We start from the raw sequence: 121,896 nt of genomic DNA on the forward strand, positions 1-121,896 counted from the left end.
CGGGTGAAATGAAATATTTAGCTAATATGCTAATTCACCAGAAGTACCACTATACAAAGTATGTGAAATTTAGATTCAACATTTATCATTTAGATTTAACATTTATCATTTAGATTTAACATTTATCATTTAGATTTAACATTTAGCATTTAGATTTAACATTTAACATTAAGATTTACATTAACATTTAAGATTTACAATAACATTTAAGATTTACATTAACATTTAAGATTCACATTTATCATTTATATTTAACATTTATATTTAAATGCAACATTTGGATTTAGATTTAACATTTAACATTAAGATTTAACATTGGTATTATATTTTTCCGAGAAAAAAAACATCACAAATTTCACAAATGTTGCTGTAAATCTGGTCAAAAGTAACGTAAAAAATTTTTTTTTTTTGTTGTTGCTAAATGTTGCTGTTTATTTTAGCATGAGGAACTTTGCAATTGGCGCTCCCAGAGCAGTATAGAGAGAGAGTTGCGACAACGGAAGTCCAAAATCCTTCACCGTCACGGGATTCATGTATGACTGAATTCGTACCCCGGAAGTCACTTGCGTCCCATTCAAATCAATTTACATCACTGGAATTTTCAGTAATTTGGCGTCAATAACTGCATTATTGACATTATTTTCAACATTTTGTTGGCCTATTTTAAACTTCTGTGTGCTTTCAATCTCTCTTAGGGCTTCTAACTTCCCTTTCCCTCTGCCATGATCATAATTAGCTGAGTTTATCCATAATATTTACAGCTAGGAGAAACTCAAAGCTTAAAAAATTCAATCCGTAAGTTACCTCTTCAGCTTGCTGTTTAGAAATCTCAAATATGCACAAAAATAGCTTTCTTCTTTGTTGTTGTTTAACGTTAAATTTGTGTGTGTGAAATTCTGCGACTACCTCTTCTATTCTCCCCATTTCACTGTCTATACGGACAACAACCCCTTAACCTACATGATGAGTACCGCAAAGCTGAATGCTGTAGGCCACAAGTGGTTGGGGAGGTATCTGACTTCTGGTTCGAGTTCCGGTATAGGCCAGGAAAAGTAAACATTGATACAGACACTCTCTCCTGACTGTCACTTGACATGACCAAGTATGTAGCTGCCTGTACAGAAGAACTGTCAGAGGAGGCAGTCAAAGCAACATGGGATGGTAGTTTGAGTCGCAAAGGAAAAAGATGTGGCCTAGGTTGCAATCAGTGTTGTGCTAGTTACTGAAAAAAAGTCACTAGTTACCATTACTAGTTACTTCATTAACAAAGTAACTCAGTAACTATTTTGATTACTTACACCAAAAAGTAATGCGTTCCTGGAAAAAGTCACTTTTGAGTTACTTAGAATTAAAGAATGTATTATTTATTTTGGGTCATTTGTGTCCATACAGCTTCATATTAGTGCTGTAATAATATAATAATCCACTGTTGATCAACTGCTATAAAACAACCATAAATGATGTGCATATAAAGCACAAAACAGCTGCTCCAAAATTAAAACAGTAATTTTTCAGCCTTAGCACAATCATGTAAAGTAAGCTGTGCATATTCCAGGTGCACATTCTGCTGTTGAAAATGCTTATGAAAATAAATGTGGAAAAACAAATTCATAGCATTTTTCTCAGCTACACAATGCTAAACATATCAGGCTAATGAGCTGCTGTTAACAGTGACTCAGCAGCAGCGAAAGGCTGCATATTTACAACAACATACCATGCAATAGTTTGGCTGACCTGTCCCTGGATAACAGACAGTTGCAGCGTTAGCTTAGCTTCACTGATGAATCTTTTGGAGACAAAAATAATGCGCGTATTTCCACCCTGAGAAGCACGTTCTGCTCTCGCATTGACTCGCCATGATTGGCGCACATGATGTAAACAGAAACACGCTGACAATGCTTCTTCTTGTACTGTTTTACCGTGTTTGGCACGGCATCCCGCAAAAATATGTAGCTCCACTGTAAACAAGAAGTACACTGCTGCTAGCAAAGTAACGGCCAAACGCACCATATTGTAACGGTAACGGCGTTATTTCTGTTAATCTAACAAAATCAAGATCGTAAAACACCATTGAAAAAACATAAACAATTATTCAATACAGTCTCCATACTCTCTCACCAAGATGTATCTCATTACACGGCCATTGTTTGTGTTGGAAACACAGAAACACAGAGAAAATGACAACAACAGAAACAACAACAACTCAGAACAGCCTCAGTGAGGTGCATCCACAAAGTCAATCCTTCCTTATGTACCATTCACTGTGGAAAGTACAAACAATTTTCTGACCTTTCCTTTGCCAAATGGTTTTTCCTCAAAAGAAAGTTTCTTTATCATCTCTAGTGCTGTCATCCTGCCTGTAGTGCTATCTTCTAGCTAGAAAATGTAACAGCGACCACGCTGTATCAATTCACTAATGCACTGTGAACGTACGTATAGCATTTAGCATAGCACGGTTACGTGCAAAGGTAGCATAGAGATCTACCTTTTTATGTAAATTGTTTTCATATTGGGGAACTGACTACGCATGCGCAAACACATAAAAACACAGGCTATGGGGCCAGAGGCAGAGCAGCAATGTGCCTTTGGGAGAGGGTGTGGCCTCCTCCTGCCTTACAGCGTAGTGAGACTTGTGCAGTGTCTGTGCTGCACAAGGAAATAGCGATGTTTATTCATTTGGGCTATGAAAAGCACGCACACACACACACACACAAGACATATGTCATACAGTGTCATCTGGGATCAGAGATGAAGGTGAGCTTTAAGAGATTGCTGTTGTTTCTTGTAAGGGAATCATCTATAAATGTATTATGGACATAAACAAGTAAACATAAATTAATGGCAAATATATTTACATTTTATTTTAATAAAGTCCAACCAATACTTCACTTTAAATTAACAGGATGTCAAATAGCCCATTTAAGACATTAGTCCCTTGTTTTGTCCAATTGCTGCATTGCATTGGGTCACAAACACATCAGATCATCCCAAAAAGGCGATACGAGGTGGTATAACGGCTACTAAAATTTAAACTGTTGAGAGCGCTCTTTGGTTTATCTACTTTATATAATGGATTATCTATAGACTGAATGTAAATATATCAACTGTGATATTACTATGTTTGTTGTACCTGTGAAGTAGTTTGAGAGGGAGGAGCTCACATTCTTATAGGGTAGGAGGAGTGAGGATTGTCAGGAAGAGGAGTGTCCGCTTTATGACTCATTAGGGGGCAAAAATCCAACTCACCTGTTTGGAGCTGACTTTTTACAAAATGTGGAATAGCAAGGGAGGGAGGAAACTGAACTTTTTTAACTTTGGCCCTATGAATGAGACTAAAGGAGTGTATATTACTGTCGCAAAATTATTATAAAGTCATTTTTTCACAATACTGCCCTTTTAAGAATATCACTCATTGTGCAAACTGTTGCCACCTACTGACGTGGAGGTGTACTGGCATCAAATGTTAAAAGTCCGACAGCTATAATAAGGTCAGGGATTTCTTTCTAAAGCTATTGTAATCAAACCAGGCTTCCCCTCCAGCTTCATGTATTCTATTAAGAGGAATTTCCACCTCTTTGAGTTGCTGTATCTGACAGAAACTGTAGCGCTCTGCACTTACAGCAGAGCCACAAAAATCCCTTCCCAAACAAGTTTATCAAGCAGAAGATTACAGGAGTTGATTTATCACTGCCTTGTTGAGAGCCTCATCGGACCCTTGAGGTGAATAACGGCTTATAGTGCAAAGCCACACACAAACATTGCTATGGAAACCATTTACTGAAAAAAATCATTATTACCCCAATTATGACATGGGCATCATGCCACCACTCTCTGCCAACTATGAGGATAATATTTAGTTGAGGGTGTCTGAGTGTGGGACTGAAACCCACGAAGAGAGTAGCTTCTGTGGTGAGAGGAGGAGAGGCTGAGTGTGGCGCTCAGTCCTGTCTGGAATCAGGAATGAGTGAGACGTGATAAGCCTACTTCAGCCAACTCAATGGGACACTTCAGTGGAGGCACAGCTCTCACTGTGAGCACTGTCTGTCTGCCTGGCTTTAAAACTAGAAAAAGAAGAAGAGAAAACCCAGACATACTTGAAGGAAAAGGACATTAAATCAGGAATAATTTATCACAACAGTATCTAAAAATAGCCATTATATCTACAGTACAGTCACATGGCACGTGTTAAACCACAGCATAGGCTAATCTGTCACTGTGTGTGTGTGTGTGTGTGTGTGTGTGTGTGTGTGTGTGTGTGTGTGTGTGTGTGTGTTTTGTCAGAGACAGATTAGGTGTCTGAGAGGGACACATGGCATTACAACCAACCATCCAACCTTCACTCACCGAGATAAAGAGCAACACACACACACACACACACACACACACACACACACACACACACACACACACACACACACACACACACACACACACACACACACACACACACACACAATCTTTGCAGACACCTTTTGTTGACATTTTCATTAAATAAACAAAAACAAAACAAAACAAAAAAACCTCAAAGCCAGTTTGCAGGACTTTGAGACAGTTGGTGATCTATTAGGTCAGCAGTTCCCAACAATTATTGTCTCACGAACCTCTTTTCAAATGACGAGTATCCACTCATCAATACACAACTTTTTTAAAATTTACAACTCAAATATGTCAACATAATATGGTGTGTGTATGTGTGTGTGTGTGTGTGTGTGTTTCCGGGTGACCTCCACGGCTTAGGCAGACTCTCTATTAGAGAGAGGGCTATTAGACCATCAGAAAGTGGGAGCATCCCCTCTCGCCATGGTGATAAGATCAAGGCATTCCGACAGCCAAAGTGATCATTACCCTGTGCTTTAGCCCATAATGTCCCTCATTTAAACACCCCATTGCCATGGAAACGCAGCTGTGCCCATTTAAGTAATTTCTTGGCCTTTTTTTCTCCCCGGGTCAGTGACTTACATGTGCAAAATGAATGGACGCGCTGCTTGATAAACATTTACACATGCTCACTGCTATCAGAAGCACTGTCTCTGTGGCAAATAACTATACATTTACACACATATACAGTACATCAGTGTTTATTTTGTTGACTAAACTACATTTTTTTCGAGGGACAATACCAAGACTATGACTGATTGAAAAAAACGTGAACAAAAACTATATCAAAATATATTAATAATTTCATCAACTAATAAAAATTTTACTTGGGCCATCATCGAAATGTCATACAAACGTACTACTTATACTAAGTTTGACGTCAAAATTAGTATGTAGTGCTTTCACTTTAGATAGTATGAAAAGATTGAGAATGTGATAAATACCTGTATGCATACGATATCAGGACATTTTTTAAGTATGCAGGGTGGGAAGTGCACACTAGTCATACTCAATTGCCCCATGATGCATTGCGAGCGGGAAGTAAAACTGCCTGGGACCGGGTTGAAGCTAAAAATCAAACATCCCCTTTTCAATACAAAAGCATCTCTTCTTGTCTTCCATTTGTTTTTTTCAACAGTTTTGTATGGACAATATGGAATCTCCGGATTCTCCAAAATGTTGGAATGAAATGTGTATACGTGAGTTTAAAGGATCAAATGACCACATGTTTATATTCTATTGGTCACTTTCTCGCTTAAAATGCTTTCAGAATTTTCAAAGGTGGCGAATCAACAGAGATATTTAGCCTCTGTCTGCTTCCGGTTTTTGTCGTTGTAAGTTTGAAATGCAACTTAGGAAACTTGGAAGTATACTTCAGAGGGAACGGTCATCATCCAGTAATAGTAGGCAGTATATATTGAGTTTGTAGTGTATAGTTCGTTAGCGTGCCATTTTGAACACAGTCTATAATTTTGTCACATGGGACAAAATTCAATCAGAACTCATTTATTATGTAGTCTCACATCAAATCTGTCTGTGTGTTTTTACAAACATTATTAATATCATCCAGGTTGATAAATGGTAATTGAATCTTCAAAAGATGCTTAAACTCTTATGCTTTATGTTTTAGTCGACTACATCTGTAACAGATTTAGTCAATGAACATAAATGAATTGACTAAAACTAGACCATAACTGAAATAGTCCTGATGATTACATGGTGACTAAAACTAAGTTGCATTTTAGCTGAAACGTATGTGGCAGGGGTTAAACTCCATCACCACTTGGAAGCCTGAAGGAGGATCCATCACAAGTTTTGACCCATCTTTGTCAAATGAACTACATGCGTTTTATTGTCGCCTTGAAATTGTAGTTGTTGAATCTGTTGTTTTTTCCTGCTTGTAATGAACAGAGTGGCTTCACCATCCTTGAGGAGGATGTCCAGAGGGTCCTCTCCAGGACTGAGGTTAGGAAAGCTCCTGGACCAGATTGTATTTCTCCCCGTGTCCTTAAACTGTGCTCAGAGCAACTTGCTCCTGTTCTGACAGATCTCTTCAACATGTCACTCAGGAAGAGCACTGTTCCACTTAGCTGCAAAAGATCAATCATAATTCCAGTGCCCAAGAAGACACCTGTCACGTGTCTGAATGACTATCGGCCAGTGGCCCTCACATCTGTCTTGATGAAAACCTTTGAGCGGTTGGTGGTGGATTAAGTGTTGAGAACGCCGTTTCCTTTTTTTGAACTCTGTCCACAAGCATCTTGATAATGGGAAATATCATACATTAGAATGCTATTCATAGACTACAGTTCAGCTTATTCACAAACTCAAACACCTTGGACTTGATGATGCCTTTTGTAAATGGATTTTACATTTTTTGACTTGGGACCACAAAATCAATGGTTGTATTTTTGATGAGCTGTATGCTAGCACTGACTCCCCGCAGTTGTTCACCCTGTATACTCACGACCTTGTAGCATCTCATGAAAGTAATGTGATAAATAAATACACAGATAGATGACATAACCATAATTGGGCTTATTAGCTCAAGAGATGAATCACATTATCATGAGGAGGTAGAAAATGTTGTTCAATGGAGTAAAGAAAAAAACTTGCTTTTGAACACTTCAAAAACATGTGAACTTGTTATTGACTTTTGTCACAAAAGGAATCAGTTGCCTATTACTATCCACGATTTTGATGTGCAGATTGCTGAGAAATGTAAATTCTTGGGCGTGACTCTTTCTCATGACTTGAATTGAAGCTCAAATACCAGTAGCATTGCTAAATAAGCAAGACAGCGCCTCTTCTTTTTACACAAGCTTCGTGAATTTACTCAAAATGCTAAGATTCTGTTTAAACCTCTACCATTGCGTAATTGAGAGTGTCTTTACAAATTGTATCATTGTGTGGTTTGATAATCTCACTCTGAAAGAAAAAAATACTTTGAACAAAGTGGTTCGCTCAGCCAGCAGGACCATTGGCTGTACTTTGCTGCTCTTGGAGCACATAAAGCTAGACTCTTAAATCGAGCTTTACAAATTGTTATTGGCCACCAAGACAAGGTCATTTTTGAAATGCTTCCTTCAGGGAAAAGGTATTACTCTATCAAATGTTCTACTGCTTGCCATTTGAACAGTTTATTTCCACAAGCTGTGATGACTGAACAAAGCACTTTAATTTTGTAAGGACTTTTTATTGTACAGTATTTTACCCTATAGTATTTTAGGTGGACTTTGTTTTGTTTGTGTAGTGTCTTTTTAAATGTTGACAGTGCACTTTGAGCTCCTTGCACTTTTTTTTTACAATCTGGTTTTTATACTGCAAATGGCTAATAAACCAAACTGAACTGAACTGAAAGAAAAGGAAATGACTAAAACTAACTCAAAATTTGGATGGGATGGGTATCGGAACTTCCCAATAATCCAATTCCTAGGAATCGTTTGTTTGCTTGCCTGTCAATTCCACTTATCGGTTCCTCTTACGGCACAAATACGTGATGACGTCACACGCAAGCTTCGTGTTGTTTAAACACTCTGAGCAGGTGAAGCTGCTCATGTGTTCACGGGCGCCACTGCGTTTGACGGAGATTCACAGACACCGTAAAGTTAAAAGAGCACTGGTGGCTCCGTATGTATGAGTCAGTGATGATTTGCGTAGTTTTTGGCAGTTTAGACGGTGTTTCGGGTGGTTTAGGTGGTGTTTGAAGCCTGTTTGCAGCGGTCAGGATGGGAGGGAGCTGGGCGGTGCACCTAATGAGCAGTCCCCACTCCCCAGAAACATTTCCCCATAAAAAAAAATGTTCCGGTGTTTTATGCATAGAATCCACATTGTGTGGGTTGGTCTGTTGGTGCAATACGTCAGCGTGGCCGCCATATTGAAGTCAAAGCTGCCCTGTAAACTAATGCAAGTGAATGGTCTGAAGTTCATAAAGTGCCTTTCTACAAAGATATTATGTTATTACTTTTTATTAACCCATTCACACACATTAATATATTTGGAAAACAAATACGTGTAAAAACAATGTCCTGTATGTAACTTTGAATTTGATTATTATATTTAATGTTAACTCTTTATGCTGTATGTTTAGGACATAGGTAAGCACTAAACCACCTTATTTTTTCTTATGTTTTAAAGAGTTTTTACAGCTACCAATGTATGTATCACTTATTGTGTGGATAAATTCTGGAAATAATCTGGTTATAAGAATATATAACTTGATTCTGGAGCGTGAATGTGACAGGTGGATTTTCTGAATAAAGAGGACACGCACAGGTATACTGTATGTACAGGAGACATTCATGAACATATATCTACATATATCTTCATCATTTATATACAGTATATAAATACACAAGTATACACCTACACACACACACACACACACACACACACACACACACACACACACACACACACACACACACACACACACACACACACACACACACAAGGTAATTATATAATGGCCAAATACAAGCAAAAGTATTTTTTCAGCCATTCCTGTAAAAAGACAGTAAATGGACAGTAAATCGGCTGGTACAGGAACTAGGCATCTTCTTTGTTCGCTTTTGCCATCTCCAATATGGCGGCGACGTTGACGTTTGATCCAGTGCTCATTGAGGAGTCTACGTATTCATGTTTCATGCCAGTTCTGTCCATTTCTGCATTCAACAGTGAATTCCTTTTTCATTGGTCAATTCTGTGATTCCGTCCGTGATTCCGTTAACGTGGATTTTACATGAAGAAGTCCAACTATATAGAAGCCTTCCTCTCATCCCAACCAAAGACAGCGCCACCCTCTGGTGGTGGATAACGACACATTGTCAATAGTGTCAGCTTTAGCTGGGAAATATCTCTGTGTCCAAGAATCCTCAACACCATCTGAAAGGGTGTTCTCCACAGCTGGAGACACCCTAAGTTCAGAACAATCTCGTATCCTTCCTGATAAGGCAAACATGCTAATACTGTATTTCTGCACCAAAATAGTTAATCTACGACAGTTGATAAGTGCAGTTTTACTTTTGGTTAATATGTTTGATTTTACAGAGCAATTATTTGTTTTTTGTCTGAATTAGTTTTGGATCAAGTTGTTCAAGTTCAAAAGGACCACTGTAAACATTCTCAAATGTTTGTAGCCAAAGTGTCATATATTGTACTGTATATATTATCATCCAGTGAAAACAATCTATATCTATATAACCTGGTGGATTAAAAGAGAGCTGATAATCCCTGCAGGAAAGTAAAGAGACAAAGATAAGATAATAAAGAGTTAAAGCAAACAAATCCATTTGTAGTATTTCATTCCCTTACTCAATGAGAATGGATAAGAGAATCGGTAAGGAATCGAATTGATAAGTATATCGATAATGGATCCGGAATCGCTAAATTCTCATCATTTCCCATCCCTACAAAAAGAGCATTATTACAGGGGGAATGGAATCTTTTGTGTCATTTTGTGTGTTTTTGTAGTCATTGTGTGCTTTTGGGGTTTTTTTGTGTTCTTGTAAATATGTGTATTTTTCTGTAATTTTCTGCATTTTTGGGATCTTTTTCTGTATTTTTGTTCTTGTTTTCTGTATTTTCCTGTCATTTTATTTCAATTTTGTTGACAGTTTGTGTGTCTTTGGAGCTCTTCTGTAATGTGTTGTTTTTTGTAGTCATTTTGTTTGAGTGGTTTCTGTGTCTGTTTTTGTTGTCATTTTGTGTATTTTGGGAATTTTTTGTGTACTTTTGCTGTTGTTTCTGTGGTTAGGGCGTTATTTTGTGGATTGTGTCGGGCTTTATATTTTGTCCAACTTCTTAAAATAAAATTTTTGGGGATTTGTTTTGGGGGCCGCACAAGTTAAACCAAGGTCCACATGTGGCCCCCGGGCCACCAGTTGCCCATGTCTCAGATAGACACACAGTGCTGACTGACTATCAGTCTAATGCAGGGTCATGGCTGCATTAACACCGGGGTGGGGTGTTGACTCAGACACTGCAGGGCGGAGAGACAGATGACAGTACATGACGGCTGAGTCACCACACAGTCTGGCAGAATTTAGCTTGATGCAGTCAAGCAGACAGATGGGAGGCTGACAGAAACACACACACAAACAGATGCTTGCACAGCACAAACACACACACCGCACAGGATAAATAAACATTTCTGGTTGTTCGAAAGATTTTGGGGAAAACAAACCCGACCCTTCTGTCCCTCTAAGGCTCATTTGGAAACTTGCGCTCTTTCTTCAGAGCCGGTTAGGGGGAGGTGAACACACACGCACGCATTTGAGAAATTGAATTGATACCATTGAGGAACTAATTGCTAATACGTTCATGGGTATTTATTTATTTGTTTGTCTGTTAGCAAGTTTATGTGAAAACTATGGGTTTAAACAAAACTTAAACCCAAGATAGCCATTGAAGATTCAATTACATTTTGGAGTGGATCGAGATCAGAATACTGATTCTGGATCAGTTCCAAAAAGAAATAAATCATTATCTGTCATCATTGGCAAAATTAAAAAAAACAATTTCTCAGTTGACCGATCTTTATGAAATTTGACTCAGTTATGTTGGGTTGGCTTCTCAATTAACCCACCGAGGGGGGGTTTTAATGGGGGTTCCCATACATTTTAACCTAATGTATAGTTATTAATGAAGATGAAAATTTAGTGACATGATCAGGATCACTGATCTAGATAATTGCCAATATCTGGCAAAGAGGATATTTGTTACATATAGTAAAGGGTAGTGATGCGATATTGGTATATAATCTTTCCTCTGCACTTGTTCAAATCATCCTGTGAGATATCACTACAATGTCCTCAGTTTTTTGGAAGTTGATGGATGGAAGTCAATGTTTTCAATCATGATGGACTTGAGTTTTACCTGAACAGGCATGAGCATATTATAGGTTCCTCCCTTAGAACACTATCGATGGGTGATTTTCACCTGAGCAAACGTATTTACTTTATTTTCATGAAGTTGTGTTTGCTAGAGTCTCTTGGGTTCCGGGGTAAGTTCAGCATCTTCTCTGATGTTTTAGAAGGTGTGGATATTCACCTGTACTCCAAAGCCTGGCTTTTGACACGGCAATAGTGAAATATATCCTGTATGTACTGACTGCATCTAAAGAATCAAGTATATCAAGTATATACAAGTTCATATGGTGATAAAAAAAAAAAAAACTTCAGTCAGGTGATCATTTTTAATGTATCAAAAAATGACTGTTTTTGTTCCTTTCTCATGCAGCTGTTCGTGTGTCAAGGAGACTATACGTCAACCACGGAAGCCTCAAATGCTCCAGAAATAGATGGACCAATTATCAAGTTTCCAGTGTCATTTATTTATTTAAAAGAATTTCTTTGTTTTTACAGCCTTCATTTTTTGAGTAAATTGGGTTAATATTTTTGAGTCCACCCATGGTAGTTTTTTTTTAGTGTGTGGCATAGTTGAAAATAAAAGACACAAATCAAATTTTTAATGTATTGTCATATTTTTATATATTTTGATGATAATTCATTTTTATTGGGTATATTATAACATAACCTAACTGCTAGAGCGGACATGGGCTCGTCTGTAAAGGGTCGCATTTACAGACCTTGGAGTTGCTGTTAGCTTACCAATAAACGGGAAGAGATTCGTCGCCTTTATAAGAAGTGTTGACTAGGCCACTGGGAGTGAGGCCCAAGGCCAAGGCAGGCTGACTTGATAATACTGTACCATGTTTTTCTGCAGTCTGTGTCTTCTCCTCGCTCTTTTCTCTCTTTTCTGTTACAGGTGTCTTGAAGCTACAGTTGACAGTTCCTGACAAATGGTTCACAGCTCAACTAGTCTGGGACACTCTGATGTTCTATCTCTCCATCTTGTTCTGTTCCCGCTGTCAACTACTGTAACTATAACCAGTCGAGGCAGATGGATGCCACCTCTGAGCCTGGTTCTGCTGGAGATTTCTTCCTTTTAAAAGGAAGTTTTTTCTTCCCACTGTCGCTAAAAGCTTCTTCATGTGGATTTTGTTGGGTTTTTTCTAGGGGTGTGTATTGCCTGGCATCTGGCGATACGATTCGTATCTCGATACATCGGTCACGATACGATACGATACGATACAATATATCCCGATTACTTTATATATATACATATATATGACTTAAGAAACAACTAATCTGTAAATGTGTACACCTTCATGAGAACATTATGTATGAAATATATTTTATTGGCATGTTTTACACTCAAAACATTGGCTTTAACATGCCATGTGCCAACAACTTAAAATAAAAAAAATAACATACAATCTTCCTGTGGCTTTTAAACCAACTTTGACTTTAGTGAAACATGATTTTGGTGCAACTTAACTGAGGTATATGCCTAGAACAACAAATAAATGTAGAAAGTTAGTACTTTCTTTTTAGATTTTATTAAAAAAAACACAATCTGGTCAACATGCCCAAGTTTCAGTGCACTTCTTTGTGCAGTTACAATGTCTAGTGCAGTGGAAAAGACTTTCCTGGTTAAATAAAGGTAATATCATGATATATCGCCGAATTCATTTTTTCAACACCCCTAGTTTCTTCCTTATTATTATGAATTTTATATTTTGATAGCGCTATGAGATGACTGTCTCCACTATATAAATAAAGATTGATTGATTGATTGATTATATTCAGTAACAATAACCCACCGTTAGTGATGGTGGTACAAATTTTAGCGATAGTGTTCTCGGGTTAATCTATGACATAAAGCTACACTAAATGGACGTTATGAAATATTTGCAACAATATTGTCTATGCGTGTTGATTCTTAGATCACTGGTTTTCTGCTACAGCTCGGCCACTTAGTATTGCATTGGTTTTTGTAATTTGTGACCCCCCAAAGTGTGTACCTCACTTTGTACCCAAAATCATCTTGAATAGGCTTCACTGCAGCAAACACTGTTGTACTGAAGAAAAATGTTTGCACAATATTGCTGCATGAATCATGTCTCGTTCATTTTAGACACCATTGTGTGTGCACAGGCCTTGGGAAATAGTCAACAAATACAGTGTTGACTGGATATTTGATTATTAATAAGCAAGGCATATCATGTTAAAACTTACTCAGATATAAATAAAAGGCAACTAACAGTATACTCACCCTGAGCTCATCATTTTCAGCAGTGATAAACTTGGTTTAATTGGAAAATAAGCACTGTTTTAGGCTTTATGTTTGCAAAATAATAAAATACTCCCGCCAAGTGCACATTTACAGGACAAGTGAATTACTTTAGCCAAAACAGCCATTTTTATCTTTAGGAACAAGTTCTCATTAAAAAGTGAGTCAATTGTTCCCTCTAGTGGCCAAAGTTTGAAATTGTTAGAATGTAACTTCATATTCAAAGTTACAAAACATTATGTTAATCATTGTTCTCTTAAGCAGCGCCTCTTTTGTATTGAAACCACTTCAGAAACTCTCTTTTCAAATCAAAAAATAATATTCTGATAGAAAACAACATTTAGAAATATAAGTGTAATTTTAGGAAACTTTCAAATAAACCATACGTTCTTTCTTGTACATTTTTTTGTTGTTGTTAGAAACCCAAGTCCAGAATGACCTTGAGACAGTGCTTACTAGCATTTGAGATTTTTATCCCAAGCCTCTTATTATTGTATTAACAACTTTGTTACTAAATGTGGAACCACTGCAGCACGAAAAAAAACATCCATCTATCCATCCATTTTCTTACCCGCTTATTCCCGTTTAACAGGGTCGCGGGGGTCTGCCGGTGCCAATCTCCGGTTCTCATAGGGCGCTTGGCGGGGGTACACCCTGGACAGGGCGCCAGTCCATCACAGGGCAACAGAGACACAGACAACCATTCACTCTCTCATTCACTCCTATGGGCAATTTAGAGACTTCAATCAACCTAACAGTCATGTTTTTGGATTGTGGGAGGAAGCCGGAGTACCCGGAGGAAACCCACGCAGCACAGGGAGAACATGCAAACTCCACACAGAAAGGACCCAAGTGTCCACCCCAGGGCTTGAACCCAGGACCTTCAAAAAAACAAAAAAAAAAAACAAACAAAAAAAACAAACAAACATTATAACAAAAACGTCTAAAATTGTATTGAGTTAAAACAAGTTTCAAGTGGAAGTACTTTGCTACCAAGAAAATAACACAAAGAATTAAATCATCAGAATTATTTTATGTGAGAGTTTGTAGTTAATTATTAAAATTAAATAATTAACAGACAGTTCACATTTTGTATAGATATTGTTTTGTCTATGGCGACATTGGAAAACACAACAAACTATTTAAACTATAAATTTTTGAGCTTATTCATTTATTTTAAAAAACGAAGTAAAACAAAGTGAATTAGATCCAAATTTTCCTCCTCCTCCTCCTCCTCCTCTTCTTCTTCTTCTTCTTCTTCTTCTTCTTCTTCTTCTTCTTCTTCTTCTTCTTCTTCTTCTTCTTCTTCTTCTTCTTCGTAAGTTTGTGAATGTGTTTGTAGACACAGATGTTAGGTGGGATTTATCTTTCAAAGTTCTCTAAACGCAGGATTTTGTCCTTGAAACATGAATGTTTCCTGCCAGAAATCCCCTGGACATAGTCTTGAAATTTGGAAATACCCACAGATACCTCAGGAATGTGGATGCAATTACCATAACTCTTATAGTAGCCAACAATAGTTAGAAAGACGAGCCATGCAGTAATGCTTTATAGTCAAGAGTCATTCTCTTCCTGTCAGAAGAACCTTGACATCACATTCCCTTTCACTTCTCGATATTCAAACAGACGGCCCTCTTTGCCTCTATCTGATTGGCCAGAAACTACCACAAGTAAACAGGAAAAGGAAGATAGATCTAGTCGCTTGCATTTTCATGATCCGCCCTAGAAACAAAGGTAGTTTTTCTTCTTCTTTCTATTCTTTCGTTTCCTGGGTGGGGAAAGTCTGACTTTTGAGCTGCTTTTATCTTCTTTGCAGAAGTGGCAAGATAAAATATTGACAACCCAAGGGATCATTTAAGGTAAAGTACAATATTTATTATCCTAAAAATTACCCCATCTTTGCGCTTCTAAAATTGCGTGGCTTTGTTTTGAGTTAATAGCAAGGGGGGAAAACTCAAGGCAAGGCAAATTTATTTGTATAGCGCATTACATACACAAGGCAATTTATTTCAATGTGCTTTACATGATTTAAAAAGTGCAACCGAAAACAGTTAAAAATTAATAAGAACATTAAAATCATCAGTAAAAACATTGAATCAACAACAATATGACTAAAAATCTCCCTCTCAGTCATACGCAGTAATGGAGAAAAAGTTTCAGGCCTAGTACTACGGAAGATTATTGCATTCACAGAAGAAAAAAAGTTTATGGCAAATTCTATATTCACAAATGTAAGTTCAACAAATCTACTCCCCTCTTTGAAAGCTTTCTTTGAATTTAAAGAACATATAAAAACTTTTATTCATACAAAAAAAAAAAAAAAAAAAGCATCCAAACCGTGACAATATTCAAATACTATTTTTGAAGTGGAATGAGTGATTTACCCTTATTTATTTATTTTTCTTTCAATTTTGTATGTGTGATTCGTGCTTGTCCCCTTTCTGTATATTTGTATAATATACACTTCTGACTTGTTGTAAATTGGTATTTTTTAATTGAAAGAAAAAAAAAAAGATCTCAACCCAGAAAAGAAAAGAGAAACAAAAGTTTAATTTTTTGACTTAATAGCAAACTTTTTGTTTTGTTTTGTAGAGGAAAAACCAAAAAAAAATTCCTCTAAAAACTTATCACATCGTCTCAGACAAACAGAAAAATATTTCCTATAAAAACAGAAAAACAGGGCCAATTTTGATTTATTTATTTACTTATTTATCAGATCAGATCAGAAGTCCTTTATTCATCCCAGGGGGAAATTACTTGCTTTATAGCCACTCAAGATATATTACAAATAAAAAGAATAAACATTAAAAGTACATAATTTAGTAAAAGACTGTTAATTAAAATAAAAAAAATTAGATACACAAAATACAGACGTAAAAAAAAATAAAATAAGATAAATGTAAATACAAATATACAAATATAATACAGATATTTACAACAATCAAAGCTGTGAGGTTACAGTGATCTTTTGATTTATCTCATCAATTCAGAAAAAGAAACATTTTTTTCTTCTGTGAATGCAATAAGCTTCCTTCTTCATCATGAAACTAAAAGATAATATGATCATTTTGTAAAGCTCTTCTAATCCTCCTTCTACACCTGATTCAGAATCTTCCCGATTTATCAAGCTCTCCTCTTTTTTTTTAATCTTTGCTAGAGATTCTTTTAGATTTAAAATGTAATATTCAGATTTTAAACGCAAGAGTTCAAGAATTTTGGAGATTTTAACAGCTCTAACCATGGCGTTAATGCTGACACTACTTTTAATAAAAAGAAAGATTTTCCAGACTATTTATTATTATTTATTATATTATGTTTTGATTTGTTCCCAAAGTGATAGAGAATCGAATCAGGAATTTACGCAACTGATGATTTTCTGCATCAAAGATTTGGATCTGATGCTGATCCTTTCAATCTATGTTCACAACACAATGAAACAACCACTCACTTAACAATTCTGAGTTGACATTTATGACTGGATGTCCTTGAAAAGGGACAAAAATGTACATACTGTAAATTTTTCAAAGTTGGAAAAAAAATACCTTTCATGTTTTAGAAAAGCCCAAGATATATATATATATATATATATATATATATATATATATATATATATATATATATATATATATATATATATATATATATATACATATACATATATACATAGCTTGAATATAATGAAAGACTTAATATATATGTGAAAGATTTATTATACAGTGCATACGAAAAGTATTCACAGCGCTTCACTTTTCCCACATTTCATCATGTTACAGCCTTATTCCAAAAGGGATTAAAGTCACTTTTTTCATCAAAATTCTACACATAATACCCCATAATGACAACTTAAAAACGTTTGTTTGAGATTTTTGGCAAATTTATTAAAAATGAAAAACGAAGAAATCACTTGTACATAAGTATTCACAGCCTTTGAGATCAAGCTCAAAATTGAGCTGAGGTGCATTCTGTTTCCACTGATCATCCTTGAGATGTTTCTACAGCCTAATTGGAGTCCACCTGTGGTAAATTCAGTTGATTGGACATGATTTGGAAAGACACACACCTGTCTATATAAGGTCCCACAGTTAACAGTGTATGTCAGACCACAAAACTGGTCTGATGAGACAAAAATTGAACTCTTTGGCGTGAATGCCAAGCGTTATGTTTGGAGGACACCAGGCACCGCTCATCACCTGGCCAATACCATCCCTACAGTGAAGCATGGTGGTGGCAGCATCATGCTGTGGGGATGTTTTTCAGCAGCAGGAACCGGTAGACTAGTCAAGATTGAGGGAAAAATGAATGTAGCAATGTATAGAAACATCGTGGAAGAAAACCAGCTCCAGAGCGCTCTTGACCTCAGACTGGGGCAACAGTTCATCTTTCAACAGGACAATGACCCGAAGCACACAGCCAAGATATCGAAGGAGTGGCTTCAGGACAACTCTGTGAATGTCCTAGAGTGGCCCAGCCAGAGCCCAGACTTGAATCCCATTGAACTTTTCTTGAGGAATCTGAAAATGGCTGTGTACCGACGCTCCCCATCCAACCTGATGGAGCTCGAGAGGTTCTGTAAAGAGGAATGGGCCAAAGTGGCCACAGATAGATGTGCCAAGCTTGTGGCTTCATATTCCGAAGGACTTGAGGCCATAATTGCTGCCAAAGGTGCCACAACAAAGTACTGAGCAAAGGCTGTGAATACTTATGTACATGTTATATTTTCATTCTTTATTTCTAATAAATTTGCAAACATTTAAAAAAAATGTTTTTCATGTTGTCATTATGGGGTATTGTGTGTAGAATTTTGAGGAAAAAAATGAATTGAATCTCTTTTGGAATAAGGCTGTAACATGATGAAAAGCGCTGTGAATACTTTCCCTTTCCGTATGCACTGTATATGAAAAATCCGGACGCCATCTTTGTAGTCATTTATATCGTTCGAGACAGAAGAGGTAAAGACAGGCAGACACTGTGCAACTTTTTCAATCGTTGTATCAGCTCCAGCTCAAACTCATGTTCTCACACCTCTTCTGTGTCGAATGATTCTGGGTAAATGAGCTATAGTTGTAGACAGAGGCTGCTAGGGGACTTTCTAGAGAAGCGCTTCACCTCATGTCGGTCATTTTGTGTAGTGTTTTTCATATATATATATATATAAAGTCTTTCATGTATATATATATATATATTCAAACTTTTCATATATATATTCATACTTTCATATATGTATTTAATTTATTGAACGGCTTGCCATAGTTCAGGAAATTAAATATATATATGAAAGTCTGAATATATATAAGCAAAGTTAGATAGATAGCAATTGTATGCTAAGCAGCTGTCAGTGTTAAAACAGGCTTAAAAACGCAGGACATAAATATCATATAGATATAATTTTTTCTTGCGACATTATTTTTAATAAAATGCCTGAAAAGCAGTAAGTGCCAGGGTTGGGGTCAATTATACATGATATAAATGATAATTAATTACAGTTTTGACGTAATTATAATTGTAAAATAAAATGTGTTACTGATGTAATTGTAACTGAATTGTAATTGAGTTCAGATCATTTACTTTGGAACAGTAATTGGCATGGAAATTCTGTACAATTTAATTAAACGCAAACCTGTGGAACCATGTCACAGTTGTATGACTTACACATACTGTATGTAGTTAATAATTATTAATATGTGTTTCAGATCAACTTTTCCCACTACCTGTCACTTCTCAAGAGAGAAAGAAAATTAAAATAGAGGGGTATACTGACAGAAAAAAAAGGTACAGACCCTCACACCACAAATATTAATACCAATTTTTATGGTGATGTATTTAACTTCTTTCAATCTATCTCTTTTTAACAGGGTCACAATCAAGATGCAGCTGAAAAAGTACCAAATACCAGATTACATGTATTCAATATACAATTCAAGAAGACGGCAATCAGATAATCTCGACTACAAAAGGTATCTTCGGACAAGTGTCTGAAAATGCTTGAAACATGTACCGGTAGCTCCTTGTTATTTTCCAAGATCTGATGAGTTATTTGAATAAATAAGAAGCATTGCTGCAGAAGAATATTAAGCTTTAAAACCACAATTGCTGAAACATTTCACTGTTGGGATCTGTTTTGGTAGTATTAAGTTTATCAATAAACATTGACCGTATTATTAATCATAAAGTTTGATATACCTTTTTTAATATATATATATTGCAATAATTAACAAAAAAAAACACTTTTTAACAGACAACTGTCATCAAAAATACACTGCGTTTATATATATATACTGTATATATATATATAACAGAACAACAATGAACAAAAGAAAGGGGGGAAAGCAAAAGTTTAAAAACATAAAAGGAAATTGGGGATAAATAAAAAAAAAGGGTAATTGCCTTTTTGTCACACATCTTTTAATGAAATTATGTAATGAAGTATTTTTAGCATTGATAGTGTATGAGAAATTACCTCATGCAGTATTTGGAGAAAGTCATCTTTAGGTTTCAATGCAGGCACTTTTTCCATTCCTCTACCTCAATGCTAATTCTTTTTCCTATTTTTTCTCTTACCTTATTTTCAATTAAACATTGCTTTTGTAATATTTTATAAATATTGGATAGATTTCCTTTAGCTTTCTTTCTATTTGGACCAAAAACTCTAATATTTCATTTGTCGTTTCATTCACTTCTGCATGTTGCATAAGGTACCTCCTTAGCTGTAAGAACTTCACAAGTTGCAACTATTGTTTCAAATGAATTTATTGTATTGTTTGTAATTAATTGTGAGTATGTTTTTAGCCCTTTGCTGGCCCACAAATCTAATATTTTGTCAGACTTATTTGGTATAAAGTCAGGATCTTGTGCCATCCATCCATCCATCCATCCATCCATCTTCTCCCGCTTAGCCGTTTCCGGGTCGCGGGGGCAGCATCCTCAGTAGGGAGGCCCAGACTTCCCTCTCCCCGGCCACTTCCTCCAGCTCTTCCGGGGGGACCCCGAGACGTTCCCAGGCCAGCCGAGAGACATAGTCTCTCCAGCGTGTCCTGGGTCTTCCCCGGGGCCTCCTTCCGGAGGGACGTGCCCTGAACGCCTCACTAGGGAGGCGTTCAGGGGGCATCCTAATTAGGTGCCCGAGCCACCTCATCTGGCTCTTCTCGATGCGGAGGAGCAGCGACTCTACTTTGAGCCCCTCCCGAATGACTGAGCTTCTCACCCTATCTCTAAGGGAGAGCCCAGAAACTCATTTCGGCCGCTTGTACCCGTGATCTTGTTCTTTCGGTCATGACCCAAAGTTCATGACCATAGGTGAGGGTTGGAACGTAGACCGACCTGTAAATCGAGAGCTTTGCTTTTTGGCTCAGCTCCCTTTTCACAATGACGGACTGGTGCAGACTCTGCATCACTGCAGACGCCACACCAATCCGCCTGTCGATCTCTCGCTCCATCCTTCCCTCACTCGTGAACAAGACCCCGAGGTACTTGAACTCCTCCACCTGGGGCAGAACCTCATCTCCAACCCGGAGAAGGCACTCCACCTTTTTCCGGTCGAGAACCATGGACTCGGATTTGGAGGTGCTGATTCTCATTCCGGCCGCTTCACACTCGGCTGCGAACCGATCCAGTGAGAGTTGAAGGTCACGGTATGTTGGAGCCAACAGGACCACATCATCTGCAAAAAGCAGTGATGCAATACTGAGGCCCCCGAACCGGACCCCCTCAACGCCCTGACTGCGCCTAGAAATTCTGTCCATAAAAGTTATGAACAGAATCGGTGACAAAGGGCAGCCCTGGCGGAGTCCAACCCTCACCGGAAACGATTTCGACTTACTGCCGGCAATGCGGACCAGACTCTGACTCCGGTCATACAGGGAACGAACAGCTCCTATCAGGAGGTTCGATACCCCATACTCCCGGAGGACCCCCCACGGGAATCCCCGAGGGACACGGTCAAATGCCTTTTCCAGGTCCACAAAACACATGTGGACTGGTTGGGCAAATTCCCATGACCCCTCAAGGACCCTGCTGAGGGTGTAGAGCTGGTCCACAGTTCCACGGCCAGGACGAAAACCACATTGCTCCTCCTGAATCCGAGTTTCAACTATCCGGCGGACCCTGCTCTCCAGTACCCCTGAATAGACCTTACCGGGGAGGCTGAGGAGTGTGATCCCTCTATAATTGGAACACACCCTCCGGTCCCCCTTCTTAAAAAGGGGGGACCACCACCCCACCAATCCAGAGGCACTGCCCCCGATGTCCACGCGATGTTGCAGAGTCGTGTCAGCTATGACAGCCCCACAACATCCAGGGCCTTGAGGAACTCCGGGCGGATCTCATCCACCCCCGGAGCCCTGCCACCGAGGAGCTTTTTAACCACCTCGGCAACCTCAGCCCCAGAGATAGGAGAGTCCACTCTCGGGTCCCTGGGCCCTGCTTCCTGATTGGAAGGCGTGTCGGTGGGATTGAGGAGGTCTTTGAAGTATTCCCCCCACCGATCCACAACGTCTCGAGTCGAGGTCAGCAGCGCACCATCCGCACCATACATAGTGTTGACGGTGCACTGCTTCCCCCTCCTGAGACGACGGATAGTGGTCCAGAATCTCTTCGAAGCCGTCCGGAAGTCGTTCTCCATGGCCTCACCAAACTCCTCCCATGTCCAGGCTTTTGCCTCGGCGACCGCCGTGGCTGCACTCCGCTTGGCCCGTCGGTACCTGTCTGCTGCCTCCGGAGTCCCACAGGCCAAAAAGGCCCGGTAGGACTCCTTCTTCAGCTTGACGGCATCCCTCACCCCCGGTGTCCACCAACGGGTTTGGGTATTGCCGTCACGACAGGCACCGACTACCTTGCGGCCACAGCACCGATCAGCCATCTCAGCAACAGAGGCACGGAACATGGCCCACTCGGACTCAATGTCCCCCGCCTCCTCCGAGACATGGTTGAAGTTTTCCCGGAGGTGGGAGTTGAAGCTCCTTCTGACGGGAGACTCTGCCAGGCGTTCCCAGCAGACCCTCACTATACGTTTGGGTCTGCCAGGTCTAACCGGCATCCTCCCCCGCCATCGGAGCCAACTCACCACCAGGTGGTGATCAGTTGACAGCTCCGCCCCTCTCTTTACCCGAGTGTCCAAGACATGCGGCCGCAAGTCCGATGACACGACTACGAAGTCGATCATCGAACTGCGGCCTAGGGTGTCCTGGTGCCAAGTGCACATATCAGGTGGTAGTGGCTCGTCTTCTGATCGAGAGGTTGGGGGTTCGATCCCAGTACCTGACTATGTGTCGAAGTGTCCTTGTGCAAGACACTGAACCCTAAGTTGCCCCCAGTGGTCGACTATGGCAGTCCTGTCCCACTGGTGTGTGAATGTGAGAGTGAATGGGTGAATGAGCTGATATGTAAAGCACTTTGAGACTGCTTCAGTGTGGTGATAAAGCGCTATATAAAATCAAGTCCATTTACCATTTACCATTCTAAGCGAATAGAAAAATAGGACAAAAGTTCACATAGATGTCAAGGCCCAGCTGGCGTAACAGGTGTTCATAAAGGGTGGTTTCCACACTAGTTGTTGTTGTTCGTGGTTAACACTTGATACATAACAAGGCGTTGTCTTCCTGTTAAGTAAAGTGTGACTTCTTACACCTTCATAGGCGACCGTGGCTCAGGTGGTAGTGGGTAGTTTTCTGATCGAGAGGTTGGGGGTTCGATCCCAGTACCTGACTATGTGTTGAAGTATATAAAATCAAGTCCATTTACCAAGTCCAAGTCCATTTACACCTAAAGTGTGACTGCTCACACCTCGAGGTGTTAGTTTTAGCACCTTCTGTGGAAAACAGGTGTTGTTTTGGTTATCACTTAACAACATTTACTTTGCAGCTGTGTCCTTACAAAAAGCAGTAAACAGGTGTGACATGTCAGAACAGGCGAATAGCTGTAATGGTTAAATAAGCATTTCTTTTGCAGAATAATGAATGAATGATTAATACACACCATACAACAGATATGCATTTCTTTTCTCTTTTAAATATTTTATTTACAAATTTGATTTTTAATCAGTGCTAAATTCTCCATTTGTTCATAAAGCTTTATCATTGTTATTATTATTGTTGCTGGGTTGTTCTTTGTTTTTTTATTTTTTTATTTATTTTTTTGTTGTTTGTTTTGTGCACCAACTACCAAGACAAATTCCTTGTACCGTCCTTAAAACTGTACATGGCCATTAAAAACATTTCTGATTCTGAAAAGGTAACAGAATTATTATTTTTTTTACCATGAACCAGTTTTCTACATTTTAAAAAAAATGTTAAACTCAAAGCTGCTCTGGTTTAATTGAACATTTGCGCTTTTATTTTCTTCACACATTTTTTCTACAAATTGCATTTATAATGAGTGCTAAATTATCCAGGTGTTCATAAAGGGTACCAGATTTAACTTGTTTCCATGCACCAGTATTCTACAATTTCTTAAAAAAAAAAAAGATATGGAACTTTAAAAACCCTGTCTTATTATTGAAGGGACGTTTGTTTTTACCTAAATACATTTAGTAGCATGTACTTTTGAACTTTTACTCAAGTAAAAGTAAAACTTGAGTTCTGAAAACTAGTACTTTTGCCACCTCTGCCCAGATGTTATACAAATAACAAAATGAAAGATGCAAAAATGAGTAACGCACACACACACGCACGCACGCACGTACGCATGCACGCACACACACACACACACACACATCTCAAGCTTGCCTTATCTGAGCTTCCTCCACTTTATTCATTGAGTCTCTTTGTGCAGTGACGTGTAGTCAGGTGAGGCAGAGCCTTATCTGTCATCATGAGGTGTAACACTGATAAGAGAAAATTAAGTTACACACTTGACTGTGCTATACATGTGTTTTCTGTATGATTTCAACATTTTTATGGTCAAAGGAGTATTTGCATTGCCTGTTCAATTCCATTGGAAAAGGGTAAGGGGGGGACTGGGATGAGCTTTTGTACAAAGGAAAGGTGCACTCGTCCCCGTCACTCTGCGTTAGCTTAGCATTTGCTTAGCATTAGCATTAGCCTAGCATTAGCCTAGCATTAGCATTAGCCTAGCATTAGCATTAGCCTAGCATTAGCATTAGCCTAGCATTAGCATTAGCCTAGCATTAACCTAGCATTAGCATTAGCATTAGCATTAGCCTAGCATTAGCCTAGCATTAGCCTAGCATTAGCATTAACCTATCATTAGCATTAGTCAAGCATTAGCATTAACATTAGCCTAGCATTCAGATTAGTTAGCTCAGTATCATCCTAGTGTTGGCAATATCCAGCAAAACAATTAGCCTAGCATTAGCAATAGCCTAACAATAACATTATCCTTACATTAGCACTAACCTAGCATTAGCATTAGCCTAATGTTAGCTTAGCCTAGTGTTAGCAATAGCCTAGCAATAACAATAACATTAGCATTGGCCTAGCATTAACAATAGCCTAGCAATAGCATTATTTCATCCTAGCATTAGCTGAATATTAGCAATAAGGTTGAAAATTATTGAAATGGGTTGAAAAAAGTTAAAATAGTTGAAATGAGTTGAAGTTTTTGTATAAAAAAATTTAAGATCATTGTAATTATAAACTAATTGGACTTTATAATAAAAATGCTGTTGTATTGTTAAAGCATATGGAAGTAATTAATGCATAATAAAAGCTTTTGACATAACTAAATGTTTCAATTAAGGTCAACATTGAAATAAAGTCAGAATCTTTATTGTAAATTAACATAATCAATGCAAGAATATGCAATAGCAGATTTAACTACAATAAAATTAAAAGTACACGGAAATAACTGATCCCTACAAACATAAATCTGTGATGAATTCAGTTTTCAATAACTGGGATATCTGCTAATTTTTTTTCCTTATTCTTCCAAACTAGTGTGTCTTATGTGTGTGACTCATTTTTTTGTATTTTGTTTAACTTAATAACATCTGACTAATGTGTGAAAAGTTTCTGTTTCACACTTTCATGAAAAGAAAGGCACCATATAAATCAACAGCTTATCATCTGTGTATGTCCTTGGATAGCAGCTGCTGGTTAGGACTGAATTGTTCTGCCTGACTCTTTGTAGACTGTATTCTGTGTCACAGATGAACTCTTACCCATTTTCTCTAAGTTTTCTAACACAGGGGACCAATTTCACCAAATTGTATAAAGAGATGAACTCATATAACTAACAAAGGAAAAGCAGTGCAGAACAGTTCACTACATTTTAATGCTATAGCTCAGTAGTTCTTAAAGTTTAAATTACTTAATTTAAACTTGATCAATTAGTGTAACTTGGTACCAAGCAAATATGATGTGTCTTGGTTTTCTTTAACTAATTTACAGCCCAAACTGAGGCCTGACAGCTTCGTAGAGAAAGGGTAAAAGCAGGGGTCACCAACCTTTCTGAAACTGTGAGCTACTTTAAAGCTAGTGAATAGTTAATAGTTTAAAAAGCACTTATTGAATATTACATTTTTACGTTTTCACTTTAAGTTTTAACATGCAGCATTTTATTTATCCTCATTTATGCGATTGTTTGCATTTTCATTTTGTTTCACAGGAAATCTTTATGTTCCTATTTTGCTAGCCACTGAAAACTTTAAATAATCATAAAACATGTAACATGTTTGTAAATTTAACCATTATGTAATATTTCATGAAAAATTTTATCTTTCCCCATGTTTGCACTTCGACGCATAAATGATACATAAAGTATGTACACAGATATCAGTCCCTGCAGGATTTTCTCTTTTAAGTTTCATTGATTTTTGTGAAAAAATTGAGTCCTTTGAACAATTTGAGATTTAAAATGACTGCAGTCATGTGATAAAAGCATGGGAAAATTGTAATCCTCCAAATATTATGGAGTTTCATTGAATAAGTGTATTTAGAAGGGCTGAGATATCCACAACTGAATTATTTGGTAATTTACACAATATTTTGTGTTTTTACACATAAACCAAATCTGTGACACCTAAAAACACAATGTTTCAGTGAAAATAAACATTCGATGATGGTTAATTTAATACAAAAATGTATAAAGTGCAGCAACGTGTAAACTAAGGCACTGACTACATCTGTATTTATCTGTGTGGGTTTGAAGCCTGGCAAGTAAATCAGATTTTAGATGGAACTCATTAGTGACTCATTAGAGCTCCAGAACAGGCCTGAGGGCACCTCACATGGTCCATGCGGGCTACCTGGTGCCACCATGTTGGTGACCACTGGGGTAAAGACTCACTTTTGTGCAATCTACCTTTTAGGCAAATCCTGGAAACTCACCTGAACTTTCAGAACTACATTGAAAAACTACAGATGCTCCTCTATCTGGAGGAGATTTGGATGAAAGACAACATCAAGAAGTACAATATCTCCGATGCTGTTTTTCATAAAGAAATGGAGCTTTTTACTCTCGAGGTAAACACGAGTAACTTTTATTGACTAATTTGTTTCACAGTGTAGCAGAGATGCTCCCTGTAGACAAAGGTAAGGTAAGGTGAGTAGTATAATTAGCAGCTAAAATGAGGGGCATTGATAGAAGATGTTACAGGAGTATGAAAACACAGGCTTTGTTTTTTCTTTGTTTGTCTTATTTTCTTCACCTTTATTGGTTTTACTGTTCTTTTTGTGAGTATTATTTTGGAACCTTGTGTCAATTTTCAGCATTTTCCAAAAACTGAATGATTTGTCATTTTTGGCCAAATATCACGGCTTCGTCCTGCAAACACCGTAAAAGTTGTCAAAAATCTATGGATAACTTTTGGTGTCTCACTTCTCTAGATGATCCCCAGTGATTTTGAACTTCGTCAGTGAAACGCCCTCGGAGAAATGCATTAAAATACAAAGTGAGCGAAAATAGCAATTTAGCAATTTTCAATTCAAGATTCTGGACTTCCTGTGTTTTTTGGCGTGGTCTTAATATTATTTCTTACTTGTCTTGTCATGGTCTACTTCTGTGTCAATTCTTATGATTCTACAATGAATTAATTTTTTTGGCAATTCCTATCTCGTAATGCATTTTTGGCGCATCAGATTTTGGCATTTTTTAAATTGGAATTAGCCAGAAATTAGAGAGGCGCGCAATTTAATTTTGTTTAAATTTTTGAGACTCTACATCATGGTTCAGTGGGTGAAAAGTAGGTGAGTAAGTTGCGAAACCGGGAAACAAAGACAGAAAGAAAGAATAATATTCCAGACCGATAAAAATGTTTTCCCCTTTTTTAGTACCATGAACTATACATTTTCGGATAGTGCGGGGGCAGGCCCACGACATGACAAGGTTCCCTGGTCACTGACGGGCACGTGGCATTTGCATAGGCTCCGCCCCTTTCCTCCTAGAGTGGCCACTATGAGAGCAAGAGGCCCTTCGCCAGCTCGTGGTGCTCGGACCTGATAAAGAATAACATTAAGTAAGAAGGAAAAATGAAATACAAATACAATTAGATGAATTGTGAATATCTACCGATAAATATAATATGTACTCAAATTTCTAGCATTTCTTAAATATCCAGCTACAATATGTTAGGATCTGGGCCTGAATACCATATGGTACACGTGGTTGTCGACATTTGGTCAGTTTGCTACTCATCAAAAAATAATGGCAACACCCCTTTACGCTAGTGCCTTTATTGTGGCAGAAGAGCCACTGTGGTGACCAGTGCCGGCCCTAGCCTCTTTGGCGGCCTAGGCAAGATTTTCTTTTGGCGCCCCCTTAGATGGCTTTTATTTTTAAAATTTAAGTAATTTATATTTCATATTTACATTATTATTTTAATATTATAATCAGAATAATTTATAAAACGTGCATAGTGGTCTTCACCATACCCACAAAGGTGCTTTACATAAGGAGAAAACATGAGCAAAATTACTTTGATTTTTTTTTTTGATATTTTGATGAAAGGGTTTCACATACACATAAAAAAAGAACACAAACAAGTAAATAAAATCCAATTTAAATATACTAAAATACAAATTAACAATATTATTAGAGTAAGGCACAGAAAACAACAAGATAAATAGCTGCAGCTTGAAAACTTAACTGCACAATGTAACTTTGCTTAAAAAAAGAGATAAATTTAAAGTGAACTCTAGTGATGGTTTGGCTCATCAAATGTTATTTTCAATTTAAATACTTATGACTAAAATGTTTTGCTATTGATATTCGCATTTTGTGAAAAGACCCCAAACTTCCACATTGAACAATACAATACTAAAATTGAAAATGACATCAACTTAAAAAAATTGCAGTTTGCAGAGGTATTGCACAAATAAACTATTTTGCAAAAAATTGTGTGCTTTTCTGGTGGTGCTTTATAAAGCAGCATTAATCAACACGAGCTAAAAAAAAAGGACTATCAAGATTTTTTATCTGTTAAGCGGGTTACACACATAAAGATAACTAAGTTTTTGTCCTGATTTTCTCTCGTCCCAACCAATGACAGCAAATGCCAGATTATCTTATGTCTCTGAAACAGGTCGAGGCCGACATTTGTAAATATTATGACTTCAGGTGGCACACTTATCACTTTTTCAAGTATGCGGTCAGGAGATCCTGAGTTTCGAGTTGCTTGGAAGCAGCATTAGATCACGTTGCTAGATCTCGTTTGATCATGTGAGATTTCTGGCTTAGAGATTGGTGGTGGGACAGAATCGTGATGTGTGGTGTGATGTGTTGACATTATCAGAGCACACCACACACAGTAAGATGAAAACTGTTCTATGCCGGATTTTTTTTATTTTTTATTATGGTAAATGGTTTATTATTAAAGGAATTAAAATACAAAGAACAAATTAGATTAAGTTTTTGGGTGTTATGATAGATCGCATATAGATTGCACAAACGTTAAAATGTCAAATAATATGGCTGTTTCCCATATATATTGTGTAACTCACTGATTGTTCCGTATCTGACTTATTAGACTGAAGTGTGGGGCAGTGATTTTTTTTTTATAGAGAGGACAGATGTTATAAGTTTTACTTCTTTCTGCTCCTTTTCTTCCTTTTTCAATGTGGAGGACTAATAAATTGGCTTTAGTGTCTTGAATTAATTCAATAAACAAACAAACAAAAATGGACTTGATTTATATAGCGCTTTATAACCACTGAGGTAGTCCCAAAGTGCCTCACAATACCACCTTATTCACACTCACATTAACACAGAGCTGTCATGCAAAGGCACTAGTCAACCATAGGGAGCAACTTAGGGTTCAGTGTCTTGCCAAAGCACACATTGACACAGACAGGTATTGCACTGGGATCGGAACCCCAATCTCTCGATCAAAAGATGACTCCTGTTGCTGAGGTTTAAAGCTGCACAATACTTTCTACAGTCCAGGGAATATGCTTCGCAAGAAGCCCAAGATCTCTTGACCCAGACTCTCAGTGCATGGAAGCATGTGGTCAAACTCTTCTTCTGGGTATGAATCAGCACCAACACCTGAGGAAGACAAGGTCACTTTAACAAAGTTATAAAGAAGGGTGGCCATAAAAGACATTCTTATCTGGCCAATCCAAAGCTCCAGAGGGGTAAACAAGTGTGTCTGGTGACGTAAACCCCCTACTGACCACAGCCAGGGCCAGTAAATACCACACCACAAATGCACAATGCTGATGATAGTCTGAGGGTTTTAGGGGTTAGCTTCACCCACCCTTGAAGTGATAACAGCCTCAGGTCTCCCTTGTTTGGGAAACACAAGGCCTTTCCAGGATTTACAGAGGTAGGACAGGGGTTAAGACAATTCTATTTCTGACCTCATCTTTTCACCACATGGACCACATGTCAGACTCTGGCCGAAGACATTAAAAGGCATGACACCAAAAGTCTTGTTAATGCTAAATGCAAGAACACATCCTAAATAGTTTGTCCACAAAATACTTCCTTGGCAATGCTGGATGTCTTTAAAATTATTCAAGAAATCTTAACCATTATGCAGGTATTAAAACTGCCTACCCTAAGAGCTTTGTGCATTAGTTATAAGTCATCAGGTTTGGAGAAGGAGCACATCTTTAAATCCGTGTTTATTAACCTTCAGGAGAGCCAACAGTCTGTTTTGATGTTGCCCTGCTACAGTATGTATTGCAACCAATTCCACCATGGAGCAAACCTGCTTCATGGTGGAAGCAGGTTTGCTTCCCACACTGTCTGTATTCACAGACACTGAGGGAAGTGCACAACAGGGCTAAGTTAAAGCTCCACCATAAAACCAGGGACAGAGGGCCAACAGAAAGAGCAGACCCACTACTTGAAAGCAGTAGATTGCCATGTCCTAAAAGCAGATACCCAACTGGACAACAGCCATCTCACCAGAGACATGAACAGAGGAGAGAAGCAGGTCAGGAATGACAAAAGACACAGTGACAAGCAATAAAGTCACAACAAACAGCCTTTGGTTAGAGTTTAGGTGAGCAACTGCTCTCACAGCGGGGGCCACAAAAATGTGTTTGTTTGATCAAAAGATTACATTATGTATATTCATGTCAGCATTCAGAATAATGACCAATCTGAGCATTATCACAGGAAAGAACAAAGAGTTTTTAGAGGGATGTTGTCTATTTTGCTGTCACTATGTATTTGTGTTGTCATTTTGCGGGGTTTTATTTTTAGGTTTTTTTTTTTGTGTAATTCTGTTGTCGTTTTGATTGTTTGTGGTACTGTGGATTTGCGGAGTCCTTTTTTTGTTGGTGTTTTTGTCTTTTTCTGTGCTTTTGTTGTCATTTTCTGTAATTTTGTATATTTTTTGAGTCATTTTGTATATTTTTGTGCTATTTTGAATTTTTTTGTGTATTTCTGTTGTCATTTTGTTGATATTTGTACTAGTAGTTTTTTGTGTTTCGAGAGTATTTTCTGTGTTTTTCTTGTCTAATATTGTATTTTTTTGTAATGTACTTTCTTTGTATATTTTAGTATATTCTTGCTGTTGTTTTGTGTTTTTTTTATATAATTTTGTGCGTTCACTTTGAGGGGCCGCATACAATTAGACTGAGGGCCGCATGTTGTCTCCAGACCGCCAGTTGGCTATGTCAGATTACAAAAACCAGATCTGGTGAAAGGATCAAACTGCCACATCACTGCTCCAAACAGGGGAGACTGAGTACTGGGCTCTTAATAAGTTATTACATCCAGGGCCGTTACATTATATAGCATGTACCTTTGGTCGGGGAAAGGGGGGGTGGGGGCATTCAAATGCTTGTGTTCCTTTCCGCATAATTGCACCGCCAAAGCGCTATCCCTTCAACTGTGGAGGCTATGTTTTCATATTAAATCTCATCGCTTGTAATATTTCCTGTCTTTTTTACCTGCTAGATGTCAGGTTTCTCTGAGAACCGTCCATCAGTGCGACAAGGAGACATTCTGAGTGTGTATCCTGTTGGCAATAAAGAGATGAGATATTGGGGATCTGTCCACAGCGTGCAGCACAACAGTGTTAAGATAAAGTTTGTGATTTAGTTACCATAAATAAGCCAAAGAAATATAATATGTTTTCGAGTTTATTTTACTTTCAATTTTAATTGTTTTTGGTGTTTTACAGGTTTTTCAAGTCCATGGATCAATTTGTGGAGGGGATGAAGTTCAATGTGGAGTTCACTGTGAAAAACCTGATTATGCGTCTTCAGCACAGAGCCTTAGAGCTGGCATATGAAGATAGACTGATGTCTGTGTTGTTTCCTAATCCAAAGCACTGTGGCCAGCAACACAATGAGCTGCCCAAGCTTCGGTTAGTCACATGACTATTATAAATGCACGTTTCTGTGCTTCTCCATGTGCCCCCCCTCTCTGCATGTCATGAGAAAAGTTTATCCATTGCTTTGTCTAACATAAATGACATTTAAAAAAAAAGTCATAGCTTAAGTCAGGGGGGCCCAAATTCTGTCATTGAAGGGCCTAAAATGAATCGCGGTGGAGGGCCGCGGGCCAAAACTAGTGTGCAGTGGATGAAATTACATATGACAGAACACATCTGTGCAAAATAAACACTTAAAGTAGATTTGAAAATGAAGAATACTTTTCTTTATTGTGTTTCATGGCATAAAATTATGAAATATCTAAATGTCTTCAGACATTTTGTGCAATATAAATTCAACAAAATAGGACACAACATACCCCGCCTATACGATCAAAACACTATATTTTCCACTGCCTTGAACAATCCTTTAAACCGCAAGATAATGTAATTGGACATCAGCTTTAGATTTTTCCTAATAAATAACTGTACTGTATTACATTAATTTTGGTTGAAATATAGATTATATAGAGTACTATATAAAGTAGATATACTATACTATATCCAAAAAAAAGTTTCAATATTTTCAAATGTGGGCAGCGGGCCAAAACCAATTGCTTGTGGGCCCCAAATTGGACGACCCTGGTTTAAGTAATTCATCTCAATTATGATCATTTTTACGGTGTAAATATATTTACACTGTGCAAATGTTCCAAAGTTCTGCATTTGTTAAACAATAACAGTTATAAAATAATAATGAATGGGGTGAAACAGAAGATAAATAGAACATCGTCTTACTGGTGGAGGTAACCTACATCTCTAGCCACAGCTGCCCATTGAACTGGAATGGATCCAAACTGCCAAGTCTTCACAAACTATTGTCACAGAAATGCAAGAATCACAATGGCAAGAAAACCTTGGATACCCCATTGTTTCTTGTACAAACATCCTAAACAGAGAGAGCAACAGTACACTACACACTAAAGAGGGAGTGCAGCATTTACCACAAATTAGTAACTTTGAAATAACAAAGCTGTCTGAGCCTCATGTCTGTGTTTTTTTCTTCCTGTTGATAGACTGTTTAACACACAGGTGGAGGACAACCCGAGACAGTATCAAGCAATACAGCACATCATGGCTGGATCCTCACGTCCTGCTCCGTACCTCATATACGGTCCACCTGGAACAGGTGCTTTAAATTTAACTATACTTCATAGCTTGTTTCAAAACCGTATTCTGTTTCACCTCTTTCACCTGTTGTGTGTTTATTTTAACTTGTCCTCTGCAGGGAAAACTGTGACAATGGCGGAGGCCATAAAACAGATTGCAAATAATTGCACCTCTACCTCCATCAAAATCTTGGCCTGTGCATCCACAAACAGTGCTTGCGATGTGCTCTGTGAGAACATTGTGGGCGGGAATGAAGACAAGAGTAAAGTGTACCGCATGTATGCCAAATACTGTGACTCGAGGCTTGTTCCCGAAGTACTAAAAGTAAGATCCAAGTGGAGGCCTGATGTGATGTACTGGTGGTTAGCAACAAAGGCTAAAACTAACACGGAAGGCCTTTTTTTGCTTGTTAGCAAAAAATGAGTATACTGGCGAACATGCAATGATGGCAGAAGTTGCGACGGTTCTCAAATGAGTGGTCTAATAAACATCCCCCTTAGATGTTTTTTTAGTCTAAACCTGATATTAAAAGATTAACAGTGCACAGGTGTCAAACTCATTTTAGTGCAGGTGCCACATTCTCATTAATTTGATCCCAAGTGGGATAGTTATTGCCCTGACTGACAAATGTATAAAATAAATACATTTCAGGAAAATGCATTAAAATAAGGTGACCAGATTTTAAAACAAACTATTTGCATATGCTTTTATTTGTAATGGAAAAAAGTCACATAAATTACATTTATTTTTTCTTCCTTTTAGATGAAATGTATTATTGCAGCAGCTGGACCAAATTTAAAGTGATCATCAGTAAAAAAAAATTTAAAAAAAACAAATAATTGAAGTTAACGTAAAATCATTTTTAATAATAAAAAAAAAAATGTGTTTTTTTCTTTTTGGCATGGAAAGAGAATGAGCAAAATTGCCAATGCCATTGACCAATCAGCATCAAGTTAGTGAGCTTGTTAATTGGTTTATATTGCAAGGGCTACTCTGGCAACTGTTGTGATTGACAGCTCACAGTCCACAGAGATCAAAATGTGCTTTGAAGGTCTTTTCTGTCAGCGGCAACAGACCAGATGTCCCTTTAAACAGGACAAACATGAGTGAGCTTGCGGAAAAAACCGGGTCAAATAAGTGGTTTGGGGGAAATCGACTGGGACACGGGATGTAACTCTGAAAACCGGGACTGTCCCATGTAAATCGGGACATTTGGTCACCCTACATTAAATGTAATACTTTAGGTTTGGCATGCATCACTAGTTGGGATGTAATGATTCACTCAACTCCCGATGCGATTCGATTCTCGATACTGGGTTCTCGATACGATTCTCTCACAATTTATTTTACAAAATGAGACTGTAGATGAATGATGACTGAATAATATTCTTTTTTTTTTTTTCGAAAATAATAATTAAAATACTGTACTATTTTCTTTTATCTTTCATTGCTAAAATTAAAACTATGCAAAACTGCATAATAGATCCTTTTCTTTTGCAACTGAAAATGTATTTTGTACCTTAACAATTGGTCTTTAAAACAAATACCATGGCTTTCGTTCGCTCTCTCTCTTGTTTCTCCCTTTCCTCTCTGTACCCCTCTTACCTTGGATTTTCTCACTTCTTTCATTTTGTCTTGGGGAAACCAAAATGCTTCCGCACTTCTGATTTAAAACACGGTGGTGCGTCCTGGATTTAAAAATAAATAAAAATTATTATTATTATTATTATTTTAAAGTACTGTGATTCAATTTCAGAGTTTCGGAGTGAACCGTGACACCTTTGAATCGATTTTTAACTGCTTCACGATTAATCTTTACATCCCCACTAGTGTTCTGTGTTCAGTTATGGGCTTTAGTTTTGAATGTGTTTGTCACTCTTACAAAAGCGGTGCAACCCCCAGTGCACAAATTAATAATAGGAGTTACTTTTTTTTTTTTGAAGAATTGCATGAAATTTGTTCTCTGTCATTTTTACAATTACCTGCGGGCCAGATTGCATGGACTGGTGAGCTGGTTTTGGCATTGGCCATATGTTTGACACCACACATTACATTGTACATGAAAATCAATCAATGCTTGTTTGCTGACTATTTTCTTGCAGTGTTTCTCTGCTTGTGCATTCTTTTCTTATTTGAAGCTCATCTGTAAAGTGCTTTTGTTGTCTTTTGTGAGTCTGAAGTAAGATAAGTGTTGGACTCCACAGGCTTACTCGAACCTGGACAGGCAGACTTTTGTTTTTCCTGAAAAAAAAGAGCTGATGAAATACAAGATCATAGTGACCACCCCGTACACAGCTGGCAGGTAGGCTATGGGCCTCAGTGTGAGTTGGGAGAGAGTTTCTTTTTGTGGAAAATTTCTGATTGTTATATGTTAGATAATGTTTTAAATCATTTAAATCATTACTGGTATATAAATCAGATGAACTTATGTTAGCTTTGTTTTAAATTTGATTGAACCTCTGCAGGCTGGTCACAGAGGACTTTCCTGTTGGACATTTCACTCACGTGTTTTTTGATGAGGCCGGACATGGTTTGGAGACTGAATGCTTGATTGCATTGGCAGGTATATAACGCAAATATACAAGTGCTATCTTACTATATTTAATCCAGTAATTGCGTGACTATTTTGTTTGTCTGTAATACACAGGGTTGCTTTGTCCAATGAAAGGTCAAGTTGTTCTGGCTGGGGACCCCAATCAGCTGGGACCCATTGTCCGCTCTCACCTTGCGAAGAAGAATGGCATGGGTAAGTGGGGAGAGATAGATTTCAGCATGAAATTACGAGCTGAAAATGTTTTCTTTTTTTTTTTCCTGTTTGCAGAAGTGTCCCTTTTGGAGCGCTTGATGAAACTTTACACAAAAAAAAAGATGTTAAAAAAAAGCTTTTACACAAAACTCCAGTTTAACTACAGGTACGATTGAAGCCCTTTATTTCCCTTTTTGAAAACATGACGTACACACATTGTTTGATTAGCATATGTTTGGTTTCAATGTATGCTCTCAGGTCCCATCCAAGTATTTTACAGATTCCAAACCAGCTCTTCTACAGAGGAGCGCTCTTTGCTAAAGGAGATGAGGCAAAGTGCTATTCCTGCTGTCAATGGAAACATCTACCAAAAAAGGTCTGTATCTGTATTGTAGATCAGGGGGTGTCTAAAATCCACCTCATTGGTGGAGAATTAACGCTCAGAAAATCCTACCGTAGCACCTTCGAGCTTTGAATTTGCATTGGCATTTTTTCGTCCTCACTCCAACAGCAATGGAACATTTTGTACATTTTCGCCCAACTACCAGTACTTAAAGAATAATTGCACTGCAGGATAAATCTAACCAAACATCTTGGATGTAACTGGAACAGCCTTTTCTATATCACGATATCTTGCCTCACTATATACTGTCCCGACCTTATACATTAGAGATTTATTTTGCCCTCGATTTTCACTGACATAAAAATGTTTTAACTAATACAAATTCTTGACCGAAACTGAAAATCGGAAATGAAAAAACCAAGGCCAAAAACCATAACACTGAATAAAATTATTACATAAATTACTAGTAACATTTTAATTATGGGTATAAAAGTGTACTAACTCACTAAAATCAAAACATTGCAATTGTATACTTTAATATTAATGCTTCATAGAATAATGCAATAAAAAAAAATCAAATGTTTAACTTGACCCCACTTATACATAAAATAATAATGTGCAGGCCTATAACTGACTGGACTGCTGAAAGATAGTCAAATTAAATATGTTTTCTCATAAAAACACAAAGTGCATTTAAGTTGTTGATGAAGAGCAGCTTCTCTGTATTCATTGCTTGTTTAATCTCATCCAAGCAATGATCTTGTCAGGAAAATCGCCTCATGACATATAAAACAACGTAATGAGCAGAATTCAGAAGGGAAAATATATTGTAAAAGGTTTAATCTTTTGCATAAGATGGAGATATTATACAACCTGTTTGTAAGCAGTGAAAAACGTCTCAACGGACAACAAAAACTGTTTTTGTCTCACTGAATCTGGAAGGGCAAAACAGGCGTTTGGGTACCCACTCCCAGGAAAGTCCTCAATAACAGATTCAAGGTTACAGATAAGAAGTCATAGTAATCTCTGCAGGCGCTCAGTATTTTCCCACTGGAAGCACAGGACAGGTTTTTACAATATAAGGTTAGATGAATGTTAATAATGGCTATATATATATATATATATATATATATATATATATATATATATATATATGGGCAACACGTAACTACAGTGTCAACAAGACACAGAAACATGAATCACACTTACCTGCTCCATGTCAAACTCTGCTCAGAAGACTGTTTAGTGTTCAGATGTATTGAAATACAGCTGTCGCGAGTCCACGAATATGTTAGTACATTTCCAGACAAGCAGGGTTGTTTTGGTGAGAAAAGTGAAAATTAGGCCACCAAAAATGTATGGCCGGAAATGGCCCAAAAGTTCAATGCATCACTAATAAATAATAAATGATTATATGGTTAATATGGTTAATAAATGCAACTATTCATCAAAACACTCATAAGTCTAATACATTATATATTGTTTCATTGCACAGTAACTACTCAGCAAACACACATGGATTTAGTGTTGGATCTTTCTATCATAAATATACTAAATAACATCATATTTCACCTTTTTATACATTTCAAAATGTTGAAACCACAATAAGTAGGATCACACTTGGTCATTTCAGTTTTCTTTCATATGTGTCCCAGTGAACTGCCTTTTTTTAAAGTCTGGACGGAGTTAGTTTCGTTGTGCAAGGTCATCTCAGGGACCTTTATACTTAACTTTTATGGTCTGGTCTCTAACTTCTTCCCCTTCATGGAGACTACTCGTGTTTGCTTTTGGCAAATCCTCAATTAATGATTTGTCTGCTGGCGCTTCACCTCAATAGTGGCGGAAACTTGCCTCTTTTTTTAGCAACTGGTGCCAGAGGACTTTGGTCAGAGGAAAGGTTTTCTCCGGGAATGCCCAGTGATCCATTGTGATGGGAAGTCGTAGCAACCGGCGCTCGAAGGACCAATTGTTACTGGAGAATTTGTCTTTTAAAGAAAGAATGAGCACTCAGTGAAGATGTCTTTGATGCAGTTTAATAAAACTTGGAAAAGTTGAGACAAAGTTTGAGAATGCAACCTGGGTTGCTTCAAGACAAAGTTTGCCAACTCCAACGGTTGTCCGCTGCTCTTTTATACCATGCTCATCACTGATGTGTTGATTGGTCAATGTCTAATAAAATACACATCAGATGACATGGCAAAGAGATGGTACTTGCACGTAGGTCACTTTGACATCAGCACTATAAACATGAACTTTAGTCAGTATGAATGCAAGTTGGTGTATCTTGTAAAGATTAATTAGTGTGAGTATTATTCCACTCTAATCATAACTATGTGATCATTCATTAAATCAGTGCATGGTTCTAAATCTTTTTTGGCTCAAGTACCCCCTTTCACTTAATTCTGAATCCAAGTACCTCCTTTGTCTGGCATTTTGTTTAGAAAACTATTTAATAATCAATTATAGAGCATAATTATGGAATAAACAATTATCACACATTTTTAAAAATCTCATTTTGTAAATAAGTGGAAAGAAACAGTATTTACTGCAGTGGTTTCAAACATTTTTTTGGATCAGGAACCCATTTTGATATGAATAATTTCCCGTGACCCCAAAGACATACTTTTTCTAGAATTAGTTTTTGAAAAAAAAAAAATTCTAAAAAAAAAAAAAAAAATTATTATTTTTTTAGAAATTTTAGGCAACTTCACATGGGGCCCCAACCTCAAGGTTGAAAAACACTGATTTAGTGATTTATTTCCATAGTTTTTATCATTTCCAGTCCTATCACACCTGTGGTGGGACTAAGATTGACACTATATTTGTAAATTTTCCACTCTCTCAAGTACCTCCTGTAGTGCCATCACGTACCCCGAGGGGTACACGTACCATCATTTGAGAAACACTGAACTAAATGATACAAAATATTTTACTATCACTTCCTTAACATATTTATTGTGTCTAGGTCCTTTAAGCAAATGTTTTCCTCTTCTCACTCGCTGCTTAGTAACAAATGACGTCACGTCCTCTTCATCCCTGCATTGGTGTCTTCTGTCTGTTTACTCAGATTAAAACCTGCGACAGCCTCATTGAGGTCTTATCATCCTGTTATCCTGGATCTATCAATCACAATTTAGTGAAATACCCTTCCTTTCACTTTTATGGTCTATTTCGAAACTCAAAAGAAAAAGTTGACAGATTACAGTATGCAATTTAGTCATATGGATGTAAAAGTTTTTTTTTTTTTAATTTCATTTCAGGGCTTTCCATTGATCTTCCACTCTGTCAGTGGTGTTGAAGAAAAAGAGGCCAGCAGTAATTCAATCTTTAACACGGCAGAAAAGGACATGATCATTTCCTACGTGAAGAAACTTCTGCAGACTCTTGACAACATTTCACCACAAGACATCGGCATCATCACTCCGTACAGGAAGCAGGTGTGAATTAATCAGCTCACAGATGTTCCCGATCACAAAAATCCAAACCAAACAAACCCAGAAAAAAAGTATACTGCATTTTGTATAGATGTAAAGCTGCAGCTTTCTGATGCAGGTTCAGAAAATCCAAGAAGGCCTTGAGATTGTTGGGAAAGAATACAGAGATAAACCCTGGAGTGCTGTTAAAGTACGTACCTATTCAGTTTTAAAATGATTTCTTAAAAAAAAAAAAAAAACCCTGAAATTGATGCACGTATGTGAATTTCTCAGGTTGGAACTGTGGAGGAGTTTCAAGAAGATGAGAGAAAAGTGATACTGGTCTCCACAGTTCACAGCAGCAACAACCAGCTGAAGAAAGATAAACACTTCAACCTTGGCGTTATCCGCAGCAAGAAGGCAAATGACTCTCACTCTGCCTCTCTCTTTATCTTTCTCTCTCACACACACACACGCACAGACACACACACACACACGCACAGTTTATGTCTACAAATCAGTCTATCTCATTTCAGAAGTTCAATGTTGTTTTGACTCGAGCCATGGCCCTGTTGATTGTGGTAGGAGACCTGGAAGTGTTGAAGTCAGACTGTTACTGGGGAAAGTGAGTGTAACTACAAGCCCTTCTGTTTACAGAAATGTAGCACTGTTCAAAATAGTATTCATCAGAGGTGGCAAAAGTACTAGTTTTCAGTACTCAAGTAAAAGTACAGATACTTGAATAAAAAAGTACTCTGGTAAAATTAAAAGTATTTAAGTTTCTCCCTTACTTGAGTAAAAGTAAAAAAGTACATGCTACTAAATGTATTTAAGTAAAAAAGTAAAAAGTAAAACAAATGTCCCTTCAGTAATAAGATAGAGTTTTAAAAACAGCAAATTCCATATATTTTTAAGAACTTGTAGAATACTTGGAAACAAGTTAAATATGTTACCTTTGAACACCTGGAGAATTTAGCACTTATAATAAATACAATTTGTAAATAAAAGTGCAAATGTTCAGTAAAACCCAGAGCAGCTTTGAGTTTAACATTTTAAAAAAGAACTTGTAGAAAACTGGTACATGGAAATAAATTATATTTGCTACCCTTTATGAACACCTGGATAATTTAGCACTTATATTATACTTATTATTTTATGCAAATGCTCAATTAAAGCTAGCACAGCTTTGAGTTTACCATTGTTTTAAACGTGAAAATGTTAACCATAAAATTCAGGGACCTGCTTAACAGGAAAAAAGCTACTATATTTTTAAAATGTCAGAAGAAGAAAGTACAGATATTTTTTTTTTAAAAGTAAGAAGTAAAAGTAAAAAGTCGCGAAAAAAATAAATACTCAAGTAAAGTACAGATACCAGAAAAAAATACCTAAGTACAGTAACGAAGTATTGGTACTTTGTAACTTGTCACCTCTGGTATTCATTCTAAGTTTAGCATAACTATGTCTGCCTCTTTTTTGTCCACAGATTCATTGAGTACTGTGAGGAGAACGGAGCCATTCTATCCACCTCCAATGACACGAGCAACCAATAAAGCTTGTGTCTTTACGCTTCCATGATGAGCTTCGCAGCAAATATTTTGGTGTAGAAATGTAAAGAATTACTTTACTTCTTTTAAAATGTACATACGTACAAGTAAAAATATAGCCGCAAGCGGCAATAAAAGGCCCTCGCCTTCGCAGTGCCGCCTTTGTTGCCCCGCCTTCGCCACACCGCTTTGCCGCGCTTATTTGTTTACGTGTATGTTTTCTAAGGGTTCCCAAGACTCTGAACCAAAGATGTTACATAACTTAGTGTGTATGTTTTTATGCCTGTAGCTTAAATACAAATGGTTAAAACAACAGTTTCATTGTGTCTTGTCTTTTAGATTTGGCCACTGTGTAACTCCAGCTTTTTTTTTTTTGTCTGTGATAGTCTATAAATGTATGAAACTCATTTTAGTTCAGGGGCCGAAATACGGAGCCGTTTGATCTCAAATGAGCAGATTTTAGGTGAGACAATAACTAATTTCAAAATCATTGTGCCCTAGTTGGCCCTTCCATGTATAAATTACAACTCGAAGCAATAAATGACAGATAGTTGTTCACGTTAAATTTACCATTAAATAAAAAAATTAAAACAAACAAAAACAAACTTTTTTTTAAATTTACCTTTGTAGAATAATTGGAAGAAAATTGCTGGATTTTTGGACCAAATGGGAGTTCTTTTAACTATTTAATATTTTAAAATGCCAGTCTGTCTTATTTTGCAATATCTTTGTAAAATCTTTGGCAAAATAAATTAGTTAATGATAATAAAATACCGAGTCACTGAATAAAATAATAAAAGAAGACATCTTTTTCAAACTGACTCACTTCAATCACGTGTGTGTCATTTGTTAAAAGCTTCGATAGGTTTCATTTCATCGGAGAGACTGCGTGTGTGTGCGCGCGCGTGCGTGTGTGTGTTGTGTGTCTGATTTCAACTCCCGTTTCACCCCCGGAGAGCCGCTTCATTGAAACTACAGGCACCGCCCACGCGGGCTGTCCCGGAGTGTTCACTGGAGATCACCAGCCGCTTCCGCTTCGCTCTTCACATCTTCAGACAGAGGCAGAACACTTTCTGTTTGGTTCTTTTTTTTTTGGAGAAAACATGAGTTTTGCTGTCCGCTGCCAGCTTGGTGTGGACTTCTTCACCTATTTGAAGGAAAGTAATCGAGGGTCCATTACTGACAGGCTGGAATTAAGGGACATTTACAACGAGGAGTTCAGGAAAAGGTGGGTGGCTGCTTTACGGGATAATTCCACAAAACTGGCAGCTTCGTGTTGCGTTCACAGACATGCTAAAAATTAAATAAAAATAAAAATCAGTATTTTCTCTATTTATTTTTTCAGACCACAGAATAAAGGGATTAAGAATGGAAACTTTGGTTCAGTCATTTATGCTCTGAAATGGGCCAACAAGATAAGAAGACGAGGAGACAAAATCAGCTTCAACTCCACGGTTAGTGCGTGTATTTCTGTGTTTATCACTGCACTGGTATTCATTGTCATTACTAATGCTGTCCATCCGGTTTAAGTGTCCCGTATAAAAATAGGCATTATCATTGTCATCATTTCCTTATTGTTGCATCATGCCATTATCATTTCTGTGCCACCAACCTGTGACATTGTTTGTGTTCACAACACATGATGAAAACTAGCTTTTTGCCGATATCACTAAATTTCTATTAGGGATGTAACGATTCACTCAACTCCCGATACGATTCGATTCACGATACTGGGTTCACGATACGATTCTCTCACGATTTATTTTACAAAATGGGACTGTAGACACATTTTTTTTTTTTGGGAAAAAAACTAGAAAATACTGTACTATTTTCCTTTTATTTTTCATTGTCAAAAGAATTCCTTGATAAACAATTCAAAACAATGCAATTTAACTAAGAATAAATCTTGAATGAAATAAATAAAGGAATAATACAAATGAAAATGAAGCCTATTCATTTAAATTCTGGTTATATAATAAACAATGCAAAACTGCATAATAGTTCTTTTTCTTTTAAAAGTGTAACTGAAAATGTATTTTGTGCCTTAACAATTGGACTTTAAAAAAAAAAAAAAACGTGATTACACTGATTTACGTCATATTTGTTTGGACCTGCAGAGGGAGCTGGTAACACAGTGGTCGGTTGGCATGCAGATATCTTGCAGTGAAGAAGAGAAGCTATGCTAGCAGACAGAGCTAATAGAAAAACGTGACTTTTACAGATATTCAAGTAATATTACAGATATTCTTTCGGTGCTAAAGGGGCAATGAATCATTTATTAACATATTTAAGAGTAGAAGGCGGCCAGAAAGAAAGTATTAGCAGACTCCGCCCACCGCCTAAAAAGTACTGCGATTCAATTTTCAGAAAATCGATATCAACCGTGATACCTATGAATCGATTTTTTACTACCTTACGATTGATCGTTACATCCCTAATACACATTAAAAAAAAAAATTGGGTCGCATTATATACAAGTCAATGAAAATGACACGTTAAGCATACTTTTAATGTGATGCCCCACTGGATGTATTCCACAAATAAACATTTGTGCAAATTATGAATACTCGTTCAAATTAATGGTAAATCCAAAAGTGCCATGTTTGTGTTTAAAAAATACTAGTCTTCAGTACTCAAGTAAAAGTATAGATACTTGAATTAAAAAAAAATTAAAAAAAATGACACTGGTAAAAGTAAAAGTATTGAACCCTTATTTGAGTAAAAGTTAAAAAAAAAAAAAGTACTTATTAAGCGTAAAAAAGTAAAACAAATGTCACTTTAATAATAAGACAGGATTTTTAAACCAGCAAATTCCATATATTTTATAGTAATTTGTAGAACACTGGTACATAGAAACAATTTAAATCTGTTACATTTGAACACCTTGAGAATTTACAACTTATAATAAATACAATTTGTAAATAAAATGTGTCAAGGAAGAACCCAGAGCAGCTTTGAGTTTAACATGATTAACAACTTGTAGAAAACTAGTACATGGAAATAAATTAAATCTGTTATCCTTTATCAACACATGGAGAATTTGGCACTCATATACAATTTGTAAATAAAAGGCCGTGGCTATTGATACGGAAACTTATGAATAAACTGCCAGTCTATGCATAGGCAGTGTCCCTCATTGGCCAGTTTAGGTCACATGATAGGTGCACCACGTGACTTAAAGTTCCGTCAGTTTTATTTTAGCTCATATTTATTTTTAGCTACCCCGCTAAACCCTTTTATTTTAACCCTAACCCAGGAAATACCCTAAAATATATATATATATTTTTTAGTATATGTATTTTTAAAGGTGGAATTTGCCATGATAAATATGTTAAAATGAAAAAATATCAACAGTGGGATTCAAACCCACGCCAGCGGAAGGAAGAGTTTCCGTATCAATAGACACTTATCCTCCAGCTTCGCAATTGTTGGTCTGCATCTTTTTACGTTGTGACAACATCTTCAAAGGTCTTAAAAGTAATGAGTTAATTTTTAAGTAAATATATATATATATATAAAAGTAAAAAATTCGCCAAAGAAATAAATATTCTAGTAAAGTACAGATACCAAAAAAACTACTTAAGTACAGTTACAATGTATTTGTACTTTGTTACTCGTCACCTTTGTCAAAAATCGATACCGATGTTGACCGATATAACATTTTATGGCAAAAACTCTGCCGATTATATCGCCTATTTCTAAAGAAAACCAGACTAGGAAAAACTGCAAACAAATGTATGACAACTTAAACAATGACTTCATCAAACCTAGAGGAAAACACTCAGAACTAAATTAGATTTTTGGGACAAGTTAGTGTGAAATGACTCATTGTTGGATTAACAATGAAATGAACAAACATGTACAGACATAACGCTGCCTTCACAATCATCTTGATCACCATTAGAAGTTGCAATAACAAAACATGCATTGCTGTCTTAAAAAGATTGCACTTCTTGTAGTGTTGACCTTTGACAGCATGTGCAGACAATGTTAAAAAAAAAAATGACTCAAGCATTGTCGGATTAACAATGAAATGAACAAACATGTACAGACACAAAACGCTGCATTCACAATCATCCTGATCCCCATGAGAACTTTAGCCAAAGTCTGAGAATCGGGAGTGTCTGTAAAACCATGTAAGCTCGAGGGCTGGGCGATATGGACCAAAACTCACCTCTCGACAAATCTCCCCGATCCGCCAGTTGCCTATGTTTGGTTTACAAGATATTGAAGTCAAATATAGTGATCTGCCCCAGTGAGCGCATAGAAGATAATTAAAAAAAATAAATAAATCCACATTACACAATATTTTAAATGTCTCTCATTTTGCTTAATGAACTTGATGTACACAGGTGACGAAGCTGTATGTGAATCAATGGTCCAGATCCAGAGCTCAGGAACCACCGGCTATTCAGCCTGAAGAAGCCAGTCCTGAGAAAGCTCAGGACATTGTCTCTGCGACAGAAACAAGTTTGGTAATCAAAAGGAAAAAGGTCGACCGCGTTGTTAAATGGATCAAAACAGACGGGTGAGAGGATAAGGGCTTTCAGCTTTTATACAACTTATAAAAATAAAAAGCTAATTTCTATTTCACTTACATTTCCCTGTGTGTGATCCCAATACAAATGTCCAGGACAGCGCTGCACATATTGATGTTAACTCGCTTGCATTTCTTTTGTAAATATTCTCTCGTATTTGAGCTTTCTCTGCTCTCTCCTGGGCTTTAGCATGCTAAACATTAGCCTGAGATAATCTCAGTCTCTCCTCGCACCACCTTTTGTTTCAAGCAAAAACCTTTCAACTAAATTAAACTTCTGAGCACCGCTACCCTACCTTTTTAAAACCATATTTCAGCTTCCATTTTTCATTATACCATTGTAGTGTGCATATTTTACATTGCATGAGCCTGTTGCTTGGAATGTTTAATCTGAACAACATACTGTATAACTTTTTAATACTAAGAAGTAGAGTTGCACAGTTAACCGATTTTTAATCATGATCCCGATTTTGTTTGCCATGATTAAATTAACCTGATCGTCTGCAATATTTACATTGGTATTATGGGCTCTGCACTCTGTAATAGCGTATTTATTCAGTTAGCCTTTGGTACATTTAAAATTCTTGGGGTAATTTTTATTTAAAGCTTAATTTTGCACTGTAAACTGTACACACATTGGTCAAAAGTAGTGTAATAAAACAATAAGTTTTTTAAACTTAGTTTTTATTTGCAATTTATAACATGCAAAAGTGTAAAAAAAAATACTACTTTTGCTCCCTCAATTTACATCATAAAAATTACACAATGATGATAAAAAATGGTACAAGTCTCAATTTTACATTTTTTTTTTTTTTAATTGGAATTAACAAAGGTGATGTAGAACAAGAACAAATAAAAAATATTTAACAAATATTAAATAATGCGAATCCGCGAACACAGCAGCCCGCATTGGCCGATGCCGATACCCGTAAAAACCGCAAAAATTGGCCGATAATATCGGCCGGCCGATGTATCGGTCTATCACTAATTACAATATTGATCAAAATAGTCGTGATTATCATTTTTCCCATAATCGGTTGTAAACTTAAAGTTGCTGGTGACCATGTTTTTTTTTTTTTTTTGCTTTATTAATTTAAAACCAGAAACAGGAAAACGGAAAAACCAAACAAGCAGCGTTTTTCTGTTTTAAAATAAATTTGGTTCTGTTTGTGTGATATTTCTATATTTAAGGGAAACTAGGACGAGAGCTTCATGTTTTAATCTCACCACACAGAGGGGACCCACAGACAGACATTTACTCTGCTGCGTTTGATAAAAAAATGATCTTTTATTATGTTGTCCACCGCACACTGATGGCAGAGGCGTAATTTTTGTGTCGATGACGTTTCGTTAAAGAGTTACTGATGCTGGCAGTCCGAATTTGTGCATATCTGCCAACTTTACTGAACAGTGTTATGGTCCAAATAGTATCCAGATAATCTGGTGACTGGGCGGACTTTTTTCTTCTGGTCCGGACATAAAAAGAAGCAATGCATAAGTGACATTACTGGTGACTTGAAACATTATTAATACATAGATAAATCAAAACCAAAAAATAGATGTTACATGAAACATGCACATGATATGTGGAACCAGAGGTGGTGTAATGAATCTACTGGTGTTCCTCGTTTGTTGTGATCAACTTCCCTATGTGTTGACGGCTACTGTTAGCGGTATTTATAAAAAAAAGCTGTAATTGTTTTTGCAAAAGTGTCAAATCGTAGAAGGTCTAACATCTATTGTTCCTCACACCAGCCTCACAGTCGATTGCCAGTCACCTGTTTATTTGGATACTATTTGCATCGTAACACCAAGAAACAAAACATAACCATGAGCAGCTTTTTACGAACTAAAACATCTACAGACTGAATGAAAACAGGAGCAAGACCAGAAAACTGCTGAAATGAATCCTAAACAGTCCTATTGTGTGTGGCGACCTGGTCCAGGACCTGGAGAGGGAGGTGCAGTGGACTTCAGGTCATACTAATTTCCCAGTAAATATCCAACTATCACACAAACAGAACAAGTTTTTAAAAAAAACAAAAAAACACAAAAAACAGCAAAAACGCTGCTTATCTGCAAAACCTTTCCGACATTTTGATAAACCCAGTGTTTACTGTGGAGATCAAAACAATGTTTTGAGCAGCAATTTCAACTTTTTGAATCTTTTTTCGAGCCAATAATATTTATTTATTGATCTATGAGGCTTACACTTTGCCTTTATCTGATAGAAAATGTTGTTTAGCTTTAATACTTTCTGTTGAATATTTCTCTGATGACAAAAAGATTATTAATTGTTTTGACCCACCTGAGACACAGGTCTATTACTATTAGCATTTTTTCTGACATGCTATTTACTGATGTAAACTCTGTATGTAATAATAAGTTTTTGTTCCCATAGGACTTTGTTTATGAAAGAAAAAAACGGCATTACAATCACCTCCTCCGACCATCCGTTTGAAAATGGAAAACTTTACTTGGTTGTGGAAACAATCAAGGTAATGATGATAAAAAAAAATTAAAAAAAAGAATCTTGGATGATGATAAGACGGTACAGATATTTTTTTAATGGTTTTTATTGTTTTGATCAGATGTCAATATGTCTGACAGTGGAAAACACTGGGGCGACACCAGTGTATTTCACTTGTTACTCTCCTCTGTACTGGCTCAAAGCCTTCACGTTTGTGGATGAACAGAAAGTTACAAGAGTCACCCCTCTGTTACTGAATCCAGGTAATGTCATTACATACCAGTTTTTTTTTCTTTTTCAAAAATGATTTTACATTTCATAGGTCCAGTATTATGCTATTTTTCAGAGTATTTGAGGTTTGTTTTCTGCCTTATGACTCATAATGGGGGATAAAATCCAACTTGACCGTTTGGAGTTGACTTTTTACATAATGTGGAATAACAAGGGAGGGAGGAAACTGAACTTTTTCAACTTTGGCCCTCTGAATGAGGCTAAAGGAATGTATATCACTGTAGCAAAAATCATTATTTTCTATTCTATTTTCTATTTTCATAATACTTCCCCTTTAATTTGGATTATCCACATCCTTAAATCATTTTACCATGATCTGTTTGGTTCTCAGGTGACACCTATAACATCCAGGTTGGAATCCATTGCAAACATGTCGGGTGTTTTCCTACGACTCTGACTTTTGAATTCAACGCAGACCCACAGCCCTCTTCTGCTTCCTTCCACATTGTGCGCTACATCGAGGCTCACTGTTTAACCACCTTAGGACGAGAGCTGGCACCTGTATCCCCCTACAAACCTCGCTCAATGCTCGTCTGCACTGAAGAATCTCACTTTGAGATTGTGGATGGGCAGCGACCTCAGGGGTAACATCACTTGAATCAACAGTGTTTGTTACATTTGGTTTGTTTCATTCAAATATTGTAGCTTCTGTTTTTTCCCCCCATACCAGGCTTTCAGTGACAAAGCTAGAATACGTGGTTCCCTTAAAAAAATATGGAATACCACCAGACATGAACAGCCTCATCAATGCACTGAAGCAGTCAAGAGACTTCCACAATAAAAGGTGACTTTAGCTATCATAACAAACCACAGTTTGCTTTGTATGGGTTCTTGTATTTTTTAAATATTTATTTTTTTGTTAAATTAAAATACACAATCTTAAACAACTCTATATCTATACTTTCACTTTGTGAAATATAATTTTAGTTCAACTAAAATGCAGTAAAAAAAAAATCTGAGCTCAAAATAATTCCAGTCCTCGATGCCCTTTGATGCTCCGTTACACGTTGGCTCGCATCCCTGCTAGCTGCCAGTGGTAGCTTTGGGCTAATCCACCTGCTTTCCTTGCCTGCGTCAATGTGGAAATGGAGGCTAAGGTTCCTCTCATGAGGCTTGCCTCTGTCAATGCGGGAATAATGCACGTTGTCTGCACCCGCTGTTCCCCCTCAGTGGGAGGCTTCTCCCCCCCCCCCATGTCGGGAGCATCAAACCACTGGAGGACATGGGCCTGAAAGTTGCTTCTCTTAAAGCTGTTTTGTTACTGGCTCTGGCATCAGTGACCTACAGTATATGTGCTCTCGGTGCACCCTTCATGCGCTCAGCTCTCCTCAGGCGATGCAAAGATCATTTGAGCCCAACCCGGCCTTTGTGCCGAAGGTGGTGGACTTATGTTCTCCCATTGAGCTTTTGGCCTTATATGGACATTACAAGGAGCCTCAGGAGGAGTGATCAGCTGTTCGTCTCCTGGGCTAATCCCTATAGGGGAAGCCTGTTACTAAGCAATGCCTGTCACACTGGGTTGTGTAGGCTATTACTTTGTTTTATTTGAGTCAGGGTCTTCGACCGCCTGAGGGTCTGCGTGCACACTCGACTCTGGGTCTCACCACATCCTGGGCTTTGTTCAGGGGAGTGTGTGTCCAGGACATCTGTGCGGCGGCGAGTTGGACCTCGCCCCTCACGTTTGTCCGCTTTACATGCTGGACGTTTCCGCCCCATGCTTGCCACGAGCGGTTCTACTGTCCTGATGTGTAAAGACTCCTGCCCTGTGGGTTGGTATTCACTCGATAAGCATGTCTGCAATACGGGAGCTACCATATCCCATAGTGAGACATCTCACAAAATATTATGAAATAGAAGTTTAGGTTATTTACATGACCCTGGTTTTATGAGTAATATGAGTGCGATATCACACCAGACAACCCTTCTTGCCGAACGAGTGAGTGCTTATTTTGAATGGACTGCATCTGTTTGCCTCCTCTTTTTATAGGAGGTGGGAGTGTCCCTGGCGGACAGACACGTTTCACCACCCAATCAGGATTGGCCGATTGAGAAAATGCTTCTGAGGGCTGTAGATAGGAGTGTGCATCCCATCCCATCCCATTACTCATAGAACCAGGGTTATGTAAATAACCTTAAGTTTTACATCTGAGCCTTTTTTGTGTCAGTATACCCCTGGATTTTTTCTTTTTAATTTGTAAAATGTGGGAAAGCTTAATATGAAGCATATTTTGTAGAGCTGTTCATAGAACTTTCTAATTATTTTATTTGAACAGTGCTGAGGACAGATGACAAGAGTAATATCATTTTCATGAGGTTTATTCTAGTTACAGTGACAGGTTTCTTCCACCTGAGAAACATCTCAAAGCTGAGACACATAGCCTCTGGTCCTGAGCTTGAGATGGTCATCCATGCGTTTGTTTCCTCACGATTGGACTATTGTAACAGTCTGTTTACATGCCTTAGCAAAAAGGATCTGGCTCGTCTACAAGTGGTCCAGAACTCTGCTGCACGCCTCCTGACCCGTACCTGTAGGAGAGCCCATATCACTCCTATTTTAAAAACTCTACATTGGCTCCCTGTCACCTACAGGATGAATTTTAAAATCCTTGTGCTGACTTTCAGGGCCCTTCATGGCCAGGCGCCTGAATACATTGAGGGTCTGATCCAGCCCTATGTTTCAAACAGGAGCTTGAGGTCTTCTTCGCAAAACCTGCTGATGGTCCCCCGCACCCGCTTTAAAACACGAGGTGATCGCTCTTTTAAGGCGGTAGCTCCTCGTCTCTGGAATGCTCTTCCACACACTCTGCGGATGCTGGACTCTGTGGATGTTTTTAAAAGTCATCTAAAGACCCACTTTTTTATGGAGGCTTTCTTGACTCACTCCTGTTTGTGAATGGACTCTTTTATACATCGTAGCATCATTGTAGTGGACTTTTATATGCATTGTGCCTTTTAACTGTAAATTGTGAAGCGCTTTGTGACCCTGGTCTGAAAAAAGCGCTATATAAATAGACTTTACTTAAAAAATATAAATAGACTTTACTTAGGTACAGTAAAATACACCTACAGATGGTCGTAGGGAGAAGCCCATGTCTCTCTATGTTTTTGTTTCTCTCTGTTCTCTCTGTATGTCTGTCTCCCTCTGTGTCTGTCTCTAACTGTGTATCTTAATGACTGGACCCTCCTTGGTACCAAGAGGAGGCTGGTACAGATGTGTCTTAGCTATAAACCAAAGGAAACCTAGCTCCTCTGCTGCTTATCGTGAGGCCATGAAAAAACATTTGTGTGCAAATCAAACACGTAGAGTTTCAGGGCCTATCAGACACACATTAAGAAATACAGAAATAATCATTTTAGAACTGTAACATGATTCCCAAGAATTATCTAAAAAAATAATACTTCACTCTGTAACGGTTGGGTGTAGAAATGTAACAAATTGCTGCTTTTAAAACTTACTTAAGTACAAGTAAAATTACTGATTTGAAATATACTCAGAAAAGTACAAGTACCCATAAAAACAACTCAATTACAGTAACGTGAGGACTTGTAATCCAGTACTTTCATTTTTAAGAGTAGGCGATGGTGAAATGAAGGACCAAAAAGCAGAAATCAGGCTCAACCGTTATAGGTAGAAACAAAGAAACAGGTACAAACGGTGGAGGAACAACAACGCCAAACGACAAAGTTCACAGCTGCATGTGTAGCCTTGACCATTTGGATTTGATCTTTTACTTTTGCAGTTTGGCGGTGGGGAAAAAAACGTTGGCAGTTGAAATTAGTTTACAAGCTCATGGGCTTAATTTAAAGAGTAACTAAACCTTTGCTTTCTCCTGACCTGCTACTAGAAGGGAAATTTAAAAACAAAAAAACCCTTGATTATGGGCGGTGCTCCTGGACCAGTTAAGACACACCCAGTCTATACTATAAAGTATCCAATGAACAATCTATGCTATGTTAACTAGCTACACATTACTCAATATACCTCTCTATTCACTCTCACCACAGATTGTAGAGCCTGCAGGTGATAGTTTTTATAAAAGGGGCAGGGCTAAAACAACACATGATCTTGTTAGTTACTATTTAACTAGTTTTATTACCTGAAATTACAAACTCAAACTGTCTGAATACAAGGTTTTTTACTCCTTTCTCACACCTACGCTATTCCATTCTAGACGCAGATTGATTTAAACAGTGCTACGACCCTTTTATTTACCTTTGACACTAGTTACACGACTTTACATTTTCCTTTTTGGCACATCAGGGTTTTGCTGGAGAGTCCCTGGAGCTGGGAGAATTACTCTGAGAAGTTCTGTGTGCTGCTGTATCTAGAGGAGCTTCAGTTAAAGGTGGACATCTGCAGATACAACATTCCAAATGACAGACAGGACCTGACTGTGATGACCGTAGACCCCCACAATAAGAAGCTCCTTGTTATGGAGGTAAATTTGATATTAATTACCTATAGTTTCAACAGGAACAAAGTGTGCCATCATATATGCATGGACTAATGCTTTGGTATAAATAATTATAAAGTATAGAAAGTACATCATCATTGGTAGATTAAGAAGATAATTTTGTGTATTCAGTGTTTCTTTCGAAAAATGACTTTTCCCCAGGTGCACAAACCAAGCAGTTTGTTATACATAATGGAACATGAGTATATGTTATGTATACACACATACAGTGTGATGTGGATTAATCAGCTCGTCCAAGCTAGACGTTGCCTGAAGTCAGTCAAATGCTGAATTGAAGCTTGTCACCGGCAGCGGTAGCTTCACTCGCCATCCGTTCTCATACAAGGATACGATATTTCTTAGTTAAAAACATTTTTCAATATATTTTTTGTGTGAGGCCCCCCTCTTGTCAGTAACCAACACAAATCAAAAGACCTCCACTCAAAGTTTTCAGCCACTCAACAGTGTTTTATTCTATAGATAACAACAACAACACCTTGTTTCTCTCACTTTTGGCAAAAAGCTATAAATTTGTCACAGTCCTGACAAATTCATAGCTGTTCTTCCAACCCAAAGAGCCTCCCCATGACCGTTTATCGGTTTCTCAGTTCGCTTAGCTAAGCACTTCTCGAGGCTTGTGCTTGTCTCATCCCAGCAGGTTTACTTTTGGCATTTAAAGAGTTAATATATACTGAGCCGGACGGTATCTCTGTACTGTGCTGAAAACCATCCAGCAGTTTACATACCTGGGATGCATAATTTCCTCGGATGCCAAAATAGACAAGAAGATCGACAACAGACTGGCAAACAGCGCTTTTGGCCGACTGAACAAAAGAGTCTGGAACAACAAGCATCTGGAGAAAGGCACAAAGATCAGTGTGTACAGAGCCGCTGTACTGACCATAGAACATATCAAAATTCTTCAGAGAAAATATTATAATGTAGTTATAAGCCAATAAAAAAAGTTGTTATGATTCTGTAAAAACATTACAAATAATTATTGGTTTATGAGCTGAGGTCAAAATATAGTGAACGATGAGGTCAAACTGTTGTGGACTGAACTAAGTTTGTCTTATCCCTGTGGAGTTGTCCCAACAGTAGTAGCTTATCTCCAACAAGCGCTTAATAAATGTATTGGAACACCTGTTAAAAAATGTGAAAACTTATGCATTTCAAAAACTTGTTTAAAAAAAAAAATGTTATTGGTATTTATTTGGCCAATAAATAGTCCTTTTCATACCCAAATTTGAGCCGACTCACTGAAAATGACATTTAACCACTAAAGCCAATGTTTCTATTCAGGAATGCAAGTAAATATCTAACTATGCTTTGACATATTATTTAAGAAATTATAATGTGATTTACTATTTTTTTTTTTTTTTAGTAAATCAGTACATTTGAAAATGTTTTGAGAACAATAATTATATTTTAGCATTAAAAACATCACCTCTGTGAAAGAGCTTCATATTGGAGGAAACGACACACATTCGAGATGGAATGTAACTGAGTCAAGTATTGCATGTTTTCCATGTTTACATGCAAATATGACAGTATTTTTTTATGTTTTTCCATCCATTGTTAAGTGTGTGCATTATTTTTGAGAGCATGTTGGTGTGGCACTGACACAGTAATTGTAAAGTCAAGTTTAATTGCAAACCTCGACTTGTTCAAGCCATATTGTGGGTTTTTATGGGATCACTTATTTATCTGCCTGCAAAAACACTCTTATAGAGTTTAACCAAGGGTGATAAATGATACATCTTTTTCATTGAATAATTATTATGAGGCACCCCAGCACAGTATTAATAGCAGTTTTTTTTTTCTGTCAATGTTTGTCAAGGTGTTTTGGAATTTTGCCAGGGAAACACAAAGCTGTGCCTCGCATTTTTTTCTTATTAGTTCAGGTTTAATCCATTTTTTTTCCAACCAAATAGTGTCTAAACAGAGCAGAATTTGGGGAAAAGAATATTCAATTGTTAGTTACTGACTGATGAGACTTTGCTGCTTATTTATATCGCCATATCCACACTCATTAATGTGTCTCTTTATTCTCTGTCCAGGTTCTCGGAGTGTCTGAAAATCGTCCGTCTGTGCTCCGAGGAGATGAGCTGGTCGTGTGCCCCGAAAACGAGAGAAATGTGAAATACCGCGGTTACGTCCACAGTGTGCACTTGGACAGCGTCACACTGGGCTTTGGCGCAAAGTGAGTTTACTGCTGTACATTACTGATGAACAACTTTATGAACTCATGTTTAAACAACGCTAATGTCATTTGGACTTGGGTTGTCTTTGCAGGTTGTTGAATATCTTCATTGAGGGCATGAAATTCAGCGTGGAGTTCATTATGAACCGCCTGACTCTGCGTGTTCAGCACAGAGCAGTAGAGCTGGCAGTTACCTCCAACCTCAGACATGTGTTGTTTCCTGCTGAGACTTCATCTTCCTGCCAGAACAGCAACCTTCCTAAACTCACGTAAATCCCACTTTTGTTTTTAAAAAAGTTAAAAATAAACAGTGTTTAATGTTTTACCAATGAACAAAATATGTGCACCTTTGAAAAAAAAAAAAAAAAAACACATAAAAGATGATTTTAGAACGATTTTATTTATAAATTATACAATTTATTGCTCATATATCATTAAACAAACAATTTAAACATTCACAAATAGTCCATCGCTAACCATCAAAACAACAACAAAAAAACTGGTGATAAGTGATCAGATTCATTCCTGTACCTTGTTAAAATCATTTTTTTATACTTATTTTTAAACTGAATTATGTATGAACATTGTTTTAGACTCCACTAATTGACACACAAAAACTTTTCAAAGTTGTTCGGACATTCAAAACCTTTAAATTTCACTTTTCCCTCATCACAAGGTTTCCTGTGTTATATTTTTTGAAACCTTTTTTTTTTCTTCCAAAGGCTGTTTAATCGACTTTTGGAGAAAAACCCAGAGCAGTATCATGCAATCCAGCACATCGTCGCTGGTTCTTCTCGTCCTGCCCCTTACCTTCTGTTTGGACCTCCTGGAACAGGTGAAGCTCAAGCTTTCTCTTTTTTTCTTTTTTGTAGATTCAAGCTCTTATTGTCAGGAAAAAAAGTTTCCTGTACAATGAAATCTTTAGATCGTTTGACACTCAATTACCTCCACCAAGGAGGTAATGTTTTCATTGCCGTTCATTTATTTATTTGTTTGTCTGTCTGTTTGCAAGATTTTAGCGAAAGTATTTAACAGATTTTGACACCATGGAGGATTCCATTAAATTTTGGAGGGGATACAGATCAATATACTGATTCTGGTTCAGTTTTAAAGAATTGAAAAATTGACCGATCTTCATCAAATTGGACTCGGGATTGTGCATTTCATCTCGATTCTTTGAAAATATGTTGATGCCCATTTATTTAGATTTACTGTATTGTTATTAATGGCGATAGAAATTTCTTCCAAGCCCTTAAAGCACGTGTCAAACTCAAGGGCCGAGGGCCGAAACCAGCCCTTTAAACTATCCAATTCGGCCCGCAGGAGAAAGTAAAAACGACAGAGAAAACACTTATCTTTGTGTAAATTACCAAAGAAATTAACTTGTGGGTCTCACAGTTTTACCATGCTTATATTACATGACTGCTGCAGAAATTTTGAAAATATTTTTCTTTAAAACTTGAAATTTCCATACAAACAATTCCACAAAATTCCCCGAAAGATTACACAAAAGATGCATTATTTAAATTTTTACAAGATTAAACTATGCACTGCTGTCAAAAAAAAAAAAAAAGATTACACTACATGTAGCGTTAACCTTTAACGACATATACGTACATGGCAAGATAAATGGATAAATACATTTAAGAACACGCAAAATTTGGTCTTAAATCAAGCAATTTCGAAGTGAAGATCATGCAGCTCCTCAAATCTGTCATTTTTTGCTGTTACTGGAATTAAAATAAGACTGTACCTTAAAAACCAAAGTCACAGAGGAAAAATGAGAGATATGCTTTCTTAGTTGCAATAATGACTTGATTTATTAAATGGTAAATCAAGGAGGACAAAAAAGAATACAACCTGAGACGAGTTACAGATGATGTCTCAAATGTTTGCCCTCACATGTGATTTCTGCATCATAATTATATACCCAGCAGAGCATCCTTCGATGTGGACTTTTCCCAGAGGCATATATGAATCATGAATAGGTTCTTTCAGTGATTTGTTAATGAATACAAAATATTGCTATATCTCAACTAAGTATATGTGAGAAATGCAAACAGTTGTGGTTTCAGGTGTAATAAAAGGTGTTTTTCCACCAGTACCTTGGACCCTGAAAGATCATAAAATACTGTTCTAATCAATGTGAACGTGTATGATTATAAAAGACACAGAATATAATTCTAATAACAATTGCTCGGATGGAGATATCATTTACACGTGGAAGTGCAATACTGGGGCTCAATAATGTTGAAATCATTTTTTGCCGCTGCCTAAAATCTGCGGCTCACTAGATATTAAACTACTTGATATTTGGCCCCCCGAGTTAAAATGTGTTTGCTTTAAAGTGAGAATGATCACAATACCATGATCAGGATCACTGATCCAGATAACTCTCTTAGGGCTCTTTCTGCATGACAATTATATTCTGATAAACATGATTTTTATCCATGCAGGCAAAACTGTGACTTTGGTGGAAGCCATCAAGCAGATAGAGAAAACCCAGACCAACTGCCATATTTTGGCCTGCGCTCCCTCAAACAGTGCTGCAGATCTGCTCTGCAAGAGGATTGTAGAGACACATGTGGACAAACATAAAGTGTACCGCATGTATGCCAGCTGCCTGGATCCAAGAGTTGTCCCTGAGGAGCTAAAGGTTGGTTCTTTGGTCCACTCCCTGCTGCAGTCTGGAGGTTTCCTCAGCGTTTTTGTTTATTCTTTGTCTTCACAGGCATGCTCGAACCTAGTGGGGGATACTTTTTCATATCCAGACAAGGAAACTCTGATGTCGTATAAGATCATCGTCTCCACCATGATGACTGCTGGAAGGTCAGACCAGCCTCATACATACTCCACCCATTCCTCCCAATAGTGAGCAGTAAGAGATGATGGTTTGATTTTGCCCTGGTCAGGTTGGTCACTGGAGGAATTCCCTTTGGACACTTCACTCATGTGTTTTTGGACGAAGCCGGACATGCTGTGGAGCCTGAATGTTTGATTCCACTGGCAGGTAGAAAAAGACGAACAAGTGGTGATGCATCAAAATTCAGGGAGGTGAAAATTTTTAGCCAAAAGTGGATTTTCCGTTTTCGGCCGAAACGCTTTTCTCACCAAAACAGGATGCTGTTATGATGCGGCAAACAGCACACACGCTTGTTTGGAAACGGGCCAATTTGTTTGCGGACTCACAAAGCGGCTGTATTTCAATATATGAGCACTAAAGTGTCTTCTGAGCAGAGTTGATGGAGCACGTAAGTGTGTTTTATGTTTCTGTGTCCGCCTACACTGTAGTTACCTGTAACCAGGGCCGGTTGTAGGCAGGCATAAATGAGGGGGCAGTCATAAATGTTAAGGGGGCATCATATGTACACATCATGCTCCAGCACTTTGTTTCCCTTGTGCTTATAGTAACAGTGTTTGTTAGCTATGTGTCCAACCCCAACCTAGAAAAGAGAATCACACTTAGTCAGGCCTCTGCCTTCAGACCTGTCCAACTTGGGTGTCCCACCTGAAGACTAAGCTCCTGCTGGTATAGCCCTCAAGGTCACTGAGGCACGCAAACCCCCTGACCACAATAAGGTGGCAATCCCTCAAGGGGGGAATCTGAAAAATAAAAAGAAAATGAACAAAATAAAATATCCTTCATTCAGATTTCATCAACCAACAACATAACATACATCCTGACTGGATGATTTTGATTTTGGTTCTGTGTTGATGAGTTTACCCAGAGGGAGGGGCTGTGGTAGATCATTCACATGCGAGATATGATGAGAGCTTCCACCTACTCCAGAGTCTCATCCTGTACATGCATCCCCAGGTTGCGCTAACCCAGGATTAAGGCTGTCGGGAAGGGGTCTCATCACTCTGTTGTGGGCATTACCAGGAGGGCTTCAAACTCAGCCTCCATGGCCACTGTGTAGTGGTCATGGAGGATGAGCATGTTGCTGTGTTTCCAGTTTTTAGATTGTAATAGATACGTCTCTCGTGAAATCTGAGCATGGAGTGAGGAATCATAATCTTTGATTTGAGGGGCAAGACATTTATTTGAGGGGGCGCTGCCCCTGCTTAGATCCGGCCCCGTCTGTAACCCTCGGTCAACATGGACCACACGGCAGCCTGACGTGCATCAGCAGCATTAATCCAGTTTTAGTCCGTCAGCGAACGTTTCACAGAGATCCTCTTTACTACATCACGATGGTACTTGGTCAGCGTTATATTATTAATTGGATTCGATTAAACCAAAGCGCACAAGAAATGATGTCATTGTACGCCACAGTCATAGCACTCAGAGCGTGTGTGTCTTGAAGATCCTCCCGCTCTGTGACTTCAATACACTTTGTGTTTTTGTAGCTACAGTATGTTTCCATTACCCTTGGAAAATGTGCAAATTCTAAATAGCACAATAAAAACTGGTAATGGAAACACTGAAAAAAAACACTCAAATATCACTAAAAAAAATTTATACTCTCATAAGGAGGTTTTTCCAGACGTTTCGGTATTGAAATGTGTCGCAAAAGTGCTATGGAAACACGTACATGGTCACATGACGTGATGTACCTCGTCACATGAGTCCGTGACCACTTCTCTCAGAGGAAACATGGAGCGGCACATGTAAACAGAAGAGGAGACCGAGACATTTCTTAGCTATATATTTTAAATTATTACTGCCACATTAGACGTGAAACAGCAAAGAAATACAGAGTGTTATAAGGAGGTTCTGAGTGTCGCAGGATGAGATTTCACAGGAGTTGTGAGGCTCCTCCCCAAAGCAACCTTCAATGGAAACACTTTCAAAGCGCAATTATACTTTGTCGACATTTAGAAATATCGCTTTTAATTTGCGAAAATCTGTCATGGAAACCCAGCTAATGAGAGAACATATTTAATTTGACTCTCTTCCAGCAGCTCAGTCAGTTATAGGCCTGTACAATATTATTAGATAATGGTGGGGACAAGTTAAACATTTTATTTTTTTATTTTATATTGTGCATTGTTGGAATGTCAGTGCTAATTTTTTTTTTAATATATATATATTTTTACTTTCATTTTTGTTTTTCGGTTTCTGCCAAGAATTTTCATTTTGGTGCATCCCTACAAACAAGTATATTGGTTTGTTGGTTTGCATACAGGTTTGCTTGATCCAGAATCAGGTCAGGTTGTTCTGGCTGGAGACCACAAGCAGCTTGGACCAATCGTCAGATCTCCTTTTGCGCTCCAATACGGAATGGGTACGTGTGACTTTCACTGCAATGCACAGTGAGTTTTATCAGTGGGATGTGAGGTCCAGCCATGGTTGTGCTCTGATTCTGCTAACCAGCATTTCTTTCTGCAGGAGTTTCTTTCTTGGAGCGCTTGATGTGTGATTTCTCTCTGTATCAAAAGCAAAACGGCGTCTTCAACAACCGTTATGTCACCAAGCTGCTGCGCAACTACAGGTTTGGTTTCAGAGACGGCTTGGAGTGATGCTTTAGCACACGTGTCAAACTCAAATCTGGCCCTTCAGAGCATCCGATTGGGCCCGCAGGAGAAAGTGAAAATGACAGAGAACACACAAATCATTGTGTAAATTACCAAATAATTCATTCAGTTGCAAATTGTTGTTGAAAGAACTCTAAATCCTACAATTTTTCTCAAATTATTCCACAAAATCTGCCCAAATTAAAAAAAAATTAGTCAAAAGTTAAATAAATCAAAGGACATGTCTCACTTATTGCTTAGATATTGTTGATGCCTTCTATGCTTTGTCTAATTTATAACTGGAAGTGTAAACTTGGGCACATTAATGATGAAATTGTTTGTTTTCCCAAACTAATATGTATTTGGCCTCTGAACTAAAATTAGTTTGACACCCCTGCTTTAGCAAAACATAGACTGGGTTGATTTTCTGAGGTTGGATTCTTTTTGTAGGTCCCACCCAGCCATTCTCAAGATTCCCAATGAGCTCTTCTACGACGGAGAGCTGCAGGTTTGCGCAGACGAAATGTTACGCAACTCCTTCTGTGGATGGGAACACCTTCCAGAGGAGGCCAAGGTATCATATTATTACTGTTTTAACTTCTAAAACACCCAGAAATGTAGTTTTTTCTGAGTTGATGAGATAAAAATAAATATTTTTTTTTTAAATGGCGCCGTTTTTCTGTTTTTATAGTAAATTATTTTTTATTTTTTCTGAGTTGATGAGATTATTTTTAAAAGGAAAAAAATATCGAAAAATATTCACTATAAAAATGTATCTCATCAACTCAGAAAAACTGAAAAAAATATTTTCTTTAAAATCATAAAAACATTTTTTTTTTATTTACTTATTATCTCATCAATTCAGAAAAGCCAAAACTTTTGGTCTTCTGTGAATGCAATACGCTTCTGTAGAAATAGGTTTTTTATGTATAATGTTGATTCAATTCTTTCTGGTAAAATGCTGCCCCCTATTGGTATAGAGAATAATTCAAATCAGAAATACTTAAATAACCCCAGTGGAAAATTACTTCTGTTACAGTAGCTCCAAGTAGAAATTTGAACTTGGTGAAAAGAAACTTTAACAAAGGATACATACAGGATTATAAAATAAACATAGGAGCTAAGAAAATGATTATATCAATCAAGAATAAGGATTTAATATTAAATGAGGATTAAATATGGATAATCAGGATTAAGAACAAGTGAAAAAATGCATGCAAATGTCATACAAATGTATAGTAAACAACAAGTTTTTGTATTAAATTAACCATCTTTAAAAGTTTATTTTCACTGAGACATTGAAGAAAATTTGTTAAAGTGTTGCAGATAGAATTTTGTTAAAGAAGCTGCAGATTGTGATAAGATGTATTTAAAAAAAAAAGGCAAAGTGGATTTTTCTAAAATATTAAAAAAAAGTGGTAAATTTGACGTTTTACGATGAGTTAAAAGGTTGTTCGTTAGTGGCGAGTTAATAGAAACATAAAGATTTCCTATAAAATGTAATGAAAATGAAACTACTGCATGAATTAAGAAAAAAAAGTGTTGCATGTTGAAACATTTTTTTCCTTTCTAAGTTACTGCTAGTTTTGTTTATTTTCTTACCTTTTAATTATTAAAGTGAAACCGTGAAATAGTAGTATTTAAGAAGTGTATATCAAACTCGTGGTCCTTTGGACTGTTTAGTACCTTTGAAGTAGCTCACAGTTTCAGAAAGGTTGGTGACCCCTGGTATACCATATAATAAGCCACACTATACTAGAGACAAATGGTAATATTTAATTTTTTTCATTTTGCCTTTTAACCATAGAGTCCAGGGTTGTGGTCAATTATAAATATAATCACGTAATTGATAATTCATTACAATTATGGTGTAATTATGATTGTCTTTGTAATTTGAAAAATCTGTTGCTGTCGTGAACGTAATTAAATTGCGATTGAGTTCAGATAAGTGACTTTGTAATTGTAATTGCCATGGAAATTCTACAAAAACTTCAATTATAATTTAATGCAAAACTGAAGAACCATGTTACAGTTCTATATGTACAGTTCTACATATATGTAGGTAACATTTAATAAAATATGTTTCATGGCAAACTTTATCAAGTTTTACCATTAAAAAAATTTAAATAGAGGGGTATACTGACACAAAAAAGACTCAGACGCCCACACCAAAACTATTAAAGCCTATATTTTCATTGATTAGGAAACCAAACAAAGAAACAAATAGATAGAAATTAGATAATTGTTTTTAGTGTATTTTACAGCTGATTTAGCACCTGTTATCATTAGAGATGCTAACAGAAAGCTAACACAAGAGGAAGGTTAACTTTTATTAGGTTATGTATTTTAGGCTCAGTAATTGTGATTAATTGTATTTGACCTTTATTAATTGAGAAGGTAATTGTAATTTACTTTTTGAGGATAAAAAATATTTGTAATATAATTGTAATTGAAAAAAAAAAGCTGGCAACTGTAATCAGTAATTGTAATTGAAAACATAATTGTAAATGAAAAATGTAATTGACCCCAACCCTGATAGAGGCATTGTAACTTTTGACAATGTATATAAACTTGTTCTGCTTACTTTTGGGTAGTGACCTCCTACACAAATATTAAGCAAACCACACACCAAGCACTACTTGGTTCTTGATTCTCAGATCGATTCCAAATGCATCCATATCGATTTATTTTTTTATTGATTTTGTACCTTTATTTAACCAGGAAAGTCTTTTCCACTACAGGAGACATTGTAACTAACTAAAACGTGTTGCAATAAAGTCAAAGTTGGTTTAAAAGCCACAGGCAGATTGTATGTTATTTTTTTATTTTAAGTTGTTGGCACATGGCATGTTAAAGCCAATGTTTTGTAAAATATGCCAAAAAATATATATTTCATAGATAATGTTCTCATGGTGTACACATTTACAAATTGATTGTTTCTTAAGTCATATATATATATATATGTATATATATATATACACACTGTATATCGGGATACAAATCGTATCGGCAGTTGCCAGGCAATACACACCCCTAGTATCTGTGCTGCTTAGGGCAGTGTGACCAGGAGAGATTCTGTAATCATATATCAAATAGTCCTCAAACATAATTCATACATAATTTCCTTATGAAACAGTTATTTTGCAGGAAGTGAGAAAGAAGTTTTTCCCCCAAAAAAGAAATAAAACAGAAAGAAATCTGACTTTTCACCTTTTGTGCTTCAGGCCTGAAAGCAGTGTTGTAATAAACTCTTTATCATGTTGGTCCTTTAGAACTTCCCAGTGATCTTCCACGGGGTCACTGGTATCGACCAACGGGAGGCCAGCAGTCCTTCCTTCTTCAACGTGGCAGAAGTGGAGGTTCTGATGGACTACGTGAAGAAACTTATGCAGACAAACGGAAAGAAAGGCATGGGAACTATTTCACCCCGAGACATCGGCATCATCGCTCCGTACAGGAAGCAGGTGTGAATGATGTTGTAGAACTTTCATTATCCAATCAGAAAGAAGATGGAAAACAATACTCGCATGTTTTATGATTACGTTTTGTCTTGGTGCTGCGTAGGTACAGAAAATACGAAAGGGTTTGGAGAAGGTTGGCAAGGACTTGAGATTAAACAACATGGACGCTGTTAAGGTGAGTTGATCATTTACAGAGGTGAAAAGAGTACTGATGTATACTACTCAAGTCAAGTAGACGGACTGTTACTTGATTATACTTATACACAAGTAAAAGTAAGTCATAAATAAAATACTCAAGTACAAATAAAAAGTAGCTCAATTAAATAGTACTCAAAGTAAAAGTTACTTGTTACTTTCACCCCCCGCATTTATTTTTGGTACTAAATCTTGCCACGGTTCTCTTGCATACAGTAAACATCAGACAAAATCTTGCACAATTGGAACTTTGGCACAATGGCATCTGTATAAAATAAAAGGTTTGTCAAAATGTACATATCTTTTTAAAACATAAAGTAACACCAATTAATTGCATTCAAACTTAAAAAAATTATCAGGCTCTAAGTATAGCTACATTTATGAACTCCAAAACTGAGAAAATAACATTCAATGCTGTTTTGGCGCAGTGCGTTGGTCGGTTATGATGTGATAATTCTGTTTATTTGTTTTATAATCATAAAATACAATTAGATAAACAGCAAACAACATAGTTCAACAGAGTACAACAGTACATAACAATTCAGCCGTGGCATAATGGGATATAACAAATCTTCAACATTGTAAAACACTACACAGACATATACATGTAGATTCCTCCTTCCCGAGAAGGTCAACCCCAAAACCATACCCTCCTCCCATCAAGCAAAACTAAGGAATGGAGACTTATCAGAATCAGAATCAACTTTATTGGCCAGGGGTGAATGAATACACACGAGGAATTTCTTTTGGTGACCTGTGCTCTCTCAGGTAGTGTAACGTTAAATAATAACAATCAACTAGAATAAAGAAAAATAAATAAAATAAAGAAAAATAAATGAAAAAAGAAGTATAAACATAAATATAAGAGTAGTTAGACTAATATGTGCAAACTAAATAAAAATAACAAGATAATAATAATAGTAATAATAATAATAATAATAATAATAATAATGAAATAAAATAAAAATACAATAATAATAATAATAAGATAATAGTGCAGTAGTGCATTGATGAGTAGTGCAGTGCATTGATGAGTAGTGCAAATAGGTGAACATTTAAATGAAAAAATTATGTTAAATGACCAGGAATTACATGGATTGTTGATCTGATTCGATGAAGGTTATCCAGTATCCAGGGATCCCAGGTCTTCAAACACTTGATGGTTGTCTGGTCGTTTCATTTATTATAGTTTCACAATCTCTGTTGATCATTTTTAAACAAAAATATGAATTTACTTAGTAACGGTTGGGTGTAGAAATTTAATGAATTGCTTTAAATTTTTAAAAAACGTACTTAAGTAAAAAATTAAAAAGTAACAGAGGGTACATGAAAAAAAATGAAATCTGTCACCCTTTATGAACACCTGGAGAATTTAGCACTAATTATAGATACAATTTGTAAATAAAATACAACCATAAAACTAAGGGACCTTTCTAACAGAAAAAGGTCAAACTACCGAAATTCTGTTCTTTTTATGTCATCTTAAGGTCTTAAAAGTAACAAGCTTATTTTTAAAATGTAAGGAGTAGAAAGTCCAGATATTTGTGTAAAAAAACAAGAGTAAAAGTAAACTGTCGCCAAAAAAAATAAATACTCAAGTAAAGTAGAGATACCCGAAAAACTACTTAGATACAGTAACAAAATATTTGTACTTCATTACTTGTCACCTCTGGAGTACACAGTGTTTGACATAAAGTGTGTGTGCATGTGTGTGTGCGTGTCAGGTTGGTTCAGTAGAAGAGTTCCAGGGCCAGGAGAGGAGAGTAATCATGGTGTCGACAGTTCGAAGCAGCACCGACTACCTGCAGATGGACCAGAAGTTCCACCTGGGTTTTGTCAAGAACGAGAAGGTTCGACACACACACACACACACACACACACACACACACACACACACACACACACACACACACACACACACACACACCATCCATGTACCGTTCATATATAACAAACGGTGTGGTTATTTTGTTTTACTGACTTAAAACCAAAACAGAAAATTAAATCTTGTACAGTTTGTGTGACAAGAGTTTCATGTTTTAAGCTTACCACACAGATGGGACCCACAGAAGGGGGCGGACTTGTAGTCCCTGACAAAAAAAAGAAGCAAAACATTAATAAATCGCCAAAAAATTAATGTAAAGAAAAGCATGCACATGATACTTGATTAAAGGAACCAAAGGTGGTGTAATTAATTTACAGGTGCTTCTTGTTTCTTGTGATTAACTTCCGTGTGTGTTGACGGCTGCCTTTAGTGGCTAGCAGTATTATAACGTGCAATATAAATATTTTTACTGCCCTCAAAACAGGTGTGTACGGTAATTGTTTTTGCAAAAAATAGTAGAAGTTCTAACATCTATTGTTCCTCACACCAGCCTCACAGTCGATAGTCAGTCACGAGTTTATTTTGATACTATTGAGACCGTAACACTGCTAAGATCGCCTACACCATAAAACCAAACATAAACATGAGCAGCTTTTATGAGCTAAAACATCTACAGACTGTATGAAAACATGAGCAGGAGCAGAAAACTGCTGAAATAAATCCTAAACAGTCCTATTGTGTGAGGAGACCTGGTCCAGGACCTGGGGAGGGAAACCAGGTGCAGCGGACTTCAGTTCTCGCTCTAATTTCCCCGTAAATATCCGAATATCTCAGAAACGGAACAACTTTTTTTTAAAAACAGAAAACGACTGCTTATCTGGTTATTGATTTTTCTGTATTTCTGTTTTGGTTTCATGTCAGGAAAACAAAATAGCCACACCTTTTATTTGTTATTTGGATTTAGTTTTAAAACTGTATAACCCAAGAACGAAGGTGACAAGGATTACACACACCTACTGGGTTTGATTTTTGTGTCTGACATACTTTTCTTTTCCAGAGATTTAACGTTGCAGTGACACGAGCTAAAGCCCTGCTTATCGTGGTCGGAAACCCCAGGGTTTTAAAATCAGACTCGACCTGGGCTCGGTACGTAGTCACATGATCATTTCTCCTTCAGCACATGCAGCAGGACTAGTTCTTCTAATGAAGGCAGGTGTTTGGTAATTATTGTGTTTCGTCAGCTTTATCCAGTACTGCAGAGATGAAGGAGGCTACATCGGCATTGAAATGGAAGAAGAACATGTCATGTTCGAACGACTCACCGCCCTCTGCATTACTCTTGAGAGTCAAGGTAGCTGAACTTCTAAATGTCATGCATACTTTGGGAAAACGACACGTTTAAACGACAGCTTTTGTTCTGCTCGTCTTTTCCACCAGTTGAAGAGAGCGGTGTGCAGCAGAATGTGGAGCTGGAGTGGAGGAACGAGATGTGAACCAAAAAGTGGAGCTTCAGATTCAGTTTCACCCAATATATGCAGCACTTCAAGCATTCCAAAGATGAATAATAGCACTGATAACATGACAATCTTTTCTATTTTTCTCAGGGTAGCTCAGAGTGCTGCTGGAGCACATCTGTCACACAGCATTACCATTCATTTTTAGCTATTTGACATTTCCTTAAAGGAACAACATCTAACAGTTGGAATAGAATTATTATGTGGGGATTTTGCAAGGGACACAACAGTGGACAAAAAAAATAAAAATAAAAATTGCTAATTAAAAAAGAGAATTAAATACACTGCATCTGTCAGTGGAAGTAAAATTAAGTTGAAAAAAAATGTGATTAAATTTCCGCCACCTCTGCACAACAAAAATACAACCATGATTTTTTTTTATTTTTTTTTTGTGAATGTCCAATGACCCACTGCTGAATGATATGTTATCAGAAAGTTACTATATATTGTTCAATCAGATTGTACGGTTTTTTAAATGTATTAAAGATTATAAAAAATGTGAAGATTTGGTTCAGGGATTTGTTTTTTAACTATTCTTTTAGTTTCAAGGTCTGATTTATTGACTGTCCCATGAACATCAGTAATTCCTCCTGCAAACGCAACATACATGTATATAATTCAATTTCATATGTACAATGAGGTTTTCTGCTAAATGTTTAAGTTCCACCACTATTTAATGTAAAAATTGCACCTGAACATGTAAAAAAAAATTAAATAAATAAATAAAGGGCTCAATTGACATGTTTAAAAATCACCAGAAAGCTTAGGAAAAGCAAGAATTCATTAATCCAGTATCAATGACATTGTAAAAAAGGAAAATTTTATTTTTTAACAAAAAGACAACTAAACACTTTTTTAAGAGTTGGCTGTTGTTGAAAACCACACACTTCCTAAACACTTCTCTACAGCAACCACATGCAGATCAATCAGATATTATTGTTTAATGGTGCTAAAGAAGGAATTGCTACACAAAGTGCTTCATAATAAAGTGAAAACCATACCAAACATCTAACATTTCTGCTGTTTGCATCAACCTGCTCGTCTTCAGGATGCTTCTTTATAACAAAAGGAATTGAATTAAAACAGAATATTTCTGTAATTAATAACGTATATAGTCTAAATGGGGTTTTACATTTAAATTTATGGAATAGTTTGATCACCTGCAAAAGTAACAAAAACATCTGCTGACTGCTTACCAGTCATCATTTTATTGGTTTAAACAAATGTCCTGTTTCTGCTGATGATGTTCCTTTTAAGTGAAAAAAACTAGACTGACAAAAAACATACAAATATATTTTCTTCAACTATATAATAAGAATTCCAATACATGGGATAAAATCCAATCAGAACTTGTGGTCTTATGCATTGATTACATTAATTTACAAACATTAATATACCATCTCACATGTACTTCTTAAGCTAAATTCAGACGCTGATTAATATGCAGTAACAATAGCCTATGATTAATTCCACCAGTCAAGCTCTAAATGCCTCCATGATGGATTTAAAAAGGGAAGTGAAGATCTCCAGCTCTAATTACAGAAGTGTTGAGGTGCCACAGGTGAAAATATATTTTAGATCACTAAATTGTACAAACAAAATATTCTATTGTACAAACTACTGTAAATATAATGCACATACTTAGCAGGGCTAAGAAAGCAGTAAGGCACAAAAAATGACAAAAAACAAAAATCACCCAAAATCAAAAGGAAGGCTATAGCAAGGCATATTTTTCTTTTAATTTAAAAAAAAAAAAAATTGAGTTAGTACCATTATTAGACCCTAAAAACTCCTGCAAATATAATGCACATACTTAAACATTGTTAAAAAAAAAAGCAGTAAGGCACAAAAAATGAAGAAGAAAAAAAATCACCCAAAATCAAATGTAAGTAATATTTTTTCAAAAATTTCAAAAAAAAAAAAAAATGAGTTTGGACCATCATTAGACCCTAAAAACTACTGCAAATATAATGCACAAACTTACACAGTGCTAAGAAAGCTGTAAGGCACAAAAAATGACAAAATACAAAAATTACTCAAAATCAAAAGTAAGGGTATAGCAAGGCATTATTTTTCAAAATTTTCAAAAAAAAAAAAAAAGTTAGGACCATCATTTGGCCCTAAAAACTCCTGCAAATATAATGCACATACCTAAACAGGGTAAAGAAAGCAGTAAGGAACAAAAAATGACAAAATACAAAAATTACTCAAAATCAAAATTAAGGCTATAGCAAGGCATATATTTTCAAAAATTTCAAAAAAAAAAAAAAAAAGAGTTAGGACCATCATTTGGCCCTAAAAACTCCTGCAAATATAATGCAAATACCTAAACAGGGTAAAGAAATAAGTAAGGCACAAAAAATGACAAAAAACAAAAATCACTCAAAATCAAAAGTCAGGCTATAGCAAGGGATATTTTTTTAAAAATTAAAAAAAATAAATAAATAAATAAATTCAGTTAGAACATTCATTAGACCCTAAAAACTGCTGCAAATATATTGCATATACTTAAACAAGGCTAAGAAAGCAGTAAGGCACAAAAAATGACAAAAAACAAAAATAGACCCAAAATCAAAAGTAAGGCTATAGCAAGGCATATTTTTTTTTTTAATTTCAAAAAAGAAAATTGAGTTAGTACCATTATTAGACCCTAAAAACTCCTGCAAATATAATGCACATACTTAAACTGGGCAAAGAAAGCAATAAGGCACAAAAAATGGCAAAAAACTAAAAATCAACTAAAATCAAAAGTAAGGCTATAGCAAGGCATATTTTTTCAAAAAATTAAAAAAAAAAAATTGAGTTTGGACCATCATTAGACCCTAAAAACTACGGGATATTTAATGCACATACATAAACAGGGCTAAAAAAGCAGTAAGGCAGAAAACATTGACAAAAAACAAATATCACTCAAAATCAAAAGTAAGGCTAAAGCAAGGCATATTTTTTCAAAAATTTTAAAAATAAAAAATGAGTTAGGATCATCATTAGACCCTAAAAACGACTGCAAATATAATGCACATACTTAAACAAGGCTAAGAAAGCAGTAAGGCACAAAAAATGACAAAAAAACAAAAATCACCCAAAATCAAAAGTAAGGCTATAGCAAGGCATATTTTTTCAAAATTAAAAAAAAAAAAAAAAAAAAAAAATCATTTAGAACATTTATTAGACCCTAAAAACTCCTCCAAATATAATGCACATACTTAAACTGGGCAAAGAAAGCAGTAAGGCACAAAAATTGACAAAAAAGAAAAAATACCCAAAATCGAAAGTAAGGCTAAAGCAAAGTATATTTTTTCAAAAAGTTAAAAAAAAAAAAAAAAATGAGTTAGGACCATCATTAGATCCTAAAAACTACGGGATATTTAATGCACATACCTAAACAGGGCTAAGAAAGCAATAAGGAACAAAAAATGACAAAATAAAAAAATTACTCAAAATCAAAAGTAAGGCTATAGCAAGGCATATTTTTTCAAAAAATTTAAAAATAAAAAATGAGTTAGGACCATCATTAGACCCTAAAACTACTGCAAATATAATTTACTTATTTAAACAGGGCTAAGAAAGCAGTAAGGCACAAAAAATGACAAAATACAAAAATTTCTCAAAATCAAAAGTAAGGCTATAGCAAGGCATATTTTTTTAAAAATTAAAAAAATAAATAAATGAATAAATTCAGTGAGAACATTCATTAGACCCTAAAAACTGCTGCAAATATAAAGCACATACTTAAACTGGGCAAAGAAAGCAGTAAGGCACAAAACATGAGAAAAAACAAAAATCACCCAAAATCAAAAGTAAGGCTATAGCAAGGCATATTTATTTTTTTAATTTCAAAAAAAAAAAAAAAGAGTAAGGACCATCATTAGACCCTAAAAACTCCTGCAAATATAATGCAAATACCTAAACAGGGTAAAGAAATAAGTAAGGCACAAAAAATGACAAAAAACAAAAATCACTCAAAATCAAAAGTCAGGCTATAGCAAGGGATATTTTTTTAAAAATTAAAAAAATAAATAAATAAATAAATTCAGTGAGAACATTCATTAGACCCTAAAAACTGCTGCAAATATAATGCACAAACTTAAACAGGGCTAAGAAAGCAGTAAGGCACAAAAAATGACAAAAAACTAAAATTACCCAAAATCAAAAATAAGACTATAGCAAGGCATATTTATTTTTTTAAATTAAAAAAAAAAAAAAAATTGAGTTTGTACCATCATTAGACCCTAAAAAGTCCTCCAAATATAATGCACAACTGGGCAAAGAAAGCAGTAAGGCACAAAAATTGACAAAAAAGAAAAAATACCCAAAATCGAAAGTAAGGCAAGGCATATTTTTTCAAAAATTTCAAAAAAAAAAAAAAAAGAGTTAGGACCATCATTTGGCCCTAAAAATTCCTGCAAATATAATGCAAAAACCTAAACTGGGTAAAGAAAGCAGTAAGGCACAAAAAATGACAAAAAACAAAAATCACCCAAAATCAAAAGTAAGGCTATAGCAAGGCATATTTTTTCAAAAAATTCAAAATAAAAAATTTAGTTTGGACCATCATTTCACCCTAAAAACTACTGGAAATTTAATGCACATACTTAAACAGGGCTAAGAAAGCAGTAAGGCAGAAAATAATGACAAAAAACAAAAATCACTCAAAATCAAAAGTAAGGCTAAAGCAAGGCATATTTTTTCAAAAATTTTAAAAATAAAAAATGAGTTAGGACCATCATTCGACCCTAAAACTACTGCAAATATAATTTACTTATTTAAACAGGGCTAAGAAAGCAGGAAGGCACAAAAAATGACAAAATACAAAAATCACTCAAAATCAAAAGTAAGGCTATAGCAAGGCATATTTTTTCTTTAATTTCAAAAAAAAAAATTGAGTTTGGACCATCATTAGACCCTAAATTCTACTGGAAATATAATGAAAAAACCTAAACAGGGCTAAGAAAGCATTAAAGCACAAAAAATGGCAAAAAACTAAAAAATCAACTAAAATCCAAAGTAAGGCTATAGCAAGGCATATTTTTTTTTTTTAATTTCAAAAAAAAAAAATTGAGTTTGGACCATCATTTCACCCTAAAAACTACTGGAAATTTAATGCACATACTTAAACAGGGCTAAGAAAGCAGTAAGGCACAAATAATGACAAAATACAAAAATTATTCAAAATCAAAAGTAAGGCTATAGCAAGGCATATTTTTTTTTTAATTTCAAAAAAAAAAATTGAGTTTGGACCATCATTAGACCCTAAAAACTGCTGCAAATATAATGCACATACTTAAACAAGGCTAAGAAAGCAGTAAGGCAAAAAATGGCAAAAAACTAAAAATCACCCAAATTCAAAAGTAAGGCTAAAGCAAGGCATATTTTTTCAAAAATTTCAACAAAAAAAAAAAAAAAAAAAAAAAGAGATAGGACCATCATTAGACCCAAAAACTACTAAAAATTTAATGAACATACTTAAACAGGGCTAAGAAAGCAGTAAGGCACAAAAAATGACAAAATACAAAAATTATTCAAAATCAAAACTAAGGCCATAGCAAGTCATATTTATTTTTTTAAATTCAAAAAAAAAAATTGAGTTTGTACCATCATTAGACCCTAAAAACTCCTCCAAATATAATGCACATACTTAAACTGGGCAAAGAAAGCAGTAAGGCACAAAAATTGACAAAAAAGAAAAAATACCCAAAATCGAAAGTAAGGCTATAGCAAGGCATATTTTTTCAAAATTTAAAAAAAAAAAGAAAATTCAGTGAGAACATTCATTTGACCCTAAAAACTACTGCAAATATAATGCACATACTTAAACTGGGCAAAAAAAGCAGTAAGGCACAAAAAATGACAAAAAACAAAAATCACCCAAAATCAAAAGTAAGGCAATAGCAAGGCATATTTTTTTTTTAATTTCAAAAGAAAAAATTGAGTTTGGACCATCATTAGACCCTAAAAACTCCTGCAAATATAATGCACATACCTAAACAGGGTAAAGAAATAAGTAAGGCACAAAAAATGACAAAAAACAAAAATCACTCAAAATCAAAAGTCAGGCTATAGCAAGGGATATTTTTTTAAAAATTAAAAAAAATAAATAAATAAAAAAAATCAGTTAGAACATTCATTAGACCCTAAAAACTGCTGCAAATATATTTCACATACTTAAACAAGGCTAAGAAAGCAGTAAGGCACGAAAAATGACAAAAAACAAAAATCACCCAAAATCAAAAGTAAGGCTATAGCAAGGCATATTTTTTCAAAAATTTTAAAAATAAAAAATGAGTTAGGACCATCATTAGACCCTAAAAACTACTGCAAATATAATGCAAATACCTAAACAGGGTAAAGAAAGCTGTAAGGCACAAAAAATGACAAAAAACAAAAATCACTCAAAATCAAAAGAAAGGCTATAGCAAGGCATATTTTTTTAAAAATTTCAAAAAAAAAAAATTGAGTTAGGACCATCATTAGACCCTAAAAACTACTGTAAATATAATGCACATACCTAAACAGGGCTAAGAAAGCATTAAGGCACAAAAAATGGCAAAAAACTAAAATTCAGCTAAAATCAAAATTAAAAAAAAAAAAAAAAAAAAATTCAGTGAGAACATTCATTAGACCCTAAAAACTCCTGCAAATATAATGCAAATACTTAAACTGGGTAAAAAAAGCAGTAAGGCACAAAAAATGACAAAAAACAAAAATCTCCCAAAATCAAAAGTAAGGCTATAGCAAGGCATATTTTTTTTTTAATTTAAAAAAAAATAATTTAGTTTGGACCATCATTTCACCCTAAAAATCTCTGGAAATTTAATGCACATACTTAAACAGGGCTAAGAAAGCAGTAAGGCACAAAAAATGACAAAAAAACAAAAATCACCCAAAATCAAAAGTAAGACTATAGCAAGGCATATTTTTTCAAAAATTTTTAAAATAAAAAATTGAGTTAGTACCATTATTTGACTCTAAAGACTCCTGCAAATATAATGCAAATACTTACACTGGGCAAAGAAAGCAGTAAGGCACAAAAAATGACAAAAATACAAAAATCACCCAAAATCAAAAGTAAGACTATAGCAAGGCATATTTATTTTTTAATTTCAAAAAAAAAAAATTGAGTTTAGACCATCATTAGACCCTAAAAACTACTGCAAAAATAATACACATACATAAACAGGGCTAGGAAAGCAGTAAGGCGCAAAAAATGACAAAAAACAAAAATCAACCAAAATCAAAAGTAAGGCTATAGCAAAGCATATTTTTTCAAAATAAAAAAAAAAAAAAAAAAAGAGTTAGGACCATCATTAGACCCTGAAAACTACTGCAAATATAATACACATCATTAAACAGTGCTAAGAAAGCAGTAAGGCACAAAAAAATGACAAAAAACTAAAATCAGTTAAAATCAAATGGAAGGCTATAGCAAGGCATATTTTTTCAAAATTTAAAAAAAAAATAAAAATTCAGTGAGAACATTCATTAGACCCTAAAAACTGCTGCAAATATAATTCACTCATTTAAACAGGGCTAAGAAAGCAGTAAGGCACAAAAATGGACAAAAAACAAAAATCACCCAAAATCAAAAGGAAGACTATAGCAAGGCATAATTTTTCAAAATTTAAAAAAAAAAAAAAAAATTCAGTGAGAACATTCATTAGACCCGAAAAACTGCTGCAAATATAATGCACATACTTAAACAAGGCAAAGACATCAGTAAGGCACAAAAAATGGCAAAAAAAACTAAAAATCACCCAATATCAAAAGTAAGGCTATAGAAGGGCATATTTTTTCAAAAATTAAAAAAAATTGAAAAAATTTAGTTAGATTATTCATTAGATCCTAAAAACTGCTGCAAATATAATGCAAATACCTAAACAGGGCTAAAAAAGCAGTAAGGCACAAAAAATGACAAAAAACAAAAATCACCCAAAATCAAAAGTAAGGCTATAGCAAGGCATATATTTTTTTTAATTTCAAAAAAAAAAATTGAGTTTGGACCATCATTAGACCCTAAAAACTACGGGATATTTAATGCACATACATAAACAGGGCTAAGAAAGCAGTAAGGCACCAATAATGACAAAAAACAAAAATCACCCAAAATCAAAAGTAAGGCTCTTGCAAGGCATATTTTTTCAAAATTTAAAAAAAAAATAAAAATTCAGTGAGAACATTTATTCGACCCTAAAAACTACTGCAAATATAATTCACTCGTTTAAACAGGGCTAAGAAAGCAGTAAGGCACAAAAATGGACAAAAAACAAAAATCACCCAAAATCAAAAGGAAGACTATAGCAAGGCATATTTTTTCAAAATTTAAAAAAAAAAAAAAAAAATTCAGTGAGAACATTCATTAGACCCGAAAAACTGCTGCAAATATAATGCACATACTTAAACAAGGCAAAGACATCAGTAAGGCACAAAAAATGGCAAAAAAAACTAAAAATCACCCAATATCAAAAGTAAGGCTATAGAAGGGCATATTTTTTCAAAAATTAAAAAAAATTGAAAAAATTTAGTTAGATTATTCATTAGATCCTAAAAACTGCTGCAAATATAATGCAAATACCTAAACAGGGCTAAAAAAGCAGTAAGGCACAAAAAATGACAAAAAACAAAAATCACCCAAAATCAAAAGTAAGGCTATAGCAAGGCATATATTTTTTTTAATTTCAAAAAAAAAAATTGAGTTTGGACCATCATTAGACCCTAAAACCTACGGGATATTTAATGCACATACATAAACAGGGCTAAGAAAGCAGTAAGGCACCAATAATGACAAAAAACAAAAATCACCCAAAATCAAAAGTAAGGCTCTTGCAAGGCATATTTTTTCAAAATTTAAAAAAAAAATAAAAATTCAGTGAGAACATTTATTCGACCCTAAAAACTACTGCAAATATAATTCACTCGTTTAAACAGGGCTAAGAAAGCAGTAAGGCACAAAAATGGACAAAAAACAAAAATCACCCAAAATCAAAAGTAAGACTATAGCAAGGCATATTTTTTCAAAAATGTAAAAAAAAAAAAAAAAAGTCAGTTAGAACATTCATTAGACCCTAAAAACTGCTGCAAATATAATGCACGTATACTTAAACAAGGCTAAGAAAGCAGTAAGGCAAAAAATGGCAAAAAACTAAAAATCACCCAAATTCAAAAGTAAGGCTAAAGCAAGGCATATTTTTTCAAAAATTTAAAAAAAAAAAAAAAAAAAAAAAGAGATAGGACCATCATTAGACCCTAAAAACTACTGCAAATATAATGCACATACTTAAACAGGGCTAAGAAAGCAGTAAGGCGCAAAAAATGGCAAAACACTAAAAATCACCCAAAATCAAAAGTAAGGCTATAGCAAGGCATATTTTTTTTTTTTTTTTAAGTTCAAAAAAAAAAATTCAGTTAGAACATTCATTAGACCCTAAAAACTGCTGCAAATATAATGCACATACTTACACAAGGCTAAGAAAGCAGTAAGGCACAAAAAATGAAAAAAACAAAAATCACCCAAAATTATAAATTAGGCTATAGCAAGGCATATTTTTTCAAAAATTAAAAAAATAAATAAATTTAGGACTATCATTATACCCTAAAAACAACTGCAAATATAATGCACCTACTTAAACAAGGCTAAGAAAGCAGTATGGCGCAAAAAATGGCAAAAAAACTAAAAATCACCCAACATCAAAAGTAAGGCTATAGCAAGGCAATTAAGTTGAAAAAAAAATGTGATTAAATTGCCGCCACCTCTGCACAACAAAAATACAACCTTGATTTTTTTTTTTTTTTCTTTTTTTTTTTGTGAATGCCCAATGACCCACTGCTGAATGATATGTTATCAGAAAGTTACTATATATTATTCAATCAGATTGTACGGTTTTTTAAATGTATTAAAGACTATGAAAAATTTGAAGATTTGGTTCAGGGATTTGTTTTTGAACTATTCTTTTAGTTTCAAAGTCTGATTTATTGTCTGTCCCATGAACATCAGTAATTCCTCCTGCAAAAGCAACATATATAATTCAATTTCATATGTACAATGAGGTTTTCTGCTAAATGTTTAGGTTCCACCACTATTTAATGTAAAAATTGCACCTGAACATCAATTGTACATGTAAATAAAAAAAAAAATAATAAAAACAAGGGCTCGACATGTTTAAAAATCACCAGAAAGCTTAGGAAAAGCAAGAGTTCCTTAATCCAGTATCAATGACATTGTAAAAAAAACAAAAAAAAAACAAGAAAATGTTATTTTTTTAACAAAAAGACAACTAAACACTTTTTTAAGAGACACACACTTCCTAAACACTTCTCTACAGCAACCACATGCAGATCAGATATTATTGTTTAATGGTGCTAAAGAAGGAATCGTTACACAAAGTGCTTCACAATAAAGTGAAAACCATACCAAACATCTAACATTTCTGCTGTTTGCATCAACCTGCTCGTCTTCAGGATGCTTCTTTATAACAAAAGGAAATGAACTAAAACAGAATATTTCTGTAATTAATAACGTGTATAATCTAAATGGGGTTTTACATTTAAATTCATGCAAAAGTAACAAAAACATCTGCCTACTGCTTTGTAAAGTCTGTTATCTTAATGAAGGATTTAATCAACTTTACTCAGATTTTAAATCACAAGTGCCTTCAACGACCAGTTATCATTTTATTGGCTTAAAAAAATGTCCTGACAAAAAATATACAAATATATTTTCTTCAACTATATAATAAAAAAAACTTGTGCAAACAATATACTTATATTGTTCAAACAGTATATCATATTGTACAAACATGATGTAGGGAACCAAACCACATCAAGCCTAAAGACCCTCTTCCTAGCAGGAATTAACCAAGGAGCCTGTTTCTTTATCACAAACTGTTTACACAATAACTGCCCCCGCAACTTTGAGGTGCATAGCTAACCCCACTATGCGACCTTTGAACCCAATACCGTAGCCGAAAAGACTGACCCAACTCTTTGAAATATTCAGTACGAACTTTTTTTACGACTCCACACGGGGGAAGAACATCCGTCTTCTCCCTCCTTTACAAACAGATACTTTTGGGATGCTGTAAGATCAAAGAACTGTCCCAATGACCCTTTGACCCCCTGTGGTGGGATGTCACAGAAGGACACTTTCCAGGCCCCTTCTCTGAGATGTGTCCCAGTGAAGAAGGGAGAACAAAGAAATTGTATTATGTTTGAAAAGTTACAAATGAAAACATTATTGGAATGGTTTCTACAGAAATTGAAATTGCAAATGTTGTCTGTCCTATTTCACTCTTTTCAGATAATTTAATACCCACAGAATGCTATTTTAAATGTTCCATTATTTAAAAAGTGCTTAAAATACCAGAAAACATCACAAAAGTTAGTTTGAGGTATCTACTGCAACCATATAGTAAAGAAGAGGCATAACATGATTTTTGACATTTATGTTTATGAGTAATTACAAGTAAAAATTCATTAACCGGTTCCTAAAGTGATCCTAGGCTATTTTCCAGTCGTGTTTGGTATCAAACTCTTTCGTAATACATGATATTTCAAGATATGATGTTGAAAAGATTATTTGAATATGCTGAACTCATTATTATGGTTTATGTGTAAATCTAGGAATCATCCCTCCTGTTTGTCTTTGTCTCACATAAACACACACCCCAGACACACCCAAGGGCAGCCAGCTGAGATGCTGGCAACTTTAAACCAATCAACGAAGTTCCCTTCTTGGGAGGCAAGTCCCAAAGATAAGATTTTAAAAGGAAGAAAGCCGCTCCTAACTTCAGTTTTGGGACGCTGGCGTTTCATGCTCAACGCGTTTCCCTTCCCCACCTTTTCATTTAGTTCATTTTATTTTTAGTTGAAACAGTTAGATTTTTGGAATCAACAGCTGCTTGGTTCGGACGAATCCAGCATCTAGTGACGTGTGTAACAGCCGAAAGAAGCCCGGCCCGCGACCCATTGGGGTAAGCCACGAGCCATTCTCTAACCCAGCTGCAAAGGCCAGGACCGCCTGGATCGGCTGAAGGGGTGTATACTCTGTTGAAACGTAACAGAACTCAACGGTGGCACGTCCTGCTGCATTTCTTCAAACAGCACCTCCAGGTCCAACCCTGACATCATCTTCAAGGTACCTGAATGAACTTTCATCAGCAAACTTCATCCACAATAGATCACATACATACTTCCATAACTACAAACTTACACACACTCACAACATGTTCCACACACAGTTCATCTCATTCATGTTTGTTCATCTCCCCTGTCTGTCTTCCTCTCTTTGTTTGATGAGCTCTTTTTATGAATTTATGCTTTGATTTTATGATCTTATTATTCGAATATGTATCCTGCATTTTTATTCAATATTTAGTAGACTAGCATTCTCTTAGAATAGTGATTTCACTTTATTACATATAATCCTCACTTTTATTAGCCTAGAAATGCATTTTATCATGATTTAATTATCCATTTCAATTGATATTTTGACTGTGTTAATTGTTGACTTTTGAATAAAAGGTTAAACATAATCTTTGATTCCTCTGATTCATTAAAGCTGTGGTTATGGTGTAGATCTGCTGTTAGAATTCACTTTTCCCTGGTTTCACATTGATGAGTTTAGTCTAAAAACTTAGACATATTTCTCCTGTTAAAAGGAGTGGCACCCCGCAAAATTTGAAGTAATATTAATAATCATAATTAATATTCTTAGTTATATAACCCATTAATAATAACTCATCCTCCTACAATGATATGTTCTTCGTACAATATAGTATATTGTACAAACGTGATATATTGTACGAGCAATATACTTATATTGTACAAACATATTATATTGTACAAACAATATATTATATTGTACAAACGTGACAGTATATTGTTCGTACAATACAGTATATTGTACAAACGTGATATTATATTGTACAAACAATATATCATATTGTACAAACATGTATAATCAATATAATATGTTTGTACAATATACTATATTGTTCATACAATATTAGTATATTTTGTACAACATACTATATTGTACAAACAATATACTGTCATGTTTGTACAATATAGTTTTATTGTTCATACAATATAGTGATCCAAATTATATTTTCACGTGTGGCAGCTCTATGTTTCTGTATCTAATAATGCTTCTGATGGGGTTAATAATATTATTTAGATCATGGTTGACCGACCAGCATCGTGTCATTAAAGAAATAGTTTTTTCCACAGTGAGAAAAAGTAATAAAATTCATATTTTATCAACCATCATTCATCCCATGTTTGGATCTTCATCATGAATCAGATATTGCACGTTAACCCTAATATAAAAGGTCAGATCCCCTCAAATGCACAGAAGGACCCAGAGGGTTTAAGACAGGGGTGTTAAACTCACTTAATTGTATGTGCATGAAAAATCAAGCAATTGTAAGATTAATGTGCCCAAATTTTCCCTTCAATGTATAAATGATATATTAGAGAGTGTAAGACACCGTCAACATCCAAGGAGTGAGTGATATCAGTTCCTGCAAAATCCTCACATTTTCTTCATTTGTTTTCACATTTTTATTCATTATAGGAAAATGTGGTGGAATAATTTGAGGAGGATTTTGGAAAAGTTGAGTCATTTAAAAAAATGTATGATTAAAAATTCCAGCAATTAAGTGATATAAATATGGGAATGTTGGCATTTATTGTGGAGTTTCATAAAATGTGTGTATTTGGAGGGTCTGAGAAATCTACAGCTGAATAAGATGAGAATTTACAGTTTTCTCTTATTTTTTCTTTAAGTTGTCCTGTTGGCCTAGTTGGATGAAATCTGAAAGAGTTTGTAAGAATTAAAAAAAATAAAAATAAATTCCAACAGTTTAACATTAAAAATGACTGACAACGTGCCATAAAAGCACCAGGAAAACTGAGACCCTGTAAATATTGTTGAGTTTTATGCACACGATGATTCATGTTTACTCTGGGCCTAAATGGATGCCGAATTTGGCCACCAGGCCTTAAGGAGAGCTGCACTGGCGTGTGCAGAACTTTACAGTGAATCAATATTAGTTTTTTTATTCACCATCCATCCTTAAAAGACCTAAAACACTGACATGAACGTAACATATCTGTGTGATCAAATATGACACATGCACCAGCTGGTTCCAGCTCCCAAAATGAAAACTCGTTAGGATGATGTTGTATTTTAAAAATACTTTATTAACATGTTTGTTTCACCCAGACATTCAACACATCTCACTGCCGTTTGTAAAGCGTCATCACAATCAACATTGTTACACACACTGTGGGCTCGGGCATTAAAGACTGAGGCACAAATGTTAGCCGAGGTTCCCCCACACTTTGATCTGTGTGTGTGTGTGTGTGTGTCTGGATGGATCATTAAGAACATTCAACACAAAGGCGGATGCAGACGAATCTTTTTCTTTTAGCCGTGAAGGCTCAGAGGCCTGGACACAGGAGGGCTTTAATCTGTCACTAATGAGTGCACGTTTACATTAATTGTGGCTCTAACGTCTGATTAAAGTGTGTTAAATGCAGTTCCTTAAATCTGCTGGTGACGATTCATTTATGGTTTACAAGACATGCCTTCTGTACAGACATTTAGGTTTAATGTCAATCAGGTACTAGTTTGTTGGTGTTTTGGTTATGTTTTCTATTATTATTATTAAGATTCTGCTCACTTTTAGAGTCTGATACCAATTCACAGATCACGCTTTTAATCATATAAAGTTATTATAGCTGTAGTGTTGCTGAAAGTACGATTAAAGTGTGTGAACAATCCAACACACAGTCGAGTGGGACATGTGTTTTAGAGCTCAGACAGGAGGCGGGGCTTGTTAGAGGAAGGTTCCTGTGTTAATGTTTGTGTATAGTGAGCGTTGTCTCCTCACAATAGGTCCCTGTCTGCAGTGCCAGTTTAAGCTATCGCAGTAGAGGACACGGACAGAGGAGGAGTCCAAAAAAACCCGTCACTACTGCCGCCCAAAGAGAAACAGCTGTGGCGTCAGGGAGCACATCAGGAGAAGCAGAGCTCTGCTGGCTTGGAGCACGATGAGACAAAAACTCATGGAGAATTATTAGTGGTGACGAGCAAACAGAGGATTTAAAGAAAAGAGCGAGTAAAGCGAGTAGGGTCAAGAGAAGCAGCAGACCTAAACCTGGGGGACGTTAAGGTCATGACATCCTTCTCTGTAAACAATGATCTTACACAGGCAGAGCCCAGACAAAGGTTGTGCACATATAAATACAGACATACAATCAAAAATATAGCAAAGGATGTCCTGTTGGAGGAAACCAAGCAGCAGAGTGTGACTTTGTATCAGGTTTTTAAACTAGAGTTTTGTTTTGTGGATCAGTCTCTCAGGTTTGAGCCTGGGATGAATCTGCATGGCTAGAGTAGCTTTAATTCAACGAAGCCTTTGTTTTAGTGTTGCTCTAAGTTTGCTGTGTCAGGGTGGTGGAAGAATCCTTCCTTGTGTTGCTTGGTGGGTAGGTCGGCGCACGTTACACCCCCTCACAGGAGCTGGCAGCCACCCCTCTTCTTGCGCTTTCGGACCTGCAGGGCTGCTCTGGTGGCCATTTCAAACACCTCCCGCACACCGTCCTTGGTTTTAGCTGAGCACTCCAGGTAGCCAAAGGCACCGATACGGTTGGCCATGTCTCGGCCCTCCTCAGACTTCACGGGCTCCTTAGAGAGGGACACACACACGCGCACACAAACACACAAACGATTACCAACAGTTCATTGGTGGGATGCAAACACACTTAAGGTTGTTTTATGCTTGATGAGTCCGCGAGGTCCGTGCGGCTCCGTGCGTGCAACTGACATAATTTTTGCAGCCACGCAAAGGAAATACTCCAATAGATGACTATGTGTACAGCAAACATACATTGTGTTTAATGTACAAATCAGGACGGACTACTAGGGAATCACAGTGGTATGTAAATGTATTCATCACGTGTGTGTGGCTGCTGTTGCTGCTCATGTCACGGCGGGTGTTTTCTCCTTGTCCCGTTGACACGCTGCCGTCCGGTCACACCTGGAATAAAACACCGATGGTTACCGGAAACAGCTACCTTTGACAAACGAGTGCGTGTCTTCACAGCCTTCCACTGTTGAAACTCGGAGGACCCATTCACGTTAGTTATTCTCCGGCGATGTCATCTTTGTTTTGGTCGGACGACAAATCGGGGCGCATATTTTGCATCGATGTGTTTTTTGCGTCGACGTCATCGATTACGTTGACGCGTCCCGGCCCTAGCCTCTATATATGCGGACGGAGTAGGTGGACGAACAGGAGCTACTTGTTGCTGAATTTCGAAAAAACAAACATTTGTATGATTCTTCAAGCAAGGCTCATCGCGACAGTAGATGGGCAGTAAATAATTCTTAGCGTGAAATTGCAGCCACAGTTGGCAAAGAAGAGGAACGCGTGAGAAAAAGCAGGAAAAATCTACGGGCCATAATGTGAAAGCAAAAAAAAAGCCTTTAAAGGTCACAGTGGAGTGGCTGGTTCACCACTTTCATAAAACACAAGGAAACTGACTGGAATTTATCCCCAGATGAAATAAATCAAATAATTAATTCACAAGAAAAAATTTTGAACTGAAATGCAAATGTTCGTTTCAGATTGATTACATTTTCATATTTAAAGGTTGTTGTGGAGGAGCTGAAAGTGGATAGCATCAAAATAACAGCTACTTCTACTGTACTTTTGTACCGTGGTTAGCGTGTGTTTGTAATACACTGCCTCCTGCAGTTTGGAAGCAGAAATCACACGGAGCATGAATGCTACATACGTTGTTTCATGCAGATTCCGTGCAGCACATTGATGCGGAAAGCATAAAACAACTTTAAGGCTGTAATGATTAGTCGACATAATCGATAATATCGACTACAAAAATTAGTTGAGAATTTTGTGTCATCGACGCATTGTTTAATCTTGTAAATTAATGATAAAATCCAGGCTCCAGCCTCTTCCTCTATTCTTTCTGATGCAGTACCGTACATTGACTGCTAGGGGCAGTGTTGAGCCACCAACTTTGTGCAAGTAAACAGTGAAGAAGAAGAATGACGGAAAGAAAAAAAAAAAAACAGAAGCTTAATGTGACCTAAAGTTTCTAAAGCTTCAGAACTTTTCACCAAAATCAAACGAGTGAAACACATTAAGTGTAAACTCTGAAGTTCAGCTCTCAATCGTTAAAGCACGACGGACATACACAGACACCCAAAACAGAAACACAGCGGAGCACTGGTTTATACGCGGACCACAGAGGAGTGACATCACCACAGCTGATATTTACCCAATCTTTCATTTCTAATCACATGGTATTAATTAATTAATAATATAATATTAATAGTTTTATTAGGTCTGCGTGTACATCTGAAAACATGTTTATAACTGCACTCATCAGTGACGAACCTGCTTTGAGATATTTTTTTCTGCCGACATTAGTGTTTATTCTGAACAGTAACATCTATAATTTATTATCAAGTATGTCAGGGGTTTTCAAAGTGTGGGATGGTGGGCCTTTTCAAAACACATTTTAACACCTTTGTGTGTTTTTAAACATATTTTGAATACATTTAACCATAACATGTTCACTCATCCCACATTAATGCTTAGATACTGGGCTTAAACACTGAAAATAACTGAATTTTTTTTCATTATTTGATTAAAGGAATTAACAGATTAACGTCAGTCGGACACTTATCTTTCATCACTTTTCACTGTCTCAACATCGTGTGTAAATCCTTAATATAATAATTAACCGATTGCATATCTCGCCACCTTATTTTGCTCACCTCTATTTTAGTGGAACAATGAGTTGAGGTTGATCGGGGATGAGCTGTAGAATGGAATAAACGTAGATCATCTTCTACTCGCAGTTAAGATCGGTACTTACTTTTAATCATTGCCAATGCGGAAAATCCACACTCACACAGGTAAGTGAGTGTGGATGAACACTTATACAGTCTTTTTGATGAGGTGAGGAAACTCGGTGAGGAAACTCGGTGAACTTCTTCCGGTCTACCCCCCCAGGGAGGCACGCCTCACTTTGAAAACCGCTGAACTATGTAATTTGGATAACATTAATTAGACATTTATTAACTTGTAAGGATTTGTTCAAACAAGATGTCATTATTGTATTTTATTGTGATTTAAGTAAAAGGAACTCTGTGATTGGTTTAAACCTCATTATCTCCACAGCCTGCAGACAGGTTAGCTCCAGCTTTTTAAAGTTACTTATTTATAGGGGTGATTATCGGCAAGGATGTTGCAATACGATATGTATCACAATAATTGGTTCACAATGTGATATCACGATATATTGCAATATTCTACCAAGTTAATATCAAAATTAAATGTAGAGATGAAAAATCAAGTTGCTGTAAATGTTCATCAGAAGATATTGATCATTCAGAGGACAAATTGAGTCACAACTATTTGCTTGAAAACATCCTATTTATTATTAGTGTTTTTGCACATTTTCACTGAAAAAAGAAAATACTGCCATCGTAAAATAAAGTGCAACAAGTTTATTTTCACTGAAACTACTGTGTAGAAGTCTCAAAGTTATTATTGATTAAATATCACAAAAACAAAAAAAAAAATTATAAATCAATTAAAACAATTAAAAAAAAAAAAAAAAATCGATTTAAAAATCGGCGCCCAAAAATCGTGATATATCGGGAAATCGATTTTTTTTCACACCCCTACTTATTGGTACTCATTGTTTATTAACACTACTTCGTTCAAGACAACTTACACTAAGTTTGTGATATTTAAGTGTTTCATGATTTTATTGTGATTTCAATGATATTTTATGTTTTAAATACAACAACTACATTACAAATACATGTTTTATGTCATTGTTTTACTTCCTCTCTGTAAAACATGCTGTCACAGTACAACAGGGACATCACGACAGGTAGAAGGATTTAAGCAGGATCGCTAAATAAGAAGTTAAAAATATATGTTTCAAAACAGAAAAATAATCGTGACTAACCGACTCAAAAAAAATTATCAATAGATTAGTAGACTACAAAAATAATTGTTAGTTGAAGCTCTAAAACGCGCGCACGCAAGCACGCACGCACACACACCTGTTTCATCTTGGCGAGCTCCCTGCGTGTGTGCTCATCATTCCTCAGGTCCTTCTTGTTGCCCACGAGGATGATGGGAACATTGGGACAAAAGTGTTTCACTTCAGGGGTCCATTTCTCAGGAATGTTTTCTAAAGACATTCACATAAAAAACAACATCAGTGATGATCCATCGTTGCTTACTGTTCTCACTGTACACACTAACACACACACCTCTGGAAAAACAAAACTGTGTGCAGGCCCATCAGAAAACACTGCTTACTTTGGATGAAAATAATTGGTATTTTATCATCATGAAACCATACAAAACAAACATCCTGCATTCGAGTCATTTGTGCAGAGCAATGTGCAGCTTCTGCTTCTGTGCAGCATCAAAGGAGTGTGTGTGGGTTAGTGAGCAGGTGATTCCTTTCATCTATTCCTATCCGCCCTGCAGCTGTTCCAGGGATTCAACGTGACAACTCTTGCTAAGCTAGCTTTGCTAACATTCCAACATCACGGACACACAAATCTGCAGCTAATTTGACACGTAATCAATCAGTGATCATTTTCAATCCCACAAACTAAAAGTTTAGCTTTCTTTGCACCTGGATTTTAAATTTAAAAGTTGGCCAGTAACACTTTACTTGAAGTCTTATAGATAAGGCTGACATTATCGGTCATTAGCATGAATAAGGTGTCATGAAGGCTGTGATTACGTGTGTTTCGCCTGTGTCACCTTTGGAGCTATGTTGGCATTTTTTGGGTTAGGTGGAGGGATCTAGTGGGGTTAGGGTAATGACGACTCTTAATGAGTAACTAAACCACAAAACCACTTTTTTCTGCTGAATACAAATGTATTTGGATATGAAGTAGGGATGTAACGATTAATCGTAAGGCAGTTAAAAATCGATTCATAGGTATCACGGTTGATATCGATTTTTTGAAAATTGAATCGCAGTACTTTTTTTAACCAGCAGAGGGTACACAAGTGTAGGCGGCGGGCGGAGTCTGCTAATACTTTCTTTCTGGCCGCCTTCTACTCTTAAATATGTTAATAAATGATTCATTACCCCTTTAGCACCGAAAGAATATCTGTAATATTACTTGAATATCTGTAAAAGTCACGTTTTTTTATTAGCTCTGTCTGCTAGCATAGCTTCTCTTCTTCACTGCAAGATATCTGCATGCCAACCGACCACTGTTACCAGCGCCCTCTGCTGGTCCAAACAAATATGACGTAAATCAGTGTAATCACGGTTTTTTTTTTTTTAAGTCCAATTGTTAAGGCACAAAATACATTTTCAGTTGCACTTTTAAAAGAAAAAGAACTATTATGCAGTTTTGCATTGTTTATTATAGAACCAGAATTTAAATTAATAGGCTTCATTTTCATTTCTATTATTCCTTTATTTATTTCATTCAAGATTTATTTTTTAGTTAAATTACATTGTTTTGAATAGTTCATCAAGGGATTCTTTTGACAATGAAATATAAAAGGAAAATAATACAGTATTTTCTAGTTTTTTCCCCCCAAAAAAAATTTGTCTACAGTCCCATTTTGTAAAATAAATCGTGAGAGAATCGTATCGTGAACCCAGTATCGTGAATTGAATCGTATAGGGAGTTGAGTGAATCGTTACATCCCTAATATGAAGTTGTGCTGTTGATTAATCCTGGTGATTTTATTTAAACCATTTCAATTTGGCATATTTTGTTGTAAAAATGTCAGTGACTGCCCTCTATGGGTTGAAATCTAGCTATTACAATTTTGCTATTGGCTGAGAACAAGATCATGTGACGTTTTGGCACCATCTTACATCACAAACAAGCACTGCTAGCCCCGCCCCTTTTATAAAAAATGACCACTTGTGGCTCTACATTCTGTGGTGAGTAGGTGGGATTGAGAGAAGAGTGAATATAGAGGTATATTGAGTAATGAGTAGCTAGTTAACATAGCATAGATTGTTCATTGAAGATTTTATAGTATAGACTAGGCGTCTCTTAACTGCTCCAGAAGCCCCTCCCATAACCAAGGCTTTTTTTTTTTTTTTTAAATGTCCCTCCTAGTAGTAGGTCAGAAGAATGCAGGAGTTTAGTTAATCTTTAATGACAGCCTTCATGATACCTTATTCATGCTGATGACAGGAGTCGTATCATAATAATGACAGCGTAATGTCAATCTTTATGTATAAAACTTCTAGAAAAGTGTTACTGGTTGTTCTCATAATTTGTTTAACACCTAGTGACCTTTCCCCATGTAGAGAAGCACCACAGTGGAACATGTGGCCTCACCTAAACTGTCGGGGCTGTCTATGGAGAAGCACATGAGGATGACGTCTGTGTCGGGGTAGGACAGCGGCCTCAGCCTGTCGTAGTCTTCCTGACCTGCAGTATCCCACAAAGCCAACTCCACCTGTGACAAAGAGGGAGAAAAATACAGTGAGTTTGGTTTGGAAAAAACAAATAGAAAAAAAATAATTAAGTGTCGTTCACTAAATTATGACACCTTTAGAGCTTTGTTGTTATTTTTTGGGTTTGATGGAGGGATCTAGTGGAGTCCTCGAGGGCTGGATTTCTGAGACTTTTAGATGTGTCCCTGCTCCAACACACCTGAATCAAATGAATGGCTCGTTCTCATCAGAGCCGTATAGAGAGAGAGTTGCGTCAACTCCGTTCACTCCAATGGTTTTTCATTTTTTTTTTTTTACAGCAATGGCGGCTCACGGAACCTCACATTTGTTCCCGGAAGTGATCAGTTTACTATTGTAGCCAATGGACCAAGAGTGGATTAGACAGTTTGTGATGCACTTTTGAACAGTAACACGTTATTATCAGAGTATCTAAGCCCATTAACGTGTGCATTAAGGCATGTTAGTAGATTATCCCCCGCTAAACTAGTACATTTGTATTTTTATTTTAATTTTTTGTATTTTCACTTTTTATTACTATTATCATCATTTTTTTTCATTATGAGATACACTGCCGTAGTTTTCATGTACAAAGAAAAAGAAAAAAAATTCTAAATTCTTCTTAGAAAATTAAGGGATCATTAACAGATACACAGCGTTTACTTCACACAGTTTTATCCACCCACATAGACCACATATCTTCTTTTTTTAATCAACAATAAGCTTTTCGGTTGTGTTATTTGTGGAAAAAGTGCAAATTAAGTGTTTGAATATGATTGCCTCACAGATTTTTTAATTGATACAATCCTGCTTTTTTTTTTTAAAAAAATTTAAATTTATTTTAGATTGCTCCTGCTGACTTTGGCTAACAATTTTTTTTTCTCCTCTCTGGTTCAGCTGGGAAGTCAAACATTTTCACTCCTTTTTCAGAGCGAGTGGAGCATCCCCATGCAGCACAGCAAACTGCATGACAAGTTATTCATGTTTCTGACTTTGTTAGACATTTAATCTAATGTCTAATTTCATATATGTATGAACATAATAAATAAGTTTTCAATGTGTCCTGTCTGGATGTGGTGCTTTTTTTATTTAACGACCCTTTTTTTTTTTTTTTAAAAGAAATTAAAGAAAATTTAAAGCAATACACCCTGTATACAATACACATTAAGATTTTTTAACCAAATTAATGTTGGCCTTAACTATGTCAAAAAAGCAGGTATGGTAGGTGTTTACACTAATTATTAATACGAATTTACATTAGGAAAAAAAGATCTATGGAACTACATAAACATATATTGTATATACACATACATATGGTGGTGTACTGTATAAATATTGTCAAACAATGCAGTTATTGATGACAAATTGCCAAAAATCCCAGTTATGTCACTAGGAATCAATGAATTTGAATGGCCCGCCACTAACTTCCGGGAACAAATTCAGTCTTACATGAATCACGTGACGGTGAAGGATTTTGGAATTCCGTTGTCGCAACTCTCTCTCTATACGGCTCTGGTTCTCATGCTTCTGCAGAGCTTGATGACAACACATTGGTTTCAACCAGGTGTGTTGGAACAGGGACACATCTAAAAGTCTCAGGTATCCGGCCCTTGAGGACTGGAGTTGCCCAGCCTTGGGTTAGGGTAACAAACAACACTTAATGACAGCCTATATGAAACCTTATTCAATGACAGCGTAATGTCAGCCTTACGTATAAAACTTTAAGTAAAATGTTACCAAATAAATAAATCAAAATAAAGCCACCAAACACATTGGAGAGAGAAAAACTGAAACCTTCCCTGTTCTCTGCATGCTTTAGGCTGGTAAGCTAACTGCTAAGCTAACCCTTGGCTTTCCTTGGAAAGCTGGAAAACTGCAGACCTGGAGACAAATGACTTTCATCCTCCAGTGCCTGACAGCATTCTAGTATTTTTCACACATTTACATCTTCCTTTCAACGTGAACTCCAACAAAGCTAAAATCTAAAAATGAAAGGCTCCTGTAACAGGTAATAATGACTCTGACCACTAGGTGTCTCTTATGAGACTGACATTACACTACTGTATAAACACTGATTTTTAAAGTTTTACTATATTTGTGGTTCATCATCTGGGCCTGAGAAATGTGGCCAACAGTGTGTTTTATACTGAAAAGGTAAATGTTAAACCATCTGATTACAGATTTAAGATCACAGGAAACAGGGTGGGGAAATGGAACATTAGTCATCGTAGACGAGGACAGAGGGACCCAACTCCACACAGGAAGGTGGTGCTGATCCGTTTCCTGTTATTGGCTAGACATTGGATGTCATATAACAATGAAGCCCACAAAAAGCAAGGAACAAAGTCAAAACTTCAAAAACACTACCCCAAAAACATGCCTGTATTATGTTCAATATGTAACATGACCAAAAGTTATGCATTAAATCCCGAACAGACAAATGCAGAACACTGATTATAAAAAAAATATGAATGAATAAAAAGTCATGCATTTAAAGTCCTTGATAGGGACACACAATACAAAAATTTTTTACAACTTGAATATTGTACTTTAAAGAATGTTAACCTTTATCTCTTTAAGAAAAATCACATTTCATTTTAATGTTTGTTCAAATTTGTTATAGAGGGCAATTTGATAGTTTTATATATTTTTTTCTTATAAAAAGTACAATTAAATGTTTATCTGCTGGAAAAAAGATGCTAGCAGTTGTGAACATAATATATACATAAAGATAACCATCCCCCACCAGAGTGGTGCATATAGCGTGATGCAGGTTAATTCCTATTCTTTTTAACATATTTGTTGTAGGGTGAAAATGTATTAATGCAACATTTTGTCAAAATAAAAAAAAAGGCAAAGAAATTTTAGCTAGTTTCTAATTTTCCTACATAGTTGGTTTAAATCTTTAATAAACCCATATGAATTTAAATGTTATGGAAATTATTAAAAATGTGGTATAGTTTAAAAAAAGAGTTAAAAGATGTGATGAGAAAAATAAATTGATACACGTGGTTATTTAGAACACCAGACTAATGGGTTCAAAATACAAAAGCAAAATGCCCTTTTAATCCTTGTACCCTTTGTTCTTTGGTGATTCCATTTTAAAACCAAATCAAAAAACAAAAAACAGTGCAGTTATTTTGTTTTACTGACTTAAAACCTAAACAAAATTACAGAAAAATCAAAAACCAGAAAAGCAGCATTTTTCTGTTTTAAAATTAAATCTTGTTCTGTTTGTGAGATATTTGGATATTTAAGGGAAACGAGAGCTTCATGTTTTAAGCTCACCACACAGGGGGAAAGCAATGCATAACAAGTCACATTACTGATGAACTGGTGAACTGAAACGTTAATACATAAATAAATCAAAACAAAAAATGGATGTGCCAAAAAGCATGCACGTGATATGGGATTAGTCTAAGTCTAATTAAAGGAACCTGAGGTGTTGTAATAAATTTACTGGTACTCCTTGTTTCTTGTGATTAACTTCCATGTGTGCTGTTCCGTGCTGCCGTATATGGCTAGCGGTATTATAATAAATACTTTTACTTCCCTCAAAAAAAGCTGTGTAAATGTTTTTGCAAAAGTGTCAAATAGTAGAAGTTCTAACATCTATTTCTCACACCAGCCTCACAGTTGATAGTCAGTCACCTGTTTATTTGGATACTATTTAAACCATCCTGCTTGCTCTAATAAAATGTGACATGCTTAAGCTGTCGCTCTAATTTGCCCGCAAATATCCTAATAGCTCACAAGATTTCGTCATAATATTTTAATTTATGTATTTATTTTAACAGAAAAATGCTGCTTTTCTCTTTTTGTGGTTTCTGTATTTCTGTTTTGGTTTTAAGTCAGTAAAACAAAATAACAACACCTTTTATTTTAAATTTTGATTTGGTTTTAAATGGAATAACCAAAGAATGAAGGGTACATTCCTTTTCTTCATTTTCAAGTCATTTTGAAGTTAAGCTATGATTCATAATGTTCTGAGCTGAGTAAAAAAGGAGAGAAGTTCACACAACGTACCTGTTTACCATCTACTTCAATGTCGGCGATGTAGTTCTCAAAGACAGTGGGGACGTAGACCTCAGGGAACTGGTCCTTACTGAAGACAATGAGCAGGCAGGTCTTTCCACAAGCACCATCTCCAACTATCACCAACTTCTTCCTGATGGCAGCCATCTGCATAGAGAGCACGCAGTGAGTTTAGGATCAGAGCCTCGACATCATTCATTAACTCTGAGCTCTGCATCACACGTCATTCACAGCTCCGACACGGGTTACATGTCACCATTATACTGGACGATCCTTTTACTCCAGAGAGGCATGCCTTGTATTTGCAAGGGAAACATGGCTCGCAAGCGAAAGAAAGCACAACACTCACACGGATCGATAGCCGTTTCCCACAAGCTGACAATAATGAAGAGAAGGCAAGTGGGAAATGAGGCAACAAACTGGCTTCGTGCCAGCATCATCAACTTCCAGTTTCCAGAGTAGTCGCCTCGACACCAGTAAACTTTCACACACACATACATACAGGGACATGCTAAGGATGCTGAAACAATAGTGGAGAACCAGCTCAGCAGTTCCTTCCTCCATCACTGACCTTTATGTTCCATTATTGAAGTATTTCACTGTTTGACTAACCACAATCACACTGAACACTGACACTTGAGTAAACTCAGACTGACCTTACCGAGGACACTGTGTCAATCTGATGAACTTTTGTATTCGTAGAACTCTCTTTACTACCTAACAATCCCCATTGGATAAAATCAGCAATGTTTTAACTACAGAACCCAAAGCACAAAACGGTAGGTTGTGGGCTTTATACTTATTTATCATTACTTACAACATGAATAGGCAAAAAAAACTGTTATGCTAACAGGGATGGGTTAAATGCAGAGAAAAAAAAAATCATGTTTGTAGCTCTACATATGGCAATAAAGTTCAAGTGTTTTTCAAAATTGGGGTTGGGACCCCATGTAGGACCTGTAGGAATATCTGAAAAAATGTAATTTTTTTTTTTACATGAAAACAATCTTTAACAACTGTGTTTCCATACATTCACTTTGTGAAATATAAATCGAGTTCAACTAAAATGCAGTTGAAAAAAACATCCGAGCTCAAACATGATCAAAAACTAATTCTACAAAAAAATGTTTTTGGGGTCACTAGAAATTCCTGATATCAAAATGGGGTCATGATCCAAAAAAGGTTGGGAACTACTGCACTAAATAATGTTTCTTTCCACTTATTTACAAAATGAGATTCTTTAAAATGTGCATTGTCACTTGTTAATTTCTTCATTATGCTCTATATCTATAGTTGCATTAAAATACTTTTCTATAAGTAAAATGTTGTAATCAGACAAAGGGGGTACTTGAGCCAAAAAAACTGTTCTATTCTATCCTAACAGCACTGGTTAATCTAAACACCACATGTAATACTATACTGGGCTACTATTACTACAGGCTTCCCACAATTCAGAAGAGCTCAAACTTAATTATTTAATCATTGTTTTAATACAGGTAAAACCTTTCAGAAATGTTTGGTATGTGTGGTATGAGCTAGACCAGCGATTCTAAACTGGATGTCGGGACCCAAAAGTGGGTTGTTGACCTTTACTTGGTGGGTCGTGGACAGCCAACACCTTTTTTTTTTAAAAAAAAGATTATATATATATGTTTTCAATAGCTATTTTCGAAAAACTAAATTTGGTTGGTTGAATTCTAAAAAAAAAAAAAAAAAGTGGGTCGCGATTTAAAAACCGTGGCAAAATGTGGGTCCCAAGGTGAGACCAGTTGAGAACCCATGAGCCAGACAATGTTATTGTGTCTGAAGCATACATTGTAGCATGACAGCTTTGTAATGCTGGGAGTAAATACAGTCAGGTTATTATCTTACTCATCTCAACATGATTTATTTATTATTTTCTTAATCAAGGACTATAAGACACATTCTGTTTAGCTTATTATTTATCATCCAACTCTATGAACATCTTGGTTTTACTAAATTTTAAGCAAAAACTTTCCTCAAAAGTTAATAATATCTCCGAACAAGTGAAATTTGGACTGTCCGAAAGAACAGTAACTGCAAGACAAAAACTGATTAAATCGGGACCCCTCGAGTTCCAACTCTAAGTTCTAATGGTCATCTTGCCTAGCATCGTATATCTAAAACAATTAAAAACAACTATTGTCCTCTTTGCTCGTTCCTCCACACAATAAATCAGGCCAATGTGTTGTTGGTTTGTCCAGGGAGTGAGAGCTGTGCTCTGTGATAGCAGGCTGCTTATACTCCATACATCATTCTGTCACTGCCAGAGGGAAGATATACACAAGCACACATGGATGGTCCCACTCCCACGTGACTAGCAGCTACAGCGTTGGCACATCAGGCTGCAGAAAAATGAAGCTCGTCTTGCAGACTTTAGTGCAGCTTATTGATGATAATGGCTCTCTCAGCAGGCTCCCGCTGAGACTGTGGCAACCCACGGTGCTGAGGGGAATAATGGCTGCTTTACTTTGCATTTTAAAGGTGCCGACGTGTGCGAGCAAGGCAGGAGGAGGCATTTGAATTGAAATTTCAGCTGTAGTTTGGATATTAATTTATTAAGGAACAGTTGACTTTCACAGTGGTGAATTATTCATGCAATGTATCGCTTAGGAATGTTCATGCTTTATATAACAGTATACAGTGACCATCATTAGTATACGTTTATTATTATTGCTTTAATAAATCAAGGTTGGCTTTTTCCAAACAAATATTTATTGGAAAAAACTGTCAATGTCAAGACAAAAAACAGTTTCTACAAATTAATGTCAATTAAACAAAAATATTTAAAGAAATAATATTGTTTGCCTAATTATTCACGCCCTTTAAGTCAGTATTTAGTAGATGCACCTTTGGCTGCGATCACAGCCCTGAGTCTGTGGATAACTCAATTAGTCTTGAACATCTGCACACAGCAATGTTTCCCCATTCTTCTTCAGGTAGTCTTTAAGTCATTCCTGATTCCTGTGTAGTTTTTGGTAGGTTATCCACAGATCTGATCAGCTATATCGGATTGGCCAATATTTTGCATTTTATATAGTTAGTGTGATCGGCTGGTAATGTCTTACTTTGCCGATCCAATCAATGACATCATTGTCTTGTTGAAACCAGATGCTGCTTTGCTGCCCATTGCATTTTTCATCCTTCTAATTTACTCCGTAAACGTTCCACCCCACCGACATGTTTGCTCTATGTGACAGTTTATAGTACAAGCATATTACTCACATTTGTGATGAATGAACTGAGCCCGGCATGCTTCCAGAGTCTACCTGCTCTGAAAGTGGAGTCAGCGCCTGCTGTTAGTATGTTAGTGTATGTACTGTATGTGTTGTGTAAAGCCTAGTTTTTGGAGTATGCTTGAGAATCTTGCAGAAAAATAAATTGTCGCCCAAGCCATAGCATCTCCCACATGTCTTTTGACAAAGTCTTTCAAGATCTATTTTGAGTTTTCTTCAACAGTGGCCTTCTCATTGCCATTCTCCCATAAAGCTTTGATCGGTGAAGAACCCGAGCAGCAGTGGCTATATACTGTATACAGTCTCTCCCCTCTCAGCTGCTGAAGCTTGTAACTCCTTCAGATTATGGTAGTCATAGACTTTTTGGTTGCTTCCCTCACTAGTCTCCTACTTATACGGTCACGGCAAATTCACACGTGTGCCATGTTTCATCCACTTCATGATAATTGATTTAACTGAACTCCAGGGGATGTTGAGTGCATTAGAAATATTTTTTGTATCCATCCCTCGACTTGTACTTTTCAATAACCCTTTACCAGAGTTGCTTGGGGTGTTCTTCTGTCTTCATTAGGGATGTAACGATTAATCGTAAGGCAGTTAAAAATCGATTCATAGGTATCACGATTCATATCAATACCCTGAAAATTGAATCGCAGTACTTTTTTTTTTTTTTTTTTTTTAAACAGCAGAGGGCTTATCCTTCACTTGTTCAGAAGCGTAGGCGGCGGGCGGAATCTCCTACTACTCTTTCTGGCCGCCTACTACTCTTAAACATGTTCATAAATGATTCCTTACCCTTTTAGCACCGAAAGAATATCTGTACGGTAAAATTACGTGAATATCTGTAAAAGTCAGGTTTTTCTGTTAGCTCTGTGTGCTAGCGCGTAGCATCTCTTCTTCACTGCAAGAATATCTGCATGCCAACCGACCACTGGGTTACCAGCACCCTCTGCTGGTCCAAACAAATATCTGATGTAAATACAGTGCAATTATTGTTTTTTTGTAAAGTCCAATTGCAAAGGCACAAAATAAATTTTCAGTTGCACTTTTAAAAAGAAAAATAACTATAATGCAGTTTTGCATTATTTACTATAGAACCAGAATTTAAATTAATAGGCTTCTTCTTCATTTGTATTTTTCCTTTATTTATTTATTTATTTCATTCAAGATTTATTTTTAGTTAGATTGCATTGTTGTGAATAGTTTATCAAGGGATTCTTTTGACAATGAAAAATAAAAGGAAAATAGTACAGTAATTTCTAAAAAATAAATTTTGTAAAATAAATTGTGAAATTCGTATCGTGAACCCAGTATCATGAATTGTATCGTATCGGGAGTTGAGTGAATCGTTACATCCCTAGTCTTCATGGGGTAATGTTAGTCAGGATTACTGATCAACAAGTCACTGGACGATCTAGAGTATACCCAGGTGTTTCATAGCTCAATCACTTTACACCCCCGCACACCACTGAAGTGATCCTCATTTTAATAATTGTGAGACTTGGCAACTACTAGATTGACCTCAATTTGATTAGACCATTAAATTTAAAAGGGGTTAATAATTATGCAATTATTGTTCTTGAAATATTATTTTCTAGAAGCCTGTTCTTGCCTCAACATTAAACAGTATCTTCCAACAATTTTTTTGTGAAAAAAGCCAACCTTGATTTATATATTAAAGTAATAAAAGAGTAAATCATACAAGGGGGTGAATACTTGTGAAAAGAACTGTATAGTATATCAGATCTACTCGTCTGCACCCTAAAAGAGAGGACGACTCCATGACGTAGTCATGCACAGCTGCAGGAAGTCTACGTCAGTAACTCCATGACCACCACCAACAACAACAAAAGAAAAAGAAGCACTGCAGGGGTTTGATTTGTTCTGCGGATGTCCCAATATTCTTGCCATCATTGTTGGTTTTCTTGACATCTTCGTTTACTTCCTTTAAGTAACTTCCTGCTAAGACAAATGGTAATGATGGAAGGATGAGAGGAAATCCTGCTGAAATCCAGCAGTTTGGTTGACTGCCCCTCATGTTTCTACATCTAGTGTATTTCTTTGTTGAGGAAGAGGCAAATCAACCAATCCATTTTCATTAGTTTTAGGGGGTGTTATGCTATTTTTCACAAATCTGCATTTTTTCTAAGAACCCCAACAACATAGTATTTAAGGTTTATTTTGCCAAACTCACCTGTTTTCTGCTCCCAGGGCGCTACATCGTGGCTGCCCAAAGCTTCTCAGGGAGAGGTTAAATGCAGAGAAGACATTTTGTGTATGTAGCTTTACATACAGTATATGACAAGAATAACATTCTATATTAAACCACATTCGTAGATAGGGTAGGATGAGCGACGATTGTCAGGAGGAGGAGCTTCTGCTACGTGACGTCAAGTATCAGGAAAAATCCAACTCGCCCATTTGGAGCTGACTTTTTACAAAATGTGGAATAACACGGGAGGGAAGAAACAACTTTTTCAACTTTGGCCCTCCGAATGAGGCTAAAGGGATGTACACTACTGGTCAAAAGTTTTAGAACAAAACACTTTTTCCAGTTTTTCACTGAAAATGATTCAGTTTATTGTGTCATTGCACTCTGAAATGAAAGCATAGAATAAGTAAGAAATTTGAGTTGAAAAAGAAATCATGGAATCCATGAATACTACTGTTCACCTGACGCTCATGAGGGTCTGGTACCAATAGTGTGTTCCAACACTGCTTTTATGCAAAAGGCAATGTACATTATTTTTCAGTTTTGTGTAACCAAACTTTTTTTTTTAAACCTCTGGCTGTTCAGTTCTTATGTTTCAACCATTTCAAGTTATTCATTGGAGTTGCATGACTTGAATTGCAATAAATAACTGGAAAAATTAGGATGTTCTAAAACTTCTGACCGATTTTTTTTCATAATACCACCCCTTTACAGTAGAGGAATTTTCCTTTCTAAGAGAAAATTAGTGAAGACCAAGGTATGCAAACACAGGTGACCTGAGTGGTTCAACTCATTGTCAATCAAAAAAAGTGTGAAAAAAAATCCAAAAAAAGTCATACGCTGGTGGATTGCTACACCCCGAGGACACATACCACACCACAGAAATGCTCAAAAACTTTTCAGGACACTGCATGTTTAGGATCCTGCCTTGGGATGAATGATCCCATCTTGCGTAATGTTTGTCCATGTGTGGAGCAGCAAAGGACAAAGTTCTCATTGCCAGCACATGCAGCACACATGCTTCTCTTTCCTCATGCATTTCTTCCTCCTGGCCGGTTGTGAGTCACACTCTCAATGGTAACACAAGTCCTGATTATTCATGTGAGCCGGTGGATAAAATATGTAAGACGCCCAAGTGACACACATGAGTGGTAATACAATAAAAACCTCTTCCTTATCTTCATCTATTTAGCACCTGTACACATGGACTAACAAAGTCCCAGGCTTACTTTGACTACTATCCTAATCTACAACAAAAGTAAAAAAAAATAAGGACATTTTGGGAAAAAAGGAGCTTCATGAAGTTTAGATTTGATGTAATGTGCTGTAGTGATGGGTAGCACAATTAAGTAATCAGCCCCAACCTCAATAATACTGTATAATAGCTATTCATTTGCAACTAATTAAATTTGTTATGATTAGCATATATGAGCATGTAGCTTAAGACAGACTTCAGGATTTACCACCAGTTAATAACATTATAACTGGACACAGAATCCATGTACAGAAACGAAATCACCCAAGTTAAAAAGCCCTAATATTATGGCTGTTTTTGAAGAGCTATATGTGCTTAGCAGTGCATACACACTTGGCTGAAACACTCCAAGGCGGCATCTCTTGACGGGTACTAAATTTATAAATATTAATATCCATCATATGTATTTATTGAAATTGATTTTATTACTATCTTGGCTTGAGTAATTCACCATGTATGCATGGGTGGAGCACTACTGGTAGTCACTTGCTTTTGTCGTGTCATGTACAAGCTACAGGCCACTGTTAAGTTACTTTTAGTATCAGCTTGACAGATCAAATAACGCGTTGCTTAGTCCACCATTAAATCGAGATGTTGCAGTCTTGAACCGCTGGAAAGTTGTTACTATGTTTTCTCTAACAAATTGCTAAACTTCACAGTCTATGCTAAAGTACTATTAGAAAAGCAAAGAATCTAATGAAAGATTACCTTGATGTAAATTTTTCAATCTTTTTTTTTTTTTTTTTTGAACTTTTTCTTTATTTTTTTTCTTCGCCAATAGAGCCCCCCCCCCACGGAGGTGATCACCGACGACCCACGCACCGGCACGAGACACCCCCCCGACGCCAGCACACCCCGGACGACAGCGGGCCCGAGGCCACCAGCCCCGCCCAAGGCTGCGCAGCGCCGCCACGAGCCGCGGCCGGTCCCCGGGCAGATGGCAGGAGAGCACTCCCCCGGACACGTAGACCAAGGATCCGCCCCCGGGGCATCCCCGCCCCGGAATCGCGCCCACGGCGCCCGGCGCACCCAGCCAGCAGACCAGCCAATCCCGACGCAGATCCACCAGGCCAGGAACCACGCGCCGCGCCCCCGCACACCCACCCAATACGACCCCCGGGGAGGCCCCATAGCACCCCCCACCCCACCCCTCTAGCCGTAACGGCCACACCCCGGCCATTGCGGTCATATAAAAAGCCCCGGAGGGGGCCCCGCCTGGCTCGCCGCGCAAGCGACATCCCTGGCAAAGGTGCGCCCCAGGGAGCCAAGCCGAGGACCCGCAAGGGCCGACGGAGCAACCCACAGCCACACCCCGCCACTCAGCGACCCAGGAGGCAATCGCCGACCCCGGGCAGCAGCCACCCCCAAAGCCACCCCCACCCCGGATCCCCCCGGACCGGAGCCAAGGACCCCACCACCCCAGGCCCCCCAACGAGACCACCCCCCAGCCAACCCACCCGGCGCAGCACCGCCCGCCCCCCAGGCGGGAGCCACAGCCCCCCCATCAGCGCCCCCGGCCAACAGGAGCCCCCCAAACCCAACCCCTAAATTTTTCAATCTTGACCCCACTCATACATTAAATAATTGTACAGGCCTATAACTGATTGGGCTTCTGAAAGAGAGTCAAATCAAATATGTTCTTTCATTAAAACACAAAACTGCATTTGGGTTCTTGATGATAAGTTTCTTTGCTTTATTTATTATCCAAGCATGTTCTTGGAGATGCACCGCGTGCATCATTTCTTGTGCGTACTGGTTTAATCCCATCCAAGTAATGATCTTTATAATGCGGACCAGGTACCGTCGTAATGTAGTAAAGAGAATCTCTGTGAAAACGTGAAACCGGATTAATGCTGCTGATGTACAGTCATGCGTCAGGTTGACTAAGGGTGACAATAATCTACAGCGTCAACGTGACACAGAAACATAAAACACTTGCGTTCTCCCGTCAACTCTGCTTAGACGACGCTTTAGTGCTCACATGTATTGAAATACAGCTGCTCAGCGCACGCTGATCGAGGTGTTTTCTCGCGTCATCACAACATTCTTTTTCGGTCGGCTTGTCTCGGTGAGAAAAGTGATAAAAAATTTCAATGACCAAAATTTCGCTGCATCGCTTATATAATGGTCTAATTTAGATTGGATACTCTTGTATTAATCACGCAGTGGGAAAATTTTAATTTTCACTGTAGCAACTAGTAGACGATGCAGCTAGCCAAAAAAAGTTGTTTGCAAAATAGGTCTGTGGTGTTAAATTCCAAATACTACATCAGTAGATAAAAAAAAAAAAGATGCATTTCCCTTCATGTCCCAGAGTGCACTTCTCGCTCTCTCTCTCTCGTTCCGCGGGTGAGGAGACGGTGCGCGCCATCCAACTTGGCTGCTGCGGGTAATGCAATGGTGAATGCGCCGAGAATAAACACCAATGCCCAATGCGCGTGGTCCGCAAACGGAGCCAGGCATAATGAACCCCTCACTGAGTGCAGCAGTAAAAAGGAAGAACGTGCCGAGTGCAGCGATAGCACATAAACGCTCATCAGAATCAACATCGAGGAGTCAGAACTGATGGGGCCATGCCAGATGTTCAGCTGTGGTTCTCACAGGACAGGGGTCTACAACCTGCAACCTCTGGAGCCTCATGTGGCTCTTTGACTCTTGTGCAATGGCTCCCTATAGCTTTAAAAAACCTATTGAAATAAAGAGTTATTTTTTTACAGAAGCTATTGATGATTAATGACAAATAAAATAAAGATATAACAATTTGTTAACCTAAAAATAAATCACGTTGTGCAATGACTCGGCCACCTTCCTACTTCACCTCCTGCAACATCTATAGAGCATCAACTTTCCTGCACATGTGGCTAACCTTAAGTTTTAAATCCCTGGTAAGATAACTAAACCAACAAAAAAACTATTCTGGAAGAAATCAGAGATTTTAATTGTGTGTGGAACAGATTATGTGTGGCAAGAAATTATGTGTTGACCTCGTGATCATGCATTATCGAATTCAAGTTACTTTGTGTAGCCTTTTAACTAAAAAAAAAAATCTTGAAGATGCAGGATACCGTTTTATTTCTTGATGTCAATTTATTTTATTTTAAACTGTTTTTAAGGTGCCATTTACATGATCAATATAAATCAAATCAAACATTATTCTATATAATTTCAACTGTATAGAATTTAATACACTGATAGCGGGAGCTATCATTGAGAAGGTATTTTTCGGCTTTAATCCAGTTGAGATGAGGCAAAATGGTTCCTTGTAGAGTAAAGGTTGCAGACCCCTGACCAGGACAAGAGGGTCAGGAGACCCCACTATAAGAGCTGGACCCTCTGAATTGAATTCCATGGGGTGAAGCAATGCAGATGCTAAGTTGGTTATGCTACTGTTAAGTTAATTCAAGTACAGCATTTCTGCAAAATAAAAAAAAACAAAATACATACATTTTTTAAAATTACATTAAATAAATTACCTGTTATTTCAGCCACTGCTTGTTGCAGAAAAACTTAATATTGACACTGAAACCTGAAAACATTTTAACAAATATATCTCAAGTCATTGTCAATCTTTACTTCAGACAAAACTACGGTACGCCAGTTAAGTCAACTATTCATCAGCATACGTGACTATGCAGTACACCCCCCCCCCCCCCCCCCCCCCCCGCCCAGTACCACCTCTGGAAAAGTTAGTGTAGAGCCCTGATAAACACAAGCAACTCTTCCTAATTTCCTTACTTGCTTAGCTGTAAACAGGAAAGAACTGAACAAAATTGCTTATGCGATGATTAGGGATGGGTCAATGGACACTCACACAGATAGCCCTGTCTGATTGTGTACAATGTGGGCCAACATTCTTCTCGACATCCCTCCCCCACCTGCATCACCAGCTTTCTGTTTGCCAGGCTGAAAATATTAAGACAGATTGTATTTGAAGCCCTCCGATCAAAGCATGGGAATAAATAAACTTTGGGCATACACACACGAGAAAACAATAGATGTATCCAAGGGTTGTTGATTAATGATTCATTTCATACAGCTACCGTAAGTGTTGCATATAAACACTTCACAATTCTGCCTGAACACAGAATTAACTCTTTATTGTGCTGCTCTTATTCCACAAGCATTAACACATTAGCCCCAGTCTAACTTCAGTTGCTGAGCAAACAGATTTGTGTTGTGTTAAGTACACTGTCTATATTTGATGTTGATTATGGGTTACAAAGAGGAGGATGCACACAGGCACAAGCTAAGTGGCTCCTCGGGTGAAGACGGGACCAGCCGGGCAAATCGCCTGTATTAAATAGACGGTGCGGTTGATGAATGCGTTTCTCGGTTATGCAGATTAAAGAGTTTAAACAACTTGTGCACGCCTGGAAGTCCTTTTTGTGTCCAAGTGTGCAACAATTATTATGAAGGTACCGATTAAAAAAAGGAAAGAACAGGAAAACCCCTTACAGTGCGTTTTTTTTACACCGCAACATAGGGGATAAAAATACACGACGGGGGCCCCTACGCTCAACAGCGCTGATGAGAACCCTGATAGAAACGGTGGAACTTCAGAACCACACTGGCTGTACATAAAAGCCCTTCAGTTTAGTGACATAAATGAATCCTTAATTCTGATGCAGACCTATGAGTATTTAAGTATGCATGCTGAGTGGGGAGCACAGAATGAATACAAAAATCGAGTGCATCACCAAATGTGGCAAATTACGATGACAGCATGGCTAGAAAATGCTGCTAAGCATCTTTAACAAATTGGATGGTTTTGCCTGTGGCTGAAAATGATCTGAAAAGTTCATGCTTAAATCAAACTGAGAACCAAAGAAAGTAGAACCAGGCCATGGAAACGACTAAGCAGGAGAAAATACAGTAGCTGGAGCCTAAAATAGGACAGAGCCATTGAGAGTTTCCAAGTTTAATTTATCGAGATACATACAGTTCAGCTTGGAGGAGGGACCAAAAGAGAAATATCCACTTAGCAGCTCCAAAAATTTCTGGCAACAGTCGCATTGACATTGTCTGACAGGAGAAAAAAGGGGGTAGTGCTCAACCATGCTGTTGCAACAGCGACAGACGTGGAGAAGCTTAGAAGCATGGAAGTGTAATAAGGTCTAATTAATATTCAATCAGTATTAAATAAATAAAAAACTATAAAAGTCATGGGTTTGTTTTTTCAGGGATGATTGCATTTCTGCTCTGAGGTTTTACATACACAAGGCTGCTCCTACATGATGACACCATGATGTGCACATGAAACACACACTGTCTTAGCTGGGTGTGGGGTGTAGCAGTGGCACAAGTTGCTGCTGAACCCTTCCCCTCTGCCTCTCTCTCTCTCCCTTTACCTATTCTCCTCCAGGAATGGCTCTCACTCAGTCCTCATCTTATTGCTTCCCTCACCCTCCCTCCTTTTGTGTTGCAATGTGATGTCACCATCAAGAAGCTAATGTTGCTCATCTTTAGTGCTGCATTCCTCCTTTCTGATTCACAGGCACAACACAAATAGATGCTAGAAAGAAAAGTAGCCTCAAAATGATGTCACAGCTGCAAACATGGTAAGTGGTTATGTAGATTCAAAGGCAAATGTGATATTATACCTTTTCTAAACTAAAATGCTGACTTAAAATGTAAGAATTCAAACATTTGCAAAAGGCTGTAATCCATTAAAGATCAGCTTGGGTTGCTGTAGTTCATAGTGGAATAATAGCATCATTCCTGTGATCATACTAGGTCTCAGTTTGCTTTGTTGTTGGCGTGTTACCAGGAACAAGGGCACATGGGGTGGAGATAAACTTGTTTTGTGTGTTAAACATTCATATCCTAGTGCTTTTTACTTTGATTATGGTGACCGAGCTGTTTGTAAAGCACTTAAAGAGCACCTTCGCCAAAGTGCAAGCAAGAAGGTTACACTGTGCTTAAAGCGATACGCATTCCGTCACATGAATGCACTTTAAGTTTTTTTAACATCATTTATTAATTTGACAAAGGCCAGCCTTCCATTCACCTCCTCGGCATCTATTTGCACATCTTTCTCACACTAATCAGAACACATCACCTGACCGCTCATTTACCAAACAGCACCTGAGTCTGGACAAAATGACAGAAATGACCCGTCGGGTCCAGGTAACAGTGTGTAGTCTGGCATTAAAGCTTCAAAACCTACAAACACAATTTGGAACAGGCATCATTTTTGAAAGGCGAAATATTATGAAAAATCTACTTTTGCTGTTTTTTTCACATGAGGTAACTTGAGTGTCCACTGACACACAAAATGTGAAATAAATCCATCCAGTCGTTTGTTTGTGGCCTGTGTAAATCTTACAACACAGAGAAAAGTGCTCCGTTTCAAATGTTCTATATTTGTGACATCACAAGTGCAATCTGGAAAGAAAATACCCTCCCCTCTGCTGGTATCTGCACCCGTGGGCTCCACCCCCAACCTGATCAAAACGTCCACCTTTGTTTTTCTCGCTAGTGAAGGAGTGATGGCTAACCATAAAATTAAATACAGAACTTGCCACTGAACTCCGCCCTTGTGGTTTGGTGCATGACGCACCAGGGAGCAGACACATTTTTAGTACCCATTATACCACCGATCTGACGTGCTTGTGACAAAGCAACGCAGTGGTAGGACAAAACAAATGATTTTCATCTTAAATGCACTATTCCTGTAGTTAGAAGAGCAGAGGAGGAGAAGAAAGTGACTTAGCAGCTGAACACTATGGTGAGAGATAAACACGGACCTTGAAGCGCTGAGACGGACTTACAATAACAATAGTCGTTTAAATAACCAGGTGTTTTACTGTAATGTGCAGTTTTTTGGCTTAAAACAATAACAACAGTGTGTGAATAGCAAAAATAAAATGGCTTTGGTGATCACTGATCTCCCTCGTAAAAGAGCGAGACATGAAGTCACGCCCACTCATGAATATGCATAAGTAGGCCAACAAAGCTCGTTTTTATAATTGCTCACTTTTCAGAGGACATAATATTATGTCCCCTTTAAGGGTAATGTAGACATGCAGTCATGAGAGAGGAACACATTTCAACCCTTGTGTGCATTTAATTTAGCCAACAACAACAAAATATTCCTGTATGGGGAAAATATAGCAATGCTAGCCACACTGCTAGTCCCTCAGCCAAACGTTTAACAGGAAAAACACCATGGAAATGCGTGATATGGTCCCAAAACATTATTTGTGAAACCTTTAGTTACCATCAAGCAATAAATCACAAACCCTTTTTGAAAAAACCCTTGTTCAGCCGTGTACTTTAAGGTGCTTCTGCTGTGACGTATCACATGGTAAAATGACCACCAGTTCAACTGATAAAATATCAGCTAAACCTGTCTTTGTACCAGAGTCTTTTTAGATTTAAATGCATTCATAATAATCTGAACCACAATTTTGGTGACAATTCTGGATGCTACAAGTCGGTTATCACAACATTAACGATTTTCGATGCATCCCTCCCACGACCATTCAGAGTTTCTATTTTTCCTCACTTTGTGGCTATTTCATACTTTTAAACAAGGTATGTGTTTCAGAATAGCCATCCATGCTGATGAATAGTTGACTTAACTGGCGTACCGTAGTTGGAGTAAAGATCGACAATGACTAGAGATAACATATTTGCAAAATGTTTTAATGTTTTATTGTCAATATTAAGTTTTTCTGCAACAAGCAGTGGCTGATATAACAGGTCATTTGTTTTATATAATTTTAAAAATTAAAATGTTTTAAAAACAGCAAAGCATAACAACATTTTACATATATTTGGTTTTTTGTATTTTGCAGAAATGCTGTATATGAATTAACTTAACAGTAGTGTTGTCAAAAAACTCGATACAGAATAAAGCATCAATACCAAAAAGTGAGTATCGGATACGATTCAGCAAACCATTGATCCCTGAGGGGAAATTGAGTGACTGACATTAATGCTGATCTCAAACATTTTTGAATGACAAAAATTACTTTATTTTTGACAAACATTTTTGTTTAATTGTTTTTTTTGTTATTAGTACCTATTTTGTTTCCTCACAGGAGTTAAAAACTAATATTTTCAACAAAAAAAAAAATTTATATTTCTGAAAAAACGGTATATCGCGATAGTTTTCTGCACAATCAATTATCGATATGCTCCCGCTATCAATTTTTTTCCAAAACCTTTTCTGCTTTTTCACTAAAATGTGCAGGTACGTCTTCACAGAAATTTTGTCACTGTTTGTTGAAGGAACCAATATATTGTTTACTGGAATATTGCACTATACTGGTGTCACTGGTAAGAAAAACCCTAAGTTTTGTTTACAGAAAGCACTATTGGAGATACTTATTCGTTTACATTGGTATGTTGACACTTAGTTACAGAAATGTTGCACTAAAATAGTGTCACTGTTCATAGGACACTTATTGTCTCTCAGAGATATAAAATAAAATTTTTATTTTTTCACCTATTTTTTTCTTCTTGTTATGTCATAGATTATCGTAGATTGATTTCTGACCAATATATCAATAATCGCAGTATGGTCATATAGTGAGATAATCGTTATCGTGAGCTGTGTATCGTATCGTGAGGTACCCAGAGGTTCCCACCCCTAGTCTGTATGTAAGCAAATTGAAGCAATGCTTCACAGTGGTGGCTAATAAGTCCAGTTGCACTGTAAAGCATCTGAAAGACCAACACCCTGGTCTCAATGAGAAATTTCAAAAGGTCACCAACGCCCCCGTTTCAGCAACATTGAAGTATAATACAGTTGTCATTAACCCAGCAGGTGGCACAAGTTAACGTTAGACATTTAACAAATAGCCGATAGCCACGTTAGCCGTTCCATATTAAGCTAGCGGCTATGGCTAATAATAAAACGACCAACGTTAATGTGGGAGCTAGGCGGCAAACAGTAACAGTCCTGCCCGTCTGTAACATAAACAGACTGTTTCATTAAAGGACAATACAATTATTTTTGTCTGAAAGTGTTATGTTTCTTTAAGTCCCAGAATGAAGCTGAGAAAAGTCGACCAGCAGCCACTAGACAAAAACCATAGCAGTCTGAGACTCAGCCTACCCTACCAGCCCTTTTTGAACGGCAAAGAAAATATGCAGCCAAGTCACCAGAAGCACAAAAAATAAATACTTGAGGTAGCTTACTGACTATGAATGTATACCTACGAGGCTGGAATAAAAAGAACTAAAAGACAACATGGACTGAGCTATTCTTAGTTAGCCAGGCACAACAGTTCGAACGCTGAGCAGCGGAAGAAGATTAAAGCTGATCACGTTTTCTACACAAAAAACAGGAAACAGCAAAGTTAAAAGGGAACTGGAGGCTCTGTATTTAGGAGTCAGTGATGATTTGCGTTGTTTTAGGTTTAGCAAATTCGGTTAATCGATTAACCGAATTTGTAGATAAAAAACGATTTTTATTTAGCAAATTCTAGTTCTTTTATTAATTTTCCACCACAGTTTTTTTCTGACTTTTTCGCGTTCCTATTTGAGCCAGCCCCCTCCTTATCTACATTTGTTCACCCTTTGAGTAGGCTATGTGCGTGTCACAGACATGTTCAATTTTTTATTCGCACTATGCTGAGATGCTAAGGGAAGAGTTTGTTATTGTTTTAATTGTAATGTTACAGAATATGTAGTTATCTAACTTCTTAATCAGAAAATTTTACCTACTGTGTGCTGTTGCACTTTTTCTTAAACCTGGATTAAAGCTTGAAATTGTCATTTAATTTTTATTTTGGGATTGTTCTGTGTTTTAACTCTTGAGGACAATCACAGCAATAAAGTTGCATTTTTGACAATATATCTGCAGTAATTTTTAAGTGCATTAAAAAAAATAAATAAAAATCGAATCGAAACTCAAATTTTTCTTTAAAAAAATCTGAGATTTTTTTAATGCAAATTCGCCCAGGTCCTACATCTTATAAATATCCAAGTAAAATGTGAAAGATCAATCCTGAATCGTGATTAATCGATTAAAAACCGTAATAATCGCAATCAAATCGATTCAGGAAACTGGCCATGATACCCAGCTCTAACAGAAAACAAACACACAATGTTTCCTATCTCGGCAGTTGCAGCAATACAGTACTTTTGATTTACAAGAAATGGCTCTTTCTACCAGTGCTTCGGAGAGCAAATAACAACTAAATCCACAACTTTCACAATGTTAATCCAGTCCACTTCATAATGAGTAGCAGTGGATTACATCACACAAAGCCAAAGGGAGGCCCTCTTCCTTATTAGGAGTTACTTTTAACCATTTACACACCACTGGGTCACACCTATAGCTACCATAATATCACTACCTGCTGGCTCAGCAGTACGCTTTAATGACATCATGCTGTCACAAGCACACACTGATACCTGGATGCAGTGAGATATTCTATGGATTTCCCTCGGCATTAAAATCTTGAAAAGAAAAAAAAAACCTTCCGCTTTGACACAGTTTTCCACGTCTTGACTGGAACACCAGCAGTGCACTCCCAGTACTGAACTGGGAGATATGAGGGTCTGTGCCGAAGGAGCTCAGCAGCACAACAAGGGTGTGGTGACTAGGAGAAAGGAATTTCCTCGGGACGGAGAAATGTTAGAACAATTTAGCAGAGCAACAGAGGAGGCGAAACTTTAGCTTTTCACACTTAAACTAAACCAAACCAGACTAAAGCAAGTGAAGCACAAAACTCGTTAGGGGAAAGAAATATGGCTGTGTTTGAAGAGGAATAAAGAAACACTTCTACTGGGAAGCCAGTGTCGTACTGGTCGGACAGGTTTCCAAAGAGAAAGAGAATGAATAAACCGTTTAGAGTTTGTCTCACCTTAGCTACATCCCCAATAGTTAGATTAGATTACTTAATGTTATACGGTGCTGGTTTTGTTTGTTAGGAATATTCGTGTTTTCAGCGCCTCGCAAATGATTTAACAAAAGAAAGGACTGGTATAGGTTTGTGTATCGACAGTTTTACTGATACGTTTTTATTTAATCATTTTTGACCCAACCCTAGAAACAAACTTCCAAACAAGTAACAGGTTTCTAGCCGCCGAGCAGGCGTTGGTGTCTGAACTGACTGAGGAGTCCACCCGGAGAGGACCTGCCTCGGCTTTAAACCTCTAAGTCTCACTGTTAGCTGACAAAAATACCCAATTAGCGAAGTATTTACTCATTTGGGACAACATTAATGTCCATACCTCTCTGTGCGGAGTGGGTAAATGCCGAATTCCTCCGTGTTTCCCTGGGGCAGCGGTCCTTCCTCTTAACCGGCTGTAATCAGACTGAAGAGCTTTCTTAGGCAGTCAAAACCATAGTCAAAACCCTCCCACCGTGCTGCCTTCACGGACAGCAATAAAACTCGTAAACACGCGAATACAAAAATATTATTCGTTGCCAATCCTTTTACGTGTGGAAATAATTCTCTTAGCCTAAACAAGGGATTACTAACCTTTCTGAAACTGTGAGCTACTTCAAACATACTGAACAATCTGAAGGGCTACCACCAGTTTGATATACACATCTACTACGTTTTCATGGTGTTACTTTATTAGAGGAAAATAATCAGATATCAGAAATACTTTTTTTTTTTATCAAAGGGGGGATTACTTGTGTTACAGAGGCTCGAGAAACATTATAAATAAAAAGAACAAACACTAAACAAAGAAAGAAAGAAAGAAAGAAAGAAAGAAAGAAAGAAAGAAAGAAAGAAAGAAAGAAACAGAAAGAAAAAAAAAACCGTACATAATTAAGTAAAAGACTGGTAATTAAATAAGGAGTAAATACAAGTGCACACATTACAGTAGAAAAAATAAAACAACAATGAAGATAAAATAAAATAAACAATACAATAATAGAAGCAATACATGAATAGAAATATAAATAGAAAAATAATGTAAAAAGAATAAAGGATACAGATATATACATATTAACTGGCGTTGACAAGCTTTGCTTTGAATGCTCATTGATAATGAACAAGAAATGGCTTTGTTTCCTTTCTCAAACATTTATTATGCTTCGTTTGATTTTTTTTATTTATATATTTAGTTAGTTAGTTTAAAAATTCTGAGCTGGTATGAACGCAGCAGGGGCCTAATCGTTTCCGGTTCCGGCTTCCTATTGGCCAGAAATGATTCAAGCTGGAGTAGTTTCCGCCCCTTTACGGTTATAACCTAATTACATGATTTATTTAAAGTTTTTTCTTTGATTTTCTCCTTGCACTGATTCCTATTTCATCTTCTTAATTTCTTATTTTTTTTTATTATAGTACCTCAATTAATTTGGGCACATTTTAGAATTTTATTAACATAATAAATTAAAGTGTTGGGTTTTTTCCCCACTTGTTTTCTGAAGAGTTGGACTTTGACCCAAGTCCCTGTTCTTCCACATAACAACAGGAAATCACACAAGAGGGATTTGAGCTTTTTAACATACCATTCACTTCACGAGGTCAAAAGTTCAAACATCCCACATTGCAGTACACTGTAATAACAGCAGCAGCAGCAAAGAAGAAGCCGACCATTATGTGCTTATTATTATCAAATCAAACTTTATTTATATAGCACATTTCACGCACGAGGCAACACAATGTGCTTCACAGTCAAAAACAATGAATCCAAATGATCATTTGCAAATTAAAAATACAATATGCAAATTCAGAATTAAAGCTCAACATGGAGATTAAAAAAAAAAAAAAAAAAAATCCACATAAAATAGATCACACAACATCCACACAAACAAACAAACAAACAAACAAACAAACAAACAAACAAACAAACAAACAAACAAACAAACACACACTGAAAGCAGGCATCAAGATCTATGCATAAAATGTGAAAATGCAAAAAGTTGTTTTCAATGTGCTTTTAAAAGTGTTTCATGAAGAAGCCCCATCTCAGATCTGCAGGCAGGGCGTTCTATTAACTTTGGGCGGTGGTGCATTTTTCTCCAGGGGGGCTACAACTCCAAGATAGATATACACCAAAAACAGATTTTGTGTAGCTTTGAACAAATAAGTAAGGACAATTGCACTTACAGAACTGCTTTCAAACTAACGACATTTATTGTCATTGAACCCATAAAGAAGTAAGAAAAAATATAGTATATAGTAGTAATATATACCAGTAGTTCTCAAACTTTTTTGGCTCAAGTACCCCCTTTCTCTCATTCAGAATACTATGAAAGAACCACTATATATCATAATGGAATGAATGAGTAATAAAACGCATTTTAAAGAATCTCATTTTGTAAATAAGTGGTCAGAAACAGTATTTAGTTCCTCATGAATAGATTTATTTCTATAGTTTTGATCATTTATGGTCATTTCCCTCCTGATGTGGGACCAGGAGAATGATCCTCGTTTATTCAGTCGGTGTTCTGATCAATACCATTTCTATCATCATTTTGTGTGTTTTCTGTGTCAATGTGTGTGTTTCTGGTTTCATTTTGTGTATTTCGTTTTTGTGTGTGGTTGGTATTATTTAAATTATTCTGTCTCAGTCTGTTTCTTACGTCATTTTAAATGTTTCTCTGTTATGTTTGTGTAATTTGTAGCAATGTGTCTTTGTTGTTGTTTTGTGTGCTGCTGGGAATAGTAAGTATTTTAATCTCTTAGTGTGTGTTTTTGGTTGTCTGTTCTTTTTATTATTCAGTATATTTTTCTCTTATTTGGTGTTTTTATTGTCATTTTGTGAATTGCTGGCAATATTTAGTGGTATTATCATTTTGAACTAAAGAAATAAACATTATAAAACCACATATTTTTAATGCTTTCATTTGTTAATTTTCCTTCTCTCTTTCTCTTAAGTACCCCCTGTAGTGCCATCACATACCCTTAGGGGTACACGTATCCCAATTTGAGAAACTAGTATATACAATAGAGTGAGTGAGTGTGTGTCAGGGTTATTTTACTTCTTGAAATTGAATTTGTTTTGTTTTTTTAATTTTGTTTTTCAGATTTTACCTTCCCCCCCCCCCCAAACCCCCCCCCCCCCCCCCCCCCCCCCCAGTTTTAGTTGTTTAACAAGTAATTAAATAAAAACGGGGGTGAAAAATGAAGTGGTAAATTAATGTACATAATTTAAGACATGACAAAATGTAATTTAATAGTTTACAAAATATGGACATATTCAAGATTTGAAATCATCAAATGTAGTGGGATTTTTTACGCATTTGTGTCGAGAGCATTAGTGCAAACGGACAGGAACAGTGTTAATGTGTAACTTTTCTGCACCCAGGCTAACCTGACAACAGTGTATTAAACACTCAGTGGTGTGAAGATACCAACAAATGTTCAGGCTTTATGTAAGAAAAAAGGATTTCTTGGGAGGCACTCTTTAAAGAAAGTACATTTATATGTTTCCACATAATGCGAGGGCTGGACAATTTTGCCTTAAAAAAAAGAACTCTGAATTTTTAAATAAAAAGTTTGAGTTTCGATTTCATTTTTGATTTTTAATTTTTCAATGCCCTTCAATGTCCTCAAGAGTTAAAATGCATAGAAAAATCCCAAAATGAAAAGTAAATGGAGTTCTGTCATTCAACAATTTCAAGCTTTAACCCAGGTTTAAGCAAAAGTGCAACAGCAACTTCACAGTAGCTTAAACGTTCTGATTAAGAAATCAGATAACTACATACTTTATAACAACATTACAATTAAAAAAATAATAAACTCTTCCCCTAGCATCTCAGCATGGTGCGAATATGTGGCTCACATATAGCCTACTCAAAGGGTAAACAAATGTAAACAAAGAGGGGGCTGGCTCACATCACGCTATGGTGACCCACAAAATCGAATCGAAACTCAAATTTTTCTTTAAAAAATCGGAGATTTCTTTTTTTAGGCAAAATCGCCCAGCCCTACACAGTACATTAAAATACAACAATACAAGTACAAGCAGAAGGAATTGTATATAGATGGGTGTGTCCGATATTGCTTGCTTGAGAACTGGTTGATACTAATCCGATGCTTGAAAAGTCCTGATCAAGAGTTATTATTTAAACAGGGAACAATTAGCAACAGTAGGTAGGAGAAAAACCAGTAGGGTTAGATACATTTAAAACTTCAACACAATAATATTCTACAATTGAACAAAAAAAAGTAAATATGAAACATTATTAATGTTGTTTTTAGCAGAAAATTCTAGTAAATTTGTTTTTCTGACATTTTAGATGCAGGCTAATATAATCTGATTAACTCCATATACAGGCTCATTGTCAGAAATCTATTTTTGAGAGATGAAGTAAATAATTTGATCAAGTTATTGCATTTTACACATTATTCCCCTGCTGTGGTTTTTAAACAGTGGGGAATAGAGCACTGCCAACAGCATACACCCCATAAAAGGAGAGCATTTCAAATGAGAAGAACAGATTATGACAGCAATCACAAATGATCATTTTAATATATATACTGTGTGTGTGTGTGTGTGTATATATATATAGGTTATTAATGTTTTTTTCTAGCTAAATGTACAGTTTAACCCAATTTGAGGGTTTTTTATTTGTTGATACCCAATAAAACCTTCAATAAACTTGTGATTGCAGGTTTTTTAAATCGTAAAGAAATTAAAAATCTGGTAAGAATGTTGTGGGGATTTGAAAAAAGTTCAGTTGTTTCATTGTAAAGTAATTAACTGCTTATATAATGTCTACATGTAAAGGAGAGGTCCACTCAATTACTAACAACTTAAATAGATTTTATGTGATTTTTTTTATTTTTTTTTGCATGATTTTATTGCTGTAGCATTTTACGTCAGTTACTTAACCGTGTAAAATGTTTTATGATAACTCACTCACTTCTGAGACAAACTAGTCTTACAGTAATTACTGCCATAAGCAATTCATCCCTTACAAATACTTCCTAGTGTACTTGGATTTGTATGCATTCAGACTATTTACCTGTAGTGCCATCACTGTCCAAAGAAATCATTTTTACAAGGTTTGTAAGTAAAAAAAACAAAAAAAAAAAACTGTTCAAACTGTTTCATCAGTAACAGTATTACTGTGTTACTGACTGTCATTTTACTCAAAAGTACATATTTTCCTTCTCATGTTGATCACTTAGAGGCTATTCTGTAGCAAAAGTAGCAGCTGTAATAATTACAATAAACATCTTAAAGAGATAAGATGAAAATGGTTAAGGTAACACTGTATTTTTCACTAAGGGACGAAATTCATTTTTTACAATATCTCAACTGAATATAAGAGTCAAAAACATTGAAACAAACTCGAAGAAGAAGAAGAAGAAGAAGAAGAAGAAGAAGAAGAAGAAGAAGAAGAAGAAGAAGAAGAAGAAGAAGAAGAAGAAGAAGAAGAAGAAGAAGAAGAAGAAGAAGAAGAAGAAGAAGAAGAAGAAGAAGAAGAAGAAGAAGAAGAAGAAGAAGAAATAAGTGAACAGACTCAAAGCTGCTTTGACCTACTGAACCATGCTTTACTTCCCTAAGGAAGTTTACTCATGAGAGTAGAGGGTGTCCTCACTTTACCCTCAGTACCACTCACACTGCGCATGTGTGAAGAAACAGCGACACTCAGTGGACACTTTGTGTAGCACACACACACACACACACAGTGGAGGCTGCAAAAAACCGCAACAAAGACCTGTTACTTTATTGAAATGATACTCATGTACAAGTACAAGTAAGTCATATATAAAATACTCGAGTACAAGTAAAAAGTAGCTCAATTAAATCGTACTCAAAGAAAAAATTACTTGTTACTTTCACCCCACCACGTGTATTGTTGGTAATAAATCTAGTCACATTTCCCCTTGCATACAGTAAACATCTCATGTATCAACCTAAAAAGGAAGAGATGAGATCTTGCACATTTAAAAAATAAAATAAAATAAAATAACACTAATATATTCAATAAAAAAAATAATAAATAAATAAAAAAAAATGTATGCTCTAAGTACAGCTAAATTTAGGAACTCTAAAACACAGTGCCATGCCAAATGTAATAAAATAATAGGTAGAAACTCCAACCTGAACCAAAGAAAGTGGTTCCATGTTTAAATGAAATGGCACGACTAATGTTCAATGTGCCATGAAACGGTAAAAAATAATAATAAATAATGAATTACTTTACTTCTTTTAAAACATCCTTAAATACAAGAAAAAAATTACTGATTTAGAAATATACTAAAAAAGTACAAGTCACTGTAAAAGCAACTCAGTTATAGTAAGTTGAGTACTTGTAATCCATTACTTTCACCTCTGAAGATTTGAAAGATCTCTGTGTTAGCATTTATATTTATTTTGCTGTTGAATGAAATTCCAACAGCTGTGCATTGAAATTGTTACATTCATGCTGTAACAATGTTCATATTTCTTCTTACCACCATTCCATTAACTTATTTACAGTATAACTGTGATTTGGATCCCATGCTTCATGCTTACGTCAATGATAATACCAAACAGTACATACTGCAATAATAACTTAACAGATAATACTGTGATACGGGCTATATTTTGTTAACTAACTATAAAGAAAAATGACATTCTTGAGGAAAATCACTTAAAAAAAAGGGGGGGGGGTTGAACTACTCACTGAAATCCTCTTGCAATATCCAAAGATGATTGTCTGTGTGTATTCTCTTGTTTTTGCCACATGTCCCTGTTAATGAGTGAAACTTTCAGTGTTTTAAAAGTTGAAATACAATTACAGAAATGGTTTGCATCCCAAACAGAGCACCACCTTTAACAATAAAATAAACAAATAACTCCAAGTCTTGTTAACAGTTACATTAAAGATACTTTACATTTCTCTCTCTCTCTCTCTCTCTCTCTCTCTCTCTCTCTCTCTCTCTCTCTCAGCATTAGATCATTACAAATAGTAAATTCCTTTGGGAAAAAACTTGCATATGTTGTCAAAGGTTAAAATGAAATGTAGTGCAATCTTTTGCAATTCTTGCAAAATAAATAAATAATACACATATTATATATTATTATTATTTTTTTAAATTCATAACAAAAAAACAGTGTCTGTATATGTTGTCAAAGGTTAACACACTGCATGTAGCGCAATCTTTTGCAATTCTTGCAAAAAAAAAACATAACACACATATTATCTATTATTATTCATTTTCAATACTTTTTTTTGAGAATTCACAGTGTCTACATATGTTTTCAAATGTTAACACACTAAAGGAAGTGCTATCTTTTTGCGACAGATATGTGATAAGTTTTATTCTTGCAAGATAAATAAATAAATAATAATAATAATAATAATAATACAATAATTATACAATTTTTTGTACATTTATTACACTTTTTCAAGCAAATCTATAATTGCTGCTGATTGCTCACTTTTCAAATCCAATATCCAAATCCTGGACATACTGTAAATGGAAACTTGTCCTTTATATTTATGGAGCTGTTTGCAGCCTTCGCCACTAGAGGACGCTAAAATTCCATGAAAGATCTTTTCTCCAGCTTGTCCCTTTCCCTCTGATTTCATATACATTTTTGTTTGGAAGGCATTTTGTAGTGACTAAGTTTAACAGTGCTGACATCCCATAAACCACAGCATGTCTGCTGTTTGTCCTTCAACCCTCAACACATTGGGGATTTTTTTTTTTAAACTAGGCCAATTTCAGTTAATTTAAAAAAAAACATTTAAAGCAATCCACCTCGTGTTTTCTTCCTCCTTCTCATGCTTGGAGCTGAGTTTTCTTCAAAAACAGTGCTATTAGGAGCAGGGAATACAGGCTCACTGCTGCTCTTTTTCCTCTAAAGTGTCTTTTATCTCAGCTCCCTCTGGTGTCTTTTTACCCAGTCAGCTGCAGTCAGTGGAGTAAAAGCTACTACATGGAACAGAGATGGAGTAAGGGACAATTCCCCATGGTGTCTCTCATTTAAAATACTCCCAAATCGCAGCCAATGGCCAACACGGTTCATCATTATTCATTTGCAGGTGCTGTCATCAGGGCAGAATAAGGAGAATGGTGGAAAGAAGTGAGAGCAAAGGGGTGAGCAGGTGGGGAAAGAAGTGTGTGTGGGAGGATGGAGATGGATGAATGAATTCAGTGTAGTCCCACTGGCAGCGTATACAAACACACTGGATTGCTTTCAGTAGCCGTGCTTTGCACAGTAATCCTCCAGGGACGCACATCTGTATGGAAGGGAGTGCACGACTCTCTGGCAAATTTAAAACTGTATGAAAGTGACTTCTAGGCTGGACGGACATTGATTTCACAAGCCGTGCTCACAAGAAGCTTAAACATGATTGGTACCTTCTCTTTGAGGTTTTGAAAGAATGAGACGGTAAACAAGAAAATGAGAAGGTAGTGTTAGCGTAGAGCAGCGTTTCCCAAACTTCTCACAGTTCAATACCTCTTCAGACAGGGGCGTCGGACTGGGGGGGTAAAGGGTACTGAGTTCCCAGGGCCCAAGGCAGGAGGGTACCCTCAGAAGTCTGTTTTATATACATACTGTATATGTACAGAAATGCATTTTAAACATTTTTAGATTATTTATATTGGAATTAAAAGGGCCCTATGTGAAAATAAACTGGTTGTTACTCACAGTTTTGCAATTAAAACAAAGCAGTGGCTCCGTACGGTTGCCTTATCAATACACTAACATTCGATCCATACGCAGTGCCCCCCATTGGCCAGGTTAGGTCACGTGACTAAGACTAAAGGAGGGGCCCAACAAGATGGTTTCTACCCAGGGCCCAAAATGTGGTGCTACGCGGTATAAAAATATCTGAGCTGGCGAATCTTGTCACTTTGTGCACTAATCCTGGCAACAACAAATATTATCAAATTTTAAAAAGAAAAAAAAATCCCTGAGGACGCCAAAAATTTGTCATATTAAAAAGGGGTCATGACCCAAAAAAGTTGGGAACCACAGATGTAATGTCACATACAATGTAGCCCTACAGTGAAATTTGTTTCTGAATTTTACCTATTCTGTTGAGGAACGATATATAATATTATTAAAAAAAGAATAATAATCTGTAACCATGGGTATAATGTGTAATTTGTGGCAATGCATGGAGGCTCCTGACTGCTGGTTGATTTATGTCCTATTTTCCAATTTTCATTTGTTTATCATGTAACCCCTATGACAATTTGCGTACCCCTGGGGGTATCCGTACCCCACTTTGGGAACCTGGGGTGTATAGGATGATACTCTCGTGTTCAAACTGGAGATTGCATTTGTTGAAATGCGTGTGTAGAGAAAAAAAAAAAAAAACGGATCCGCGGGAACTTCTGGGAACTCTTCCGTTGTCGCAACTCTCTCTCTAAACGGCTCTGTGTGTGTTCAGCATGTAAATTCAAGGTGCGCATTTGGTTATATAGCACGTGGTGAAAATATCAGCGTTTATAATGCCGTATCCACGGAGAAATTAGCTTTTTTTGTTGTTCGCTTTCAACACAGCCGCGGCCATTGCCCGCCAATAACTTCCGGGCCCCATCATAACTTCCGGGTCCCGTTCGTCTGGTCTAAACAGTGAACGGTCAAACAAACATGAAAATAAATGTTTTGAAATGACCAAATTACTCCAAAATAACGGATCCACACACTATCCACACGGTATTTGGAAGCCGTTGACAAAGTTTCAGGTCGAAAAGACACCGCGCCGGGGAGATATTTGCTCCACAAACACACACGCATACAGAACTTTCTTGCTTTCATTGGTAGATTCTTGTTTTTATAGGTAGATAAGAACAGAAATGAATCAACAAGTCATATCAAGTCAAATAGGAAAACAGGCACTCATCATAATTAACAGCTATGGGCGTCAGAGTCGACTGACTCCAGCCTCCAACGTAGTTCTTCTTAGCATTTTATCCAGTATCTTCAATTAGATGATGTTTAACAATTAGAAATCAAACAGTCAGTTATTGCAGTGAATTAAAGATGACATTTACTGCTGATTTAAAACAATACAAATTACGTACAAGCTTATTGATTGATTTATGATTATTTATGATTTAGGGGTCTAATGTGTCTGCTTGTTTGATTTATTTGGTATATGTCTTTGAGTTCTTTAATGTGTATTCAGTTTTAATATTTAAAATAGAATTCTTTTAGTTGGTCATTATTTAGATTTTTTGCACTTTGCAATAATCTGATTATCTGTACCAGTTATTATATCTGATTTGTCTCTTTGTTACATATATGCTTGTGTTGTTAGATTTAGATTAAGGTGAAATCAGACATTCTGAAACTGTTTTTTTCAGAAAATAGGCTATTGGATATAAGGATATAGGACATATAAGGATATATAATTATAGTATGATAAAAAAAAAAGGATCATGAATAATAATTTGTATTAACAGTAGTATAGTAAATGTTTCATTAGGGGCCCCATTTGCTGCTGTACTGTGATATATATATATATATATATATATATATATATATATATATATATATATATATATATATATATATATACACAGTATAAATCTAAAGACATGCATCAATGCTTCTGCTTTTTAAGTAGTGTAGCTGGGTGGAGGATGTAGGGATGGGTTAAGGCACAGTATCAAAGTATCTAATAGTTTTGCAGTTTGAGAGAAAGAACAGTTTCTAAGCCATCTGAAAGTACATTGGCTTAGCTTCCACCCCACACACACACACACCTCATCCCATGATTCTCTGCTCTCGCTCTACCAGAGTGCTGTCTACAACTTGACAAATGCCTCTATAGAAAACTTTTCTCTTCAGCCCTTTCGGTCTGATTCCATCCTGATAAGAACTAAAGCTGTTTATGGGATTTTGGGAAAGAGAGCAAAAATGTTTGAGTGTGTGTGTGTGTGTGTGTGTGTGTGTGTGTGTGTGTGA

At 36.5% G+C, this 121,896-nt stretch overlaps 3 protein-coding genes and 1 long non-coding RNA gene across 7 annotated transcripts; 3 read left to right on the plus strand and 1 right to left on the minus strand.

Moving 5' to 3' along the window:
* The first annotated feature begins 14,924 nt into the window (after positions 1 to 14,924).
* LOC114467113 (putative helicase mov-10-B.1) lies at positions 14,925 to 41,762 on the plus strand. 3 transcript variants are annotated; one of them, XM_028453170.1, is made up of 18 exons: positions 14,925 to 15,246; positions 15,329 to 15,371; positions 19,203 to 19,281; positions 19,365 to 19,466; positions 26,774 to 26,927; positions 31,813 to 31,943; positions 32,039 to 32,224; positions 33,307 to 33,724; positions 35,605 to 35,702; positions 35,866 to 35,963; positions 36,048 to 36,146; positions 36,222 to 36,312; positions 36,405 to 36,522; positions 39,750 to 39,926; positions 40,042 to 40,113; positions 40,197 to 40,322; positions 40,439 to 40,527; positions 41,386 to 41,762. In XM_028453170.1, exons 4-18 carry the CDS (start codon positions 19,378 to 19,380, stop codon positions 41,450 to 41,452), a joined length of 2,013 nt encoding a protein of 670 aa, XP_028308971.1. In that variant the 5' UTR covers positions 14,925 to 15,246; positions 15,329 to 15,371; positions 19,203 to 19,281; positions 19,365 to 19,377; the 3' UTR covers positions 41,453 to 41,762. The 3 variants fall into 3 exon arrangements, with proteins under 3 accessions (XP_028308971.1, XP_028308970.1, XP_028308972.1); XM_028453171.1 differs by having other exon boundaries at positions 14,932 to 15,371; positions 33,307 to 33,419; positions 33,519 to 33,724; positions 41,386 to 41,760; XM_028453169.1 differs by having other exon boundaries at positions 14,925 to 15,371.
* A 585-nt stretch (positions 41,763 to 42,347) lies between these two features.
* LOC114467112 (putative helicase mov-10-B.1) lies at positions 42,348 to 68,356 on the plus strand. The gene is made up of 23 exons (XM_028453167.1): positions 42,348 to 42,674; positions 42,792 to 42,900; positions 45,799 to 45,974; positions 48,385 to 48,481; positions 48,575 to 48,716; positions 49,076 to 49,328; positions 49,415 to 49,528; positions 53,006 to 53,183; positions 55,259 to 55,401; positions 55,494 to 55,670; positions 56,124 to 56,236; positions 57,858 to 58,057; positions 58,133 to 58,230; positions 58,314 to 58,411; positions 60,531 to 60,629; positions 60,734 to 60,836; positions 61,309 to 61,432; positions 64,131 to 64,322; positions 64,423 to 64,494; positions 66,239 to 66,364; positions 67,397 to 67,485; positions 67,581 to 67,690; positions 67,777 to 68,356. The coding sequence occupies exons 1-23, from the start codon at positions 42,550 to 42,552 to the stop codon at positions 67,830 to 67,832; spliced, it is 2,994 nt and encodes a 997-aa protein (XP_028308968.1). The 5' UTR covers positions 42,348 to 42,549; the 3' UTR covers positions 67,833 to 68,356.
* Positions 68,357 to 71,128: 2,772 nt separating this feature from the next.
* Positions 71,129 to 71,869, plus strand: LOC114466442 (uncharacterized). The gene is made up of 2 exons (XR_003674435.1): positions 71,129 to 71,183; positions 71,708 to 71,869. It is a non-coding gene; the product is annotated as an uncharacterized LOC114466442 (long non-coding RNA).
* A 10,162-nt stretch (positions 71,870 to 82,031) lies between these two features.
* On the minus strand, positions 82,032 to 111,417 carry LOC114466687 (rho-related GTP-binding protein RhoA-D). 2 transcript variants are annotated; one of them, XM_028452325.1, is made up of 5 exons: positions 111,301 to 111,417; positions 93,378 to 93,533; positions 89,236 to 89,356; positions 86,962 to 87,092; positions 82,032 to 83,541 (listed from the first exon to the last, which is right to left on the minus strand). In XM_028452325.1, exons 2-5 carry the CDS (start codon positions 93,531 to 93,533, stop codon positions 83,368 to 83,370), a joined length of 582 nt encoding a protein of 193 aa, XP_028308126.1. In that variant the 5' UTR covers positions 111,301 to 111,417; the 3' UTR covers positions 82,032 to 83,367. The 2 variants fall into 2 exon arrangements, with proteins under 2 accessions (XP_028308126.1, XP_028308125.1); XM_028452324.1 differs by lacking the exon at positions 111,301 to 111,417 and having other exon boundaries at positions 93,378 to 93,539.
* Positions 111,418 to 121,896: the final 10,479 nt, after the last annotated feature.

Source organism: Gouania willdenowi, chromosome 7, assembly GCF_900634775.1.
Source record: "Gouania willdenowi chromosome 7, fGouWil2.1, whole genome shotgun sequence".
Taxonomy (NCBI): Eukaryota; Metazoa; Chordata; class Actinopteri; order Blenniiformes; family Gobiesocidae; genus Gouania; species Gouania willdenowi.

Excerpts from the sequence above, each read along its gene's own strand:
- LOC114467113 (XM_028453169.1), top strand. The coding sequence starts at position 19,378 with ATGCAGCTGAAAAAGTACCAAATACCAGATTACATGTATTCAATATAC. Across the intron at positions 36,147-36,221 it reads TGCGAAGAAGAATGGCATGG|AAGTGTCCCTTTTGGAGCGC; the intron begins GTAAGTGGGGAG and ends TCCTGTTTGCAG. Across the intron at positions 36,313-36,404 it reads AAACTCCAGTTTAACTACAG|GTCCCATCCAAGTATTTTAC; the intron begins GTACGATTGAAG and ends GTATGCTCTCAG.
- LOC114467112 (XM_028453167.1), top strand. The coding sequence starts at position 42,550 with ATGAGTTTTGCTGTCCGCTGCCAGCTTGGTGTGGACTTCTTCACCTAT. Across the intron at positions 49,329-49,414 it reads GATGGGCAGCGACCTCAGGG|GCTTTCAGTGACAAAGCTAG; the intron begins GTAACATCACTT and ends CCCCCATACCAG. Across the intron at positions 64,323-64,422 it reads TCGCTCCGTACAGGAAGCAG|GTACAGAAAATACGAAAGGG; the intron begins GTGTGAATGATG and ends GGTGCTGCGTAG.
- LOC114466687 (XM_028452324.1), bottom strand. The coding sequence starts at position 93,539 with ATGCAGATGGCTGCCATCAGGAAGAAGTTGGTGATAGTTGGAGATGGT. Across the intron at positions 87,093-89,235 it reads AGACAGCCCCGACAGTTTAG|AAAACATTCCTGAGAAATGG; the intron begins GTGAGGCCACAT and ends GAATGTCTTTAG. Across the intron at positions 83,542-86,961 it reads AGCTCGCCAAGATGAAACAG|GAGCCCGTGAAGTCTGAGGA; the intron begins GTGTGTGTGCGT and ends TCCCTCTCTAAG.